A 144,179-nucleotide genomic window follows, 5' to 3' on the forward strand; every position below is an offset into this window, starting at 1 on the left:
TAAGGTTGACAACGAAATATACATCCACAAAAGGTGGAATATCCCTGATCAAGTTGAAGAGATAAGTATGACTTAAATAGGAATAAACTCACGTGTTGTCAACAACTCCTAGACTTCAACTAATAAATAAATGCATTAACCTAATTAAACTTAAGTTAAAGTCTAAATAATAATTATTTACTCTAACATTGTATCCTAGCTTGCTCTTTTGTTGGGCTCATCTTGTGTCTTCTTATGATTGGTAGGCTATAGTTTCTACAGTTTGCTAGATGAATTATATTAGGGCCACTAAGGAATATGTGCATTGTATCTTTCTGTGGTAGTATAGTTAGGTTAGTATGACATGATTATTATCAGTATAGTGTATTAAGCTTAAGTTGGGTAGTAGTATACTATAACTAGCAACTATCTTAGAGGCTACCTAGTAGGCTAGAATATAATGTAAAGAAGCTTTGAGATCTCTTTTTGAATATATGTAATTTCATGATACTAAGATATATAAAGTTTATATCAATGATTAGCTTGATTTGTCCTCTATTTTCTATGTTTGGTTTTTTTATGTGTTTGCTATGATATATATATATTTTAAAGAAAAAGTGGCAAGCCACTATAATATTTATTAATCTGATTCAACGAAGTCAACTGGGAAAGAATTAGTGAAGAAAACCGCAACATCGTCCCTAAAGTTTACATGTATGTATATATTAGTAGCAAAAAGATTACAAAGGGTTATCACCCATTTGAAGATAACTCACTCTAAACTTCTGCATAATATAGATACAATAAGTTTGGTGAAAAACAGATTTAGAGTAGCGACATAAGAGATACCCCCAATTGAAAGAAGAGTAGTTCCAAGATGAACCCTTAAAACAATGCTTTGCAAATCTACCCAATCTGTAAGAACACAAACAAAGGTGCTAGAGACCAATAAAGGGAATTTTGTAGCCAAATCATGAAACTAAACTATGAACTAGCCAATCTAAATTAGAATTTGGCACTTTGATAGAGTCCCAAAGATTCTATTCCAGTGGTTGTGAAGTTACTACCAATTCATTTAGCTGAGTGGGGGATGAAGCATTATGATCTGATAGTAAGTAAATCATGTCCATTCCAACTGACATGACTCTTTCCACCATTTGCTCACCCAATAACCATGGATCAGAGGGCAAAGATTGTTTCAAATAATAGATATTGCCATTATCTATGGTTTTCTTCATTGCCTCAAAAACAATATAAAATTCATGCTTTTGTAGAATTTGAAAATTTGAAAATAGACCACCAACCAAAGCCATACCATTCCATAAATCATATTTATATATGGCCATCTCCAACCTATAATCTAGTAAGAAATGTCATAGAATTACCTTACGAGCCAATCCTTGAAGTAACTCTAGAGATTGTAGAAGGTCCATAGCATTGAAAAAGAAAATAGATATGACCTGGGAAAGATATAAAAACACAAGTGTCAAGGGACAGAGAAGCTCCTCACCAATGATGTAGTGCCTCTCCCATTTGACTTTTGTAAGTCATCCTAATGGATGCACCCTTGCTGATCTTTTGTTGTGATGGATCATGATTGTGACCCTGAGTGGTCTACACCGTTGAGGTGTTTGGATTTATGTTTCTTTATTAGTTGCGTTGATTATGCTTTTGACTGATCTATGAGATTATGATGTGATTTTTGGTTCACTGAGGTTTGTGCCAATGGTTACCAGGATCGATGTGGTATCATGAGGTTGTTTCATGATTACCTTGAGGTGTGTGCAGAGATTGCACTATGTACTTTTTACCATGCTACACTGGACTAGGTTCTTGTAGCAGTGGTTAGTCATGTTTACGACTGTGGTTGCTTATGTGTTTTAAATGCCTTTTTAATGCAGAGTAATCAATCCTTATTAAATGCATTAATGATTAGAAATGGATTATTCTTGTTGGATTCTTTGGTTATGTGTTGCGGACATTTACCTTGTTATATTTCTGATTAAAGAGATATTTGTTACTCATGTTATGTTTACATTTGAGAGGACCTGAGGGTCAGATGTTACTCTTTGATTTTAGTATCATAGATATTAGACTACTATGTTGTTCAGTTAATCATATTGCATGATGATGCCATTTTGAGATGACAGTGTGTTTTATGATGTTATCTGGTTATCTGGTATTTGGACATATATCTTATTATGTTATGTGATGGATTTAATGCTATGGTTATTTACTTCATTCTTGCATTACTATGCCTTTTGCGAACGTGAGTGATGTAAATGGATTATTTTAATATAATTAAATAAATGGTTAAATTAAGTGATTTAATGCATTTATTTCTTTGGCTATGTTATTATATGCAATTGCACTTGATCATGTTGTTTAGTGTGCAGGATTTATATCCCTGGCAGTGGCACATGGAGTTAGTGATTCAACCATTCATATTTCACCAATGTCGTCCTTGTATGGTTGAAGTATCCTTAATTAAATGTTTAAATTAAACCTTTCGGTGATTATTAAATCCAAACTCATTTGCATTATGTGATTAGACCAGTAAGCGTGTCTGTGCATTTAGAGGTTCGCATTGTCGCAAAAGTTGTTAAGGAGATTTATGTGTTTTTGGGTTTTCGGGCTTTTTAATTGATTTATTTTTATTTCTGGCAGCTTTGCCATAGATGAATTCCTATTTATAGGAATAGCCTGTTTCCGTTTGGGTTGATTCAGGGTTTGACTAGATTGGCTGGTTAAATGCCCTAATCGATTATTCACCCAAAAAGTGAATAAGTATCCAAAGAGGAATTTAATTCCTCACTTCTCACTTTCAAATTGGAAAGTTGGAGAGTAAAACCCAAAATCCTCTTCATGAGGATTTACTGTTTTGTTCGTTGTGGGAGCTATGGGCGTGGGATCGTCACGAGGTTGGGCTTGTTGGATCTAGCTTGGGGAAACCTTGGATTGCCGCAATTTTCAGCTACTTCTGCAAGATATTTATTTTATGGTTCAGATTCCCATTTTGCCCTTTTGGCTGTGAGGTAGGGCTTTCCTGTTTTATTGTATCTGCTCCGTTTCTGCTTCTATTTTTTGTAGCCGTTTGTTTGGAGGCTGAGAACTAGTGTTCCCCTCCGTTTCTGTATGCTAGTTCTACCTGGTTGGGCGGGTATGAACATTTCCCTATTTTTTGGGATGAGGGTTTGGAGTTTTGCACCGTTATGCTGGCCGTTTTTGCATATGGTGTCCGATTTCATTTATTTTTGGATTTTTGTGGTTTTTAAACCCAAAGGCCAAATGGGTTTTAATTTTGAAGTTTTCCAAATTTTTGAGATTTTTACCTCATTTTGCGTGCCACCCTATTTTCTCGAGTTTTCTTGGCACATTGTGGTTCGTGGACTTGGATGATCCATTTGGATATCAGTCAGACCACTATTGCACTTTTATGTTGCATTGGGATGCGTGTTGCATCCGTACTCCTGACGTTGTGTTCGGTTGAGTGATTTTATACTTGTTATAGTTTTTGTTGGACCTTTGCTTTTGTTTCGTGAACGCTAAGATTCGTGTAGAATCCATACTCTCGAATTGAGGCCAGTTGAGTGAGTTCATGATGTGTGGTCTTGTTACATCATTGGGATTCGTGTAGAATCCATACTCTCGGATTGAGGCCGATTGAGTGATTTTATGATGTATGGTTTTATTGGCTTTGGGATTCATGTAGAATCCATCCTTCCCATGTTGCTTTCAGTTGAGTTTTTTCTTTTCATTGTGTTCTCATTCCTGTCCTTGTGTTATGATCTTCGTGATGGTGGTGCGCCACACACGAGTACGTACGCGTACATTTGTTGGGTGACTTGCGAGGCTCGATCTTCCGTGGATTTGCCGAAAGTTATGATCATTGGGGTTGGGATGGGAGTATGCATGCCCACGGGCACTTGTCGTAGGATGAGCATGGGTAGGGTAGGGTAGCATATGGAGGGGGCTTCTATCTCGCAACCTAGTGACCTTAGTCCCATAGGGTTGGCAAAGGAAGTTTTAAATAAGTGATAATCAAAGAAAATGTGTGACTAATTATAAAACTTAAGATAATAAAATTTATGTGCGGGGCCCTCCGTTGAGGAGTTGAAATGCACAATCCGAGCTTGGGCTTGTCAATGCCAAGCGACTCTCCATGATGTCAGCCCCTACTTAGTAGCCTTTTGAGTGTCTGACCAGGACCTGTACTCCTTGCATTGTCTTAGGTTCTTGGTTGCAGCCATCATACTATTTGGCATGAGTGTTAGCCTTGGATGTTGTGCTTTTGTGTGTTTGTGGTTGGATCATTATCTCCATCAGCATGGCGGGTGTGGACATATGGGTGCCACGTGGGTGAGAGGCGTAGCTACCTTCACCACTGCTAGGGATCAGTGTACAAAGACGATCTTTTGTCCTAGTGCAACCGTTGCTGGATGTTTTCACTTGGTACTTCAAATTTCAGAGTATGCTTTCTTGTGATTTATGCTTTCATTGGGATGCTTGTATATCATGTTTAGATAATGTTAGTTTACTTGACACATTCCCTTATCATGATGTTTAGCATATGATTAGATGATGTTATTTGATTTAGTAGTATATCTGTTGCTTACTGCTATTTAGCATGTGATAGGTGATGTTATCTACTGTAGGATTATCTTATGCGTTATCACTAGCATGTTAGATTTCCTTATGCTTATATTGTTGCATGTTTTAGTAGTGACATCCCTATTACGAAGCACAACTTCATCTAATGCCGGCTATAGCCAAATCCAAATTTTTTTGCCATAACTAAATGGTGTTGCATATGACATGTTGCGCAAACCAAATCAGTATCCCACCCAAAATTCATTTTTCAACACAATCTCAGCTTACAGATCGTATTTGCCTAATTAAGCCTTTGCAAATATTTTTGAAGATGATGCGAAGAGTCTTACTAAATAATCAATTTTCAAATTGTCGTTTAATCTCTCCAGTGAAATCCTAATCCTGCCTGCAAATAGTACAACAAATATTACTCCTTAAATATTTAGATTTGTTCAGATGAAGCAATCGACCAACATGACTTCAAAATTGAATACCATTCGATAATAAAAGATTTGGATCCTGCAAAAAGTACTTTGAAAGTCATATTGGTGTAAATGCTCTGAATAAAAGCATGCAACATTAAATTCATTTGCATATGACACAAACTTATAAACAAGGTTACTCGGCATCTAATAATCATAACTCGGCATTAGAAACACTTGATGACTTAACATCTAAATAAAGACTTAGTAACTCGGCACTAATTACTTTTATGCCAACTTGGTCCCTGAAAGGATCCTGAATACTTGATGATATTGAAGAATTCGACACCTTAAGCCTGAAGAACTTGAAACTAGTTCTTAGTATGCCAACTTGACACTTGAAAGATCATGTATTCTTGACACTGCAGAATAACTCGGCACCTATAGCATGAAGAGCTTGGCATCTACAAAATTGACTGAGCTTGACTCACAATGAAAAATACTAAGGAGCTCGGCACCTAAAGAATCATGCATAGCTTGGCACATGAAACAAAATTACTTAGCTTCTGAAGATAACTTTCTTATCTAAAATAGAACTTGGCTCCAGTTATCAAAACACCAACTTGGTACCTAAAAAGATCCAATACACTCAGTACTACAAAATAACTCGACACCCATAGTATGAAGAGCTTGACAACTGAAAAATTGACTAAGCTTGGCTTACAATAAAAATTACTAAGAAGCTCAACTCTTGAAGGAAAATGCATAGCTCGACACATGAAACAAAATTATTCAGCATCTTAAGAAAACTTGCTCATCTCAAACAATACTATTATTAGCTTCTGAAGATAACTTGCTTATCTCAAATAGAACTTAGCACCAGTTATCAAAATGCCAACTTAGCACCTAGAAAGATCCAGTACACTCGATACTACAGAATAACTTGGCACCTATAATGAAGAGCTCGACAGCTAAAAAATTGGTTGAGCTCGGCTCACAATGAAAATTACTAAGGAGCTCGGCTCCTGAAAGAAAATGCATAGCTTGGCATATGAAACAAAATTACTCGCCATCTTAAGAAAACTTGCTCATCTTAAACAATACTATTATTAGCTGCTGCCATGTCATCATGAATAAGATTTTTTAAGACCTTATGTTGCTCAATAAAAGGTAGAGAATGAAAAGTGGAAACATTAACCCTGTCACAACCCAAATTTGATAAAAAATTAGCAACTTTGTTCCCTTCACAATAAGTATGCGAGAGGAAAATTTCCAAACATTCATCAAGGAGTCTCTAGATTTGATTGAGAACATACTTTAGTTTCTAGGAAATAATGCGTCTATGGATACAAGCATCAATTATAACTGAAGAATCCCCTTCAATATGAAGCTTATTAAAATAACCTTGTTTAGCTAATAAGAGCCCAACCAACAAAGCGTGGGCCTCATAAATATTATTTGTATCAATAGGTAGAGGAGGTACACTAATTGCTAAACCTTACCAAAGGAATTTCGAATATAAACCCCAAATCTTGAAGGACCGGGATGACCTCTAGAAGCACCATCAAAATTCAGCTTCCAAAAACCAGAAGATGGAGGTCTCCAACTATTCTTCCTGAGTAAGATCTGAGCTGCTGATGGACTAATATTCCACCCATTAGGGATAAATAAAAGTTTCCATTCCTGAACAAGCTCTGAATCCCAATGAGTCACAATCAGATTAAAATTAGTCCTTTTCAAATTGGAATTAGTCACTTCCGAGATAGACCTTTCAATACCATATAAGACAATATCTAATGGAAGGGTTTCCTTTCTAAAGATACATTTATTTCTTTCCCGCCAAATAGACCAAACTACCAAGGCTAGAACACATTTCCAAAGATTTGCAAAGAATGATTTTTGATAAAGAATTGGCCAAACTTGAAATAGATCCCAAAGATTATTAGGCAAGGGAGTATAATACTTAAGCTTGCTCAAAATAAAGCACCAACATTGATAAGCAAATGAACAAGAAACAAAAAAATGATCCATAGTTTCATCCTATTCCTTACAAAGAACACATTTAAATGGCTTAGCAATTTGTAGTCTATTCAGTCTGTCACTAGTTAAAATCCCATGTTTTAATGCCAGTCATGCAACCTGCTTTAGGTAGAACTACCAAATTCCAACAAAATGAAAAAGCTCTTGACGAAGGCTTATTCAAATCATTATGTTGTAGAATTTTGTATCCCTCTTTCACTAAAAATTTACCATCCTTAGCTAGAGCCCAAAAAATCCGATCTTGGGCATCAGAAAAGTAGACTGATCTTGAGTTTAGAATATTTTGAAATTGGTTAATTTCCTAAAATGAAAGAGGCAACATAGTTGGGTCTTTCCAAACTATTTTATTTGAAAATTCAGAAACATATTCCACATATTGATTCAACTGGGTCCCCCAATGGATTTCCACAACATGAATAATATTCAAAGAAATCCCACTTTTAGATAAGGGAATTTGACCATTCCAGGAATCATTCCAAAAATTAATACTAAGTCCATTGTTAACTTCCCAGGAAATATAGTCAATTATGATTTTGCGTGAAGCTATCATAAAGTCCCAAACAACTGAACCTTTTGGCAGATTAGAAATCATTAAGACTCTAGAGTGATCATTGTTATCCAGATATTTTTGCTAAATAATTTTACACCACATGGACTGAGACTTAGAATACATATGCCAAATCAATTTCCCACCAAATGCCTCATTTCAGAATGAAAGATCGTGGACTCCAGCCCCTCTGACATTAGGAGTGTGTGACATATCTTGCAAAGAGACAAGTGGAATCTTTCAAGATCATCCAGGTTACCTAACTAGAGGAAACCTTTGATCAATTTTTGAATTGTAACTAGTACTTTGGATGGAATCTTAAGGACAACAATAAAATAGTTAGGGATAGCAGCTAAAATTGATTTAATCAACAAAAATCTTCCCGCCAGTGACAACCATCTAACTTTACAAGATGCAATTCGACTCTAGATATGTTGAATAACTGAAGACCAATACAAAGACTTATTTGAACCCATGAAAAAAGGAATACCCAAATAGACTGAAGGTAAGAAATCTTCTGAAAAACCCAAGATCTATTTAACTTTGTTAGAAACTAATTTGATAGTATTGAAAAAGTAAATCTTGGATTTCTGAGCATTAACCATCTGACTAGATACTGTTGTGTAAAGGTCTAGTGTATACAAAATCTGGCGAGCCTCCTATACATTTGACAAGCTAAACAAAAGAGTATCATCCACAAAAAGAGAATGTGTAGTGGATATGTTTGTACCTAAAATGAGAACTCCTTTCCATTTATTAAGCAAATGTTGATGTGAGATGGTCCTACTAAAAGCTTTAGCCATAATAATAAATAGAACTAGAGATAAAGGGTCCCCTTGTCAAATCCCTTGAGTAGAAGGAAAAAAACCCTTAGGCTTCCCATTAATGATCAATGAAAACAAAGCTCCCAAAATACAAGCCTTAATCCATTTGCACCAATTTTTGAAAAACCCATTTTGGCAAGTACTTGCAGTAAGAACTTCCAACAAACTCTATCATATGCTTTCATCATATCCAATTTGATGAAAAAACTTGAAGTCTCATTTGAATTAATAGAATGAAGAACTTCATGAGCCACAAGAGCTCCTTCCATGGTTTCCCTGCCCAACACAAATCCACCTTGCTCTAGGGAAATAATACAAGGAATAAGATGTTGAATCCTAAGATATATGGCTTTGGTGATAATCTTATAGGATAAATTGCATAAGGTGATTGGTCTAAAATCCACAAAAGTTTGGGGGACCCTCAATTTTGGAATGATAGAAATATTTTTGGTATTAAAGTATTTCAGCATAGATTTAGACTTTCTAGATTCTTCCATAGCCACCCATAAATCCCAACCAATTATTTTCCAACAACTTTGATAAAATAGTGCAGAGAAACCATCTGGCCCAAGAGCTTTGTCAGGCAGAAAAGAAAAGATAACTTTACATATTTCTTGAATAGTAAAGGGAGCCATCAGAATATCATTATCTTGATCAGAAACCACTTTAGGAATGGAATCAAGGAGTTCATCAACCTATGATGTAGAAGGGGAAGGGGGAACATTAGGAGCAAGAAGATGCTTGAAAAAATTAATGCCTTCATTCCTGATAAGATGTTCATTAGTCAAGAGGGTACCAAAGGCATCTTTGATATGAAAAATTGTATTGCTAGTTCTTTTTTGCTTGGCTGAGTTGTGAAAAAACTAAGTATTTCTATCCCCATCCTGAAGCCATAATTCTAGAGATTTTTGTCTCTAGTACATCTCTTCTCTAGAACACAATTCCTCCCATTGTTCCTACAAATTCTTTTGGAGAGAATGTGTTTCTTCATTCATGCCCTCTTGGATAATCTGATTATAAACTTCTTCAAGCTAATCTTTGACTATGACCTTTTGATGAAACACATTTTTCAAATTTTTTGGTTCCAAATACCAATTCGAGACTTGATATGTTTCAATTTCATTGCAAAGTGATGCATTTTCCATCCTTCTAAAGGAACTTCATTCCACCATTTTTGAATATTGTGTAAAAAACTTGGATGTCTGAGCCACATGCTTTCAAATTTGAAAGAAGAATGAAAGCGTTAATCAAAACAATTGTTATTACAATTGAGATTTAACAAAATAGGAAAATGATCAGATCTTGAAAAAGTAAGGGATGTCTGATGAAATATCTGAATAACTCAGCTGCCAATCTTTAGATAGGAGAAATATATCTAGATGAGTAGCAATATTGGCAAAACCAGATCTCTTGTTAGTCTAGGTAAAAACTCCGTTATTTGGATTAATATCCATCAGATTGTTATTGTCCACAAAAGCATTAAAATCTTGAAGAGTTTCTAATGGGGGGTAATTCCACCAATTTTTTTTTATTGATCTAATAGAGCATTGAAATCACCACCAATAACTACTTGCTGCTGATCTAGTAGTTAAAGGGAATGTGTGATAGAATCCCACAAAAAAACTTTCTCCAAGGTTGATGTAGGCCCATATACATTAACCAAGATAGAAGAAATATCAAATGTTGTTATTTAGATCAACTGCCAATTACTTTCTTGTCGAAGAAGCTGAGAGTTAACTATGAGAGGATTCCAAAAGACTGCTAAACCTCCAGAAGCACCCAAACCTTGCATATGAAATGCTTTTCATTTTTCCAAGATGCAATGATTTTATCAAAATTACTTTGAGTCAACTTGGTTTCTTGTAATAAAATAATATCTTCCTGCAAAGAATCAATAACTTGTCTGATTCTTTGTCTCTTGTCAGAGGCATTTAAGCCTCTAACATTTCATGAGACGATCTTCATTGATGACAAGGAGAACACCTAGTTCTCATTGTCGATCTTCTAACAACAGTAAAACTATCATCCAATGCAGTTTGAATACCTGCAGTGATTTCTTTCTTAATTTTGGAGCCCTTCTATCTACCTCTAGCCTTTGGAAATTTAGAAGGAGGAGTTATTGTAGACAGTGTCTGCAAGATAGATAAAGGCCGAACTTTAAAATTATCTTGCATGGGAGAGTCTTGAGACTGAGAATGTAGAGGAGACAAAATTGTAGATTTCTGCACTAGTTGATAAATATTGGTCTCTAAACCCATGGAGTCTCCAACCACTGAATTGATAATTCCTTTATCAGAGTCTTGAGAAAAGTTGTTAAGAACTATCTAGCTGTCAGAATGTTTAATAACTGTTGGTTTGTCAAACATCTGATTAGGAATCAAGTTGTTCCAAAACTGAAATTCTTGAAGCAGATTATCAATCACAGGTGATTTATAGTCCTCATCTTGCAAGCCTTCTTCTTTTGCAATATAACAAATGATAGAGGTAGTAATCTTAGATAAGATTTGATCACAAATAAAAGTCAATATGATAGGAGAAGGATAAATGGAAAGACACCATATGGGCTGCCTTAATATTGACAGTGGAAAACTTCTGTTCTAAAAGGTGATCAAACTGAAAGGCATTATAAATACACTTTGTTGAGGATTTATCAGTGGGTACAAATTTGATTGCACACAAGGGGCATATTCCAACATGAGGAATTTACTATTGCAGCACACACTCTTGAGAAAAGCAAAGAGCCAAAAAAATTGATAGAGAAAAACTAGGAACGAGTCTAACAAGACTTGAGCTGCAAATGTATTCTCTTCATGAAAAAAGTTATATGTTGGATAAACTAGAGCCTTTTGCATGATTAATACATCAAAGATGTTTCTCTTCTTCACTAAAATTTTCATAGAACAAGCCTTAGGATCTGAACAATGGTCTGGATAGACTTGTAACACATTATCTTGATTAGGTTGGCACATACAGCTGAAATGACCAAGATTATATTGGGATTTTAGAACCACAGAAGAATCCTACATCTTAACTGATTGTGTCCATTTTCCCCATTTGGATATGAGAACTATAGATTGAGGAAAATATTTTCTACTCAATAAGCACACCCTAGCTTCCAAATGAGGGCATTCATACAGAATCAAATCATGTTTCAAAAAAATTCCCATCTTGTTAGCTATGATTACCAATATCTCAAGATCACGATACTCCAATGGCAAAGAAGGAAAAGAAATCCAATATGGATAAAATTGGATATGGATATCTTTGGGATTAAAATTTGGTATCCACAACATAGTGTATAATCCAACACCCTGACAAAACCAACCCTTTTGCCTATTTACAACATCTCTTTCTCCTTTTGAATTAAAGATAGCAATAAAGAAATTAGATTCAGAATCATGATAAAAAATATCTATAAGTCCAGACCAGAGGTTGAAAGCCTAATTTTTAATATCTAAAAAAGGTAACGAATCAGAGGAAAACTTACCAATGAGAGCTTTTTGTTGAATAGTGGACATCGAATTTTCTAACATTTGGTTTGGAAAAGTGACATGCACCTGTTGGTGGGAAGAGTGCAGATCATGATCCAAATTTTGATCCACATTATTCTGGGATTGCTTTTGACTGTTATCCTGAAAAGTAGATTTATGTGTGACGTGCAGATAACCTTGATCTATCTTACCCTGATCTTTCTTCCTCCAGATCAGATTTGGTTTAAGGGGGGCTCTATCCAATATGGAATCTAGCTTCTATCGAGCCAGACCATTTTGGATCTAAAAAATTTGTATTTGAATAGAATGGCCAAGAGGGGCACCTTGACAAATATCAAATACTGGCTTTTTTTTGAACTTCTTCCTAATATGATTCCTTTGAGCAAATGCAGATTTATGATGCACCTTTTCTGAATTAGTAGGCCGCTAAAATGAACGAGTTGTTGAAGGATTGTTAGAAAAAGGATTATCTCATCGAAGAGAATTTGAAACTTGAGGCTACTATTGATAATGAGAATATTCACCCTTTTCAAAATAGGGAGAAAGCCTATGTTTAGTAGCCACTGGATATTGATATTTTGTCAACAATCGACAATCATGAAATCTAGGATTAAGGAAAAATGGCTTTGTAGGTTGAACAACTGCTTTCTCTTTGAAGATTGACTTATGGGAAGTGTTTCAAACCCTATTTGACTTAATATCTCTAAAAGAACATCTCTGAAGTGGAAAAGGTTTAAATTTGGGATTGACTAGCTGTACGACTAGTGTAGCAGAGAAGATATGACTGAAATCATGATCCCGAGACGGTTGAACAAAAGGTGTGGATGAAAATATGGAAGAGGGTTCCTGGAAAATAGGATCAGAACTAGTATGTCAAGGCTTGTTACACTCAAAATCCTTGTTCTTACACATGCCCTTGAAACCCTTCCCTATGCGCTGAAAACCCTTCCCCGTGCACTCCCATGGATCCGTTCTTCCAAGAAGATGTATTTTCTATGATATTACTTAAGATGTATCTATATTTGACTAAAAAATTTGGGACTTCTCTTAGCTATGATAGTAGAAACATATGGTGAAGTCAAAGAAATAATATCTATTTGACAGAGGTAGATGAGTTGATCAAGTAATATATAGAGGCAAGTCCATTAATAATAAGCTACCAATTTTCTTAAGGCATTACTTAAATAAGTAAGGGTGTCATAACTAGAAGAAGTTTGTTAGTTTTGTTAGCAGTATGGGCAATTCCTATTCCTAACTCATAACAATATCTATATATCAACTCTATATCAATGGCAATCTTATTCTTTTTGGAGCTTTATTCTTGAAGTTAATCATCCTAGATGTACTCCTTGATAATGGGGTATATTTTAAGGTGTTATAGAAATGTAACATAAGGATAAGAAACTAATTCTGAAAGCTTCTCTGAGTAAATTGGAAGGTTTCAAGCATCATAACAGAGTAACATGCAGAGATAGCTACAGTTAGAACAAACTTTCAAAGTTGATGTTTAGTTATGCTATTATTTAATAGGTAAAGTTAGTAACTTCTTAGCTCACACATAAATATTTATTCATTAAATTATAGTGATACTCAGTTTAATTTAGTAAAACTCTCTCTCTTTTGTGGTGTTTATAAGTTGATGGGTTCTAGTTTATATAATCAAGCTTACCTTATAAATTGGTTTCTTCCAGTATTTTGCCCTACCTAGATAGCCAAAGCATTTGTATTATATCATTTTAGGATCCTATGTTAACGTTTAACTAACAATGGGTAAAAGTAAAAAATTGTGTCACCTTTTAGGCTAACTTATCAAAATGACTAAATTTGAGTATTTCTATCAAAAACTCAATTTTGCTCAAACATATGATCTAGATAAATTCATTCTAACTAAGTTATATATGGTCTCACACTTTTCCAATTGGAAATGTCTATTAAATGCATGTTTCATACTAGTTTGTGTATAATTACTAAAGAAATAAAATTATTTTAGAAAACTGACATTTCAATAAATCTTACTATTTTTTATGATAGTTTTTTACTAATATATAAACACTATTTTATAGAGGTCAAAGTCAAGAATATTCTCATATAGAATTTATAGTTTTAAATTACATATAATATATTGTAATTAAAACATTGTACAAACACATATTTTAACACTCAAAAATATATTTACTTTGAGAAAGAAAAAAATTATTAAATCATACCAAAAAATTTGAAAAATTATATGATGTTCTAGAGGAGAGAGTCCTCTTTCAGGTTGTATAAATTTTCTTCTACTTAGATTGAATTCATTTTGAATAATGTGGTGGGAGGTGAAAACTATCATATTCACGTCAGTTAATATTTGAATCATTATAAAAGAGAAAATATAAGTCTAAAGTCAATTTTTACTTTTGATTGTTCTAGACATACATGTTTCCATAACATAATTTGAGTTCAAATGGAAATAAGTTTATTTCCATATAGTTTTGTGGTGGGAATTAAACCCATAATTTTTAGCATTTTTTAGCAACTAAAAAATTGTCTATACAAATTAGGAATATATATTAAGTTTTATTACAATTAATTATAAAAAATTATAATCCTAAACTTCATCAATTTCTATATATTTCATTAGTTTGCTTCATTTTCAAATTCTAATCAATAATACTAGTTTTATGTCATTGAAGGTGAATATTTATACTTTTGTTAGCCTTTTCCTTTACAAAAGGGTGACACAGGTTTGTTCTTTTACCCCAATACTAACATCTACTTTAAGCTATATAACTGAGTAGCATGATAGTAAGAGGAAACCATCTCAAACAAAGTAGATAAGTAGAGACACATATGGAAAGTATTAAAGCTTTGGATAATTGGATCATCTCTAATACTAGTTTAAAATGGAAATAATGGAAGTAGTAGAGTTTACAAATTTAGAAGAGGATTTGTATCCTTCTTCATGTAATGATCATAAAATTTTTGTAATTAACAATTGGGGTATGCCCCTTTTATATTTGTAACAAAACTTGAGTAAGGTCTTAGGTGAGAATGGAGGTTTTCTTCTCTGTTCTTTCCTACCAATGCCTATTTGAATAGAGTTACTCTATTATATTTAAATTTATTAATTTAATATAATCAAAGGCTTCATCCATTTACCAATAATAAAAAAAAACTCTAGGTCATAGGTGGAATACATTTGTTTATCCTCATTCAACTTCTTTAAGAAGAAATCCACATGGTGTCCCTCTCGGCTTAATATTGCTCCAATGGTCAACTTACTAGCATCACTCTCCATGACAAATAGTTGCTTGAAATTGGGAAATCTAAAAGTAGGTATCTCTACAATTCTTTTCTTCAACATTTCAAATCCTTGATCTCCTAGTACTATCTATTTAAACTGACATTTGATCCCACCTTTTGTGGTTTTAATGATAGGGGCACATACATGACTGAAGTTTCTTACAAATTTCCTATAGTAGGAGGCCAAACCATGGAAAATCCTAACATATCCTTTGGAACTAGGTGTAGGCCATTCCAAGATTGACTTCATCTTATTAGGGTCTAGCTTTATGCATCCATTAGCAACCAAAAAACCAAGATAATATAATTCAGTTTTCAATTACCTATACTTTTCTTGATTGATCATCAACTTCTCTTGATCAAGCCTCCTCAAGACCATCTCCAAATGTTCCACGTGCTCCTCCTTGGACCTACTAAATATCAAAATGTCATCAAGTAAAAAATTACAAACTTACCAATAAAATCTACAAAAACTTCATTCATGAGCCTCATGAAGATGCTAGGTTCATTTATTAGGCCAAAAGGCATAAAAGCCCATTCATACATCCCTTCATTTGTCTTGAATGTTTTTTCCACTCATCACCATGCCTTATCTTATTGGATGATATCTTTTTTGGTAATAATTGATTAATTGTGTATTGTCTTTGATGTTACACAAAATGTTCTATCATTGCTAGTCAGTTTACGCTAAGCTCACTTGGGCATTGGTCATAGTTTCCTATATCTATTGCAAATTCTAGAGTTTACCTAGTTTAGAAGATAGTTTCTATTGAGCTCACTCAGGTGACAAAGTAAAGTTTATAGAAGTTGAGTGTTAACATCACTCAGTTAATGAAGGAAATGTTGGGTGGAACTAGTGTTCAATGAAATCACTGAGTTACCAAAGGAATTTTGTGAATATACAGTCTTGACCAAGTTCACTTGGTTAACACAATAAAATTATTTTGAGTTAGTATTGATTGAGTAGGGTTGAATAATGAAGGATTTTCTTGTTTTGGCATATTGAGTTCAATTGAATTAGTTGTTGGTTCTAACTAACTGAGAAGACGATTATTAATTATTCTAAGTTATATTCAAGCTGACTTTAAAATGTGGAAGATATAAATATAAGGTCAAGTTGAGGATTGAATCTGTGGAACATAATTGAAGATTTGATGATGCTTAGAGGAAGCAAATTAAAAGGATAAGTAGAATATCCTTGGTTAGCTGCAAAGATACATTTGATCAGGAAGGATCAAGAATAAAAGCCAAAATTGAGATCTCTAATCAACAATTCAATGGCATCAAAAATTAGGTTATTTCATTTTTACTCTCTAACCATTGTAGTAGTGATCTAAATCTCTTAATAGAGTTGGCTTAACAACTATTTGTAAATCCTTTAAAAGGGTGGCATTTCTATTGAAGTGTCTAAAGACCTCTAACAAGGCCACTCCTAATAGAGTAATTAAATCATCTAATAGGGTCACACCTAACAATATGTTTTGTAACCTTTAACAAGGCTCACTCCTAATAGGGCTCACTTCAAAAGAGTGAAAATCAGTAACTAGTTGCAATTGGTGTTTTTTCTCAAATTGGGTTTTCACTTTAAATCTTGGTATTAATTGTGTTCATGTTATTTATTTTATGTGTATGCAACTAAGTTAAAGTAAGATCGATCATAGATAATATCTTAGGATGCTTTTTTATAAGAATTTTCTGAATTATTTTAGTTTTTACTAAGTTACAACATTTGTTAGTGTAAATCAAGTGCCTGTGTATTTGCCAAGTTACAATAGGGTTCAGTTTACATAGAGTTTTGATTTGTATTGACATCTGGGGGATTTAGGATTTATTTTATGATAAATGATTCACCTATGCCCTCTTAGTTACTCCTCTTAAGTTTCCAATAATTGGTATTAGAGATCTTGGTGGTGAAGGTTTCAAGGACCTAAGCTAAAGATTAGGATGTCTTACAGAAGAGAGATTCCCAAGGTAAATAGAGACAACTTTGGAAAATGGCAAGGATTTATGAGGTTACATTTGGAAACTATTAGTGATTTAGGATGCAAATATCTTGATAGTGAATACAAGACTCCTATTGGAACATTATTAGTTGAATAAATTATTGAAAAGAAAAATCATAAAATCATGATGATTGATATTGCATATGCTCTTTATTATCCTAAATTTGATGAAGTTAAAACTTGTACTACAACTTATGATATGTGGATCAAACTGAAATCCATCTATGGAGGAAATGAGAATGTAAGAAGAGCCTATGCTAAAAGTATTAGAGGATAATTTGATTAGATGAAGTTGAGAAGATGAAAATAGTGCAGAATATGTTGAGAAAACTAAAGCAAGTGTGAGTGGAATCAAAGCATCTAGAGTAGACATTGATGACAAAACAATTGTAAGAAAGGTACTAAAAACCCTTCTTCCTATCTATGCAATTAGAGTATCTACTATTCAAGAGATGAGATGTGATCCAAATAGAAAAATAATATTGGATGCTCTAGTTGGAAGATTGACAACTTTTGAATTGGATAAGTATGATAACTATGTGCCCAGTCTAAAAGGTATCGTGTCTACATTTGAAGCCAAGGTTTCACTCAAGAATAGGGATAAGAAATAAAAAGACAATCAGCTAGAGAGTGAAGAAGAGGAAGAAAGTTCATATAATGATCTTGAAGTTGTTGAAGCCCTACTTGCAAGGAAATATTCTAAAAGTAGAGGAAAGTACAAAGGTAAGATTCCTCTAAAATATTTTTCTTGTGAAGAAGTTGGACACATTGTTGCAAGGTGCCCAAATAGAGAATACAAAGATGAAAAGGAAAGAAATAAGTTCAAAGGTAAGAAGGAACTCAGGAACTACAAGAACTAAAAGGACAAAGGTAAGAAATCTTTTTTTATGGCTAAGGATTTTGATAATGTAGTGAAGATGAAATGGTATATACTATTGTAAAAGATGATAATGATGAAGGTGATAAAATGGAACTTGTCTCTCATCTTAGAAAAAATGATACATGGATTATAGATAGTGGCTGATCACATCATATGACTAATGATAAAACAAAATTTGAACACATAGTGTGAGCTATGGAAATAATGAACCTTGTTGCATAAAGGGAAAAGGTTGTATCCCATTAACCAATGAACTTAGATGTGACAATGCTTATTGGGTAGAAGGAATAAAGCATAATCTATTGAGTGTGGCATAGATATATAAAATTGGATTCAAAGTAGAATTCATGAATTGGAAGGCCAAAATGCTAGATGGAAAAGGTAATCTATTCTACCTAGATCTTAGTCAAAGTTCATGTTATATTCCTCAAATAGAAGAAAGATGGTGCAAAAGATTATGTCATGTGAACTTTGATAATAAAAAATAGAAGAGTAAAAGGTATTTCTAGTTTGAGGAAACCTTATATTGGTATATGCAAAAATTGTCAAATTAGTAAGATGAGAAAAACTAGTTTCAAAAGAAAGAACTGTCATTTTGAAGAAGTCTTAGAACTTGTACATACAGACTTATGTGGACCTATTAGATTAGAGAGTTATAGTGGAGATAAGTTTTTCATTATTTTTGTTGATTATTATTCTACAATCATGATAGTAATGTATTTAAACAAAAATTCTGAAGCATTTCAAAAATTTAAGTGGTATCTGGCAAGAGTAGAGAAAGAAACTAGAAAGAAGTTGAAATGTTTGAGATCGAATAGAGGTAGTGAATTCATTTCCAATGAGTTCAATGAATTTAGCATTGAAAAATGAATTAAGAGATATGTATCAGCCCCTGGTACACCATAGTAGAATGACATAGTTGAAAGAAGGAATAAATCCATCATAGATTGTGCAAGAACATTGATGATAGAAAATATTTTTGCAATCAAATACTAGAAGGAAGTAATGAGTACTATAGTGCATACCTTGAATAGAGTATAGTTGAAGAAAGACTGAAATAAAACTCATTATGAACTATTGTATGGCTATAAACCTAATGTAAGTTACTTGAAAGTATTTGGTAGCAAATGTTATATCTTGAAAGAATCTAGGAAAGGTAAATTTTATGTCAAAGGTGATGAAGGCATATTCCTAGGATACTCCTATAGAAGTAAAGCATGCAAATGTTTAAATTTTTCTACTCATAAAATCATAAAAAGTGCACATGTGAGAATTAATGAGGAAAGCAACAAAGAACTAGAGGATCACAAAAGGTTTGTGTATTATGAACCTAATACATTGCCAACACTATCTAGAAGTTAGAATGTTTCATCTCCCAAGTCCCTAAAATCTCAAAAAGCTACCAAGTTGCAACCAGTCCAACCTGAGTCATAGTCTAAAGGATCTGAGTCATAGTTAGAAGCTACAAAGTTGTTGCAAGAGAAAATTGAGCCTTGGACCTAAGTCATAGATAGTGGGATCTGAGCTTAATATAGAATATGATGAAGAGGCTAGTAGAACAAACTCCAAATCCAAACAACTTGTGTTAGCAAGATATTTTAGAAAGTATTATGCACCTGATCAAATCATTAGAGACAATTCAAATGGAACAATTTCAAGAAACAAATTGAAAGGTACATGTTTGCTTGCTAAATTTGAACCTAGAAATGTTAAAGACACTTTGGATAATAAAAATTGGATTGAAGCCATGAATGAAGAAATATAATAGATAGAGAAGAATAAGACTTGGACTCTTATTCCAAGACCCAAGGATAAAAATGTAATTGGCACAAAGTGGGTTTTCAAAAATAAGCTAAATGAAGATGGAGAAGTTTCAAGAAACAAAGGAAGGTTAGTTTGTAAAGGTTATTCTCAAGAAGAAGGTATTGATTATGGTGAAATTTTTTCTCTTGTTGCAAAATTGGAAGGCGTTAGAGCTTTACTAGCATATGAAACATAAAGTGAATTTAAATTTTATCAAATAGATGTAAAATATTCATTCTTGAATGGAATTCTTAATGAAGAAGTCTACATAGAGAAACTTGAAGGTTTCGTAGATCCTAGAAACTTCAAGGTTTTGTAGATCCTAGCAAAAGAGATATGGTCTGCAAATTACACAATGTATTGTATGGTCTCAAGAAACCTCCCAGAGATTGGTATGAAAGACTTCATAACTACTTGATAAAGATTGATTTTCAAAGAACAAATGATAACAATAGTTTATACATCAAAGGAGGACTAGACAAGAAGATTGTGTTGGCAAAAATATTTGTCGATGACACTTTATATATAGGAAATGATGATTTCTGAAAAGAATTTTTGGAAGAAATAAGTAAAGAAATTAAGAATTCTATGTTTGGAAAGATAAAATTCTTTGTTATTACAGATCCAACAGAAGAAAGATGGTATCTACATTACTCAATCTAAATATATCAAGGAGTTTGGAATGGAAGATTCAAGAGCAATTGGAACTCCCATGTCTACTGGACATAAGCTCTCTAAAAATTATGATTCCATGGAGGTAGATTAGACCACATATAGATCAATGATTGAAAAATTGTAGTATGTAGTGGACATAAGGCCTCATATTGCATTAGCAGTTAGTATGGTGGCAAGATTCTTAGAAAATCCCAAAGAAAATAACATGATGGAAATCAAGAGATTATGAGATATTTGAAAGGTATTGAAGCCTATGGATTATGGGATAGAAAAGGAGGCAATTTGAATTTGAAAGCATTAATAGATGTTGATTGGGTAGGAATTTTTTATAGTAGAAAGAGAACCAATGGTGGGGCATCCTTTCTTGGTAAAAGACTAGTGTCTTGGACAAGAAAGAAAAAAACCATATTTCTTAGCCCACAACAGAGACAAAACATGTGGAAGTAGTAGCTAATTGTTCAAATATTATTTGGATCAAGAAACTATTGGTATGTATGAAGATAGAAATCAAGGATCTAGTTGTTATCTTCATTTCTTTGAGAGAATTGGTACAAGATAAAGAGGTAAGACTGGAATATGTGAATACTAAAGAACAAATTTCACATATATTCACTAAAAAATTACCTAAGGATGCATTTATGTATCTAATATGTAAGTGATGGGTCATTCTACTATCTAAAGCTCACTTAATGAAGTTTAGCGATGCCTCAACCAGAGCATGTTGAAGATTAGTTAGTTGATGTAGTATTGACAAGGGAACATTGCAAATGAATTAGTACATGAGGTACATTAATATTCACTGGCATTGTCTTTGGCATGAGATGTCAAAGAGGGAGAATTTTATTTTCATATCTCATAGAAATTTTTATAAAGATAAAGAGAAAGAAATGTCAAAGAGGGAGAATGAACTTTGAATGATATCAAAAATAGAGTTTTCTATCAAAAGAAGATGTTGAAGATAGAGTTTTGCTAACAGAGGGAGAAATTAAAGGCAAAAAGAGTTCACACTAATAGAGGGAGTTCTCATGGATGAGAATCAAAATGAAACTAAGGATATGTTCTTTATTTTATTCTTTCTCTAAAATTTCATTGTATTATGACATGTTGTGTTGGCATCAATGTCAAAGAGGAAAATTATTGGTAACAATTGATCAATTAACTATGTATTGTCTTTGATGTTACACATTTCATAGAATTTCTAGTTAGTGTATGTTGAGCTCGCTCGAGCATTGAAGATAGTTTCCTGTGCCTTTCAACCATTCTAGAGTTTTCCTATTTTACAAGACAATGTCTACTGAGTTCACTCGGGTGACAAAGTAAAATTTATAGAAGTTGAGTGTTAACTAAGTTCACTTGGTTAATGAATGAAATGTTGGATGCAACCAATGTTAACTGAGCTCACTTAGTTAGAAAAGAAACTTTGGGAATATATAGTGTTGACCAAGTTCACTTGGTTAATACATGAAAATCACTTTGAGTTAGTATCAACCGAATAAGGTTAGCTAATGAAGGGTTTTCTTGTTTTGGCATATTGAGTTCAATTGAATTGTTTGTTAGTTCTAGACAACTAAAAGATGAATATTAATTATTCTAAGTTGTATTCAAGCCATCTTGACAATGTGTAAGATATAAATATAAGGTCAAGTTGGGGATTGAATATGTAGAACATAATTGAAGATTTGATGATGCTTAGAGGAAGAAAATTAAAAGGACAAGAATAATATCCTTTGTGAGCTACAAAAATACATTCAACCAAGAAGGGTCAAATATGCAAGCTAGAATTGAGATCTCTAATGAGCAGTTTAGGTTATATCATTGTTACTCTCTAACCATTGTAGCAGTGATCTAAATCTCTTAATAGAGTTGGCTTAATAGTTATTTGTAAATCATGTAACAAGGTGGAATTTCTATTGAAGTGTCTAAAGACCTCTAAGGCCACTCCTAATAGGGTAATTAAATCCTCTAACAAGGTCACACCTAATAGTGTGTTTTTTTACCTTTAAGAGGGTTGGCTCCTAATAGGGCTCACTTCAAAATAGTGAAAATCAGTATCTAGTTGCAATTGGTGGTTTCCCCAAATTGTGTTTCCAAATTAAATATTGGTGTTAATTATGTTCATGCTATTTATTTTATGTGTATGCAACTAAGTAAAACTAATATCAATCATAGAGAATATCTTAAAATTTTCATGATAAGCATTTGTCGATTTATTTCAGTGTTTACCAAGTTGCAACATTTGTTAGTGCAAAATGAGTGCTTGTGTGTTTGTGAAATTAGAAAAGAGTTTAGTTGACATAGAGTTTTGATTTGTATTGAAATCTAAGGGCTTTGGGATTTATTTCGTGGTAACTAATTCACCCCTCCCCTCTCAGTTGCTTCTCTTATGTTTCCAACAATCTTGACTCAAATCCACCTTGGAAAAGTAACAAGAACCTCCTAAATTATCAATCAAATCTTCTATTCAGGGAATTAGGAACCTATATCTAATTGTGATTTTGTTTATAGCCCTAGATTCCATAAACATCCTCCATTTCCCATGCTTCTTAGGTGCAAGTACTATAGGCATAGGACATGGGCTTAAACTCTTTATTATCAAGCCTTTATCCAAAAAACCTTGAATTTTCCTTGCTATCTCTACTTTTGTCTTGGTGTCATCTTATATGCTAGTTTTTTTGGAAAATTTACTCCAAGTGTAAGGTCAATCTAATGAATCTCATTCCCCATTTGTGGCAATGCACTTAGCAAACCATTATCCACTATATCATGGTACCTTTCCAACAATACTTATACCTCTGGTGGCATATTGGCTTTCTCCTTGGTCTCCTCCTTTGGTTCCATTATCACTACACAATAGACCCCCTTCTCCTTCTTCATAGCTTTGAGAAAATATTTCCCACTCATTAACATCACACTACTTCCCACAAGCTTCTCTTCACTAGGTTCTTGTAGTGGATCCATTTGGAACTTCTTGCCTTGTTTAGTGATCACATAGGTGTTCTTCTCACCATCCAAAATAGCTTTGATATCATATTTTTATGGACTTCCTAAGAGTAGGTGACATGAATCAATGGGAATTTCATCACATAGGACCTTATCCCTATACTCAAAAATATCAAATTCAACCATACCTTGTTTATCCACCATTATTTGTTGCCTCTTATTCAACCATGAAATATTATAGGGAGTGGTATGAGGTATCCTCCTTAACTTTAGTTTGTCTACCATCTCTATAGACACAATGTTCTTAGTGGAACCAGATTCTACTCTCACCTTATAGATCTTTACATGACACCTACATGTTGTCTTGACCATATCCTAATTTTATGGAGGCTCAATAAAACTTGGTACATTCAACAAGGTTGTTGTTAGCATTGGGTTCTATCCATCCACTACTAGCCCTACTTTAGAAATGGGAGAAGTAGTAATTTTGTGTGTCATCCTCCTACACCAAATAATTTCTCCTTTCCTCTATGGAAAATCATGTAGCCCTTTCAGATCATCTTCCCATTATGTGACCTACTTTGTTGCAGATATAGGACCTTCTAGTAAAGACTAAATTAGTCCTCCCTTGTGACTAAGACCCACCCCTATGAAATTTCCTTCCTCTATATCCTCCCCTCTAAAAGCATCACTTGTACTAATTTTTACCACTCTTATAGTAGATTGAACTTCATCAATAGAACCTTGTCCCCTTCCAAAGTTGCCTCTACCTATAAATCCTTTGTTGTTACCTCTTTCCCTTTGGTAGAACTCATTCCTCCTTCTAGGTTTATCCTCTACTCTTAATGCCATTTGGAAGAATTTATGCATGCTATCTAGAGCCATTATAGTGATCACATCCTAGATCCCTTTCCTTAAGCCATTAAGGTACCTTGCTACATTTTCCACCTCTTCCTCTTGTCTTCTATCTCTAACACTTAACCTATTAAACTCTTCAATATAAGAACTTATTGTGATGTCATTATACATTAAATTGTGTAGCTTTTGATACACATGGATATCATAGTCAGTGGACAAGAACTAAGCTTTAATTTTGATCTTCATTCTCTCCCACAATACTATCTTCTTCTTCCCTATAGCTACCCTATCATCTTACATCATGTTCCACCATACTAGTATTGATCCCTTGAACCTAGCCTTAACATAACAAACTCTTTTCTCCTTTTGTACTTCCTTGTAATCAAACTAGTTATCAATGGCTTCCAATAATTCTAGAAACTCATCGCCATTTAAGCTACCACTCTAGTAAGGAATGTGCTCCATATTGTCCTTGTTAACAGACTTAGAGGATTCCAAAAAAACCTTATCTTGATCTACCTCCTCCTTACATTCTGTTCTTTCCCCTCTAAGGCCTTTATCCTCCTCATCACTTTCATCTCCCCATTCTATAATCTTTTTCTTGCTCTTTGTATTTTCCTAGATGGTCTGGGCCAATATGTCTTTGACCAAATCCATTATGGAACACTTGTTCATTTTATTGGTTGGAATACTATTAGCATCTTGACTTCCTTTCTCATAAAAAATAAACAAAATAGAAAGTTGGCTTAGATACCACTCTAGTGTAGAGGCTCTGGTACTATAGGCCTTTGTCACTCCAAATTCTCCTTTAAACCCTAACCATCTAATGGTTAGTCTTGTTTTAGTCTTCCCCTAATTAGGAACTCCAAGATCATTATGTTCAACTTCTCCTCCAAGGTATAGTTGATCTGTAGAAGACTCCAAGGTTATACAACTTAACTAGTCCAACTAGTTTCCTAAATATCTAGCCTTCTTCCCTACTATTTTCTCTTAGAATCAAAAAATTCTTCCTAATATCTTCCCACACATTAACTTAGACACGTGTTAGACTTCTTAGTGCATCTAGAGTCATTCTAAACCCTTTCCCACACTTCTTGACTCTTTAGCAATCTAATTGGTCTCAAGTTCACTATGTAACCAAATTCCTAGTAGGTCTAGTCCTACTATTTTGGGTTAGAACTCCCAAATTATCCCATGGGAACTAATCTCCTATAATAATCCATACAAAGCCATATAGTATCATGAAATCTCCATAGTTTACAAGACTCTTATTACAGGAATCCATACTGAAATACCAAATATAATTTTTGCATTTCAAAATTCCATAAACCTCCTCAAATCATTGAATCCATGCTTATATCCCCAAGAATAGTAGTTAGAATTTGCATAAGTATATTTTTTTCCATTCTTGCAAAAGTTTCAAAAGTTACTCAAGTGATTTTTCAAATTTGCAAGCAATTTTTTTCATAATGAGTATTTTGGCTCATTTTGTCAACTTTATGGGTGAGTTTGACTTTGTTGACCCTAGAAAAAAGATGTAGGGTTGTAAAAAATCTTTGAAATCCATACAACACTAAAATAGCAATGTTCCACAGTTTAAAGCCAAAATAGTAACTTTTCACCTAGTGAGCACTACAGGCTCTTACAAATATGAAGTTGACAAACATTAAATGTAATCTATTGGATCTTATTCAAACATACAAAAACTCTTAATCCAACTAAAAAAAACACACAAACATCAAAATGGGGAGGTTCCTTTCACCAAGAAGCCAACAAAATCATGGAGTAATGGCTTACAAAAAACAAGTCTTATCAATGGTATCGCTCCCCTTAAATGTACTTGTCCCATTAACAATTTTCATGTGTACTTCCCCTCCTTTGACATCAATGAAAAAGGTTAAAATGTCAAAATCTATCCAAAAACTATCCATATGCTATCATTTTTCCTTAAGCTGGTAGAATCTTCATGCAATCATCAAAATTTTCCTTAAGATTGTCCATGCTTTTAATCCATTTCTTCTTGGTGGATTCAATAGAGGTGGGAATTGCACATAAAGCATATGATGCAATCTCAAATGCATTAAGGTCTAAATACAAAATGTTAGAGTAAGTGTCCTTGGCCTTGACACATTCCTCCAATTGTTTTGCAAAAAAAGATATTTTTAGAGTAGTAGAATCTCTAAAATCCAATATCCTCTTCAAAAGCTATTCCTTTTGAAGTTCCAGTTTCCTAATATCATTTTGAATATTGGCCACTTGTCCTTCAAAATCATCAACTTTATAGGATGGATTCTGAATCTAGCTTGATATAACTTCTACCTCACTCATCTTTCCTCTTATCTAACTATCAATATCCTTAGTTAGTTTATGTGATAGAGTAAAATCAATGTACATTAAATTACCATCTTGTTGACACTTCCAAAGTTCCTTGATACAAGTATCAAGACTTATCAAATCATTCTTACTATTTTGATAGATGGTACTAAACAAGTTAGCATCAGGTGAAATTTGTGCCTTTACTTCTACAAAACATAACGATATAGTAAATTCTTCATCAAATGACTTTTACACTACTTGTGTCCTCTATTCTAGATCTGCTTCTATGTGCTACATTGCTAAAGTACTGTGTAGTCTATCTTTAACCTCCATCAAGGTTTTCTATAAGCTCTTCACTATTCTATTATTTTGAATAAGCTTTGATAGGGATGAGATCAAATTAGTTTGATCATCATCATTTGTTGCTAAGCTACCAAATGAAAGTGGAGTAGATAAACTAGAAGGTTTAGTGTTATCCACCCTTTGCTTCTTGGCTACCTCTTTTAATCTTCTCTCTTCTTCTTCTTTCTTTTCTTTTTCCTTTCTTTCATTTTCTTTCTTCTCTTCCTATATTTTCTTTCTTAATTCTTCTTCTTCTATTCTTTTTTTTTTCCTCCTCTTCCTTTCTTTTCTTCTCATCCTCGAGTGATTTTTGTTTGGCCTCTTCTATTTTCTTCTTTTCTTCTTCAATTTATCTCACTTTTCCTTCAATATCTTCGATATTAGGTTCATTAAGTTCAAAACCTTCAAATGGATTAGTATCATCAATTTTAATGGTATCATTGGTTTGATCTATCTGCATAATGTCACTACTCATTGACACTTCTGAGGTTCTGGGTGCTAGAGGAGATGATGCCTAGACTTTGTCAACATCTGACTTATAGCTACCGCAGCCTCACTTCTTATTTTGTCTTTCTAACCCACCATAAACAAAAATGGTCTTACTTTATTTCTCAAGTAAGGTGTAAGATTATTCAATAATCTCTTAATCTCTTCTTTGTCATTAGTCATAGAAATATTTCTTAGTGTTGTTGATGTAAATAATTATTCACTATTTACACTTACTTAAGTTTACATAGGTTAATACATTATTTTTATTATTCATTTATTAGTCACCTAGGAGTATGTGTACTCTTGTGAGTTTTCATGTTGACAACACATGAGTTAGCACACTAATTAAGCAATGGTGTCCACAACATCTCCACTTGAGATACACCTTGTCATTCTTATCCTCTCATCTAGAATGATGGATAAGATGTGTGCTTAGTTTTCATGCTTATCTCCTAGCTCTTTCTAGAGACATTCTAGGTGCTTCGTGAGAGGCCTTTATATACAAGCACTCCTAGTGTGTTTATACATACAATGTAGAGCAATATATGAAGACATACTCTGATATAATGATCATACTCCTTTTTGGTCTATAGTTGTGCTGGTGTTTGAGTTCTATGATCTTGGTTGAACCTTTCCCTAAAGCAAATTCTTATATAGTATTAGAGCTATACCAAATTCTTACATGGTATCAAAGCTCTTGGAGAATTTCTCTTCACATAGCCATTTGAGACCATCTCCTTGCTTCAAGACCTCTACCCAATTCTAGAGAACCACAAAAATTAGGAGTGTCTTGAGCTAGAATGGATCTTCCCATTACATCTATAATATTGATTTGGTGTAAATTTACTATAAAGTTGCCTACTATAGGCCAAAATCAATTGTGAGGCAAATTTTTTTGCAAACCGGCACCTGAAGGACCAATTTGTACAATTAGTATGATAATTTTAGATCTATACATTTAATTTTAGGATCTCCATTTTTTTCATCTATGTCTCTGCTATTTTTCTAAGATTTGTATTATTTTCTAGAATTTTTTTGGCCATTAGGGCATAGGAGAGATTTTTTGCAAGTGAAGATTGGTGCTTGCTAGTGCAAATTAGATATTTGCATCACATTCAGAAGGTCAAAAAAACCCCATATTGGATTTTGTTTCATCCAAATCAAACATCTAAGGAAAAATCTAAGGCCATTTGATTTTTGGAGGTGTGATGATGGTGATTCAAAAAAAATAACAGCAGCAACAATTTTCAAATAATGATATCTCTCTCATACGAACTCCTTTTTGCAAGCAAATTTTTTTTTTTGGGGTAGAATTTCATCATCTACACATTGGTATAGGGGGTTTGAGATATCTATTTCTAAAAAAAATTGTAACTCACAAATCTTGATTTTTGCCACTTAAAATGCTTAGTACGGGCTTATCTAGACTCCAAATCAAAAATATTGCTTTAAGAAATAGGACCTAGATTGGCATCTGGATATCACACTAAGTGCCCAAATCATCCATTAGGGGGGTTTCTTTGATTTTTTTTTTTCATCTTTGGGTGTTACATTGATTAGTCCATCATGGATGAGTAGGATTTAATCATCTTAATGCCAGACAACTATGAAGAATGGAGTCAATTGGTTATCAAATATCTCAATCAACACAATGCATTACCATATGTGAGAGGACTTTTATGCAATGAGGACACATGTTCCATCCTTTATCATGCACTCTTTCTCTATATGGATATGGAGGTTATGGATTCACTTGATGACTTCAAGTCAAAAGATTTATATGATATTTGAATCCATCTTTGGGAGACATATGGAAATCCACCGCACATCCCTCCATTCCCCAAAGATCTTCTACCTCCAATTGTAGTTGCATCCTCTCTAGATGATCTCACACCTCGAGATGCTCCTATTGCTCCTACTAATCCTATTCTAACAATAGATGCTTTAGATTTAGTGTAGTATGACACTTCATGTCTTCCTACTTTACCTTCATGCAATGACTTCCTTCCTACCATTGTAGGTATATTCATGGAGTCTCATGTTGAAGATATGGGAGACACTATTGATGATATTTGTCTTCTCTTTGAGGCAAATTCTTCATCCATTACTGCAGTGACAAATTCATGTACTTTGGCACAATAGGGTACACTTTGTCTTCCAGGTGATGAATTCTTGACTGACATTTTAAGTTTGTTTGTAAAGTCACATAACAGATTTAGAGGACTTATTTGACGATATATCGCTTCTCTTTGATGAGGATGTCCTTCTATAGTAGTTGCAAGGGATCACTCTAACCCTCATGTCCATTCTCTACATGATCAGTCTTCATAGATTGATGTGATTGTGGATCCTTATGTATAGCAGTTGCAGGAGGTCTCTCTATCATTTGAGGAGACTGTTGATTTCTTGAAACATGTTCTACATGCATCCTTGCTAGATCTACACTTCCTCTTAGTAGTTTTGGAAGGAGCCATTATTAGTATCAACATAGGGACACTTGAATAGGTTTTAGAGATACCTTACATCATCGAGATTCTTTCTCCATACAAGATGCATCTCCTTTGTACCCATGCATTTGTTTCTTCCAAAAGGAAGGAACATCATTCAGTGGTCATGGATCAACTTCTAAATTGGAGCATTTCTCATTGGTCAGCACACTACTTTTGGGTGGGGGGGGGGACTACCTTGTCTAGTCCTTCTTCTTCTCCTTTATGGGGGGGACATTTTTCCTCTTAGGGGGTTTTGTCCTTCTCCCATTTCACTCTTGTATATACCTAATGTATGTCATAATGGGGGAGTCTTTATTTCTCCATCCATCCATGCATCCCTTTTCATCTCTCTTTTTGGGGGAGGGTTTCTCCCACAAGGTTATCCTCTTTCTCTGCTTTATGAGAGATTGCATTTTCATTATGTACATAGGTAGCTAACATGGCCTAGTAGCTAGGACCCATTATGCATTTCATCTTAGTTTTTTTAAGCTTAAGGGAATTCCCCTAAGTTGCACTTAAGGAGGGGTGTTGGTGTAAATAATTATTCACTATTTAAACTTGCTTAAGTTTACTTACGTTAATGCATTGTTTTTTATTATTTATTTATTAGTCACCTAGGAGTATGTGTATTCTTGTGAGTTTTCATGTTGACAACATAGGAGTTCACACCTCTTTTATGCACATGGTGTCTACAACATCTCCACTTGAGATACACCTTGTCATTCTTATCCTTTCATCTAGAATGATGGATAATATGTGTGCTTAGTTGTCATCCTTATCTCCTAGCTTTTTCTAGAGATGTTCTAGGTGCTTCCTAAGAGGCCTATATAGACAAGAACTCCTAGTGTGTTTATACATACAATACAGAGCAATGTATGAGGACATACTCTGATATATTGGTCATACTCCTTTTTGTTCTACAGTTATGCTTCTGTTCTAGTTCTATGATCTTGGGTGAAGATCACCCTAAGGAAAATTCTTACACTTAGCATGGACTTTCAAAGTTCTAATTTTTTTTCTCTTATTTGTACCTTCTTCTCAATAAGTATATCATAGACTTTCTAGTTTACTATTCTCTCAATATCCTTCAATTTAAAATTGTTTTCTATAATGTATCTCACAATAGAGATATCAATTTGATATTTTTCAAAATTGTTATACATGTCCTAAAATTTGTTCATCTAAAAAGAGTTAACTTCATTAGCAATAGCTAAGTCAATCTTTTCTATCTTTGGCTTCTAGTGTTGTCGAGCTTTTCCTATTGATTTCTTTGGTACTTTCTCTACTTTTTTGACTTCTTGTTGTTGTTCTTCTTCTTCATTGGATTTGACATGTCAACAATGTCTTTTGCCTCTTTCTTGGTCTAGTAGCTTGTTGCTTGATCCTTTTTGCCTTTATGGTCACTACTTCCACTAATCTCTTGGATTTTCTCTTTGGCTCACTAGGTTGCACATCTAATTCTACTACATATGGAACATTATGTTCTGAAGATGTCTCTGCAATAGGTAATGACAAAGGTTGCAAATTTAGTATTCCTTGTTTCATAGTTTTCCTGACTGCCTCAAATTCACTCTCAGTCATACTAGCCTTTGATAAAGATGTCTTTGTGATTGACTCTATCTTGTTGTGAGATGCCTTCTCCAAAGATTTTTGTTGAGTTAACTAAGTAATCTCATCATAGGTTCCAAATCTATATTCCACTTTATCCTTCTCTAATTTCAACAATAAAACAATATAACCAACTACTATATTATCATTCAATTCATAACCCAAGGGATCAAGAAATGTTTCCTAAGGTTGTACTACTTGAATATAAGTATAATTTGTATCAACCATAATATAGTTGTCTTCATCTATCTACAATTCTAGGTGCAATTCTAAATATCTATCTCATCTCATTCTAAAATGTCTTTATTATTAAGTTCCCACTATCCAATATCTTGTTTGTAGGATGTCTTCTACATACTTCAGTGATCTTCTCCATTGTACATCTATCATTTCTCATTATATCTGTGACTAATAAATATGAAAATATTTTTAAGTACATGAAAGAATATGTGATTAATTAGTGATTGAAATCTAAAAATGCTAGTCTTAGTCCTTTTGATCTTTTCTAGATTCTCAAGTAATTTGATTCTCTAAATTTCATTGAGGTTTACTTGTTCCTTCTCTACACTTATCTTTGAGGTTGCACATAAAGAGTAGGAAATAATTCTACTCAAGGATCTTACATCATCTTGTTTAATGGTGTTGATCACCATGGCCATTCCATTATACACTACTTTAGTATAACTCTCAAAGTTTTTCTTGACTATTTTCTTGCCTATAGGTACACTTCTTGTTTATTAAGACTACTTACCTCATGAATAAGGTTAGAAGAAATATCAGTTACACTATCATGCATCCATATTTTCCCATCATGTATCCTACATAATATGATTTGTGTCCATTCGTCTATATCCAATTCACTATAGAAATGATATTTGAATAGGTATAGTTCCTTCAAATGTTCAAATCTAAGCTTCACACTCATTTCATGATTAAAAACTAATTCTGTATCCTCATTCATGTATTCACTCCCAATATATTCAAATTTACTATTAAGATAACTTCCTACATCTTCCAAATATACTACATTGTTTAGAGTAATGGATAACATTGAGTTAGGGTTTCCTTTAGTATGTTTCATGGAAACAACCTTCAACTTAGGTCTATCCTCATTCTCAATATTGTGCACCACTGAGATATCCATGATTCTATCAAATATAAACTTTTACAAAATAAATTTGTAGAAAAATGATAAAATACCTCTTTCCGAAAATAGGGTTTGCTTTGAAATTGCCTTGATAGGTCACTCATGAGTGCTCTTCACATTGGATATATTGGCAATGAAGTGAAAATTAATTTTGTACTCCATTTATTCCATTAACTTGTACTTGAATTAATTGCATACTTTACAAACACGAAAAAGGTGTTAATTATATTCTATAGTCAAATAACTACTCTAGATCATCTATGTGATCATCAAATGCCACCTGAGGTTTACTATAGCCTCCTTTCATAATGATAATGCTCCTCAAGACTTTGCTTCATGAAATCCTCTACAAAACCATAGTTTTCATCTTCTACTATAGAATTAACCTTTTCTATAATACTAGTAACTATTAATTCCTTCATAATTTGCCTACATGAGCTCCAAATTACAAGTGAGCTTGGGTACCATCTAAACTTAACTAGATACACCTTTTCTCAACTTTTCTATCTCTAATCTAGTCTCTGAATAAAGTTCTCAAATTTTGGTGTTGTAGACAAGCTTAATTCAACTTAGTTAAATCAAACTCAATAATTGACTTTGATCTTCCTATCTCTTCATCATCTATCTTTTCTTTTGAGATATCTACTCCTTTTACAAGTGCCTCATTGAGTTCTTCTAAAAGTTCATTGACTGCATTTATTTGATCCCTATTTTCTTTTTTAGTTATGGACTTCCTTTCAAGGTTCTTTTTGTCATTTCCAATGTTCTTTCCATCATTTATTATATTCGTTAAGTTTCTTCCATTGTTCCTTCTATCTTTGAATTTTTTGTCCATTTTGCAATGCTTTTCTATATGTCCAAAGTTGTTGCATAACTGACATATTAGTGCTCTACTTCTAGGATTCTACTGATCATAAGGTGTACAACAATTTTGAGTAATTTATCCTAATTTGTTAAACATATACCACACAATTTGTCTTTTATCTCCATAAGGTCTTCCTTCTCTCGATGTCATTTCATTAGATCTTCTTCATCTGCATGGTTATTATTTCTATACATTCTACTATTCCTTCTATCATTATCATACTTAGGTTTCCTCTAATTGTTAGGATTAAACCACAGACAAAAATCACAATTACATGCAAATATAACCAATAACAGAAAAAGAAAGATCACACAAAAAAGAACACAAGATGCCAAGATTTAACATGGTTCACCCAATCCCTAGGCTATGTCCACCAAACAGCAAGTTTGATATTATTATGATCTAGTGATTACAACCTGTAACCCTTACAACTCAATACCACCACAAGAACCAATTTGCATCATAGCTATGAAACAATCTCTAACCCTAAGTTCTTTTATCCAAGTATTTTTACTACTTTAGGGTTATAATTAATAATTACATGTCGGCCCAAAATCTTGATAAAATAGGGCCCAATTTTTTTTTCAAGGTGATGCCTCAAGCCCCAAAAGAATTATGAAGTATGTACAATACTTTCTTGATCAGTCACCACAATCTAACAATCTCCCACTTGGAGATTGATTAGGCTCCACACTAAACAACAATCTCCCACTTGGAGACTGATCCTGTAGCTATGTGGCTACTTCATGAGGCTCCCACTAGAGAAAACCACCCTAGACATTGCTATTCCTTTATTCATGTTCAGTCTAGAAGACAAACTGAAGTTGAAGAGGAGTTCAAATTCTCCCTTGTTATTACCTTTGTCAACATATATGTTGATTGTCATTTTTAGGTATCTTCTTTAGCTTTAACTGTCCATCCTCCAAAACTGATTGAATGAAATGGTATCGCAACTATATATGTTTGGTCTTTGAATACAGAGCTAAATTCTTGGCAAGATGAATGGCACTTTGACTATCTATAAAAAAATAATTATCCTTCTAAGGATGTCCTAATTCTTCCAAGAAGAACTAAAGCCATATCATCTCCTTGGCTGCCTCTGTAGTAGCTACATACTCTACCTTTGTAGTGGATAAAGAATTAACCTTTTGTAACCTAGAAACTAAGCTCACGGCTGTCCCACCAATAGTAAAGACATAACCTATAGTACTCCACTTGGTATCAATATCCCCTGCCAAATATGAGTCAACATAGCCCTATAAATTAGTAGTAGAGCACCCAAAGTGTAAACACTTATTGGATGTTCCTCTAAAATATCTAAGAATCTATTTAGTGGCATTCTAATGCTCAATTCCTGGATGACTCATATACCTACTAACAACTCCCACTACATGTGCAATATCTAGCCTAGTACATACCATAGCATACATCAAGCTTCCTATAGCTAAAGCATAAGGCACCTTCTACATCTTATCTTCCTCTTCCTATGTCTTAGGAAACATCTCCTTAGTCAACTTCAAATGATCAGTTAAAGGTGTGCTAACAGCTTTAGCATTCTCTGTAGAGAAACATTGCAACACCTTCTCCACATTATTAGCCTGAGATAGTGTCAATGTTCTATTCTTCCTATCTCTACAAATCTTCAAATAAGGGATTTGTTTTGCTACACCCAAATCCTTCATAGAAAATGCATGTGCTAATTGACATTTCAGCCCTTTAATGTGATCCATGTTAGACCCAACTAGAAGTATATCATCAACATATAAACATAAAATAATGTAGCTGGCATCATCCAACCTCTTAAAATAAACACAATGATCTAAATGAAACCTATTGTATCCATGCACATGCATAAAACTGTCAAATTTTAGATACCATTACCGAGGTGCTTGTTGTAAGCCATATAAACTTTTCTTCAATGTTCACACTAAGTTTTCCTTACCTTTGACTACAAATCCTTGTGGTTGAGACATATATATCTCTTCATCCAAATCACCATGAAGGAAGGTTGTTTTAACATCAAGCTGCTCTAAATGTAAATTGTTAGTAGCCACAAGACTTAAAACAATACGGATAGAAGTCATCTTAACAATAGGAGAAAATATCTCATCAAAATCAATGCCCTTTTTTGTACAAATCCTTTCACAACTAACCTGGCTTTAGATCTTTTCTTAACTCCTTCCTCTTCTTTCAACCTGTAAACTCACTTATTCTATAAAGCCCTTTTACCTGTAGGAAATTGCATAAATCCCATGTCTTATTCTTTAGCAAAGAATCCATTTCATCTTCCATTGCAAACTCCCATTGAATCTTAGAATCCACCTGCATAGCTTCATCATAGCATTCATGTTCACTAGCATTATTAAGTAAAATTGAATACAAAGAGGGAGAAAATCTTTTTGGAGGTCTAATTTGCCTAATTGATCACTATCTAACATTCACCGGTGTGTGTGGTATTTGTTGTAGATCATGAGGAATGGTTGGAACATCAACTTTTGGAGTATCATCTAGCACTACATAATCATCTTCTTTATTCTCATGTTGCTGCAATAGATTTTTGTACAACACTTTCTCATTTGATATGATATCCTTGCTTCTTAAAATTTCATGATTTTCAAAATCCCAAAGCCTATAACCAAATTCATTAATGTCATATCCAAAAAATGCACATTTCTTTGACTTAGCTTCCAACTTGGTTCTATTTTTCAGAATCTATGTGAGCAAATGTGTCACATCCTAAGGTTTTGAGAAAAGAATAACTCACCTTCTTACCATTCCATGCTTCCTCTAGAATACCACATCCCAAAGGAGTAGAGGGACCTTTATTAATCAAATATATAGCAATATTGATAGCCTCTATCCACATGTGTAAGGTAAACCTAACATGCAACCTCATGCTCCTTGAGTACTCCATTATAGTCTTGTTCATGTGTTTAGACACTACATTTTCCTATGGAGTCCTTGGAATAGTTTTATATGTATGAATACCATTAGTGGAGAATTAATATTCAAATTTATGATTACAATACTCACCACCATTATTAGATCTGAGACATTTTAATTTCTTACCAGTCTCATTTTCAACCAAGCATTTCCATTTCTTAAAAGTTTGAAATACATTAGATTTTTTTCTAAGGAAATAAACCCATACTTTTCTAGTTATGTCATTAATAAATGTAACATAATAATGAGAGCCACCAAGGGAAGATACTTGAGCTGGTCCCCATACATCTATATGCACAAGCTCTAATTTCTCCTCTCTTTTTTTCCTTCCCAGTCTTTACAAAACTCACTCTCTTTTGTTTTTCATACATGCAACTTTCATAGAAATCCATATTAAGACATTTTAGACTGGTAAAACTTTCTTTGAATGAAGTACTTTCTTACTTTTCTCACTCATGTGCCCAAGTTTGTTGTGCCATAGTGTTGTATCAGAATCTACAATAGCTATTTATTCTCCATACTCCACTACAACAATTGTTCCTGAACATTCATTTTTTTCTGAAACAATTAATGTAGAAGGAACAATATGACTTGTACAAAGATATAAGGTGCCTACTTTCACACCTTTTGCTACTACAAGGGAACCTTTTGAAACCTTCCAATTTTTATCATTAAAAGTAACTACACAATCCTCATCACCAAGTTGCACTGCTAAAATTAAATTCCTACTCAACCTTGGAACATGTCTTACCTCATGTAGTAGCAAATGATTCCCATTCTGCAAATTAATCTTAATTTTTCTCCTTTCAATAATTTTATAGGGTTCATTATCCCCCAAATAAACAACTCAAAAATCTCCTTGGATATAATCAATAAAATAACCTCTATGAGGTGTAGCATGAAATGAAGCACCAAAATCTAAAACCCATGAATCATCAACATTTTCTAAAGATAGGAGCAAAGTATCCTCTTCAGATTTTTTACTTACCACATTTATCTCCTTGTCTCCATATGGTTTATCTCCTTCATTTTTCTTTTGATTTCAACAATCTTTCTTTTTATGACTTGGTTTCCCATAGTACCAATAGTTGTTCGATCCTCTCAATTGAGACCTCCTCCTCTTTGACTTTCCTCTTGATTTTTCATGATTTGTAGAATTACTTCCTCCCTCATTCGTTCTGCCCCTATTTTGTGCATTCAATGCACTTCTTGATGTAGATCCACCTAAAGATTTCCTACGAGTTTCATCACTTAAAATAACACCAATCAAATCATCATATTTTAGGGTACTAGATCTACGAACATAATTACTCACAACCATTACCAAGCCATTCCAACTTTTAGGCAAAGAACACAAAATTGACAGAACCTCAATTTCCTCCTCAAATTTGATACCCACAGAAGATAACTGACTAGTAATAATATTGAACTCATTTAAATGATCTATAATAGATCCACCTTCTACCAATTTCATATTAAATAAACACCTCATGAGAAATACCTTGTTTGAAGTAGAGGGCTTTTCATATAGTGTCGCTAGGGTTTTCATCAACTCTACTATTATCTTCCCTTTTGTAATATTAAATGCCACTGATGGTGCTAGACATAATCAAATGCTTCCAAGTGCTTTTCTGTTCAAAAGATCCCATTCATCATTTGACATAGATCCCTAATTCTTGGCTTTGTTCCATAAATTCTTTTGATAAAGATAGTCTTCCATTTGCAGCTTTCATAACTAGAAGTTCTACCCATTAAACATATCAACCATTAGCTTACCCTTAACTTCCATTGCTCCCACTCAATTGTAAGACTTTTCTACAGAGATAACTAAAAAACAACCTTGCTCTGATACCACTTGTTAGGATTAAACCACAGATAGAAATAACAATTACATTTAAATATAAGCAATAACAGAAAATAATAGATCACACAGAAAAGAACACAAGACACCAAGATTTAATGTGCTTTACCCAATCCCTAGGCTATGTCCACCAAACAACAAGTTCGATATTATTATGATCCAATGATTACAACTTGATTACAATCTGTAACCACTTATAGCTCAATATCACTGCAAGAACCAATTTTGCATCACAACTATGAAATAATTCCTAACCCTAAGATCTTTTATTCAATTATTTTTACCATTTTAGAGTTATAATTAATAATTACATGTCAGCCCAAAATCTCAATAAACTAGGGCCTAATTTTTTTTCTTTTGGGGTGATGCCCTAAGTTGCAAAGAATTTATGAAGTATGTACAACACTTTCTTGATCAGTCACCACAATCTAACAACAATCAATTTCTGTATGACCCATATCATGACAATTATGACAATAAAAGTCCTTAACATGATTAAATACTTATTTGTATAATCTCTTTTCATATCAAATATTTCATTACATGAAAAACACTTACGTATAAATTCATACTTGGTTTCCTTAGGAGATTCCACTTGCTTGTTAGGATAAACCACAAATAGAAATAAAAACTACATGCAAATATAACCAATAATAGAAAATAATAGATCACACAAAAATGAACACAAGGCACCAAGATTTAACATGGTTCACCCAATCCTTGGGCTACGTCCACCAAACAGCAAGTCCAATCTTATTACAATCTAGTGATTACAACCTGATTACAATCTGTAATCCCTTATAGCTAAATACCGCTGCAAGAACCAATTTTGCATCACAACATAATAAAAAAATACCCAACCATAAACTCTTTTATACAAGTATTAAACCACTTTAGGGTTATAACATGTCAGCCATAATTAGCCTTTACTTTAGTGGCGAATCTATGAATGGCAAACAATACTTTCCTAATCAGTCACCACAATCTAACAATCTCCCACTTGGAGATTGATTATGTAGCAATACAACTACCACATGGGGCTCCCACTAGATCAAACCACCCTGGACTCTATTGTTCTTTTATTCATGTTCAGTCTAAAAGACCAACCAAAGCTAAAGAGGAGTTCATCTTCTCCCATGTGACAACCTTTCTCAACATATCTACTGGATTTTCATTGGTATGTATCTTCTCCAACTTTAACTATCCATCCTCCAAAACTGATCGAATGAAATGATATGGCAACTATATGTGTTTGGTCTTAGAATGCAGAGCTAAATTCTTTGCAAGATGAATGGCACTCTAACTATCTATGAACAAATAATTATCCTTCTGAGGATGTCCCAATTCTTCCAAAAAGAACTGAAGCCATATCATCTCTTTGGCTACCTCTGTAGTAGCAACATACTCTACATTTATAGTGGATAGAGTATTAATCTTCTGTAACCTAGAAACCTAGCTCACGGCTACCCCACCAATAGTAAAGACATAACCTATAATACTCTGCCTGGTATCAATATCCCCTACCAAATTTTGAATCAACATAGCCCTGTAAATTAGTAGTAGAGCCCCCAAAGTGTAAACACTTATTGGATGTTCCTCTCAAATATCTGAGAATCCTCTTGATAGCATTCAAATGCTCAAATCCTGGATTACTCATATACCTGCTAACGACTCCCACTGCATGGGTAATATCTGGCCTAGTGCATAACATAGCATACATCAAGCTTCCTACAATTGAAGCATAGGGTACCTTGGACATCTTATCCTCCTCTTCCTGTGTAAGGGCAACCCAACATGCAACCTCATGCCCCTTGCATGCTCCATTATAGTCCTATTCATGTGTTTAGCAACTCCATTTTCATGTGGAGTCCTTGGAATAGTTTTCTATCTATGAATACCATTAGTAGAGCAATAATATTCAAATTCATGACTACAATACTCACCACCATTAACAAATATGAGACATTTTAATTTCTTACCAGTCTCATTTTCAACCAAGTATTTCCATTTCTTAAAAGTTTGAAATACATTAGATTTTTGTCTAAGAAAATAAACCCATAGTTTTCTATTTGCATCATCAATAAATGTAACATAATAATGAGAGCCACCAAGGGAAGATACCTAAGCTGGTCCCCATACATCTGTATGCACAAGCTCTAATTTCTCCTTTTTATTTTCCTTCCCAATCTTTACAAAACTCACTCTCTTTTGTTTTCCATACACACAACTTTCACAAAAATCTATATTAACACATTTCAGACCTGGTAAAACTTTCTTTGAATGAATTACTTTCATACCTTTCTCACTCATGTGCCCAAGTCTATTGTGCCACAACACTGTATCAGAATCTACAGCAGCTACTTGTTCTCCCTACGCAATTGCAGCAATTGTTCCTGAACATTTATTTCTCTCTGAAACAATCAAAGTAGAAGGAACAATATGACCTATACAAAGATATAAGGTGCCTACTTTCACACCTTTTGCTACTACAAGGGAACCTTTTGAAACTTTCCAATTTTTATCATTAAAAGTAACTACACAACCCTCATCATCGAGTTGCCCTACTGGAACTAAATTCCTACTCAGCCTTGGAACATGTCTTACCTCATGTAGTAGCCAATGATTCCCATTCTGCAACTTAATCTTAATTTTTCCCTTTCCAACAATTTGAAAGGGTTCATTATCCCCCAAATAAACAAGCCCGAAATCCCCTTGGACATAATCAATGAAATAACCTCTATGAGGTGTAGCATGAAATGAAGCACTAGAATCTAAAACCCATGAATCATCTACACTTTCTTAAGACAGAAGCAAAGCATCTTGTTTGGATTTGTTACATACCACATTTGCCTCCTTGTCTCCATCTGATTTATCTCCTTCATTTTTCTTTTGATTCCAACAATCTTTCTTTTTATGCCCTGGTTTCCCATAGTACCAACAATCATTTGGTCCTCTCGATTGAGATCTCCTCCCCTTTGACTTTCCTCTTGATTTCCCACAATTTCCAGAGTTACTTCCTATCTCAGTCATTCTACCCCTACTTTGTGCATTCAAAGCACTTCGTGATGTAGATCCACCTGAGGATTTCCTATGAGTTTCCTCACTCAAAACAACACTGATCACATCATCATATTTTAGGGTACTAGATCCAGGAATAGAATTACTCACCACCATTACCAAGCCATTCCAGCTTTCAGGCAAAGAACACAAAATCAAGAGAGCCATAATTTCTTCATCAAAATTGATACCCACAAAAGATAACTGACTAGTAATAGTATTAAACTCATTTAAATGATCTGCAATAGATCCACCTTCTACCATTTTCATATTAAATAAATGCTTCATGAGAAATACCTTGTTTGAAGCGAAGGGCTTTTCATAAAATGTCACTAGGGTTTTCATCAAATCTTCTATCATCTTTTCTTTTGTAATATTAAATGCCACCGATGTTACCAAGCATAATCGAATGCTTTCGAGTGCCTTTCTATCCAAAAGATCCCATTCAGCCTTTGACATAGTTCCCTGATTCTTGGCTTTGCCTTCCAACGGCTTCCATAAATCCTTCTAATATAGCTAGTCTTCCATTTGCTTCTTCCATAACTGGAAGTTCTGCCCATTAAACCTGTCAGCCCTCAGCTTACCCTCATCTTCCATTGATCCCACTCAACTATGAGACTACCACTCAACTGTGAAACTTTCCTATAGAGGATAATTGAAAAACAACTAGGCTTTGATACCACTTGTTAGGATAAACCACAGATAGAAATAAAAACTACATGCAATTATAACCAATAATAGAAAATAATAGATCACACAAAAATGAACACAAGGCTCCAAGATTTAATGTGGTTCACCCAATCCTTGGGCTACATCCACCAAACAAAAAGTCCAATCTTATTACAATCCAGTGATTGCAACCTGATTACAATCTATAATCCCTTATAGCTCAATACCATTGCAAGAACCAATTTCGCATCACAACATAAAAAAAAAATACCCAACCCTAAACCCTTTTATATAAGTATTAAACCACTTTAGGGTTATAACATGTCGTCCATAATTAGCCCTTACTTTAGTGTTGAATCTATGAATGGCAAATAGTACCAAAAACAAATTTCAGGGCAATGCCCCAAACCCCACTAATTATGAAGTATGTATAGTACTTTCCTGATCAGTCACCACAATCTAACATTGCTTTGGTTCATCCAAAATTTCAACTTCCTTTTCTTGTCCAACTTCTTTATTAGAAGATTGACTATATTCTATCTTATTTTCAAATTTACCTTTTTTCTTTTGGATCTTATCTAATCTCAGGTTTCTTTGTAGACATGTTAATTAGATAACCAAAACCAATCTTATCATAAGTAGGTCACTATATTGACATTGAATCATCGAGCTTTTCTCTACTAGAATAAAGCTTCTCAAGATGCTACTTACACTAGGTTAACTCACCTTGTACAATAATATTGTACTTATGAAGCTCTTCATGATCTTATTTCAATGTTTCAAATTCAGATGTTTTCTTTTCCAGACTTTCTCTAAGATCTACATTCTTAGTCTTTGAATCAGAATCAACTTTGCTAGGATCATTTCTCAAAGTTGACTTCAAATTCTTAATCTTCAATTCATGCTTCAAGATATTGTACTCTATCTTTAGCTTTAAATAATCATCATTAATAGTTCTAGATTTAGTAGATTTAGGCTTGGATTCAAGATGTTTAATCTTTTCCTTTAATTTTCTAATGTACACTTTGGAGTCTTCATATTTGTCCTTCATGTTATTTCTTTCTTTAGTAACGATATCAATTTGTTCAAGAGCTTCTTCAAGGTTATTCATCAACTATTCCATATCCATAGGGATCTTAGCCAAGTTGTTAAGCCCCTTTAAATTAACTACACTCTGATACCAATTATTAGAAATAAGGATTACTGAGAGGGGGGGAGTGAATCAGTAATCTACAAACTTTAGTCACCAACTAGATATAATTTCTTACTTTAAAGCATGCATAACAAAGCAATCAAATAATGCTAAATAGTAATAGTAACAATGCACAAAGATGATTTATAACACCATATTTTGTTAACAAGGGAAACCCTATCCAAGGGAAAACCTTTATGGGGATGCTATTCACTAGATAATATATTATTATATAAGTTCCTTGTTAGAGGATGGACCCTGTTAGGATTCAATGAGAAAATTTAGTATAATGACTCCTTGTTAGGAGACTTTGAATCCCTACTAGAGATTCCAACCCTATTAGGAGCTGTAGTATATTAGATGCAAGATAAGCCCATTGCCCAAACATGCACTTCCAATTACAATAAGAGCTGACCGCCAAAACAAGTAATCAGGCTTCTAGAATATAGGTATTGTAACTTCTTCCTTGATCGATCTTTGATATTTAGCTTGATCTTAGATCAAAAAATACCTTTCACAAAACTTCACATATATGACTCTTACAAAAGTTTGCATACAATTTCTCAACATCACAATTAGCATATAGATTCACCACTTCTCATCACAAGTTGTCCTTTGCATAAATACCATGACTTTACACAAATTTTTGCTTGGTTAGCTAAGACCATAATATATTTTTCCAACTTAGAGTAAACATCTAGGATGTCAGCTCTAATTGGGCAAGTAATTATTTTGTAAATAAAATAATCCTTTCCTTTAATTTTGTTGTGCTATTTCTACTTAAAATATGAGTATCTATTTTCCATATAGTCTGTACTAATGTCCATATTTATACACATCATCATCAACATGTATACTATCTCCATCTAAATTCACTAGTCATAATATAATGTCATAAACAAGTTATAATCAAACCAAATACACTATTGTATAGAAAATTCCATAATTAGACAATTTTCTAATTACCAAAAGATAAGTATCTTTATTTCCAAGGTTTCCTCTAAGAATTTACATCATGTGTTACCATAAATGACAAAAATTACATATCTCCATTAGCCAATTGTCAACATTTGAAGTACTGAGGAAATCTGTGTAGGCATTTGTATTGGCATTGTGATCACTAGTAGAGAGTAAATTTTAAGATATAATGCATGCAAAATATTCTTATGGTTATGCCTAAGGATCATAGGGCTTTGAAATATAAAGACACAAGTAAATGAATGGAAACCTAAGCATAGTTCTTCGTTTTCATTGACTAAGAATGCTCTCCAATTTTTTAACTTGAAGTATATGTTTCAGCTCCTATGTAGTGGATAAACAAGAGATATGTTTGTTTATTTTCATGGTTATTAAATGACATTTAACTGATTTCTTCCATGCTCTTAAAAAATTTAGAGAAACACATCAAATGAATGGTTTCCTTCATTCATTCCACATTATGGGTGGATAATTTTTTTGTTTTATTTATGATTTATTCTTTGTTATCTTGTGGAGAATGGATTTGTATTTGTATTTAATGTATTCAGGGAGTTATATAGTCTATTTGGTATTATTTTGTGTAAAATAGAGGGATTTTTTCAAATCCCTCATGTACCCTATGAGTGCCTTGTAAAGTGTTTTTATACCAAAGTTCTTTATTGCATAGTGTCTTAAGGGCATGCCTTATGGACATTATCTAGATAACAAGTATGTTGGGACTAGTGAGAGACAACTAGCTTGGCAAGTAAAGGGAGAAGTTTTGGCCAAAGTTCATACAATTGGATGATTTAGTAAACCTAAGGTGAGGAAACTAGAACTTGACAAATGACACAAACCTTAGGTGCTTATTGGGAAACAATGATACATGGTGCAATATCACATTGTCACAAGTGATGCGGTGGTGGATGAGTGAGCACATGTAAAGTGATAGGCTACGACATGTCTAGGGTTTTGTGGTGGTGTAGATGACATGGTGTCCAACCCAAGGTGATGACAAGCACCAAATGGACATATGTCATGTTGTCACATTCTTGCAATGACATGGCAAAAAGATGACTAGACATGCAAAAAAATGACATCTTTACATGTAGTGGTGGATTCTGACATGGCAAATTTTGAATGATGCACCAGATTGTGCCACATGGAACAAGATCAAGGGTTATTTTATACTTGCCATGGGAAGATGCTCAAAGGTTAACTAATGTGAGAATGTGACAACAAATAGGAGGTTGCCACATGGTAATGTGTCATTGGCAAGGTGGAAACCTATGAGCCAATCAAATGGCAACACGTAGCACCTAGGTGGATAGAGGTTCTTAGTGTGTTGATGAAGCAAAATAGCTATGTAGGAATGAGCCAATGGGGTACTACTATGCGTCATATGGGTGGTAAACTAGGTTTGACCCAAGCAAAAAGTGGAAGGAAAATTGAAGATTTCTACAAAAATAAGTTTTTTAATCATTTCTCGTGTAGGTCTATTTAAAATCAACATGATTTCTATAATAAATTTCAACTTTAGCATAAGGCGAATTTTTTGCAAATTTAAAGGCTTTATAGATCAGTTGTGGAAGTGAATTTTTAGATTGACACCTAGGGCATATCTTGGAGGCTAGTATAGGACTATATTATATCAATACAAAGCTCTCAAAATCTATTATCTAGATTTGTGATCACTTTTTTCACATGTATGAGTTGGTAAAAGTTATATTGGGTTTTTTTAGAAGTTTTCGATATTCAACTACATTGTAGTATGGGTAGTTTAGACTCATTTTGTGGGAAAATGTACAGTTAGATGGGTATTGACCAGATTTGAAGATAGTCTTGGTAGTGATATTGCTTTGCCTCCAAAGTAGTTCAATGTGGATTTTGGAGGAATTTTGATAAGAGGAATCATAGTTTATTGGAAAGGGAATTTTCTCATAAATTTTGAAAGATATTTATGAGTTTGTTAGGCATGATGATGGGATTTAATATGATTTTCATTTCTAAAAAGAAGAAAGAGGTTTTGTAGCAATGATGGGGGGAGATTCAAGTGGAAAATAGTTGATTCCATATCAGATTTGAGATTCCTTTCTCTTACATTTCTTTATTTCTTCTCTTATTGTATAGGGGTGGGTCTAGACCATTGAGTAGAGCTCTAGTTGTGATTCCACCATTCTTTAGAATTTCTCCATGTTTGAACAACATTATACCTTCTTTTGAGAAAGTAGCTAATACAATAATCCTTGATGTATTATTTTAGGTTAGTGGATGCACCTAATGTATCTATTTCTGAGAAATTAATACAGAGCTTCTAATAGAAAAGCTCCATTCTGAATCTTGTTTCATTTCTACAATTTTTTAATTTTATGTGATGTATGAGAAAAGAACATATAGTCCATTTGTGAATTAATTTGAAGTTTCATGCTATTGTGTGTTTTGGTGTTGTGTCAAAGGCTTGAGTAAATGCTTAATATGTATTGACAAAATTAAAGGGATCATTAGAGGATTTGATAGGAATGAGAATCATATTGAATAATAATGTATAATTTATAAATTAAATAGATAGATTGCAATGATATGGTGTATTTTTTTTCTTATGTGATACCTAATGGATAAGGAACTAATTGGCTAGGAGATTACATGTCATCATTGTTACATAGATGGGTTATGTTGAATATCAACATATTAATCAAAATCATTTTCCCTTTCATTTTGTAGAGATGAAAATGATACACACACTTAGCTTGTGAATCCCATGGTCATGTTATTAGCTATTTCATACCTTTTTCATTTGCATAAGCATAGAATATTAAGGGTTTTATCACATTTGTTCAGATTCAAATGCATGTTTTGGGAACTGTACTGTATGAATGAATCTAAGGTCTACCCACCTAGGGTTTGTAGAGCTTAAGTGAAGAAGAAATTCATCCTTAAAGTTGGTCTAGGTTCTAGACAAATTGTGTCCATTATAGAAAATAGTTAACCTTAGATGCAATCTTGTCTTGGCTACCTCGTAATTGAAATCTCTATTAAATTAGGAGCTAATAGGAATGTTAACTATGAATAAAATATAGTGAGTATTCCCTTATAATCATTCCCCTTTTTCATTAGGGTGTCCTATGGTAACTTATTATATACTTGATCTAATTTACTTATGTTTATGCAATCTATTTTCTATTTATATGGGTATATTTGTGATGATCAATGTTTCTTTCTCTTCATAGTACATCTAGAAAAGATGATACATTATCTCATTTACATCTTGCCTCATAGGTAGATTAGTTTTAGGATTTATAATTCTTTGACTTTTCCCTTGTAAATTTTATTTAGTCTTAGAAGTAATAGGCTATTCTTAGTGCCTTTTACTATTAGTTAGATTTTACATTCCTATACAATGTTTTTGGGTATCGGAGGTCAATAACCCTTAGTAAATTTGAGTCTTTACCCATACTCCTCTAATTTCATTCCCTAGATATAATTTGAATAATTTTCAATGTCATCTACTTTGTCTATTTTGATATCTTACTTATCAATGAATGACATATAGTAGGCAATATCTACTAGATGAAGTTATTAATTGATATCTAGGAAGGATTATATTTATATGAGTATAAGTTTACACGTGACTAATATTTCCTAAACCCCCTTTGTTATGGTGACTAGATCCTTAGCTTAGTTTACTTATGGGATGTCTTATGTATTCGTTCCTCCAAACCCCATAATAAATAACCAAGTTCTTCAATTCTATAGATTTGATTAAAGAGTACGCCCTATTCAGACTCAAAAGTGCAATTGTGATTTTGAGTACCATTATGAAAACTAAGTCTAAGTGAGAGCCTATCAATGTTTTTCATACATATGTATCCAACTGATATTTTGAGTCATATGATGTGTTTCAAGTGCTTATCATCTTTCATCCAATGTATACATGGATTTCATAATGATAGTTTTCCATTTTGAATAATTTTTTGAATTGTCATTTTGAGTAATTGAGAAATTTTCATTTTTACCTAAATGCAAATAGTGGTCAGAAGCCTAGTTTGTAGTTGAATATCTTGTACCTAAAAAAATTTCACGAGTCACCACTTTAGGAGTAGTATGAATATCAAATGACTTACGTTCCCATTTTCAAGTTATTTAAATTTATTTTGACATGGTTTTGAATACCTCAAATTTGCTTGTTTACAATTGTCATATTGATACACATTGTTAAAAAATTTGGGAAGCCTTGTTTGATAGAGAATATTTCATGACTCATTGAGAACTTTAAAGAAATGGTCATATAGGTATGTGTTTTATTCATAAAGGACATCCTATATTTTTAATTTGAAGCCCTAATTAATTTTTTTGATGACTTTTGATTCCATTTGCAAAATGTTAAAACTACCTAGTTGTCTTTTATGATAGTTAATGAGTAGCCCTATCTGACTAATCACAAAATTTGACCTAGTTGATTGAAATGTGAAAATTATTTTATATGTGACATTTTAGTGATAAAAAACTTTGTATAGTCCAATTTTGAGCTTATGATGAATCCATTTGACTAGTTTTCAAACATGATTCCAAATGTAATTTCTAAAGTTTTTTTGGTAACTAGATGTTCAGATTGATAATGAGGCATGTTTTTGAGGTCATAACTTTGAAACTATGATAGATGAGCCTAATTGGATTTCACCATTTTTTTTAAAAGTAAAAATAATCCAAGTGTGCCAATTTTAAAGTTTTCACAAATCCATCTACACACTTTTCTAGGTCCATTCTAGTTGGGAAAATCACTTTTTTGCCAGTGTACCTAATTATGTAATTCCGAGAGCCCAAATTTGCAAGCCTACCAAAATTTCCTATTTGTTCACCACAAGGATAAATTGAAAATTCCTATTCTCCATATCAAAGTGAACCTTTGCTCTAAGTTTCATATCATCAAGTGGTCATTTGACTAATTTTTGAAGCTAAATCCAAATGTAATTTACTGTTTGTAATACCCAGCCTAGAGATCCTTGGAATAGATATAAATAAAAGCCAATATATTTTATTTATAAGGGATAAAAAATGGATACATACAACATTAACATGCAATGGATCACAAAGATTGCAATGGAAGACTTAACCTAATAGTCCAATCAATCGACAATCTCCAAGTGTCACTAGCTACCGACACATAATTAAATAATTATGTGAGTTAAACATGCAATGTCCATTTCTAGTTATATAGATTATACAAGGAATCCCTAATAGCAATCCTAAAAGATTTCTAGGCCTAGAATCCTGAATTTTTTTTATCTCTGTTTGAAATCATGGAGCCCTAAAATTTGACTAAGTTTGATTTTCTGAAGCCTTGAGATTTTCTAAAATATAGATCTTAACTTGTAGAGGTCTAGAACCTATCTCAAATGAATCTTAGAATATATATAAAATATATCTTACATATAAGTTTGCATTCTCTTCTTCCTTATTCCTTCTTCCTTATTCTAAAGAAGGAATAACGAAGAAGAGAGTGCCAACTTATATAAGTAAATGAGATATTTTATATATATGCTAATAATAGAAAGTAAAAATTCAAAAAAGGGTATCCAAAACAACTTGCAAAATATACCTAACAAGTTGAAAAATACCCCTTTTCTTCTCGAGTAGGTTTACTAATAGACCTTGTGCGATACTTTTCACTATGGCCTAGTGATACTTTCCACAATGGTTGTGTGATGCGTTCACTATGCCTATGTGATACTTTTGTAGTATTATATGATACTTTACAAGTATCACATGGTAGCCTTTACTATTGTTGTGTGATAGTTTATGAGTATTGCCCAATGCTAAAAAATGTCACCAAGTTTGGAACAAAAGGCCAAATGACAAATTTAGAAGGAAAGTAGAGTTAGAACTGTTGGATACAATTGTTAATTTGTATTGTCTTTGATGTTACACAAATGTCATATCAGTCATTAGACAAAGTCTACCGAGCTCAGATGATTTAAAAATAAATTTACAATGTCTACCGAACATTCCTAAACTTAACAAAGAAAAGTTAATGTTTACCGAGCTCACTCAGGCATCAAAGGATTTTGTAGCAAAAGTTAGTATTTATTGAGCTCACAAGGTTAACAAAGGAAAGCTAATGTCTACCGAGCTCCCAAGGTTAACGAAGGAAAGTTAATATCTACCGAGCTCCTAAGGTTAATGAAGGAAAACTAATGTCTACCGAGATCCCAAGGTTAACGAAGGAAAGCTAATGTCTACCGAGCTCCCAAGGTTAATGAAGGAAAGCTAATGTCTACTAGGCTCCCAAGGTTAATGAAGGAAAGTTAATGTCTACTGAGCTCCCAAGTTTAACAAAGGAAAGTCAATGTCTACCGAGCTCACATGGTCAGCAAAAGAAGGTCAGTGCTAACCAAGCTCACTCAGTCTCCAAAGGATTTTTGCAAGGTTTGCAGTGTTTACCGAGCTTCACTTGGTTAACACTAGAAAACCATTCTGGAGTAGTGGTTACTGAGCTTGGTCAGCTAGCAAAGGATTTTACTATTTTGGTATTAAGTTTAAATTGCTTCATGTGGTTGACTAATGTAATGATTCTTTTGTTATTGGAATCTATATTTAAGCTGACTTGATAATCTGAAAGGTATATATATATAGATGTTAAAGTTGTGAATTAAGGAGGAATGAAAAAATGAATATATGGATAAGGATGGAATAAGTGAATTGAGAAATCTCTAATGAAGGATTAGATATTCTGGAGGAAATGCAAAGTTGTATTCGATCAGCTAGGATCCAGTAAAAGCAGAACAGAGATCTGTAATCAGCAAAAGATAAGTTGCATATCATACAAGTCACCTCATTGTTGTTTTCTAATCATTGTAACAGTGAATCTAGAATCTCTTAATAGAGTTGGTTTAATAGCCATTTTATAAATCCTCTAACAAGGTGACAATTCAATTGAATTGTTCGCAAGACCTCTAACCAGGCTTCTCTCAACAGGGTGATTAAATCCTCTAACAAGGTCACACCTAATAGTGTGTTTTGTAACCTTTAACAGGGTTGGATCCTTACAGGGATCACTTTAGAAGAGTGTAAATTGGTGACTAATTACTTGGTGGTTTTTCCCATATTGGGTTTCCACATTAAATCTGGTGTCTCTTGTGTTCATTTATTTTAATCTTTGCAAGCATATTAATGACTATGAATGCTAAATAAATAGTAATTAATTAATCTACCGAGTTACAATTTTCCACCACTATTTACTGAATATCCATAGTATGTAAAGACATCTAAGGGATTTTGGAATTAATTTTTGTGGTAACTAATTCACCCCTCCCCTCTCAGTTACTTCATCTATATTTCCAACAATTGGTATTAGAGCTTTTGGTGCTTGCAGGACAAGATTTCAAGAATCTAAGCCAAAGATCAGGATGTCTTATAAGAGGGAAATTCCAAGACTTAACATGGACAACTTCTCAGCATGGCAAGGGTTGATGAGACTTCATCTAGCTTCTATTGGAGATACAAGACTAAAATACCTTGATAAAAATATACAGAACCATCTGGCACATTATCTGTCAATGATATTGCTGAAAAGAAGACCCACAACATTATGATGATAGATATAGCATCTTCTCTGAGTTATGAAGAATTTGATGACATTAAAGACTACAAATCTGCCTTTGAAATCTGGGAAAAGCTAAAAGAAATCTATGGAGGAGATGATAATGTAAGAAGAGCCAAAGCAAAAAGTCTGAGAGGACAATTTGATCAAATGAGGATGAGAGAGGATGAAAACATTGCAAAATATGTTGAAAGAGTCAAAGCATGTGTCAGTGCAATCAAAGCATCTAGAGGAGATATATAAGAGGAGACAATAATAAGTAAAGTTCTTAGAACTCTACTTCCCATTTATGCAATCAGAGTTTCTGTAATTCAAGAAAAAAGATGTGAAGCAAATCACAAGATAAATCTAGAGGCCATAGTTGGAAGATTGACTGCATTTGAACTAGACAACTTTGACAACTATGTTCCAACTTCCAAGAACATTGAATCAGCATTTGAAGCCAAGCTTTCACTTAAGGAGAAAAGTAAAAAGAAAAAGGAATCTCAGTCAAGAAGTTAAGATGAATCAGACCAAAGTTCAGATAGTGATCTTGAAGTGATTGAAGCTCTACTAGAAAGGAAATATTCTAGAGGTAAAGGTAAATTTAAAGGTAAAGTTCCTCTAATCTACTTTTCATATGAAAAAGTTGGTCATATTGCTGCTAGGTGCCCAAACAAGTAGAAAAAAGATGACAAAAAAGGTTACAAGTACAATGGCAAGAAAGACTTCAAATCATTCAAAGATAAAGGTAAGAAAACATGTTTTATGGCTAAAGATTCTAATGATTCTAATGATGAAGAAGAAGATGAAATTGTCTACATTGCTGTGAAAGATGAATTTGATAATGATGAGGAAATGGCACTCATTTCTCATATGAGAAAAAATGATACATGGATCATATATAGTGGTTGTTCTCATCACATGACTAGTGATAAAACTAAGTTTGAATATTTTGAAGAATATGATGGTGGCAGTGTAAGATTTGGTAACAATGACCTTGTTGTATAAAAGGAAGAGGAAGAATCTCTCTAACCAAAGAACTTAAATGTGATAATGCATATTGGGTAAAAGGACTAAAGCATAATTTGTTGAGTGTGGCACAACTACTCAATAATGGACTCAAAGTGGAATTCATGCATGGAAAAGCAAGACTGCTAGATGACAAAGGAAAACTAATTGGATCAGGCACTCAAACAAAAGGTAACTTATTTTATCTTGAACTTGGTGAAGGTTCATGTTTTATTGCTCAGGTTGAAGAAAGTTGGTTATGGCATAAAAGGTTGTGTCATGTCAATTTTGATAATTTGGTAAAGATAAGAAAATTCAAGAAAGTAAGAGGTATTCCTAACATAAAGAAACCTGAGGTCGGTCTATGTAAGAATTGTCAGATTGGTAAAATGAGAAAGACTAGCTTTAAAAGTAAAAACTATTAGTCTGAAGATATATTAGAGATTGTGCATATTGATTTATGTGGACCCATTGGAATTGAAAGCTATACTGGAGAAAAGTTCTTCATTCTTTTTGTTGATGACTACTCAAGAATGATGATTATCATATATCTAAGGAACAAATTAGAATCATTTGAGAAATTCAAATGGTATTTGGCTAGAGTAGAAAAGGAATTAGGGAAAAGATTGAAATGCTTGAGGTCAGACAGAGGTGGAGAATTCATTTCACATGAGTTCAATAACTTTTGTATTGAAAGAGGAATCAAAAGATAGGTGTCAGCTCTTGGAACTCCTGAGCAAAATGGAATAGCTGAAAGAAGGAACAGATCTATCATGGATTGTGCAAGAACATTAATGATTGAAAAAGGTATTGCTATCAAATACTGGAAGGAATCTATTAGCACTATAGTTCATACCTTGAACCGACTATAGCTAAGAAGGGACTCATTCAAAACTCCATATTAGCTATGGTATGGCTATAAACCTAATGTAAGTTATCTAAAAGTGTTTGGAAATAAATGATACATTTTGGAGGAATCTAGAAAAGGAAAATTTGATGTGAAAAGTGATGAAAGAATATTTTTGGGATATTCTTGCAAAAGTAAAGCATATAGATGTTTGAACTTGTCTATTAACAAAGTCATAGAAAGTGCACATGTGAAAGTTGATGAGTTTGTAGAAAGGACTAAAGAAGAAAGCAAAAGGGAACCAGAAGATTATAGAAGGTTTGTTTTCTTTGAACCTTGTACAATACCAATCAATTAGGAATCTTCTACTCTTGAGTCATTAGTAACTGAGTTACAAGAAGTTCAAAGCAAGCTACAACAACACAAGTTACACTCAGATGCTACCGAGCAAGTGTCTACTAAGTTTGAAGGACCTGAGCCAATATCTAATGAGCCAGAATAGCCAAAACCTAAAGTTGAAATACAAAAGGATAACAATGAAATTCATTCAAAAGGCAAAGAACCTATTTTAGAAAAATATGTCAAGAGACATCATTCAGAAAATCAGATCATTGGAGACAAATCTGAAGGAACCATGACAAGAAATAAGTTGAAAGGTACTTGTTTACTTGCTGATTTTGAACCAAGAAATATCAAAGATGCTTTAGAAAATGATAGTTGGATTGAGGCTACGAATGAAGAAATAGAGAAAACCAAGACATGGACTCTTGTACCCAGGCCTAAAGATAAAAATGTGATTGGAACTAAATGGGTATTCAGAAATAAGTTGACTGAAGATGGTAAGGTATCAAGAAACAAAGCTAGATTAGTATGCATAGGATATGCTCAAGAAGAAGGAATAGACTATGGAGAAACTTTTTCTCCTATTGAAAGACTAGAAGGAGTCAGAACCTTACTTGCATATGCTGCTCACAAAGGATTCAAAGTTTATCAGATGGATGTCAAGTCAGCATTCCTCAATGGTATAATGGATGAAGAGGTTTACATTGAACAACCTAAAGGTTTTGTTGATCCAAATAAAAGAAACATGGTCTGAAAATTACACAAGGCACTATATGGTCTAAAATAAGCCCCTAGAGCATGGTATGAAAGATTACATAACTATCTTATTCAAATTGGTTTTCAAAGAACTAATGATAATAGTAGCTTGTATATAAAGGATGGACCAGATCATAAAATTGTCTTGGCAAAAATATTCGTAGATGATACTATTTTCATAGGAAATGATGATCTTTGCAAAGAATTTTAAGAACAAATGAACAAGGAATTTGAAATGTCTATGTTTGGTGAGATAAAATTCTTTGTTGGTCTTCAAATTTAGCAGAATAAAAGTGGTATCTACATCACTCAATCAAAATACATCAAGGAGATATTGAATTTTTTTGGTATGGAAGATTGCAAACTAGTTGGGACTCCTATGTGTACTAGATCAAAACTTACCAAGGAAGATGAATCAAAAGAAGTAGATCAAACACTGTATAGATCTATGATTGGAAAGTTGCAATATGTAGTTCATACTAGGCCAGATATTGCCCTTGCAGTTGGTATTGTAGCAAGATTTTCAGCAAAACCAAGAGAAAATCACATGATGGGAATCAAAAGAATAATGAGATATTTGAAAGGAACTGAAGATTATGGTTTATGGTACAAATTTGGAGGTAATCTAGATTTGAAAGTGTTTACTGATGCTGATTGGGCAGGAAACCTTGATGACAGAAAAGGTACAAGCGGAGGAGGACTCTTTCTTGGAAAAAGGTTGGTTTCTTGGACAAGAAAAAAGCAAAATTGCACATCCCAAACTAGAGCAGAGGGAGAATATGTTGCCACTGCAGTAAACTATTCTACTATTGTTTGGTTTAAACAGTTGTTGGAAGGCATGAAGGTGGGAATCAAAGAACTAGTTTTTATGTTCTGTGATAATACAAGTGCAATAAACATATCTAAGAATCCAGTGATGCATTCCAAAACCAAGCATATTGAAATAAAATATCATTTTGTTAGAGAATTGGTGCAAGACAAGGAGATTAGATTGGAATATGTTCATACAAAAGAACAAATTGCTGACATATTCACAAAGCCATTACCTAAGGATTCATTCTTGTATCTAAGAAGTAAGTTAGGGGTCACTCCCCTATTTTAAGTTCACTAAAACAAAGGTTTAGTGATGAATCAATGCAAACCAAGTTGAAAATCTATCAATTGATGCAGCATAATCAGGAAATATTACATATGAACCAGTACTAAAGGTACATTAAAATCATTTGAGTAGTGTTGTCTTTGGCATGTGTTATCAAAGAGGAAGAGTTTTACTATCATATCTTTCTAAAATTTGTTTGAAAGGAAGAAGTTTGCTATTATATCCCTCACAGAAGGAGATTATTGAAAGAGGGAGAGTTTTCTATCTAATAGAGAAAGTTGTTTGAACAAAAAAAGGTTTGTTAGACTTGTTTTCAAATTTCATTCTATGACATGTTGTGTTTCCATCAATGCTAAAGAGGGAGATTGTTGGATACAATTGTTAATTGTGTATTGTCTTTGATGTTACACAAATGTCATATCAGTCATTAGACAAAGTTTACTAAGCTCAGATGATTTGCAAAGCAATTTATAGTGTCTACCAAACATTCCTAAACTTAACAAAGAAAAGTTAATGTTTACCGAGCTCACTCGGGAATCAAAGGATTTTGTAGCAAAAGTTAGTATTTACCAAGCTCACAAGGTTAACGAAAGAAAGCTAATGTCTACCAAGCTCCCAAGGTTAATGAAGGAAAGTTAATATCTACCGAGCTCCCAAGGTTAATGAAGGAAAGCTAATGTCTACCGAGCTTCCAAGGTTAACGAAGGAAAGCTAATGTCTACCGAGCTCCCAAGGTTAATGAAGGAAAGTTAATGTCTACCAAGCTCCCAAGGTTAACAAAGGAAAGTCAATGTCTACCAAGCTCACATGGTCAACAAAGGAAGGTCAGTGCTAACTGAGCTCACTCAGTCTCCAAAGGATTTTTGCAGGGTTTACAGTGTTTACTGAGCTTCACTTGGTTAACACTAGAAAACCATTCTGGAGCAATCATTATTGAGCTTGGTCGGCCAGCAAAAGATTTTACTATTTTGGCATTAAGTTTAAATTGCTTCATGCGGCCGACTAATGTAATGATTCTTTTGTTATTGGAATCTATATTTAAGCGGACTTGATAATCTGAAAGGTATATATATATATATATATATATATATATATATATATATATATATATCTGTGTGTGTGTGTGTGTGTGTGTGTTCAAGTTGTGAATTAAGGAGGAATGAAAAAATGAATATATGGATAAGGATGGAATAAGAAAATTGAGCAAACTCTGATAAAGGATTAGATATCCTAGAGGAAATGCAAAGTTGTATTCGATCAGCTAGGATCTAGTAAAAGTAGAACAGAGATTTGTAATCAGAAAAAGATAAGTTGCATATCATTCAGGTAACCTCATTGGTGCTTTCTAATCATTGTAATAGTGAATCTAGAATCTCTTAACAGAGTTGGTTTAACATCCATTTTATAAATCCTCTAACAAGATGACAATTCAATTGAATTGTTCTCAAGACCTCTAACCAGGCCGCTCTCAACAGGGTGATTAAATCCTCTAACAAGGTCACACCTAATAGTGTGTTTTGTAACCTTTAATAGGGTTGGCTCCTAACAGGGCTCACTTCAGAAGAGTGAAGATTGGTGACTAGTTACTTGGTAGTTTTTCCCATATTGGGTTTCTACGTTAAATCTGGTGTCTCTTGTGTTCATTTATTTTAATCTTTGCAAGCATATTAATGACTATGAATGCTAAATAAATAGTAATTAATTAATCTACCAAGTTACAATTTTCCTATACTATTTACTAAATATCAATAGTATGTAAGGACATCTAAGGGATTTTCGAATTAATTTTTGTGGTAACTGATTCACCCCTCCCCTCTTAGTTACTTCATCTATATTTCCAGCAAGAACCTCCATAGTGGGGAGTACTAGGACCAAAATATTCAGGGAGTAAACAATTAAGGAATAAAGGAGATCAAATAAGTCTAACATCTAATCCATAGCATCTAATGTAATCATGTGGAAAGCAACATCATAGTGAACATACATGTGCATAAATAAACTATCTCAATAAACTCAAATAATATGAATCACAATGGAAACATACTTTGGAAACACATAGAGAACCATGTAAACATCCATATCCAAAAATAAACTAAAGGAAGGCCAACTTTTTACTATAGTAACCAGTAGTGGTATAGGTAGCTATGCCTCCCAACCATATGGAACATATAGGCCCACTCTTATTGTTCTGGTGGAGATAGTGATCTGACCAAAAACACACACAATATAGTCATCCATGGCTAATACTGATGCCAAATAGTATAGAGAACTAAAAAAAAGATCACAAGAAAATGTAATACTATAGGTCCTAGATAGATACTATATAGTTATAATATGTAGGGACTCTAGTGGAGTGTAGGTCACTTGGCATCACAAAGCCCAAGATAAATATTGTGAGATGAAGAAATCTTAATATCTACTATTATTCTTGTGTTTTCTTCTTCATATTTTTTGAATAATTTGGGGGTTTTATTGTTTGCATGGTAGGACCTGGGATTTCTTCTTCATTGGTGAGAACAGATGGTTCTTCTCCAACTATGCATGCAATGCAATCTGAATCGTTTTATTCAGGGGAGAGCTCCAAGTTGAAAAAAGTTCATGGTTGTTTTCCACGTAGCCATGATTGCCCTGTTCTAGTTATTCCTCCAATGACTGTAATGGAGGACATTGATTATTGGACCAAGCATGCTTTGATATGCAAATTTCTTAGAATCCGAATTTCCCTATCCGCTCTTGAGGCATGGATCCATCGCTCATGGCAGGTGGAAGGTGATATGGAGATTATGTTGGCAGGGAATAGTTATTTTTTTGTTGTATTCTCTTGCATGTCTAATCAGGATTGTGTTTTTGAAGGAGGCCCTTATTTCTACAACTATGTGGGGTTATTTGTCAAACCTTGGCATTCAGGTTTTAATTCTACTGAGGATCTCCCTTCAACAGTGCCAGTTTGGGTTTGCTTGCCTCATCTTCCCTTGGAATTTTGGTGTGAAGACATCCTTCGAAAAATTGCTTCTTTGTTGGGGAAGCCGGCTGTGATCGCACATCAATCCCTTGATAAAAAGGTTATTTCTTATGCTAGAATTTGTGTTGAAATTAATTTGAATAACCCATTACCAGATTCTTTGGAAATTTGTATGGGGGATTTTTCTTGGGTGCAGCAGTTAGATTATGAATCTCTCCCTTTCCGTTGCCGGATTTGTCATGAGTATGATCATTTACTGCGTCAGTGCCCCCGTAACTCAAGTTTCAAAGGAGTGGATGGTTCTATAGCTGGCAATACTAGTGGTTTGGCAGATACTACAGGGAAAGGACAATCTCAAATGGCTAATACTACCAAGTGGATGAATTTGCAAGATGCTACAGGTAAGGGTAAGGCTCAAATGCAGGATAAGGATGGATTTACCCCTGTTCACCCTCATGCTAAGGGCTGTGGTCAAAAGAGGCCTTTGAAAGAAAGATTATCTGATTCAGGTTTTAACCACTTTGAGGTGCTGGATAGTATGGTTCTAGAGGAGGGTATTCCTCCTCCTATCTCTTCTGATCTAGTTTTCCTAGATAAGAGATCTATTCCTAATGATGCTTGTGGGGCATCTGAAGTTGTAGTATATCAGAACTGTGAGGGCCCTGTAGCTCATGTGACAGAGGCTCTAGTGACTCCTGCAGTGTTGGAGGATAATGATGTTGTTTTAGCTAACTTGGTTAAGGATGTGCTACCATCAGGTAAGGGCAAGGGTTCTCCTCTCCCCTTGGGGTTGATGTCTCGACCCTTTAAGTGGGCTTCTTCTACTTCTCTAAGGAGTAGGCGCAAAATAGAGCAAGAGAAGATTAAACTCATAGGTGATATATTGATTGAGTCTGGTTTAGTGAAACCTTTGGATTCTCATTTTCCCAATTCTACCCAATGATGATTATTCTCTCATGGAATGTAAGGGGGTTGAATAGCATCCCTATACAAAAGGCTATTCATAACTTGGTGGTTGATCATAGCCCTGATGTTTTTTATATCCAAGAGACTAAGCTCTTTGTGGAGTCTATGGTCCAACATGCCTCTAGTATTTGGTCTCGTGGCCAATGCTAGTGTGTTGGGGCAACATGAAGTGCAGGTGGTTTAGCTATATTTTGGGATCCTCAAAAAATTTCTCCTCTTGGCTGGATGTCTTCTCGCTTAGCTCTCTCTATGGTAGCTTCTGCTCTAGATTCAGGAGAGGTAATCATGGTTACTAATGTGTATGCACCTGTTGATCTTGTGGGAAAGGAGGAACTTTGGGAACATATTCAATATATTAGAAATTGTCATCCTTATCATCCTTGGGTGTTAGCAGGGGACTTCAACTCAGTTTTAAGTCTGGAGGAGAAGCATGGTGGTTTGGCTAGATTGGGGCTTTCTTCTGCTCTTCTTCGGCAACATATATCTCTTTTTCATCTCTCTGATGTTAAGCCTTCTAATGGTCTCTATACCTGGAATAATCGCAGGACTGGTGTTGCTGCTATCTCAGAACGTCTGGATAGATTTCTTATTTCTTGCTTCTGGGTTAGTGGCACCCTTACTATCTCTTTAGAAATCCTTGATTGGAGGGGTTTAGATCATTGGCCAATCAAATTTTTTGCTACAGGGGCTTATGTTCCAAAGCATCCCCCTTTTAACTTCCAATTGATGTGGGTTCGGGACTCCTCTCTTCATGATTGTGTTTTCTGTTGGTGGAAAGATGGTGCTCCTGCATATGGTACTGCAATGTTCTCATTTTCTAAAAGGCTTCAATATGTTAAAAGGCAGCTCAAGATATGGAATAGGGATTGCTTTGGGAACCTTCACTTTATGAAAAGGCTTGCTCAAGAAGATCTTGATGTCATCACAAGGGAGATTAGAGATCGAGGTTTCTCAGAGGCTCTTGGCAAGGCTAAATCCCTTGCTTCTAGAGCTCTAGAAGAATCGGAACTTCGAGAGGAAATTTTTTGGAAGCAAAAGGCTAGAGTTGATTGGCTCCAAGAAGGTGATTGTAACATTGCCTTTTTTCATAAAATAGTGCAATCTCGCTAGAATCAAAGCACTATCTCTTCTTTGGTTAATTCTCAAGGTATCCAACTGAATTCCTTGCCAGCTTTTTTCTAGGAGGCTATTTGGTACTTCTCTACCCTCTTCTCTGAGGACTCTCCTCCTGCTAATAATGAAGAAAATCTTATTTTGTGCTGTATTCATTCCCTTATCACTCAAGAAATGAATGATTATCTCATGCATCCTATTTCTTTGGAAGAGCTAGAAGAGGTGGTCTTTGGCATGCCTAAGGGGAAGGCTCCTGGTCCTGATGGCTTTCTAGTTGAATTCTTTCAAGAATTTTGGGATATCATTAATCATGATTTGTTGGCGGTGGTTAAAGAATCCTATTCAAGCAAGCAGATGCTTCGAGCTTTGAACTCTACATGCTTGACTCTTATTCCTAAGAGAGAGGGTGCTAATCAATTGGAGTGTTTTAGACCAATTGCCTTATGTAATGTGGTTTACAAAGTTATTACTAAGTTGATTGCTGAGAGATTGAAAAGGTGGCTTCCCATTATTATCTTAGAAGAACAAGGTGGTTTTGTTGCTGGCAGACAAATTTTGGATGGGGTGGTTATTGCTACTGAGGCTATTCACTCTATGGCTACTTCTAGGGAGAGAGCCATGTTTGTTAAGCTAGATATGGCTAAGGCCTATGATAGAGTTAAAAGGAGCTTCCTAAGGAGTATTCTTCTTTCTTTTGGATTTAGCTCTGACTGGGTGAGTTGGATTATGAGTTGTGTTACTTTTGCCTCTTTTTCAGTTCTTATTAATGGTCAACCTTCTCAACTATTTGGTGCTTCTAGAGGCCTCCGCCAGGGTGATCCTCTCTCCCCATATCTATTCATCATCATGGCTGAAGGCTTGGGCAGATTCATTAAGCATTAGGTGTCCCAGAATTCTATTCAAGGCTGGCGGTGGGGTAATGGCTTACCTTCTGTTCTTCCATTGCTCCTATTCTACTCAGATATGGCACCTTTGGTGGAGCGCTTGGGGTTGCTCTTGTTGGCATGCTTCCTCTTTGCCTGAGTTTTGGGCCCACTTAAGTACTACTCCCTCCAAGTCTTCTTTTGTCCATGCTGCTTGGATTGCTGGCCCATCTTTCATGCTTTGGCATATTTGGTTGGAGAGGAATCATCACATATTCTAAGATGTTTGGCTTGGTGTTTTGCATCTTTGGTGGAAAATATCACATTCTCTTCAGGAAACTATTCTTGTGAAGTGTGAACTTGATGGGGGTATGGATCCGATTGATCTTGCTATCTGTAATCGCATCAATTTTCATCTGCAGGATGGGGCTGCAGCTCATAGGTTTCCTTCTATGTCCAGGCAGCTTCACCATCAGAGGAAGGGTCGAGTTAACCGAGATGGGCATTGGACTCCTCCTCCTTGTGGAGTTCTGAAAATTAACACTGATGGTTCTTCCCATGGGAATCCTGGTCTGGCTGGTATTGGCGGAGTGGCTCGTTGTAGTTCTGGGGATGTTAAATTTTTCTTCTCAGTTCATAAGGGCGATTATACTAAAAATCTCATGGAAGCTCAAGCTATTTTTTATGCTGTGGAACAATGTTGCTTGCAGGGATGGAGTAAGATTATCTGTGAGTCTGATTCCCAGGTGGTGGTGAACATGCTTTCTTTGCAAGAGCTTGAGGATGTTAGTTGGTAGCTGGTCACTGTTGTTAAGCAAATTCTTTTCTTATCTTCCTCTTTTCAGTTCATTAGGTTCACGTATATTCCTCGTGAATGGAATAGAACTGCTGATTGTTTAGCCAAATGGGCATCTAGTCATGATCTGGGTTGGAATATTAGGGATAGGAGGCAACTATCCTTTGAGATGATGCAAGAATTTGATGATCTTGTTGCTCAGGATAAAGCTCCTTGTTGAGCTCTCCTTGTTGTATTTCTTTCTATCTTAATAAATTTTTACCCCTCTTTTTGCATATTTTTTGAAAGGGATCAGCCTTTGCATCCATTTCCTTAGCAAGAAATGCATTGATTATTGCACTTACACCATTAATATCGATTTCATAACCAAAATTTTTAAGCCAAGATACCCTCATCTTAAAAACCTAAACATATGTGTAATCAATTTCAACTAGAAAACACACCTTATTATAATAGTTTTCTACTACAGATTTGGGAGTCCTTTTTTAATCCTCATCTTGTGTTTGAACTTGTCAAAATATTCATCTAATACATTCTCAAAGCTATCTCCCTAATTTGAAATATTTTCACTTATCTACCTAGTAGCAGGTTTTCCTTTCTTCTACACAACATTAGCAATAGTAGGAGGATGTAAGCACAAACCTATGTCACCTTTTATAAATAAATGGTATATTAGAATTTGATAGTTCAACATTAATGACAAAAAATTGGTATCTATGTTTGGAATTTGAAGATGATGTTAACTGATGAAATGTGTAGAATTGCATGAATTTAATGCCTATAATTTTTAAAAATTTTGAGTAAGAATTTATTCATTTTCTTTTATTTTTAAGTCACTTTTTAAACTATAAAATAATAGGACGTAGCTTCTATTAAACAAGTCTATGCAAATATTTTTTTTTTGTTCTAATTTGAAAATATCTTATAGATGACATGTATAGCTAGGGAACACAAAAAGAAATCTAGTAGTTTTTTGCTCCTATCAAAACTTCTCTATCAAATCTACACCTTCTTGAAAAAATATTACATATTCATGAAGTGGAATCTCTCCTCTAGAGATAAATAAAAATTTCAATTTTTTTGATATGATTTACTTCTTTTTTCCCCTTTTTGAGGGAACATCTTCTGAAATGTTCAAATTTTGACTTATAATATTTTGAAATTGTAACATATTATAACCAATCAAAGAGCTCAAAAATTTTATATAATGATGATATTGAATCTAAGATTTATAAAAAGTTATTTGTAGTTTTTGAAATTTTTTTAGTTTTGACAGAGAAATGAGATTTGACCTAAACAGGTTTTGGTATCCTAAATGGAGCTCAACACGGATCTATGCTTTTACCTAGGAAAATAACTTTGAACATAAAAGAAGATGTGCATTATCAATGATCTAAACTTACACATTGAGTTATTTGCCTTCCTTATTGATAGAAGATTATCTACCAATTGCAATCACTAGAGCTCGACAATATCATATTCATGGTCTATCATCAAAATATTAAAATCTTTGTCTATTTCCATACATAACACACTATTGAGTCAGCTTGACTCATAAAATTTATGTGAAATCACTTTCATAGAGATGTCTATCAATGGATCTATAATGCTTGAAATTGACATGCCATGTCCATTCTACTTTTCTTTGGTTTTTACTTCAATAATGTCTTTTCTCTAGCATCACATGGTCTTTTTCTTATAAAACGTGGGATACCCTATAACTACATGTATAATCTTCTTTGTGATTTTCACTGGCTCATTCTATAGCCACAACTCCATATCATGAATTTGACTCAACACAACTTTAATCCATTAAATTTTGAAGTTTCTTGGGAAGTCTAGAGGAAGTGTTAACCCTTTCCCCTCCACAATCCTATAGTTATCTTTTAATATTCCTTCATCACACAATTTAATATATGCCATTTGGATCTTGTAATCTCTAACTTCTCTAATATTATACATGCAACGACTTTGTACATTGTGTGTCATAATAACCCTAGGTGGTATTGATGATAATACACCCTTTGAATCTTCTTTTATAGAAATATTTGGAATATCTTGGTATTTAGGTGGAGGACAAGTATCACTTTTCACCTATTAAACATTACTAACCTCTTTGCCTTCATTCCTCTTTGCCAATAATGATCCAGATGTAATTTCTTCATTTAGGTTTTAAGATTTTCTTCCTAGATAACTTATCACAAGTGAAAATCAATGCTTGATCATGCTTCAATAAAAAGAATCTCACAATCACCTTTAGAATTGCTTCACACTTTTCTCAAATCACTTAGGTTGCCAAAATATGAACACAAGGTGTGTAAAATACTTTCAAAATTTTACCATATACCTTCATTCATTCAAATTAAGGCACTCATAAATGTTGTGTACTATAATAGGTAGAATCCATGTGTCTCAGCTATCATTACACCTTTGTTGACTTAGTCTCCACTACACAACTCGGTCAATAAAATTTAACTTGGGCAACACATTAGTTTGGTTGTTGTGAGTAGCCAGTCCATATTGTAATGTTCATTCTATATATATAGTATTACTAATGCTTGACACTCAATAGTGTATTTGATTCCATTGCTTGGTTCTTTCTATAAATTATCTATTATAATAAAAATTATCTTATCCAAATATGAAATTTGGCACACTTTGTGTTAGTAGTTGGTGTATGATATGTCATTTGAATATGCATAGTTCTTTACATACCTTTCTTGATTAGTTTGATGTAGTGTGATCACCTTCTCCATTAGATTGGGTAATCTTGGCTTCACTACTTCTAGCTTCTACCTTCTTCTTCTAAGTTTGATTCATCTCTTTCCTTTTTTGTTCTACATCCACTTTTCCTTTTCCCTTGATGTTTTCATTGATTACTACTAGTAGTTGGGACCCAAATTTTTTTCTCACATGTCTAGTCTTCTGACAACTAAAACAAACTATGTTTCCATTCAACCATTTCTTGTAATTTCTTCTGAAATGTCTTCTTATTGAATTTTCAAGAATGTAATCATATTCTCCATAATAATGACAACTATACCTTGTTTTGTATTCCCTATTATAAGATTTATCTTTCTTTGGTGCATTTACATTCCTTTTGGGTGTCTAGTCAATTTTTTTCTATGATCTACTTTCTTGTGCTCTATTTCCATACTTTTGACAATTGTACTAATATCCCTCAATTCTAGGTGTAGTAGGTGTATTGATAACCTTTTACCTATATTATTTTACTCGGTGACCTTGTTTTTTGCAATTAAAATAGTTACCAATAATCTTAGGCTGAGAATTTTTCTCACCATTCTTGCTTCAACAGATATTTGTAGTGTGTTCAAGTTTTCCATAGTGATAAAATGTAGGTCTGTCTTTTGGTTTTGAATTACTTTTCTCTCGATTCTTGCATGATTCTCCTTCTTTAGTATATGAGTAGTTCTTGATATGTCCTTTTCTAGGGGTGTTAATGGAGGATGTTGGTGATCTCATTAGTTGTTTGATTAATCTCTTAGATTCACTAGATTTGTTCATCATTTCCAAGGGTTCCTTCTTAGTTCTTAACTCATTCCTTAGTTGGTCATTTTGTGATCTTAGATTTGAAAACTCCATGTCTTTTCTATTTAGTTCTTGATTTACAAGTAATAGTTAATTCATCATGTGTAACTAAGTGTTTGTAAGAATTTGCACATCAAATGATCTTTCATCAATTTTGATGGCCATTTATTTTTTGTCTTCCTCTGCCATAACTTTTTCTTCTTCAACTTTCTTCTTTTTTTTAGTCATTTCAAATAGCATTACTAATTGGATTTCATTCTCTCTCTTCAATCCTTTGACTTGTGCATTCAAAATGTTATTCTTCTCCAATAGGTCTTCTATAGATGCATCACTTTAACTATAATTTCCATTGTCAAACATTTCTTTAGTATCCACATATTGATAAAGTATGTCATTTTGTTGGATAGCCATCTCTCTTCTTTTTTGTAAAGAATTTTGTTAGGATTAAACCACAGATAGAAATGAAAATTAGATGTAAATATAACTAATAATAGAAAATAATAAATCACACAAAAAAGAACACAAGACACCAAGATTTAATGTGGTTCACCCAATCCCTAGGCTATGTCCACCAAATAGCAAGTCTAATATTATTATTATCCAGTGATTACAACCTGATTACAATTGGTAATCCCTTACAGCTCAAACTACCACAAGACCTAATTTTGCATCACCACAATGAAACAATCCATAATCCTAAGCCCTTTTATAGAAGTATTTTTATGCTTCTTTAGGATTACAACATGTCAATCATATGGCAGCCATAAGTTAGCCACAATGTCAACCACAACCCAATTTTTTTTTTAAATATGAAGTATGTACAGTACTTTTGTAATTGGTCAGTACAAAGTAACAATCTCCCACTTAGGGACTTATTAGACTCCACACTAGTCAATAATCTCTTACTTGGAGATTGATCCTCTAGCAATACTACTACCACATGGGGCTCCCACTGAATCAAACCACCCTAGACTCTATTGTTCTTGTATTCATGTTTAGTCTAGAAGACCAATCAAAGTTGAAGAGGAGTTCAACTTCTCCCTTGTTACTACATTTGTAAACATACCTATTGGATTTTCATCTGTATGTATCTTGCCTAGCTTTAATTGTCCATTCTCCAAAATTGACCAAATGAAATGGTACCCCAGTTATATGTGTTTGGTCTTCGAATGCAGAGGTGAATTCTTTACAAGATGAATGGCACTCTAATTATTTGTAAATAAATAATTATCCTTCTGATGGTGTCCTAATTCTTTCAAGAAGAACTAAAGCCATATCATCTTCTAGGTTACCTCTGTAGAAGAAACATACTCTACCTTTGTAGTGGATAAAGCATTAACCTTCTATAAGCTAGAAACCCAGCTCACAGTTGCTAACCAATAGTAAAGATATAACTTATAGTACTCCACTTGATATCAATATCCCCTACCAAATCTGAGTCAACGTGGCCCTATAAATTAGTAGTAGAGCCCCCCAAGTGTAAACACTTCTTGGATATTCCTCTCAAATATCTAACAATCCACTTGACTGCATTCCAGTGTTCAATTCTTGGATGACTCATATACCCACTAATGACTTCCACTATATGTGCAATATCTAGCCTTGTAATAGCATAACATACATCAAGCTTCCTATAGTTGAAGCATAGGGTACCTTGGACATCTTATCCTCTTCTTCTTGTGTCTTGGGATGCATCTCCTTAGTCAACTTCAAATGACCAGGTAAAGGTGTGCTAATAGCTTTAGCATTCTCCATAGATAATGGTTGCAACACCTTCTCAACATAATCAACTTGAGATAGCATCAATTTCCTGTTCTTCCTATCTTTGAAAATCTTCATATCAAGGATTTTTTTCGCTGCCCACAAATCCTTCATAGAAAATGCATGTGCAAACTGTCATTTCAGCCCCTTAAAATGATCCATGTTAGACCCAGCCACAAGCATATCATCAACATATAAACATAAAATAATGTAGCTATCATCATCCAACCTTTTAAAATAAACACAATGATCTAAATGAAACCTATTGTGTCGATGCTCATGCATAAAATTGTCAAATTTTAAATACCATTGTTGATGTGCTTTCTCTAAGCCATATAAACTTTTCTTCAATTTGCACAATAAGTTCTCCTTACCTTTAACCTCAAATCCCTATGGCTGAGCCATATATATCTCTTCATCCACATCACCATGAAGGAAGGCTATTTTAACATCAAGCTACACTAAATGCACATCTTTAGTAGCCACAATACTTACAATAGTATAGATAAAAGTCATTTTAACAATAAGAGAAAATAACTCATCAAAATCAATGCCATTTTTCTATGAAAATCCTTTTACAACTAACCTGGCTTTAAATATTTTCTTACCTTCATGCTCTTCTTTAAACCTATAAACCAACTTATTCTTTAAAGCTCTTTTACATGTAGGAAACTTGTATAAATCCTATGTCTTATTCTTCAGCAAAGAGTCCATTTCATCTTTCATTGTAGACTCCCACTGAATCTTAGTATCCACCTATATTGCTTCATCATAATATTTAGGTTCACTAGCATCAGTAAGTAAAATTGAATACAAAGAGGGAGAAAATCTTTTTGGAGGTCTAATTTTTCTTGTTGACTATATAAAATTCACTAGTGCATGTGGTATTTGTTGTTGTGGTTATTGCACATCATGAGGAATGGCTAGAACATCATCTTTAGGAGTATCATCTAGCACTACATAATCATCTTCTTTCTTCTCATGTTGTTGCAAGAGATCTTTGTACAACACTTTCTCATTGAATATGACATCCCTACTTCTTACAACTTTATGATTTTCAAAATAAAAAAGCCTATAACCAAATTCACTAATTCCATATCCATTCACATGTTTGTGAGTTATTCTTTTCTCAAAACCTTTAGTTGTGAAGCATTTAATCACATAGATTTTAAAAATAGAACCAATATATTTGTTCTCCCTATTCAACTGTAGAAATTATTCCTGAACATTCATTTTTCTCTAAAATAATTAAAGTAGAAGGAACAATATGACCTGTACAAAGATATAAGGTGCCTATTTTCACGTCTTTTGCTACTACAAGGAAACCTTTTGAAACCTTCCAATTTTTATAATTAAAAGTAATTATGTAATCCTCATCACTGAGTTTTCCTATCGAAATTAAATTAGTACTTAGCCTTGGAACATGTCTTACCTCATGTAGTAGCCAATGATTCCCATTTTGCAACTTAAGCTTAACTTTTCCATTTCCAACAATTTAATAGGGTTCATTATCCCTCAAATAAACAAGCCCAAAATCCCCTTGGACATAATCAATGAAATAACCTCTATTAGGTGTAGCATGAAATGAAGCACCATAATCTAAAACCCATGAATCATCAACACTTTCTAAAGATAGAAGCAAAGCATCATCTTCAAAAATTTTACTTACCACATTTTCTTTCCTATCTCCATCTGGTTTATCTACTTCATTCTTCTTTTGAGTCCAACAATATTTAATTTTATGCCTTGGTTTCCCACAGTACTAGTATTCATTTGGTCCTCTCAATTGAGACCTCCTCCCCTTTGGCTTTCCTCTTGATTTCCCATGATTTCTAGAATTACTTCCTCTTTTAGTCATTCTACCTTGACTTTTTGCATTCAAAGCACTTCCAGATGTAGATCCTCCTAAAGATTTCCTATGAGTTTCCTCATTCAAAATAACACAAATCACATCATCATATTTTAATGTACTAGATCTAGGAACAGAATTACTCACTACCATTACCAAGCTATTCTAGCTTTTAGGAAAAAACAAAAAATCAAGAGAACCCTAATTTTTTCATCAAAATTGATACTCGTAGAAGACAACTAACTAGTAATATTATTAAATGTATTTAAACAATCCACAATAGATCCACCTTCTACCATTTTCATATTAAATAAATGCTTCATGAGAAATACCTTGTTTGAAGCGGAGGGCTTTTCATATAGTTTTGCTAGGGTTTGCATCAATTCTTCCATCGTCTTTGCTTTTGTAATATTAAATGACAGTAATGGTGCAAGGCATAATTGAATGCTTGCAAGTGCCTTTCTATCCAAAAGATCTCAGTCATCATTTGACATAGATCCTTGATTCTATTAAAGTAAATAATTATTTATTCTATTACTTAAGTTTACTTAGGTTAATGCATGTAGTTAATTGTTGTAGTGATGAGTTGTTGACAACATGGGAGTTTGTTCCCTTCTAGAATGTTCCACCTTTTTCTGGAAGTGTGCTTAGTTGTCAACCTTATCTTCTACCACTTTTTAGCTTTTTCTACAAGCTTCCTTAAGGCCTTTATATTTAGTCTCTCTCTAATTGTAAATTTATCCATTCACATAGCAATTTCATTTTCCTATTGTGAAATATTTTCTCTTGCATTATTTGCTTCAAGCTCTTGCTCCTTTGGTTTCTCTTCGAAAAGCTATTTGCATACAACTGATCTTGGCAAGCTATGGAGTTGGATTTTATCAACTCCTACATGGTATTAGAGCCTCCTTACTACTTCTTGACTAAAGGATTTTTGAAGCTGCGATTCAGAGACACAAATCTTAGTTTGTTTGTATTTTTTCTTCAGTCAAGAGGAAGAGAATTTTTTTAGTGTTTGGACAAAAAAGAAAAAGAGGGTTTGACATAATAGTTCTAACATTTTTTGGGCTTTTTTCTTTATTTTTTGGAGGTGCGATGGTTGTGATTTAGAAAAAATAACTACAGAGGTAATTTTCAAATAGCGATATCTCCCTCATCTGAACTCATTTTTTCAAGCATTTTTTTTTTGTTTTGGGGTAGAATTTCATGATCTACACATTGTTGTAAGAAGTTTGACATCTCTATTCCTTAATTTTTCTACAACTTGGAAATTGTCATGCCCAAACTATGAGGGCAAGAACACAACAATTTTTTTTTTTTTTTTTTTTTAAATTTTATTTATTTAAAACTCAACATGCTCTAAGTTTGATATGATTGAGATAGAAGCTTTAGTACAAGTTCTTTACATTAAAATCCTAAGGTTTTAAACATGAGGGTGATAACATCATTAAAATGTTGAAGCCTGCATTATTAGATTAATATCGGTAAAATTATGATAATTCATTAACTTATAATGATATGCAATAAAACTTATTTAAATAACAATGTATATGAATTCGGATTTTAAATTACTTGCAATATCAAATCAATCAAACCTACATTAAAACTTATTTAAATTGTCAATTAATCAATAAATTTAATCTACTTAATGGTTAAAACAATTAGATTACATTCAAATTAAAACCAACTAATTTAGTATTTACAAATTTAAACATAACTATGAAACTAAAAATTATTAACAATCGACAACAAGGAGTCCTAAATCAAAACATAAAATAACCTTAAAACTTTATTAAATTAACTAATCATACTTTAACAATTTAAAGTTTCATTTGAAACTAACTATTAAAATACAATATATATATAGAAAAGAATTTAGACTAAACTAATAAGTAAAAAAAAATTTAAATAACTTAAAAACAAAGATAAACTATACTAATTAAAAATAACTCTAACCTAAACTAAACCATCTTTTAAATTACTAACTGACATAATTTAAAACATTTAACAAACTTAACTAAACTAATAAAACAAACTAACCTACACCTAACACATCTAACTCTAACCCACTAACCCCACCCTATGCTACTCTGCCACCCCTCCCTTGGGTCACGTCAACCCCACCTTTGGGTGAGCGCTTCCCATGGTCAAGCACCACCCAAGCACTGACCAAAGGGTAGTGCTCTGCCCCAAAATAGGCAGTGCAACCCTCATTAAAAGGGCGCCCAAACAAGTGGGTAAGGAACCCTTTAAAAACAAACTCCAATCACTATTAAATTTTTACCATGCCCTGCACTTTTTGAGACGTGATAGGGTGACATCATCACTATGATGGCAGTGGCATTTTTTTTATTTTATTGTTTTTTTAAAACAAGAAAATCTTTTTACAGAGCAACCCAACTGACGCCCAAGGAAGGTGGTCAAACATTAAAGGCAATAAATTTTTGTAGGTGATAATATAGATATTAATTTCTTTATTCTCTTAGGAAGGAATCCTTTCAAGAATATGCTCTGTGGTTTGGGAAGAAATGTAATTCTCTCCTCATGTATTTTTCAGAGAGTTAAATGGACACCTATAGCAAGTTATTTTTTTTTCCCTTATTCATTTTATGATATTCACTTGATTTTCTCTTTTTTTGTAATCTAGGATACTCAAGATAAGTTAGTGCAAGGATAATTTGGTGATATTTATAAATTAGGTATAGTCTTTAAAATGGTGATTCACTTAACATTCAAACATTAAACTTAATACAATGGATAAACATTCCATGACAAGGCTTGATATGAAACTATTTGAATTGTTCCTATCTATGCATTATGAAGTTTAAAAACCACTCTCTCAAAGGTTGACATTATATTCTTATGCAGATTTAAATTTGAATGTGCATTCACAACTGCTATACACTAGAACCAAAATGATAATAATAATCAACAAGGATAATCATTTCTATGAATACTATCTCTGCTATGATATCAAATTTAGCTTGGAAATACTTTTGTTTATCACTCAAACATCAAGTATTCTAAATTCTTGAGAGATACTTCTATCCAAGACAATGAGACAACCAAATTATAGCAATGGACTTTTCTCCCTTGATGTTCTTATACTACACAAAGGTGGTGGCCACAATAACGCATGGTAAATTTGATCTCCTAAATAACTTGAATTGCAATAAATCAACCATAGCCATTGTATTCTTTCCTTAACCATAATTTTCATTTTGAACATAAAAGGAACTAGAAAATTTTGCTTGATTAACCCATCATCATAACTCCATACTATTTAGATATGCATCCATCCAAAATTAGAATTTATGATAACTCACAGGACAAGCAATTATACCCAACACCAATTTTATTGGCCAAACTGATTCAAAGGCTCAGTCAGGAAAGAATTAGGAAGAAAACTCGGCTTCGTTGCCTATTTACAATAAGGTTTTCAAAAAAAAAAACAATTTCATAGGATATCAATCCTAATTACAACAATTTTATCCAATTTTCTTCATGATCATAATCAAGGAGTTTGTAATATTTTCTGAATCTCATTTCAAGAACCATGGAGGGAACCAATAACTGATCGGGTGACAACCAAGCAGAACCAAAAGAAAATCAAACATGCATAATCATACATGGTTTACACAATAGGATTCACAATGAATCAAGACTAGGGAGAGGTGGATTCTTCCAACTGGAGAAGTTAAACACAAAACCAATTCAGATGCCCAATCGGGGCCAATAACCAAGAACTTTCGTTCTTCCATTTAAACTTGCCATACTCATACCAGGTTTGTGCTGATGGGTAAGGGCCCATAACACCCTACCCTTTATCCCTCTTCTCATCCTGAGAAGAGACTCTACACAGGTTGGAGTCCAACTAAACAGACCTCTCCCAAAATTGGTCACTTCTGCCCTCTCCTAGGGTGAGTAATACCAAAACACCCATGCAAGGAAAACTCAAAATTTCAAACATAAACAAGAAAGGAAACAACCAAAAAGACATGGTTTACAAATCTTCCCAACATACCCACAACCATACAATAGTAAAACAACAACAAGGTAACAAGAACATGAAACAAAACATAAAAACTGAAATAAGGGAGATGTGAGTCTCCTACCTTCACAAGAGGTAATGGCAATGAACCATTTTGAGTAGAGTATCCCTCCTTCCTTCAAGCTTCAAGAAATCTTCTCTAAAAGTAGAGATTGGGCCACCCCCCCCACTAGACCAAGGAAGGCCTCTAAATAAGCCTCCAACTCAACCACCCAAAAAGGAGCAATAACTATCTCCACCCACTAGCCACACTAGAAACTCCTAACTCTACCTACACCAAGGTTAAACCCTGAAAGAAGGCGGGGTAAGACAACTCATGACAACCACTTGCAATTTATGCACAAAGGCAAAAAGGGGACTTTTGAGTGACCTCAAAAGTCAAATAAAGGGGCTTAGGGGTTGGAAAAGACCCCTAACCCATACCCATACCCATTGGTTAGAAAAATAACATGTTTTAAAGCCTTAGGGAAGAGGTTAGAGTCAAATAAAATCTAGAGATAAAATAGGTCTATCTAACAACTCTAACTTGCAAATCAAGCACAAAAATCCAAAATAGGGATGACTAACCCTAATTAAGAACTTGATATAAAATTGACACTAACTTGAACCAACTTGAATCCAAAGGTTAAAAAATTAACCCTAACTAGCATACCGAAGCACATAAACATTTTACGAGTGTCAAGCGACACTGAAAGAACATAATTACGAACAAAAGGGTTTCCAAATTTTAGCACATGGAGATCAGTTTTGTTCCTCCGTAAGGTTTCTCGGCTAAATATCTGTACACTCATTGCACACATCAGTAGTCCCAAAAAATCACATGTATATAAATGTATATGTATCAAAAATTTTCATAAATTAAAACATACATCAATAAGAGTTTCTTCATCCTACATAATTCTTAACCATTTGAAATATCTGAAATCAAATCTCAATTTTACTGATTTCGTCAACATACATATACATGAACATTAAATGAAAATCATCAAATATATCTAGAAATAACATCACACAACATGAAATAATAAAATATGTTCTAAGCATCAGATAATGTCTCGACATCTCGAGTCGCGGATAACAAAATAAGAGTAATGTATCACTATGCTATGATGGGTCGGGGCGAGGCCTCACAGAAATCTTATTTTTTGCACCTTCAAAGGCTTCATTCGGCCTCATATGGACACATATTTCAATGGTTTTTAAAAAAGTGCATGATTTATTGTCTACTTTCTAAATTTGGAATAAGTTTGGAGTAATATTGAGCTCCTATTTGAAGTAGAAACTTCAGTTTCCTCCCTCTTTGCATCCAAAATCTAGGTTCCTTTTTTAGTTTTTCTTGCATTCCATAGTTTTTTTTTTGGTATTTGAGGCATATAATTATTTTTTGTGAGGAGGCATTTTCTTTTCTATAATTTAATTCAAAATAAGACCCTTCTACTTTGATATTCTTCTCTCAATGGTGGATCCATCTATGACCCATCTCATGGCACACAACTAGCACACCTGGAAGGCACAAATGAATAGGCTTCTCATGTCAAGGGATTTATAGTCATATCTCAATGAGAATAAACCTATTCTTACATGCCCATTTGAGGTTTTTTAGCACAAGAATAAAATGGATGAGGCCATGGGATTGATTTCATTGAACATTTTAGACAGTCTATTTTTTTAGTTGGATGGTTTGACCACTCTATGGGCTTATTGGCTCAAATTTTAGATTTTGTTTGGCACAATGAATGAGTTCCAGGCACTTCAACTTAATGTAGAATTAACATCTTTGACACCTATAGACTTTCCCACCATTAAGAATTTCTTGATGAAGCTCAAATCTCTATGTACACTTTTTCAAGGATGTGGAAAAAATAAGACAGATGATGAGTGTATCTTTTTTATAGTCTCAAAGTTAAGGGGATATTATCATATATTCTTTTCTACTTTCTACTCCACTATGGATGCCTTGGGTGATAGACATAGGATGCCTTCATTTGAGATATTTTGTGATTGGTTAAATCATGAACAGTCCAAAATCAATTAGATAGATTCACTTTTAGGTTCACAATCATAGGCATTGCTTATTAAGGATATGTAGGAGCAAAATTCGAAGCAGATATCAAATCCCTCTTTTATTGGTTCATCATCTTCTAAGAAGAAGTAGAAAAATAAGACTAAAACTCCTACCTATTCCTATTGTCAAAAAGGATCTCGTGATGAGACACATTATTTTCAAAAGAGATTTGATAGGCATGAGAGACAAATTGCAGATTTGCAAGCTCTTCTTCAAAAGAGCATTATTTCTTCTCCATCCTTTTCTACCTCATAGGGGTCTACTTTTTCATCTTCTTCTACATCTTCACCATCTACATCAAATCTTGGAAAGGGTCATGCATTACAAGAATCCATTGCATCTTCTTCACAGGTTCTTTGTATACTAGATTTAGGTGCTTCTCACCTCTCAAGATGTCTTGTCTACTCTCAAGGCTTCTCCTATTTCTCATATTCTCATGGGGAATAACACTACCCTACTAGTCAATAGGAAAGTTTTGTTTCACATCCAAGATGGTATATTCAATGATGTATTTTATGTTCCATCTTTGTTTGCCAACCTTCTCTCAATTTCTCAGATTACACGCAACAGATCAGGGAAGATAATTGAGTTCACTGTTGATTCAATCTTCATTTAGGATTGTGCCACAGGAGGGCTTATTGCTATAGGGATAGTTGGTTCTTCCACTCATCTCTATACCTTCTCACACTTTTTCTCTTCATCTCCATTTTTAGAGAACAACTCTTCTCTTTTACAAGAGCATCGTGTGGTGCAGTCTAGATACTTGAACCTTTGTATTGTTCTTGAGATCCCTATTTTGACTACAACACCACATCCAATTGAGGGTTTTTATCTTCTATAGGATTCTACTTCCACTTACCTAATCCTCTAGCTTCATTTATCGATCCTCCAAGTGCACTTGTTGTAGATACTATAGCAAACATTCATGACAATGTCATCACACTTGCCTTAGGGATTCCATTTTCAGATCCTCAATACTTTTCTTTTGGGTATTAGATAGGCCTTCTAGTTTCCCCTCTCATTCAAGGGTTCACTTGTTATGTGCCCTTGTTCCTTCCAAATTGGAGTTTCATTGGTTCAATCATTTCTACAAGAGCTCCATTATTCTAGGGAGGCTTTGGCATCTCTTCTATCTCTTATTAGGGGTTGGTTGTACTTATAGTTTTGAGAGAGTGTCTTGAAACATTTTTTATGGAAGTTGTACTTGGGGGTCTTGTTGAGGCCTTCCTTCCTTCCTTAATTTTTTTAGCATTTTTTTACTTACCTCTTTTTGGGGGAGGGTTTTTCCTATGACTTTTCCCTCTTTCCCCATTTTTAGAGGTTCAATTTCTTTACATTGTTCATGGGTGCCTATCATGGCCTTGTTTTCAAGGCCCATTCTACATTTCATCTTAGTTTTTGTGAGCTTAAGGCATTCCCCTAAGTTTCACTTAAGGGGAGGTGTTAGAGTAAATAATTATTTATTAATTATTTATTCTATTACTTAAGTTTACTTAAATTAATGCATGTAGTCAATTGTTGTAGTGATGAGTTGTTGACAACATGGGAGTTTGTTCCCTTCTAGCATGTTCCACCTATTTTTGGAAGTGTGCTTAATTGTTAACCTTATCTTTTACCACTTTCCAACTTGTTGTACAAGCTTCCTTGAGGCCTTTATATTTAGTCTCTCTCTCATTATAAATTTATCCATTTACATAGCAATTTTATTTTTCCTATTGTGAAATATTTTATCTTGTATCATTTCCTTCAAGCTCTTGCTCCTTTGGTTTCTCTTTGGAAAGCTATTTGCATGTAGGTGATCTTGACAAGCTGTGGAGTTGGATTTTATCAACACCTATAGGTTCTTGGTTTTACCTTCTAATGACTTCCATAAATCCTTATGATACAGATAGTCTTCCATTTGCATCTTCCATAACTAAAAGTTCTACCCATTAAACCTATCAACCCTCAACTTACCCTCATCTACCATTGCTCCCACTCAAGCATGAGACTTTCCTAAAAAGGATAACTAAAAAAAACCTCACACTAATACCACTTATTAGGATTCAACCATAGATAGAAATAATAATTACATGCAAATATAACCAATAATAGAAAATAATAGATCACACATAAAAGAACATAAGAGAATAAGATTTAACATGGTTCACCTAATCCCTAGGCTACATCCACCAAACAATAAGTCTGATATTATTATGATCCAATGATTACAACATGATTACAATTTGTAATCCCTTATAGCTCAATACCACCACAAGACCCAATTTTGCATCATTAAAATGAAACAATCCATAACCCTAAGCCCTTTTATTCAAGTATTTTTATGTCTCTTTAGGGTTACAACATGTTGGCCATACATATAGTACTTCCCTAATCAGTCACCACAAACTAACAATTTCTTCAAGTTCTCTCTTGCTACTTCTAGTTGTCACAATATGATCTAGATGTCAGTCATATGATTCTCAATAGTCTTGCCCAATTTGTAAGCCTCTATCTCCAAGATCTCAAATCTCAAGTGGTTAAACTTCTTCTAACAGAACAAAGATCTTATAACAATTGTTAGAAGTTTATTGGAAGTTAGATACTAGGGGGCATGAATCAAGATCACTTAAAATTTTATCCTTCAAAAGAACTTAGCTATATTAACCACTTAATCCATTTCTCGTATCTAAATAATGCATAACATAACCTTAGACTTCAAATGCTAAGACAAATCTAATTATTCACCACATTTATATGATTAAAGAAAAATACATAACCTAAAAGATTTTGGTTACCTAGAAACCCTCCAAGGTGAAGGTAAAACTAGGGTGGTGATGACACCAACAAATCTTACCTATTGTAGTAACAAAGTTTTCTAGTTAGGGCTACAAATGTGATCACTTCTAATGATCTAGCCTATGAGGGTTCTTCCCTATTGAGTTATTTAAAAGAGTGTTAGGTCCTCCTTGATTAAAGGACTTGAAGCTTATAATAAAGTAAGCACTTTATCAGGAGATTTACTTAGGCCTATTAGGAAAACTTTGTTAAGTGATTTACCCTAAGTTTCTTGCCAAAATGTATCGATAACTGATCCTTTGGTTTGCACTTATAATTTTGATTTTGAATCGTCTCTTTCCACCCTCTAATATTATCTCCTATATGATATATCTTTACTCTGTTCTTCACTTCTTCACTTGTTTCCTATACTCTGTTACTTCACAACTTTTCTTGCAGCCTATAAAAAATAATCTCTTCACATAAGAATTCACAAAACTTCACATCCTTGAAAAATAGGTTTGGATCTTCCTTTAAATAGACATTTTTAGAGTCTTCTAGAACAAGGTCAATGTTTTGTATGATTCACTTTTAGTCTCTTAATTTGATTGGTTAATTTTCCTTCATAAGGATCAATGATCCACATCAAAACACATAAAAAAATTTGTAACAAACTCTATATCATTAAATTTCATTTAGATGTTGGCCAAAAATGGTTTACTCAATTTTTTTTATTATTCTAGGCATTCTTGTTCAAATAGTGTTACTAGGCACATACTATTTCTAATGCTTGGTCACAATTGTTTTGTCTATTGATGCTCAGCCTCAAATACCTCAACTTTACTCAATATTAACTAAACTCATCTTGCATAGGAATGTTGGAAATATAAGATTAACTAAGAGGGCACAGGTGAATTAGTTACCACAAAAATAAATCCTAGGTCCCTTAGATGTCAATGCAAATCAAAACTTATCTATGTTGGAACTTGGTAAACACATAGGAAAAATGTTGTAACTTGATAAACACTGAAATAACTTAGAAAATGCTTGTCATGAAAATATTAAGAAATTATCTATGATTTATATTACTTAGCTTAATTGCAAAAATATTTTAAAAAATAGCATGAGCACAATTGTCACCAATATTTTAACGTGGAAACCCAATTTGAGAAAACTACCAATTGCAACTAGTTACTAATTTTTACTCTTCTAAAGTGAGCCCTGTTAGGAGCCAACACTATTAAAGGTTACAAAACACATTGTTAGGTGTGACCCTATTAGTAGTGGCCTTCTTAGAGGTCTTTAGAAATTTCAATAGAAATGCCACCTTGTTAGAGGATTTACACATAACTATTAATCCAACTCTATTAAGAGATTTAGATCATGGCTACAATGGTTAGAGAGTAACAATGATATGACCTAATTTTTGATGAAATTTAATTGCTAATTACAAATCTAAATTCTACCTTGTATGCTTGATCCTTCCTGATCAAATGTATCTTTTCATCTCAACAAGGATATTTTGCTTATTCTTCTAATTTGCTTCCTCTAAGAATCATCAAATCTTTAATTATGTTCCACACATTCAATCCTCAACTTGACCTTATATTTGTATCTTACACATTGTCAAGTTGACTTGAATATAGTTTAGAATAATTAATTTTCATCTTCTCAGTCGAGTAGAACCAACAAATAAATCAATTGAACTCAATATGCCTAAACAAAAAAAAACCTCCATTAGGTGACCTTTCTCAAGAGATACTAACTCAAAGTAATTTTCCTATGTTAATCAAGTAAAATCAATTAATACTCCATATTCACAAAGTTCCTTTGGTAACTGAGTGAGATTGGTTAACACTGGTTCCACCTAACATTTCCTTCATTAACTGAGTGAGCTTGTTTAATTGTCAACTTCTACAAACTTTTCTTTGACTCCTAAGTGAACTTGGTAGACACTTTCTTTTGAATTAGGAAAACTCTTGAATGCTCAGCAAACATAGGAAGCTGACTTTAATGCTTGAGTGAGCTCGACATAGACTAACTAATAACAATATCACATTTTTTGTAACATAAAAAATAATACACAATTAATCAATTATTTCCAACAAGGAATACTCATTGACCATAGACTTTATTTGCTCCTATAAAGCTTGACATATACAAGATTGTTTACAAGTATAAATAATTATATGACTTGGCCTATATAGAGTGACTTGGTGGTACTAATAAGATTTGACCAACTCTACCTTCTATATGAGTAAGTTTTTTCCAATAATAGACAAAAAAAACTAGAGAGATAAATTGGATGGACCTATGCTTAATGTGCTCATTATATTATAAGTTTTCTTTCTTTTACCAATTCTATCTACATTCCTTCCTTGACCTTAGGGACCTCTTTTTGAGCCCATCCCAATAAACAACTTGATTTGGTCAACTATTGTTGAATAGGTAGTCCCTGAGTTGACTTCTTCTTTGAGGGAAGGATAGCCTCAAGGCATGAAGTTCCTCATGGTTTCCAATTATTTTCTTTTGATTCCTAGCCATCTTATATTATTTTCCCACCCAAAAAATAGTATAAAAGAAGGCTTATGTTATTCATTTTTAAAATTAAATCCATACTCTATGAAATAATATCTCATGATCATAATATGACTATGTGCACTCAAGACATTCAAGAATTCAAGAAAGAAAGTATCATTAAGAATTTAAGGCATTCAATATTTCAAGGATTCTTTGTGAGCATTTACTATTCAAGATCTATAATTATATTTTCCATCAACTAAGGAGATAGATACATTGAGGAATTTATATCATTCTTTATTAATACACATTTATATCCATGGCTCCATAATTTGGTTTTGTTAAACACACATTACAATTATGGAGATATCCTACATTCTACATAGTGAATTTAAATTTTACAACACATAAGAAACAAAAATCCTTATTTATAAGGGTTTGTACAAGAACGATGAATACTTACAATTATCTTGCTTTATTTTACATTCATTTTTCATTTCAATTTCAAGGTTGGTCCTTAATCTAGGGCTTGATTAAGGTAAGCCTTCATCCACCCAAAAATAGAAACCATATTTATTGCATGCAGGAACAAGGTAGTGAATATGTGGTTGTAGATGTTAAAATAACTCCCTTAGAGGTTTTGTAAAAAGTGTTGGTATAATTTTTTGAGATGAAAAAATTTCCTTTGTCCAGGTATAAAAATCAAATTGGAATCCATTAAAGGTGAATAGGGTTTCTAGTTTAATCATCCATTTGTTAGCCTTTGAAATTTTTTGTTAAAACCCTATGTCTCATTCGTTTTAAAATTCTCAGGTGTAAAATATTTTGAAAAAGGAACTTGGGCGAATATTTTTTTTTCTATTTTATTTTTTCTGTGCCCCCATTTAGCCTTTTCTCTCATGTTCCTCACCATCTGATTTGGAAAGATCTATAGTTATCGCTATCTCGCTATAAAAAGATGTGCACTTTTTATGCATAACGAAGTAGCGAGCACCAAATTTTTTAAAAGAATGAGACCACAAAATAAAGGGACAATAGTCAAGTATTTTTGTTACAACCAAATTTTTAGTCATGTGCACTATGTTAGTATCGTCAAGCGAGAAAAGGGACCTAGTAAGAAGTAGCCAGAAAATGGTGTCGGAATAAAGGTTTTTTTCAATGCTTCGCTACCTCACTATATAAAAAAAAATCATTTCACTCTTAGCAAAGTAGTGAGTAGTATATAGATAAAAAAAAATGGTGACCTTCAAGTTTCTCAATAATTGTAATTTGTCCAAGTGGCATGGTGAGTAATAACTGCTATTGTCAGAAGAAGTTAATAAAGGTGATGGTGATTTGATTGGTTTTTATTCTTTCGACGTCGAGTTTTGTTAAAGTCACCAGAGCTTGCTACCTCGCTATCAAAATTTTTTGACATCTCATTGTTAGTGACATAGCAAGACACCACAAAATGAACACATGGTGGGGCGTCAAGAAACGTGGAAACGTGACTAAGATTAAAGAAAGGTTTTTCTTGTTGCCAACAGTGCAAAATTTCCTATGTCATCAGTGCCCCGGACCTATACCCCATTCATAAATCATATAAGGGATTCCAACCGTCAGATCATACTTGAATCAACAATCCATGCAATGTCACTATGGAAAGTTGCAAGTTGTTTAATCGATGCAACATAGTGAGTATGGGACCCACCATTCTTTAGGGTACTTTGTGCAATTTCTTTACCTTTGATTTGATCTTAGATCAACGGCTATCACTATCTCACCATGAAGAGTTACTTGGAGGATATGTATAGAGAGGTAGTGAATAAGGGCCCAACACTATTCTTTTAAGCAATGCAGTAATGTGTCATCCACAAGATCAACATCCAATCAATGGTTGTCACTGTTTCACTATGGCAAGGTGCTCATTATTTATGTATACGACCTGTCAAAACATGTCCTTAGTCACAGGTGGGTCTAGATGGAAATGAAATTAAGGAAGGAGCTATGTACGTGGTCAATTTTCATTGGATTGACTGGCCAACTTGTCAAGTGGAATGCCAAGTTGTCTTTTTTTGCATCCCTTGATTGAAGGATTTTTAAAGATTGATAGCATAGATTTAAACACAGAAGGTGGTGCCATTCTGTGTATTAATTAGACATGAAAGCTTCACATGTAAGGAAAAATAGAGTATAATATAGAATATTTTCTCATTTCCACCTTACGTGAACAAAGATTTCGAGCCTTTCTAAGCAGAAGTAATTACTAAGAAGATCGTACTAAATTTGGCAAGATTGTGAAACAACTGGTTCACATAGAAATTATAGAAATACAAAGAGAATGAGAGAAAAATTCAAGTAAGTAGTTACATTGTCATCTCTATAAGTTTTTTAGTTCTAATCCAAGATGCCTCTGAAGAAGGGATTTTTAGGTGAGGAAAATTATTTGGATAGAAATGTACATGATGATTAGCTTGAGTTATTTCCTGAGTCTACTATTGAAATAGTACAAGTTAAGAAGTTGACCTCATTAAACCCTAGGTTGAGGATAGTAGATGGATTATTTGATAAGGGTAATGGGGTCAAGGATGCTCATACCTCACAAACTAGTTTAAATTTGTTCAAGAAATGGTTTGTGGAGAGGAAACTATTTGCTCCACATACCAATATATGAAATTTTGACCTAGGAAAGCTAGTGGTCCCCAGTGTTTTTATGGATTATGATCTCCTTGAGGCCATGAAAAAGAATTATGATCATGCCACCAAGGTAGTGAGAAGAGTAGATGGCAAAATTCTAATCACCATCAGTCCAAAAGAGATTAGGGAAGTTTTTTGTTTGGGACCTCTCACTAGGTATCATGTGCCCATTAATTTGACAAATTTAGAAAAATAATATATGTCTAAGAAGGATATAGTTAGACAAGGTGCACTGAAGGCCTACATTGGCAGAATTAGAACCCTACCAGCAATAACATCATCCTCTACATAACCTTTCAAGAACACATGCTTCAATGCTAAGGCAGTAGAGATATACAGGACCTTGTGTAGAGTTTTTGGAGCGGGTGAAGAAGATTTTATCCCTATGAGTTTCATGTATATGATTACTCAAATCTCCTCTTTCGGCATGGAAATAATTTTTAATTTTTCTTCTTAATTGGCTGATGAGATTCATACTAGATTGGTTGGGATTGCTAAAGGCAAGGTAGAGAAGGCTTGGGGCCATTACTCTCTATTGATGCACATGTTTTTGTTTAAGGAGGTTACATACTTTGGTAAAGAAATAATTTTAAAGAAAGAACAAGAAGGGGAAGTATTGCATGTTCAATTATGGAGTACAGATATGATTGCGGAAGTAGAAAATGCTAGTTTTGTTAGATTTGATAGGTACTTCACCTTCAAACTAAGGTGCCTTGTATTGAGTGACAATCATAGGACCCCTAAAGAACTAATGCACTTGGTTAGGCCTACGGATAAACCCCATAATTTGAAGGTTTCACATAATTGGGGAGATATCATCCTATATTTAGTTTCAACTATTATTAGAATTTATGGATTCAAAGGGACACCACATGTACTACCTTACCAAGTGCCCCTAAAGGTAGGAGTAGCTGAATTCTTATGGTAGTTGGGAGGAGTATAAGAAGCCTTTTTGCAAAAAAGGGGGATGCAATCAATTTTTCCCACTTGCATAGTAGCCCACCAGTTTGTGATAACCAAGGAAGGATGGGTTTCCCTTTACAAATTTTTGGATCAATATAATATGGCTATATCTCACCCTTATTTTTGTGATGTAGAGGGTTTCTTTAATTTGGCTCTTAGGCATAAGATAAAGCTTTGTCCAGTTGAGCATGAATTTTATTTCCCCAAAGATGTAATAAGGAATGAGTACTCTGTGTAGGAACAAGAGACAAAGAAAGAAAAATGGAGAGTCTATTCAAAAGTTTTGAATTTTATTAATCATTTTGATGAAGATTATAGTCCTCTAATTAATGCTATAGCTACTATAGATAAATTTAATTAGCTTATGAAAAAAATCCTTGAAATAATGGAGGCAATGAATGAGAAAAAGCAATATTTTGTTAATTCTTTTCCAGATAAGGTCAAGGAAATAATAAGGAGATTGGGATTTACTCCCAATATAGGAAAAAGTCCATTAATTGTTCAAAGGAAGCCAGGATATCCTATCATTCATGATCAAAGACCCATGATGGATAAATGAAAACAAATAGTTGAATCTAATAGTGCTATTTTTGAAGAAAGGCCTCCTGAACCTTCACCTAAGAGGAGAAAGATAATAAGGGAAGAGGAACCTCGAGATGAGGGTTACTCACCTTCCCAAAACCCTATGAGAATTGAGGAGGAGCAATTGACTGATGAGAAGAATGAACAAATTGGGTCACAAGGGGGAGTTTTTGTTACCCAAGTAGAACTTGATGAATGGAACCCCCAGGAGCCTCCTATGCCAAGTTTTGAGTTGACTGTAGAAAATTTTAGGGGAAGGGAATTGGATCCTATTTTGGAACAAGCTAGTCAGCAATTTTTATTTCATAATAGTTTTGTAAAGTCTAGGGCTTTCCATCAGTTTGCTTGGAGGGAAAACCTGTATAATTTTGATCAAAGATGTAAGAATGTGAAAATAGAGCATCCAGAAATGGATGAAGCCTCCGTTTGAAATCAAATAAAGGAACAAATGATTCGAGAGTTCCAAAATATAATACCTGAAGAAGGGAGATGGATGGTAAAGGCTGCAAATATTTTATTATTCCCCAATTGGGACATTGTTGATGCCTTGATTTTTAATTCTATGTCAAATAATTTGGGATTGCAAGATCCAAATAAAAAATAGTTCTTGGGAACTGCATTTAGTAATGACTAAGCTACACTTGTCATGTGGTCATTGAGAAGAGGATCCACGACTGCTCCATCATAGCCTGATGATTCAGGACTAATAGGGAATATCATTGTGAGGAGTGTTGTTGATACGTCACATGTATAGGTAGCCCACATGAATGTGGATTACTCTCAATTTTCCTTGGCTACTATAGAGAGGGAGGAAAAATAAATGATTGAGTTGTAGAGCAAATATGAGGCAGTTGTGGATGCCTACAATAAAGAGGTAAAGAGGAGAATTGAGCTTTAGAATAAGCTAATTGGTAGGTCAACAGCACCAAGAATAATATACCCTCAACCCCCAGTTGAACCCTTCAAAAAATACCCCCCTCATAGAAATACCAGATACACCCCAAAGGCCACAGTACTACATTGCTAAAGATTTTGAAGAAGAAAAGAGTAAACTGTGGGCCCTAGATGTAGAGTTGGAGGCAAAATATAAAGATAAATTAAGAAAAGCTCTCACATATTTGGGGAACAAAGTTGAATGCCCACTAATTCATGATCAGTTGGCTAGGGTGATCAGTATCTGGGAGGAGTTGAAATCCAATGATGAGGCTTTAAAGCCTATCATGAAAAAATGGGTGAGAAGGGAGAAAGAAATGACATTTTTGTGTTACTCTGTCATAAAAAATTCTTATGATCAAATTGAAAAAACCTTTGATATTGTTTTTGATCTTTCTAATTTTGACAATAGGAGGATTCATTTATAGAGAATAATAGTAGGCTACTTGAACAAGTACAACAGCCAAAAGTTTAGTTTTTTTTCCTCATGCTCTAGATAAGAGAAATAATTTGAAAAAAAAAGATGAATGGGCAAAGGAACTTGATGATATTTTTTGTTTAAGGATGAATAGAATTATATATGAAATAGGGCATGCATGGTGGGCTACCACAATGGAAGAAATGGTGAAGGCCCAAATACTCTTTGATTCTTTAAAACAAGAATTTTTTGCTATTGATAATGAGGTTGAGTATGCACTCAAGAGGTAGAGTGATATTTTGCAATTCAATTGGCCAGATGACACACTGTTTGAGAAGTGGATGGTAGAAATAGCTCCTGCTAAACAGTTTGAGGAACTAGAAATAAAAAGTGATGAGGTGTAGTATAATGAGATCCAAATCATATTCACCATCACTACACAAGGCCAACAAGAAGAAGAAGACAAGAATGATCAGTCACTTTTAGTTGCAAACCTAGGCCCACAGGACACTACCACAACCAAAGAAGAGGGAAAAGTAGAAGTTATTCCCACCCTACAAGATAAAGGTGGTGAAAACCCACAAGTGGAGACTAACTTGCAATCATCAAAACAAACTTCATCGTTGGCTAGCTTGGTAGTTGCACACAAAGAGGGATTATAATAGCAGCCAAATCAGCAACAATAGAGGATGTGATAGAAGCAGACCCACCAAAAGGAATGTTTTATCTAGGCATCTTTTGTTACCCACATTTTTGTCATTTTATGATAGGTGTATGTAATTATCTCTTGTAAATGACACCTATCAATTTTTCTTAGCCTGTAGCTTGTTACATCTCACATTATATAAGTTAGATTCCAGCGCTAGAGAAGGGCCTGATTTCTAATGCTCTATGTGATATACTTAGTTCATTTTCAGTCCAATATTTGAGGAAGTTTATGATGTATTTTCTCTATTAGTTCCTAAGAATACATTAATATAGAATGATCTTTGTGTTTCTTCCTAAGATCATTCTACGTTTACTGCAAGTGTATACAATTTTCAAAGAAAATTAATAAAAATTATGAGTTGTCCCCATATCAGTTCTTTTTGAATTTTTTCTCCTGTTGGTTACTTAGTTATCTTTATATTGTATGAGTAAAAGCTTGTGCAATTGAATTCAATCCATTTAAATTGTATATCTATTCATCATTTCTATTAGTGCAATGGATTAACTAAAAGCTTTGATGAAATTGATAAGGTTGTTGCAGTAATAGGAAGGATGCTTAGAATGATAAATTCTGATTAGAATTGCTGATAATGTTTATTGTAAGGCAAAAAATTAGATCTATGAATTTTTAGTAGACTCTAAACCCTAATGGATTAAGCACTGGTCAAAGTTGATTCAGCTTGAAGAGAAGTATGTCATAAATAGTTTTCAAATGCAGAATTATAATCAAATTTACTTTTATTTCCTAGAGATCTTCAAAGTTGGTCAATACTTGTTTGGATGGAATGTTTTAGCTTTAGCTAGCCACTATTGCTGAGAACATGTGCAAATCTATAGAAGAATTTTGGCCAAACCTATTATATGGGATGCGCTTATCAAAATGTCAGAATTATGTATGTATTTGAGGATTTGAGATGAGAATCAGAATGAAACTAAAGTAATTCTCATACAGTGTTTTCCAATCTTGAATCATCCTTGGGTATACACACCCTAGTTTTGCATAGCCTAAAGAGTAGAAAACCACCCTTGGTTTTGTTGAAGTTGGGTCCAAAGTGGTTGAACATATAATTGTTAATAGGAATTGGATAATCCTTAGGTTGTGTGAGTAATATCATTTGAGTATTGAGCATTTTGTTTTTTAGTAGTTTTAAAACACCAAAAAAATGGCAACTCTACTAGGGAGTTGTCCAACACATCTGTGAAAAGTATTGTAGTTTCTTTGGTCCTATTTTGTACATGTGTGTCAGATTGTCTAATTTTTTCCCATGGTTATAAGGGGATATTTTAGTGAGAAACCTTGAGAAATTAAAGAAAGAATAGCCAAAATACCACAGCAACAAACTAACGTATCCAGTTTCTCCAGGTGTCTTATCTAACAAGCAAGAGTTGTAGTCATACAATATCAGTGATTGGTCCATGTGTATCAAATATTTCTATCTCTACTTGTATTTTTCCTCAAAGTCAAGAGTAATTGTAATTGTGTATTTTCCCAAAAAGAAGGGTAGCGACTCGGTCAAGGTTTTGAAGCTAGTGCTTATTTAATAAAATGGTTGACAAAAGAAGAAACAAAAAAGCTTACGCAAGAGCTCATCCTAATGAACCAATGTATACTAATTTACCAAAAGGTGGGAGGAAGAACCTAAATAAGAAAAGGAAAGATCCAAATCCTTCCTAGAAACCCAGAGGTAGTGTATCCATCAATTCCCAATATCAACCAGTGATAGGGAGAGAGTCCTCTTCACTCAACCCCGAATCAGAAATCACAAGACTCTTAGGAGGGATATTTACTACCCCAGTACCAGATGAAAGAGCATATCAAGATAAAGATATATGACCAGTAGGAAATATATCCCCTAGACCAGATCTCATAGCTAAAATGCATCAAAGATCAGGACTCAAAAGTTCTTTTGGAGATCCTTCTCATCCTAAAATAGCCCCATATAAAGAACCAAATCTTATAGATCTGGATGACCATGTTGATTCAAAAACTACTTCTATAGATCTTGTAAAGGTACAGTTAGAGATAGGATTTCTTAAAAATGGGTTGCTGAAGAAGAAACTAAGTGCATTCATCTTGAAAAAGAGAAGGAGCAAGCCACCTTGGAATCCATAATAGAAAGAGATTCTTTACTAAGAAGGATGGATGCCTTGAAAGAATAGAACAAGAAGTTAGAAGAGAATACCACAACTCTCCACACTGATGTATTTGGATACGTAGATAGTTTGAGAGCTAAAGTTCAAGAACAAGAAAAATACTTGAATCAAAAGCAAGAACTAGTTATAGCTCAAGTCCAAGATTATAAACCTATACAAGTAAATCCTATAGAACCCATTGTGAAAGTTGCAGACAAAGGAAAGGGTAAAGCTATAGGAGTCAAGACGAATGAACCTCAAGCTCAAACAACCAAAACCACAAACCTTTTTATGTCAAAGTTAGATTTAGACCTAGAAAAGGCTAGAAAAGAGAAGGAAGATCTTGTGAAAGAGTTTGAGAAGGTGGAAAATGAAGCTTAAGCTATAGAAACTAGGAGAAAAATTTAGTTTATTAAGACTAATTTTGCATTAGCCTCATGGCTAAATTTATCCCTCCCAGCTTTAGCTTCTATACCTTCCTCTGGACCAATAGTTTCAATGCAAGGAATATCTCAATTTGCTCTTGCCTCATCATCCACCACTTCTACTCATGTCCCTATTGTCCAACCTCAACAATCCCAAGTTGCTTCTCTAAACCAAGCTAACATAGTGAGTACCTCAAATGTTCCTTGTTTCTAGAAGAAAAATGTATACCTGGAAAAGTATAGACAAATATCATTTGCTGGTATTCTTGGTGCTCCACATCCCATATCATTTGATTTAAGAGACAAAGTGGTTAAGTTTTCTGGGAATAATGATGTTACTGGTGAAGAACATTTGAGAATTTTCATAGATATGTTAAATCATTATGAAGTTGAACATGAAGATGTGGTCATGAAGTTGTTTTTTCATTCACTAACTAAGGATGCAAGGGATTGGTTTAGAAGGCTACCTGATGATATTATTAGCTCATGGAGTGATTTGGAGAAGTTATTCAAAGAACAATATGGAGATAGCACTAATTTTGGATTCATGTTAAATGAATTCAACAATATCAAGAAGAATCCTAATGAGTCCACATTTGACTTCAATGTGGGATTCCAGAAAGGTATGTACAAACTATTTCAAGTTATGAGGTTGAATGAGGATGTTTGTCTCAAAACATATTTCAATGCTTTTGATAGCAAAATGGCTTATCAATTGAGGGATAAGGATCCCAAAGCTTTAAGGGATGCTTATAAGGTTGTAGTAAATATAGAAAATAATAGGAAGGCATCGGGAAAAATGGGTAGAAGAGATGACCCAAAACTTTTCAATCTCAAGAATAATAAAAAAAGGGAGGGTGACAAAACTCCTATAGGAAAAAATCTAGAACCTACAATAGGCCAAGTTTTGGAATTGATAAAGAAGATGAATCCCACTAGTTTCAATAAGCCAAATATTGTTGAGAAAACCCTTGTGTATAATAGCAATTTCAATAGTCAACCTAGAATGTAGAATTACCCCTATACAACCCAATGGAAAGATGGTAAGCCAGTTCCTAACCAGACACAAAATGTGAAGGATAAGAGTACCCCAAACCCTCTACAAAGGAACATTGTAAATATGAATGATGATGTGCTATGGTGCATCATATGTCAATCACCTCATTTTGCTAATTAGGAGGAGGAAGAAGAAAAGAGTCATGATGATGTCAGTTGTAACATGGTAAGCATGTTTAGTGACTATGTTGTTTCTAATTTAGAAGAAACAAGAAGTGATTTGGAGACTAAGAAAATTACTTATCAATTACACCATCAACAAGTTTTCTCAAATAATGAAAGCTACGGTGAAGATCAGGTATGTGTTACATCTTCTAAAGTGGATCATGTAAGTTTAAGAATGCCTTCCAAAGAAGAAATTGATAGGATCATTGTAGAAATTATTTCCCAAGTGTATAGAAATTATAATTTGAGAAATGGAATCGTTAACAGTAAAATTGGGAAGCCCTCTGGTATATGCATAAAAGATATCACACATAAGATGAAAGATGAAGATAAGAAAGCTAATATAAAAATTCTCAAGGCTAAAGATGTCAAAACTAAGAAGTGGGAACCCAAGAAGAAAGTGCAATTTCAAGCTCATGAGACAGAAAAAGCATCTATGCAAGAGAAGGGATCATGATCTGATAATTCCAAGAAAATAGTAATCTGTACTGCTCAGAAGGTTTCTACTTTAGGTATGATTGTTAAACCTACTATGTTAGAGCCAATTGATATGATATCCATGTTGTCCAAAATTATTATTAAGGTACCTTTTTCTGAACTCTTTAGAATTGAAGAACATAAGAGTAAAGCCTTGTCATGGTTGGGAGGGATAAGAAATAGTAATATTAATGTAGAACAAAGTGTTATTCAGCAGACTCCTTTAGTAATAGAGGATAGTTGTATCATGTCCCAAATTCCCCAAATGTTCTTGGATGACTCATCAGTAGCATATATAGAAGATATTGACCCATTCTTTCTTAGTCTAATTATAAAAGGGAAGACTCTAAAAAATTCTATGATAGACTTAGGAGCTTCTAACACCATAATGCCTTTCAAAGTAATGGAAGCCTTAGGGTTGAAAGTGGACACCAAGTAGGGCAGATATAGAGGTATGAATGCTAGGGAAGTCCCAATCGTAGGTACTATAAATGCTTTGCCATTTAAACTAGCTACATATCCTGAGGTAGAATTGACCATGTCAGTCCTTGTAGTTGATATACCTCCAAACTATGAAATGTTGCTTTCTAGAAAATGGAGTGCTGCTATGGGAGGTAGCCTGCAATGTGACTTAACTTATGAAACTTTTCACATAGGTGATAAGGCTATAAAAGTAGACAGAGATCCAAGGGTTAGTCACATCTTGGATGAAAAAATTGACAAAGAGGTTACCTAATTTTTAGACACTAGTGTGAACGCATTCAAACCTGAATTGATTATCCAAGAAGTTGATAATTTGCCTACTATAATTGAACATGAAGTTGAGTGTTGTATGAATTCACCAAAGTTATGGACAATGTTCTTTGATGGGGCCAGTTCTAAGGAAGGTTCAGGGGTAGGGGTAGTTTTTGTATCTCCTGAGAAAAACACTTTTAGATACTCTTTTACCTTAATCTTCTCATGCACCAACAATATAGCTGAGTATGAAGCCTTGTTGTTAGGTTTGAAAGTGGCTACAGATCATGGGATCAAGAAGTTACATGTTATAGGTGATTTAGAGTTGATTATCTCACAAGGGGAACATATGCTTCTAAGAACAAAAGGCTAAAATAGTATAGAAATGCTGTGTGGGATTAGATTGAATTCTTTGAAGCATTTGGTATATCATGGAGGGATAGAACTCAAAATAAGATGGCTAATTTATTAGCAAATGTAGAAATCAAACCTAAGAAGATATCATTTGCAAGAATTTCTCAAATTGAAGTACAGAGTAGACCTTTGATACCTAGCAATATTGAAAATTGGCAAGTCTTTGAAGATGACAAAGACATTGTAAATTTTTTGTTAAATGAAGATAGATACCATGATCAAGAAATAGATTGCAATGATTTAATTGAAACTGTAGATGGTAAGGAAACCATTTTTTGCCAGGATATTATGCAGTTGAAAACAAACAAGGTGCCAAAAGGTAGTGGTTGTGGAAAATATTTTTGATAACCAAGATAGAGTAAAACTAGGAGTTAAGGACACTAAGCCTCAAGAATTAGAAGAGATAAACCTTGGTATTGATGAAGCTCCCAAGAAAGTTTATATTGGCCAAAACCTGCCTACTAAAATTAGAAAACCACATGCTTAGGAAATATAGACATGTTTTTGCATGGTCATATGATGACCTTAAAGCATATAGGGAAGATCTATTCCAATATGTCATACCACTAAAGGATAATGTAAAACCCTACCCTAGCTCCCAAAATGCAAGAAGAGTTGATGAAGTTAAGGGATGGCAGGATAGTCAAACCAATTAGACATTCTACCTGGGTTTCAAATTTGGTACCTATCAGAAAGAAAAATGGAGACATAAGATTATGTGTGGATTTCATAAATCTAAACATTGCATCCTTGAAGGATAATTATGGACTACCAAATATGGAAGCCATGTTGTAGCAAGTAATTGGTTCTAAGCTAATGTCCATGATGGATGGTTTCTTAGGGTACAATCAAGTCCTCGTAAAGGAAAATGAATAATTTAAGATAGCTTTCACAACCCCATCGGGGACTTATGTATATGTAAGGATGCCATTTGGTTTGATTAATGTAGGAGCTACTTTCCAAAGAGCTATGGATGTGGCATTTCATGATTATATAAACAAATTTATGGTTGTATACCAAGATGACCTCACAGCTTATTCTAAAAAGGTTGAAGACCACTATAGGCATTTGGAGAAATTTTTTATCAAAGCCTTGGAATATGGAGCATTATTGAACCCAAAGAAATGTACATTTGGGGTGACAAAAAGTAAGGTATTGGGGCATATAGTGTTTAAGGATGTGGTGAAAATAGATCTTGAGAGAGTAGAAGCTATTGATAAAGTCCCCAAGCCAAAGAATGTAAAATGAATTCAATCTTTCTTTGCCCAAGTTAATTCTTTGGCCAAGTTAATTTTCTTAGAAGATTTGTTACTAACTTTGCTAAAGTTAGTAGACCTATAAAAAAGATGCTTAAGAAGGTAGCTACTATAGATTGGAATGGTAAGCCTTCACAAGAATTCTAGGATATAGAAACTACAATAAAAAATGTTCCAGTACTGAGAACTCCATACTACACAAAGCCCATGCACATATTTTCTTTTGCTTCCTTTCATATTGTAGCTATAGTCTTGTTGCAAAAAAATGAAGAAGGATATGAACAACCCATTACTTTTTTTAGTAAGTCACTACAACCTACTAAATTGAAATATGAGATAAATGAAAAATAGGCATATGCTTTAGCAAAAGCTACGAAGGCTTTTAGATGTTACTTGGTAGGTGCTATTGTTATTGCATTTGTACCTAGTGTTGTAGTGAAAGATATATTTTCTCAACAGGAAGTGTCTAGAATAATATGTAGATGGATCAACATGATCCAAGAATTTAATATTGAAATACAGATAACTAAGTTGGTAAGAGGTCAAGGTTTACCTAAACTTATGGCTAAATCTAATCTGGATGCTACTCAGATAAGTGTGGTAGTTGATGACCCCAGATTTGACTTGTGTGACATGGATCATTGTAATTGGTATGCTAATGTTATCTATTATCTTCAACACATGGAAGCTCCTTCCCATTTGAATAAAAATTAAAAGAGGAGTACTAAATTATAAGCCATCAGGTATATAATTTTCAAAGGTAGTTTATGGTGGAGAAATTTTGAGGGAGTGTTACTAAAGTGTATTGATCAAGAAAAGGCAAAAAAATTGTTAAACTAAATGCATGCTGGAGTTTGTGGATGACACTATATGGCCAAGACCACTACACATAAGGTGATGAGAGCTAGATTTTGGTGGCCATACCTTTTCAAGGATGCTCAAATCATGATTAGAAAATGTGATGCCTGTCAAAGATTTGCTACAAAACTGAAATTCTTAGGTAATACTCCATTAAAGCTTGTTGAGATCCAAGCACCTTTCCAAAAATGGGGTATGGATTTTATAGGTGAAATATCTCCCAAATCTAGCACTGGCTATTCTTGGATTTTAGTTGCTATGGACTATTTCAAAAAGTGGGTAGAAGCAATCCCTACAAGGAATGCCACTAGTAAAGTTGTTAACAATTTCTTGTTGAATAACATTATTTCTAGATTTGGTTGTCCTCAAAAGATTTTAATAGATAATTCAATGTACTTTAGGTCTAAAGAATTCAAAAATTTCTTTGACAAATATGGAATCACTAGATCAACATCTTCCCCATATCATCCACAAGGAAATAGACAAGCTGAATCTACAAATAAGAGTTTATTGAAAATAATAAAAAGGACATTGGATGATAATAAGAAAGCATGGAATTCTAAATTGCAATTAGCTATATGCCCTCATAGGGTGACCGTTAAAAAGACAATTGGTGTGGCACCATTTGATTTTGTATATGGAATTCAGGCTAGGATGCCTCAAAATAACTTCATAGGACTCTACAATTATATTCAATTATATGATGAATATATTACCGAGGACATGCAAGAAAGGCTGGATGAACTTGTAGGATTAGTAGAAACTAGAAGAGAAACATCTCTCAAGAATCAAAAGTTCCAACTGCAAGTTAAGAGACTTTATGATAAAAGGACAATAAATAGAAAGTTTGAAGATGGAGATCTAGTCTTAATGTGGAATGCTAGAATTGAAGATAAGGGAAAACATGGAAAATTTGATCCTATCTAGTTAGGTCCTTATCTAGTTGCAAATTTATTGGGAGAAAATTCTTATGTCCTCAAAGATCTATCAGGCAATACTGTTGAATTGCCAGTTCATCGATAGTTCTTGAAGAGATATTTTTCTTAAAAAAATACTTGTTTCTTCCATGAATAGTAGTTTAGGTTTTTTCTATATATTTGTAAATCCTTTTGTCTTTGTATAGTTCCCTATTTATAGTTTTCCTATGTGTGTTGTTCTCTTGGTAATGGTTAGTTTATAGGGAGCTTGGTTGGCCTGCTTCTCCCAGAATTTGTAAGCCCTCATTTGAATTCAGAGAATTCAATGTCCCTAGATAGAGCCACTATTGGTATGACTTTTCCCATGACAAAATTTCCTTTTTCTAGGTATAAAAATTAGACCAGAATCCATTAATGGTTAATAGGGTTTCTAGTTTAATCATCCATTTGTTAGCCTTTGAAATTTTTGTTAAAACCCTATGTCTCATTCCTTTTAAAATTTTTTAGGTGCAAAATATTTTGAAAAAGGAACTTTGGGAAAATATTCTATTTAATTTTTCATTTTTTCCATGCCCTTGAGTAGCCTTTTCTCTCATGTTCCTCATCATCTGATTTGGAAAGATCTGTAGTTATCACTATCTCATTATAAAAAGATGTGCACTTTTAATGCATAGCAAAGTAGTGAGCACCAAAATTTTTAAAGGGATGGTAGTTGAGGATTTTTGGTACAGCCAAATTTTTAGTCATATGCATTGTGTTAGTACCATTAGGCAGGAAAGGGGACCCAGTAAGAAGTAGCCAGAAAATGGTGCTAGAATAAAGGTTTTTTTTGATGCCTCGCTACCTCGCTATCGGAAAAAATAAGCATTTCACTATTAGCAAAGTAGCGAGTAGTCAATAAATCAAAAAACATGATGACCTTCAACTTTCTTGATAACCATAATTTGTCCAAGTTGCATCGTGAGTAATAACTGCTATTGTCAGAAGCAATTAATAAAAGTGAAGGTGATTTGATTGATTTTTATTCTTCTGGCATTGAGTTTGGTTAAAGTCACCAAAGCTCGCTACCTCACTCTCATAAATTTTTGGCATCTCGTTGTTAGTGACTTAGTGAGGCACCATAAAATGAACACATGGTAGGACCTCAAGCAATGTGGAAAGGTGACTAAGATTTAAGAAAGGTTTTGCTTGTTGCCAGCAGTGCAAAATTTCTTGCATCATTAGTGCCTCAAACCCACACCCCATTCATAAAGTATATAAGGGATTCTGACCATCAGATCAAACTTGAATCAACAATCCTTGCTATCTCACTATGGAAAGCTGCAAGTTGTTTACTCGATGCGACATAGCAAGTATGGGATCCACCACTCTTCAGGGTACTTTGTGCAGTTTCTTTACCTTTGATTTGATCTCAGATCAATGGCCTTTGCTATCTCACCATGAAGAGTTACTCAGAGGATATGTATAGCGAGGTAGTGAATAAGGGCTCACCACTATTCTTTTAAGCAATTCAATAATCTATCATCCACAAGATCAACATTGAATCAATGGTTGTCACTACTTCATTATGGCAAGGTGCTCGTTCTTTATGTATAGCAAAGTAGTGACCTATCAACAAGTGTCCTTAGTCACTAGTGGGTCTAGAAAGAAATTCCATCAAGGAAGGAGCTATGTACGTGGTCAATTTTCATTGGATTGACTGGCCAACTTGTCAAGTGGAATGCCAAGCTATCTTTTCTTCATCCCTTGATCAAAGGATTTTTAAAGATTGATGGCATAGATTTAAATATAGAAGGTGGTGCCACTCGGTGTATTAATTAGACATGAAAGCTTCATCTGTGAGGAAAAATAGATTATAATACAGAAGATTTTCTCATTTCTACCTTACACAAACAAAGATTTTGAGCCTTTTCTGAGCAGAAGTAATTACTAAGAAGAGCATGCTAAATTTGGCAAGATTGTGAAACAAGTGGTTCTCATAGAAATTATAGAAATATAGAGAGAACAAGAGAAAAATTCAAGTAAGTAGTTACACTATCATCTCTATATGTTTTTCAGTTCTAATCCAAGATGCCTTCGAAGAAGGGATTTTCAGGTCAGGAAAATTATTTGGATAGAAATGTACATGATGATTTTCTTGAGTTACTTCCTCAGTCTACTGTTGAAACAATAAAAGTTAAGAAGTTGACCTCATTAAACCCTAGGTTGAGGATAGTAGATGGACTTTTTGATAAGGGAAATTGGGTCCGAGATGCTCATACCTCACAAACTATTTTAAATTTGTTCAAGAAATGGTTTGTGGAGAAGAAACTATTTCCTCCACATACCAATATATGGAATTTCAACCTAGGAAGGCTAGTGCTCCCCAGTGCTTTTATGGATTATGATTTCCTTGAGGCTGTGGCAAAGAATTATGATCAAGTCACTAGGGTAGTGAGAAGAGTACATGGTGAAATTCTAATCACCATTAGTCCAGAAGAGATTAGGGAAGTTTTTCATTTGGGACCTCTCACTAGGTATCATGTGCCCATTAATTTGACAAATTTAGAAAAAGAATATATGTCTAAGAAGGATATAGTTAGACAAGGTGCACTAAAGGCCCACATTGACAAAATTGGAACCCTACCAGCAATAACATCATCCTCTAAAGAACCTTTCAAGAAAACATGCTTCAGTACTAGGGTAGTAGAGATATACAGGACCCTATGCAGAGTTTTTGGAGAGGGTGAAGAAGATTTTATCCCTGTGAGTTTCATGTATATGATTACTCAAATCTCCTCTTTTGGCATGGAAATAATTTTTTATTTTGCTTCTTACTTGGCTGATGAGATTCACAGTGGATTGGTTGGGATTGCTAAAGGCAAGGTGGAGAAGGCTTGGGGCCATTACTCTCTACTAATGCACATGTTTCTATTTAAGGTGGTTACATACTTTGGTAAAGAAATGGTTTTAAACAGAGAAAAAGAAGGGGAAGCATTGCCAGTTCAATTATGGAGTACAGATATGATTGGGGAAGTAGAAAATGCTAGTTTTATTAGATTTGAGAGGTACTTCACCTCCAAACTAAGATGCCTTGTATTAAGTGACAGTCCCAAGATCCCTAAGGCACTAATGCACCTTATTAGGCTTGTGGATGAACCCCATAATTGTAAGGTTTCACATAATTGGGGAGCTATCATCCCATATTTAGTTTCAACTATTATCAGAATTTATGAATTGAAAAGGACACCCCATGTACTACCTTACCAGGTGCCCCTAAAGGTAGGAGTAGCTAAATTCTTGTGGTAGTTGTGAGGAGTAGAAGAAGCCTTTTTTCATAAAAGGGGGACTAGATCAACTTTTCCCACTTGCACAGTAGCCCACAAGTTTGTGATAACCAAGGAATGATGGGTTTCCCTTTACAAATTTTTGGATCAATATAAGATGGTTGTATCTCACCCTCATTTTTGTGATGTAGAGGGTTTCTTTAATTTGGCTCTTAGGCATAAGATAAAGCTTTTTCCAATTAAGCATGAATTATATTTCCCTAAAGATGTAATAAGGAATGAGGACTCTCTACATGGGCAAGAGACAATGAAAGAAAAATGGAGAGTCTATTCAAAAGTTTTGAATTTTATTAATTTTTTTGATGAAGATTACAATCCTCTAAGTAATGTTGTAGTTAGTGCAGATAAAGTTAATAAGCTTATGAATACATTCCCTGAACTAATGGAGATAATGAATGAGAAAAAACAATATTTCATTAATTCTTTTCCAGATAAGGCCAAGGAAATAATGAGGGGATTGGGCTTCACTCCCAATATAGGGATAGGTCCATTAATTGTTCAAAGGAAGCCAAGATATACTATCATTCATGATCGAAGGCCCATGGTGGATAAAGGAAAATAGATAGTTTAATTTACTAGTGCTATTTTTGAAGAAAGGCCTCATGAACCTTCTCCTAAGAGGAGAAAGATAATAAGGGAAGAGGAACCTCAAGATGAGGGTTACTCACCTTCCCAAACCCCTATGAGAATTGAGGAGGAGTGGCTGACTAATGAGCATATTGAAAAAATTGGATCACAAGGGGGAGTTTTTGTTACCCAAGTAGAGATTGATGAAGGGAACCCCCAAGAGCTTTATATGCCAAGTTTTCAGTTGACTGTAGAAGATTTTAGGGGAAGGGAATTGGATCCTATTTTGGAACAAGCCAATCAGCAATTTTTGTCTGATGACAGTTTTGTAAAGTCTAGGACTTTCCATCAGTTTGCTTGGAGGGAAAACATGTATAATTTTGAGCTAAGATGTAAGAATATGAAAAAAGAGCATCCACAAATGGATGAAGCCTCCACTCAAAATCAAATAAAGGAACAAATGATTCAAGAGTTCCAAAATATAACCCTTGAAGAAGGGAGATAGATGGTAAAGGCTATAAATATTTTATTATTGCCCAATTGGGGCATTGTTGATGCCTTGATTTTCAATTTTGTGTCAAATAATTTGGGATTTCAAGATCCAAAAAAAATTAGTTCTTGGGAACTGCATTTAGTAATGACCAAGATACTCTTGTCATGTGGGCATTGTTAAGAGGATCCATGGCTGCTCCATCACAGCCTAATGGTTTAGGACTAATAGGGGATATCATTATGAGGGGAGTTGTTGATACCTCACATGTACAGGTAGCCCACATGAATGTGGATTACGCTCAATTTTCCTTGGCTACTATAGAGAGGGAGGAAATAGAAATGATTCAGTTGTAGAGAAAGTATGAGGTATTTGTGGATGCCTACAATAAAGAGGTAAAGAGGAGAATTGAGCTTGAGAATAACCTAATGGGTATGTCAGCAACACAAAGAATAACATAACCTAACCCCCCAGTTGAACCCTTCAAATCCACCCCCCTCATAGAAATACTAGATACACCCCAAAGGCCATAGTACTACACTATTGAAGATTTTGAAGATGAAAAGAGTAAATTGTGGGCCCTACATGTAGAGTTGGAGGCAAAATATGAAGATAAATTAAGAACATCTCTCACATATTTGGGGGAAAAAGTTGAATGGACACTAATTCATGATCAATTGGTTAGGGTGATTAGTATCTAGGAGAATTTGAAAACCAATGATGAGGCTTTAAAGCCTATCATGAAAAAATGGGTGAGAAGGGAGAAAGAAATGACATTTTTTTGTTACTCTGTCATAACAAATCCTTATGATCAAATTGAAAAAACCTTTGATATTTTTTTTTATCTTTCTAATTTTTACAATAGGATAACTCATTATAGAGAATAATAGTAGGCTACTTGAACAGGTACAAGAGCCAAAAGTTTAGTTTGTTTCCTCATGCCCTAGATAAGAGAAATAAGTTGAAAAATAAAGATGAATGGGGGAAGGAGCTTGATGATATTTTTTGTTTAAGGATGAATAGAATTATAAATCAAATGGGGCATGCATGGTGGGCTACAACAATGGAAGAAATGGTGAAGGCCCAAATATTCTTTGATTCTTTAAAATAGGAATTTTTTGCTATTGATAATGAGGCTGAGTATGTACTCAAGAGGTAGAGTTATATTTTGCAATTCAATTGGCCAGATGACACATTGTTTGACAAGTGGATGGTAGAAGTAGCTTCTAATGAATAGTTTGAGGAAGTAGAAACTGACAGTGATGAGGTGCAGGGTGATGAGATCCATATCATTGACACCATCACTACACAAGGCCAATAGGGAGAAGAAGACAAGAATGATCAATCACTTTTATGTGTAGACCTAAGCCCATAGGACACTGACAAACCCAAAGAAGAGGGAAAAGTAGAATTTATTCCCACCCTACAAGATAAAGGTGGTGAAAACTCATAGGTGGAGACTAAATTGCAATCATCAAAAAAAAAATTCCATTGGCTAGCTTGGCAGTTGCATACAAAGACGGATCAAAATAGTAGCCAAATCAGCAACAATAGAGGATGTGATAGAAGCGGACTCACCAATAGGAATGTTTCATCTAGACATCTTCTATTACCCAATTTTTTGTCATTTTATGATAGGTGTATGCAATTATCTCTTGTAAACGACACCTATCAATTTCTCTTAGCATGTAGCTTGTTGCATCTCACATTATATAACTGAGATTGCAGTGCTAGAGAAGGGTCCAATTTCTAATGCTCTATGTGATATACTTAGTTTTTTTTTAGTTCAATGTTTGAGCAATTTTATGATGTATTTTCTCTATTAGTTCCTTAGAATACATTAATATAGAATGATATTTGTGTTTCTTCCTAAGATTATTTTGAGTTTACTGCAAGTGCATACAATTTTCAAAAAAAATGAATACAAATTATGAGTTGTCCCCATATCAGTTCTTTTTGAATTTTTTCTCTTGTTGGTTACTTAGTCATCTTGATATTATATGAGTAAAAGCCTTTGCATTTGAATGTAATCCATTTAGGTTGTATATCTATTCATCACTGCAATTAGTGCAATGGATTAAGTAAAAGCTTTGATGAATTTGATAAGGTTGCTACAGTAATAGGAAGGATTCTTAGAATGATAAATTTTGATTAGAATTGCTGATAATGTTTGTTGTACAACAACAAATTAGATCTATGAATTTTTAGTAGACTCTGAACCCTAATGGATTAAGCACTAGTCAAAGTTGATTCAGCTGGAAGAGAAGTATGTCATAAATAATTTTCAAATGCAAAATTATAATCAACTTTACTTTTATTTCTTGAAGATCTTCAAAGTTGGTCAATACTTGTTTACATGGAATGTTTTAGCTTTTGTTAGCCACTATTGCTGAGAACACGTGCAAATCTATATAAGGATTTTGGCCAAATCTGTTATATGGGATGTGCTTATCAAAATGTCAGAATTATGCATGTTTTTGAGGATTTGAGATGAGAATCAAAATGAAACTAAAGTAATTCTCATACAGTGTTTTCCAGTCTTGAATCATCCCTGGGTATACCCACCCTAGTTTTGGAGAACCTAAAGAGTAGAAAACCACCCTCGGTTTTGTTGAAGCTGGGTCCAAATGGGTTGCACATATAATTGTTAATAGGAATTGGCTAATCCTTAGGTTGTGTGAGTAATATCATTTTGGTATTGAGCATTTTTTTGTTCAGTAGTTTTAAAACACGAATAGAAAGTTAGGATAACCTAAATAAAAGTGAATTGGTATTCAATTACTTTTTGGAATGGAAGGAAAATACTTTTCCTCAAGATTGTCCTGTTCTTAAAGCTTTGGCAAGAAAAAACTTTTCTAGATTTTCTTGTTTTTTTTTTGTTTTACTAACAAATTCCTAGATGGAATTTTAGAAATAGACCTGCATCCACACCTTTTTTAATGGGAACCCCTAACTAGAAGCATGAGAGGCCCTCTAGCTCTTGAGAAAAGAGAAAAGAAAAACAATAAGACAAAGGAAGCCTCTAAAAGAAAATCATACTCCAATTTCTCAAACTATGTTAAGACAAAATAATATCTCTATAATACACTATCTTTAAGGAGTCAACCACCTCCATAGGAAAAACGAATAGTAAATAGAAAAATAGTAACCAAATATCACCTAAAACCCATGTAAAATCCAATAGAAGAAAATGTGGCTCAATAAGGTTTGACTTCAACTATATACATAAAAATCTAGAAGATTGGGAATTGTAAACCCTTCATATAATGATCATGAGCCTACCTAACATTGTTGCATTACTAATTCTCACAAATAGAGGGAAACTTAGATACCCTAATTCTACAAAAAAAATACCAAGAGTGGAATCCAAGCATTTATTGACACCACAAACCCACTAATGTTGCATCAAATAACACATAAAGATTAAAGAATAGAAAAAATAGAGCCTTACTAAAAGAAGACAAATAAGTATCTCTCCACAACAACCAATACTCACTAGGAGATAGGTCTACTAAGGGTAATAGAGAACCTTCAACAAAATAGGGGAAAATGTAATTGAACCAAAAATGAGAACACAACCAAAGTCTCAGACCCACATAAAGAATAGAAAAGAAGAGGGAAAAAGATCCTCCTTCCTTCCAACAAACTTCATCATCTAAAACCAAAAAAAATGCAACTAACAACAAAGACTTTAGCCTAAAAATGTAGAGTAGTAGACTATAGATAGAAAATATTTAAAGTGAACATCTCACAACCAATAAGGAGTCACAAGCATAAAATTCCCACAAGAGAAGACCATAGAAAGAGAAATGTCAACTTTAAACGAAAAAACTTCACCCAAAAGCATCTAAAATAAGGCATCAAATAATTACCCACAAACAACCCACAATGGATAAGGTCCAAAAAAAGAATAAAATTTATATCCAACTTTAGGATAATGTTCTTGAACCAAACAAATCCAAGAGAAAGGAGAGCTCAAGAAGCCTCCAGAACAAAAAAAAAATTAAAAAATTAAAAAATCACTAGCCCTGTATGTCCATCTCTATCACTATCGTCTTCCTCTCCTTTAGCTCTAGAAACACTAGCACTCACTCTACCTACCACTCTCATTGATCTCTCCATCCTAGAAATAACATAGTTTTTATTGTTCATAATTTTTCACCATTAGTTCCTTGTCTTCTATACTTTACTATAATTGAGTATAGTCTCAATTGGTTCATGTAATATTCATCACCCAATAAAATAGTGAAACATGAAAATATTTTAGACAAAATAATCATACTAATTTTGGATTCTACTTCATAATTCTTATCTAGAATGAGAAGAATTTTTACATTTACAATTGTTTTATCTTCCTTCCAAATGGATAAATGTTGTTTGCAATCATTAGGAAAATGTTTTCCCCTTAAAGCACTAACAAACTCTGTAGGATATTGTTCATTATTAGGGGAATATCATGTCTTTATTTTTGCTTCTTATGGAAGGATACTTAATTGTACCTAAATGATTAATGTAGTCCTTTGGGATCTCGAGTCCTCTTCCATTTAGGAATCTTATTTTTTTCAATATTTCTTTTGAAATGGAGAGGGGGGAGTTTGGTCCCATGAGATTTTTTCCATCTCTATTATTTATGAGAGATTGCATTATATTTCATATTGTACATGGGTACCTAGTGTCACCTCTTAGCAAGGATCATCTCACTTTTCATCTTTCATTGTTTAAGTTTAAGTGAATTTCCCTTAGTTTAGATTAAATAGGGCATTTATATAGTTAAATATTTAGATTGTGTCAATGGGCCTTTGATATACTCATGAAGTTGAATGGCTCACTAAGAGCGAACCAGGGATCAAGTATTTCTTTGTACATGGCTATGACATCATAAGAGATGAGGTCAAGATTGTGCCCACAGTGATTTTTATAGAGTGGATGACCCTCAATCCTTAGCTCTAAGTTAAAGAGGTTCTAAGCATAAGTGGGCTCATATTAGATTTTTAAATCATTTAAGTGGTAGACTTCACTAGTTAGTAGCTCATAGGTCGTGTGTGTGTGTGTGTGTAGAATCATGGTCAACCAAACTATGCTCTTAAGTGGCAATAAAAAATTAGCAAATCAAGGTTATGTCAACTTGACATGCCATTCCCTAAGTTTGTTATAAGCATTATATCAAAAATTTGAGAGAAAAGAATCTCTAGGAAATTTAATTTAGTTCCTAAACTACTAGGCATTATCTAAAAAAATAAAAATAAAATTGATTGGTAAAAATTTTGAATTTAATACAATAGTACAAAAATTTTAGAACAAATAAGAAGTAAATTTATTAACATCATTAGATTTCCACAATCCATTTGTGAATAAGTTTTCTAGATTTGATTGTGTGTTTTTTTACCATCAATGTTTCAGATCATACTACATGATCCATCATTAGGATGAGAAAGAGCAGGATAGTAGAGATACTACATGATCCATCATCAAGATGAGAAAGAGCAGGATAGCAGAGATACTACATGATCCATCATCAGATGAGAGAACAAGATAGTAGAGATATCTGCTCTTTCTCATCCTGATGATGGATCATGTAGTATGATCCAAAATGTTGATGGTAAAAAACACACACAATCGAATCCAAAAAACTTCTTATTTAAGTAAATTTATGTCTAACCACATTAATCAAAATTAAATGATAATATTTTTAAATAATATTCTAGATAGAAGAAGTATACTCTTTCCTGGATGTCACAAATATTTTTGGATACTTTTATTCTAAATAAATAATTAATTATCAATTCTCTACTTTAGACTTTTTGGAATAATACAGCTCTCATGTTTGACCACCTTAATTAATTCAAAACTCTGCAAAATTTATTTATTATTTATTTTTTCCTTATAGTAGAAGAAGCATAGAATGTGATGCATCCATTGGATTTCAAAAATATTTTACCATTTAAAAGTTGTAGTTATTTTTCAAGTAGTGTGTCAATGAGAACTTTATACATAACTCCATTAGAAAATAAGTAATAATTACTTACTAAACTCATAATTTGATAAACCTTACATTTATGGAAAACCAATAACATTCTTAACAAACCCTTTTCATTTCATCAAATTATGAAGAAGAAAAATGTTGCCAACTACATGTTTGGAGTTAAAAATACATAAAAACAAGCCAAAAACACATTTTTGGAATATTTTTAAAGTTGACCATATAGGGATAGTATCAAATGATATAGTAGGCCTTATAAAGGTATTAAGTAGTTTCATTTAGTATTAGAATGTGTGAGGAAACTGTTGGAATATATTTTGAAATGCTTTGAGGCATTTCAAAACTACATATATCTTAGATCACCACTTTTTGACACACCATGATCCTAGACATATACATATTTTAGATCACTACTTTTTGACACACCATGACACACTTTAGTTAATCTTACTTATGATAATTCATTGTAAAGAAATTTACACATGAGACATAAAATATTTTATATTTACACATGGCGTAGGTGAAATTCCACTTTAGGTAATGATATTTGTTATCTTCCTCTATTATATTTCTGAGATCCAACTTTCACATTTTGTCACATTCATCCTCTACTTCATTAGATAGTGATGATCCATATTTGATGAACATATGACTCTACCTTTTTAGTATGGTATCTTATAAAACTATTATCATGACTACTTATTTAATTACCTTTATAAGAATCTACATCTATATTGTAAATGAAACAATTAGTTATAATAGTGTATTGTAGTTGAGTCATATAATTAAATTTAGTTAATTCATCGATTGATTTGCATGGTCATATAAATTCTCTTTTTTCTTCTATTAATTGGTCTCTAGATCTTGGTATTTTTCATTAGAAAAATCCTTATCCTATATCAAAGGAAATATGAGGAATAAGATCAAAGAAGACTCAAAAATGGATTTTAATCTTTCCCATCCAAATATATATGTATGTAGCTTTTAAATAGAAGTACACACTATGAGGATATTTTTACAAGATGCACATATTACAGACCAAATAGGATGTATGACTAATATATTTTGTGCACGATGAAAAGCCTAGGAAAATATGGTTTTTGTGAGGTTTGATGTGGAAATTTTTTTTTGAGATTAGGAAGGGATGTGACATAATTGTAAAATACATGGGGAAGAAAATTTCTTAAATTACATATTCCCACACTTTAGAGAGCATATTATGATAGAGAATACGATTTCAAGTAACCAAACTTACTTGCATTACCCATGAGGTTTTGGTAGACAAATCACTCAATTTGTACATTAACATGCTATATGGTGAAGACAAAAGATAGCTGAAGATCCTTAGTGCTACACTCATATGGCTAGTAATTGTTTTATGATAGAATGTTTTACAATAGGGAAAGTTTAAAGTGCACCAATGAGAGTACTACAAGATAGATAGTTGCATTATATGATTGCTTTAGATGGTTTAATTGGAGAAACAAAAGATAGATAGTCAAAAAATAGGGAAAGTTAGACATGTACAAACACAACTAGAAAGAGATCTAAATAAGCATTATAGGGTGACTTTGTTCATTTTGGTATGTCTAGAAAAATTTGTGTCGGGTTATAATAGGGCACTACTAACAAGATAGCTGATTTACTTCAAAATGAAAAATATTATAGTCCATTGGACCCAAAAATGGTATATATAAAAAAATATTGAGAAAAACCTCAAAATGAATCAAATGAAGTGCTACTCTATTTTGGATCATCCAAGACCTCTATGATGCAGAGACAAGATGATAATAAGCCAACCACATAATCATATATAGCTAATATCATAAACCTCTCTTAGAATGCACCAATTTTCCAAATGGGGGTATCAAACATTCAATGAATATACTTAAGTGGAATTTAAACTAGAGTAAACAATATTTTTTCTAAAACTAACCTTTAGTTACCTATCAAGTGGAGTTTAATGTTATTATTTTTCATTTATGTGTTGTAATATCAAATTAAGTTTATCTTCCTTATTATAATGCACTATTTTTCAATTTTTATTAAATGAAAAATTTCAGTAACAATAAAATTTAATGTCACAATATTTCTAAAGTTACTTGGCACAATATCTTTAATCACCATACATGTTAATAGTATAACTATCATGAGATCATAAAATTATATATGAGGTTAAGATTTAGGGAGAATATTAGCATTTAAAATCATAATAACATAAATTTTGATTGTTATATTATAGTGGTCATTTAACTTATGTTTTGTTTTCCTACAATTCTACTTTCTTACATTTATTAGTGACATTTGTGTGACTCGTAAAATAGATAATTTATCACATATTCAATTTTCATAAAATTATATATAAAATCTCTACAACTTAATATGTCTTCTAAAATTAATGATTTGATTGCAACTCATAAAAATATTAAATAATATAGGTTCCATTTATGACTTACAATCATATTATTTTTAAGGTAGGTTTGTATTATTAACATTCAAGTATCATCTTAAAATGGAAACACTTCCATGTTAAGAGTGTGTAGCCATCAAGTGAATGGTTTGGAGTTATGTCAAGCACCTTGAATGGGTCTTTGCATGGATCTAGTTATTTCCCCCCTATTTTGCCTCTCTCTCTCTCTCTCTCTCTCTCTCTCTCTCTCTCTCTCTCTCTCTCTCTCTCTCTCTCTCTCTCTCTCTCTCTCTCTCTCTCATTTCTAGACTCTTTCTAATAATTTCTCTATGAACTTGAGGATACTGACTTTCTAGGTTAAGGATGACCTAAAGGGTCAAGGTTGACCTTGAACCTAACCTTAGTCAAGGATGACCTCAACCTTGACCTAGGATAGGGTCAATCACATCCCTAACCTAAAGAACTCTCAACCTAGTCCTTGACCCTAGGTCCAATTTTCAAGTTCCAAGAGTTTTGAGATATCAAGCTTTAAAAATGTTTCATTTCCCCACTTCTGGGTCAGTCATTTCAAGTTTTGAAATGGTAGACTCTTAAATTGCATTTAATGTAGGTTCATCTCTAGGAGTTAAGGTCAATTGGGATTTAATTCTCTAATGTTAGTCATCTCTAGAATTGTGTGCCCTAGATCTCTATGTAAGGAAACCTTCTTCTCTCATTTTTACATCTATCTATTATTTATTTTTCTAAAAAGAACATTGTGATATCAGATGATCCATTATCTATCAAAGTTTTCTATCAAGCATTTTCAAGTGAGAAAGCATTCTACAATTCAAGAATTCAAGTTTTCCATTGAAGATCAAGGATTGAAGCATTCAAGCCTTTGAATGGCCTTGGTTTAAGCATTCATGATTAAGTATCTAAAACCCTAGATATATCCATCATGGTGTTGTGATCTTCTTCGAAGATATTTTGTTAATCTTCTAGACCTATTCATTCTTCTCTCAAGGTGGATTCCAAGCATACAATCATGGAGGTTTTGATTTACATTTTTTAATGTTATATGTTGGAATTACTTTAGAATAACTAAGAGGGGGTGAATTAGTTATTCAAAGTCCAAATGTATAAATAAAACTTTTTGACAATTTAATAAAGCCATAAACCATTCATACCCATGCATGCATTCATTGTGTATTTACTAAAACTTGTATGTTTTTATCAAATCAACTTACAGAAATGTAAAGCATGAAACACAACACATTCATCAGCACACTTGACACAATGATTTACATGAAAACCCAATTTGAAAAAAATACCAGTAACATGCTACTCCTTTTCACTCTTCTGAAGTGATGCCCTGTAAAAGGCCAACCCTGTTAAAGGTTATAGTACACACTATTAAATGTGACTCAATTAAGGTATTTCAATCACCCTATTAAAAGTGAGCCTTGTTAGAGGACTTTAGGCCATTCATTTGAAATTTTACCCTATTAAAGGATTTTCCATTAACTATTAGGTCAACCTTACTCCAAAGGATTTACCCTAGACTGATACAATTGTTAGAGAGTCATAGTATAGCTTTGATCCGATACAACTTACAACTTCACTTGTAGATTACAAATTTCTATTTAGTCCCCAATTCTTCTTGGCTTTCATTCTTTGTAGCTCTAAAAACTTGTTCACCCATCAAACATTCATCTCCTTATGCCTTCTTGCTTAATATGCCATTGTAGCTTCATCTCTTGGGTTACTTGATGAAGCAAAACCCTTAATTCCTTCTCCTTCTTAGGTTCTCACACGTGACACCAATCTCTCTAACTTCTTTGCTTCATGACTAGACATGCCTATAAATAGGAAATTAGAATTTTTTTTGCTCATTATCCATCATCTAAATTTGGGTTTTCGGATTGACTAAGTAGGATATAATGTATCTACCCCATATCTTGTCTATTTTAGAAACTTCTCCTAGAATCCATTTGAATTTTCCTAAAAATGATTTACATCAAATTATATGCCAGTAGCTCATCAATCTTATCTTCCTCCTAGTTTAAAAGTTCCAAGAAAACAAACTTGTCAACTTAGATTTGGTGAATCTTCAATCTTTGTCATAATGGAGCAGCTCGACATTATAAACCTTTTGGTGTTTGACACATACTACATTGCTCGAAATTGTCTATAAAATCACTCAAGATCAACTAAAATTTATTGGTGTTTAGCATCAACTAAACTCTACTTGACATCAACTATCTTGCTTGGCAACTACTAGAATTTTTTTTCACTTAGTTCTAACTGATTTTTTGCTTGGTTTACACTAAATTTTCTCAGTACTAACTATCCACTTAGTCAAGCTTTGGAGACAAACTTTTTAAAAATTATTCTTTAAAAATTTCTAAGTATAGCTAGCCTTTTTGTAACTTTAAGTAGATCATCAATGCATCATGTTATCACTATCTTAACTAATCCTTGTACTTCATTTCATAATCATAACTCAACCTTTCCTCTAGGTGCTTTTGTTACATCTTATTGATCAAATCCTCCTCATCAATCAACTAAGTTATAATACTAAAATCTTATAAGAAATTGTCTCACCAACAAATAGTAGGTTTGACATCAGTGACAAAACAATGATTGAAACACATAGTCTTCTTTAATAATCTCTCTCTTTTTCAATCAAAATTCAACAATCTCTCTCTTTGGCATTGATGGAAAACCAAGTTGATCAACCATATCAATCAAATGATAAACATCTTGTTCAACCAATTTGACTAGGTTAAGATAGTAAGGTAATACCAAAGAGAAAACTTCTATTCCTCCTTCTATCAACAACTTCCATCTTCTTTTGATTATGTTACAAAATTCTTTCTTAAAACTCCCTCTGAGTTCCTTCTTGTATCTCCCTCTTACTAGGTAGATTAGTATTTCTCCCTCTATTTTTTTCCTCTTTATTTTATTCTATATTGATCAATAGAGTATCTCCCTCTGATGTGATCTTTCTAGCTTTTTGATTAATGTCTCCCTCTTAGTTCTGACTCAACTCTTGATATCTTTTTGTGATCTTTTTGGCTCTATGATCAATGTATCCCTCTTAGTTTTGACTCAATTCTTGATATATTTCTTCCTCTCTGATCAACAAATAAACTTCTTTCTCCCACTTATCTCTTGCACTTGATCAATAAAACTCTTCTTCTGATGATGATCAGTTTAATGTACTTTCTCCCTCTTTGACAACAATGCCAAAGACCTATACCAAAAACTTGTCATCTTTTAAATATGAAAATCTAAGCTTTTTATATTCCTCATTTTCTCCCTCTATCACCTTGATTGTGACTAATTTGAAGTTTTAGCTCTATGATTACTTTAGGTAGTTCCTAAAGTAAGATCCACTACATCAATTTTTATTATATGAACATCAACTTGTTTGATGCAAGGAACTCCTTTTGTTTCTTAGGTAGCCTTTGATAGGAGTATCACCCCTAGTTTACCACTTAGATACTCATGATCATCCTTAGGTAATGGTTTTGTGAAGATATCAACAATTTTCTCCTTTCAGTTAACTTATTCCATTTTCACCTCTTTGTCTTGAACTAATTCTCTTACATAATGATACTTGATTGCAATGTGCCTTATTTTTGTGTGCATCACTAGAGTCTTTGATATATTGGTAGCACTTGTATTATCACAATAAAGTATCATTGATTCTATGATTTCTTCTTTTATTCCTTTGAGTAGCTATTTAATCCATACATATTTGTGCAGTTTATAGTAGCAACAGCATATTCTACATTAGTAGTGGATTGTGAAGTACAACTCTATTTCTTGCTTGTCCATGTAACTAGTCTCTTGCCTAAGAAAAATGCTCCTCCACTAGTGCTCTATTTGTCATCAATGTTTCTAGCCTGGTCATCATTAGTGTAGGTTCTCAAGTCAAAGCTTTCATTATTCTTGTAGTATAGACCAAAATATTTTGTTCCTTTCAAATATCTCATTATCATTTTAATAGATATTAAGTGATTATCCCTAGGATCAGTAGAGAATCTTGTAACTATCTCTATAGATAATGCAATATCAGGTCTTCTATGTACTACATATTGCAGTTTTCCAATCATAAACCTATACAATATTTGATGCACCTGAACTAAATCATTGTTCTTTGACAACTTGTGTCCTATCATCATAGCTATACTTATTGGTTTGGAATCCTCTAGTCCAAATGTCATCAATATCTCTTTAACATTATTTGATTGAGTGATGTATATACCGTACTTCATTTGATATACTTGCAATCCCACAAAAACATTGATCTCTCCAAACATAGACATTTCAAATTCTTGCTTCATCTGATTTGCAAAATCTTTACATAAAGCATCTTGGCCTCCAAATATGATGTCATCAACAAATATTTTAGATAGTAAAATACCTCTATCTTTTCTTGCCTTTATGTATAGATTGTTATTATCATCAGTCCTTTCAAATCCAATCTTCATAAGATAAGTATGAAGTCTCTCATACCATGCTCTTGGTGCTTGCTTCAATCCATATAGGGCTTTTCATAGTCTACATACCATGTTCTTATTATTATTATCAAAAAAATATTTTTAGTTGTTCTATGTAGACTCTTCTAGTATATTATTTAGAAATGTAGATTCCATCTGATAAACTTTGAAACCTTTATATGTAGCATAAGAAAGTAGAGTTCTTACTCCTTCCACTCTTGAAACAAGAGAAAATGTCTCCCCATAGTCAATTCCTTACTCTTGTGCACATCCCTTGAAAACTAATCTTGTGTTGTTTCTAGTCACTTCACCATTCTCATCTAGCTTGTTTATGAATACCCACTTGGTGCCAATAACATTCTTGTCTTCTGGTCTAGGAACTAGACTCCATGTTTTGTTCTTCTCTATCTATTGAATCTCTTCTTCCATGGCCTTGTACTTGTCATTATTTTCTAATGCATCTTTTACTATCTTGGGCTCCTTCATGCTTAATAAACATGATTCACTTCTCAATCTATTTCTTTTTATTGGCCTAACATCTTTGTTTTCAATGATTTGATTAGTAGGATGATGTCATTTGACATATTTTGACAATCTTGGCTTAGCTCCTATTTCTACATTTTGTCTTTTAGCTTTATTGTCACTTTGTACATCTTCATTAGGTATCTCATCATCTATTTCATGTGCATTGCTCTCAAAATCAAAATGTGCATCTTCTTCATTTCGCAACTTGGCATTTGAATATAACTCAATTCTTGAATACAACTCGACATTCACAGGATGTGACTTGGAAGTTACTAAAACTTGCTATTGATTTGTTACTTGATTTGTAGCATCTTCTTTAGTAGGAATTCCTTCATAGAAGTATACAAATGATTTGCATTCTTCTAGTTCTTTCATAGGCTCAACCTCATGTACTGCTATAAATTCATCAAAGTTCACATTTTCACTTTTCACAATTTTGTTAGTGTTAGTATTCAAACTTTCCATTCATAACATCTTTAAGAATATAACACTTGCTTCCAAATACCTTAAACTATTTTCCATTAGGTGGATATCCATACCATAGTTCAAAAGGTGTTGAATGAGTACCTTTCTTGACTTGCACATGGTTCAAGGTATATACAGTAGTACTTACAACTTCTCTCTCATATTTTAGAGAAACATTCTTCTCCATCATAAGTGTTCTAGCATAGTCCATTATAGACCTATTTCTCCTTTCAGCAATTCCATTTTCTAGAGGGGTCTTGGGTTTAGATGTTTGTCTTTTCATTCCTCTATCATTACAAAACATGTCAAACTCATTTGAAGTGAATTCTCCTCCTCTATCTGATCTCAAGCATTTTAGACTCTTACCTATTTCTTTCTCAACTCTTGCTAAGTACCACTTAAACATTTGAAAAACATCATATTTCTATTTTAGAAACATGACTATCATCATCGTAGAGTAATAATCAAAAAATGGCATTATGTACTTATTTCCTCTATAGATTTGCACTTCAATTCCTCCACATAAGCTAGTATGAACAATATCTAGGATTTCTTTAGAGGTATTATTAAAGCTTGGCTTTGACATTTTTTCTAGCTAACATTGTTTGCATATTATATTATCAAGTTTCTTCAATTTAGGAAATCCTCTAACTCTCTTCATGTTGTTGATACTAATCAAGTTATCAAAATTAACATGACATAATCTCTTGTGCCAAAGCTATACATCATCAAGTTTTGGAACAAGACAAGTAGCATCCTCTATATTCAGTTAGAACAAATTACTTCTAGTTTGATCAACTTTTCTAATCAATTTCCCATTTGTGTCATATATTTTGGTAGTTTTGTTTTCAAATTCAACTTTGCATCCTAGATTATTCAATTGTGACACACTTAACAAGTTATAACTTAGTCCTTCAACATTGAGCACTGCCACATGAAATCTTGTCTATGAGTTTAATAGAGCCTTTTCCTTTTATCAATCATGGCACATCATTATCAAATCTTACACTATTTCCATCATAAAAAGTTAAGGTAATGAACCTACTTTTGTCTCTAGTCATGTAATGTGAGCATCCACTATCAATGATCTATCTACCATTCTTGTTCACACAAGTCACAATTGCACTTGTCTCATCTTCATTAGATTCATCCTTCATTGCAACATATACCACTTCATCATCATGTTCATGAGAGTCATGTTTATTAGCAATGTATCATGGCTTCTTGCCTTTGTCTTTGTAATCTCTCTTGTCATCTTCTCTTCTATTTTTGTACTTGTTTCCTTCTCTATAGTTCTTCTTATATGTACATATTGTAGCGATATGACCAACTATTAGTATGTGGTGACTGATTAGGGAATTCTTGTACATACTTCATAAATTATTTGGGGCTTGGGGCATCACCCCAAAAAAAAATTTGGGCCCTATTTTATCAAGATTTTGGGTTGACATGTATTTATTAATTATAACCCTAAAGCAGTAAAAATACTTGTATAAAGGAGCTTAGGGTTAGGGATTGTTTCATAGGGGTGATGCAAAAATTGGTTCTTGTGATAGTATTGAGTTATAAGGGATTCTGGATTGTAATAAGGTTTTAGTCACTAGATCGCAATAATATCAGACTTGTTATTTGGTGGATGTAGCCCAGGGATTGGATAAACCATGTTAAATCTTGGCATCTTGTGTTCTTTTCTATGCGATCTATTATTTTCTAATTTTGTTTATATTTTCATGTAATTGTTATTTCTATCCATGGTTTAATCCTAACATCAACTTCATTTCAAGTGAAACAAATGATGGGTAACTTACCTTTGAAATATTTTTGCTAGTAGTACTTCCAATTGTTCAATATCTTCCTCATCTATATTACTGTCACTAGATACATACTTCTTTTTTCTTTTCTTCTTCTTCTACTTCACCTCATCAAAATCCTTTGATAATAACTTAGCTTTGAAAGAAAACTCAAGACTCTTTGGTTTGTATTTTTCAAAGTTAGATATCTCAAAAGTAGTGAGTCTACCTATCGAACCTTCAAGGGTTAGATCATTTCCTAGAATACATCTCAACTCTTGGATTATAGAAACTTTAATAGCATAAACAAATAGTAATGTTCTCAAGACTTTACTTAGCCTAGTATCATCATCTAGATGACCAGTAGCTCCTCTTATTGCACTAACAACTTCTTTTATTCTAGCAACATATTGAGCAATATTTTCATCTTCTTCCATTCTCATATAATCAAAATTTCCTTTGAGGCTCTTAGATTTGGTTCTTTAAATATTTTTTCTCCCCTATAGATGGTGGTTAGGGCATCCCATATTTTATTTATAGTGTTACAGCCTTTGATATCATCAAATTCAACATAGCTTAGAGCAGAGATAATCTCCAACATCACCTAATTGTGTTCCTTTTTCTTCTTCATATCTTCAGTAGTTAGGGCTCCTGCTGGATCAACATGTTCCACTATAATGGTAGATTGTACATGATCTCCAAGTCCTCCAAGGTGTAGCTTCATCAAGATTTTCCATGTAGGAAAGTTATCTCTATTGAGCTTGGGTACTTCTCTCTTAGACATCTTGATCTTTGTGCTTATAGTACCTTAAAACTAGTCCTCTTAATAAGATGGCTCTGATACCAATTATTGGAATTACTTTAGAATAACTTAGAGGGGGGTGAATTAGTTATTCAAGTTCTTGATGTATAAATAAAATTTTTTCACAATTCAATGAACCTATAAAACATTCATACCCATGCATGCACTCATTGTGTATTTACTAAAACTTGTACGTTATTATCAAATCAACTTGCAGAAATGTAATGCATGAAACACACCTAATTCATTAGAACACTTGACATAATTATTTATGTGGAAACCCAATTTTGGAAAAACCACTAGTAACATGCTACTCCTTTTTACTCTTCTAAAGTGATGCCCTTTCAAAGGCCAACCCTGTTAAAGGTTACAATAAACATAGTTAAATGTGACCCAATTTTTCAATTACCCTATTAAAAGTGAGAATTTTTAGAGAACTTTAGTCCATTCACTTGGAATGCCACCCTATTAAAGAATTTTCCTTTGATTGTTAGGTCAACCTTACTCCAAAGGATTTACCCTAGACTGATATAATTTTTAGAGAGTACTAGAATAGTAGAGCTTTGATCTGATACAACTTACAACTTCACTTGTAGATTATAGATCTCTATTTAGTCCTCAATTCTACTTCACTTTCATTCTTCATAGCTCTGACAACTTGTTCATCCTTCAAGCATTCATCTCCTTATGCCTTAAGACTAGGCTCTCTAAGTGCTTTCCTTTATGATTAGATATTCCTATAAATAGGAAGTTAGAATTTTTTCCACTCATTATCCATCATCTAAATTAGGGTTTTTGGATGGATTATGTAGGATACAATGTATCTACCCCATATCTTGTCTATTCTAGAAAATTCTTCTAGAATCCATTTGAATTCACCTAAAAGTGGTTTACATCAAATTATGTGCCACCAACTCATCAATCTTATCTTCCTCCTAGTTTACAAGTTCCAAAAAAAAAAAACTTTTTAGCTTAGATTTGGTGAATGTTTGATCTTTTTCATAATGTAGTAGCTTGATATTATCAACCTTTTGATGCTTGGCAGATACTATGTTACTTGGCATCATCTGCAAATCATTTAGCATCAACTAAAGTTTACTGGTGCTCAAGATCAACTAAACTTTACTCAGCATCAACTATCTTGCTTGACATCCACTAAAATTTTCTTTCACTTGGCTCCAACTAACTTTCTACTCGGCTTGCACTAACTTTTCTTGACACCTACTATTCACTTGGTCAAGCTTGGGAGACAAACATTGTTTAAATTATTCTTCAATACTTTCTAAGCATAGCTAGCCTTTTTGTAACCTTAAGTAGATCATCAATAAATCATGTCACCATTGTCTTAATTGATCATTTTACTCCATTACATAATCATAACTCAACCTTTCCTCTTGATACTTTTGTTACATCTTATTGATCAAATACTCCTCATCAATAAACTAAGTGATAGCACTTGAATCTTATAAGTAATTGTCTCACTAGAAAATAATAGGTTTGACATCACTGACAAAACAATGACTGAAACACAATGTCTTCTTCAACAATCTCCCTCTTTTTCAATCATAATTAAACATTATATTCAAGGTTTCATATCAACATACTTGTTTACATTTCAAATACAATTGTATATCTATTGAATATCATAGCTTCATTGTTAGATTTATTTCTACTACTTACTAGCATCCTCTATTTCAATTCCATTATTAAGGTTGATTCCAAACTGGGGTTTGACCAGCTCAAACACCTCACCCAAACAAAAAAACCATTTTTCTTGTAGGTACAGGTATAGGACAAGAAATTGAAGTGTTGATTAGCATACCATTTTTGCAGAACATGCAGGATACACAAACATAAATTATGTCAAAGTAATGTAGGTCAAGGTGAATTTTTTGGGGTATGATTGTTCCTTGGGGTAACATTGTGCCTTGCTATCTAGGTCAAAGTTGACATGCTTTCAAAAGGACAAAATTTTTCTAGGTTTTCTTTTTCTTGACATTTCAAGTCTAAAGCAGGTTGTAGAATCTCCTGAAACTATATATAGACATTAGAAATGAGTATTTTCCATATTCACCCTACTTTAAGTTTAGTATTTGTCTTCAAGATTTCAAGTACTTAATTCCTATAGTATATTATTATATTTCCTTCTTTCTTCATGTTCTCCATTGCTTGATTCTTTTGTTCATTGATCACTTCTTTGTGATCAATCAATTTGGATCATTCCTTTTGGGAATTTGGGTTAAGGATAGGTCCTATATTACCACTCACATACTATTCATATTCCATTCACACACCATTCTTTCTATCATCCATATTTTCCTCTATTTATGTGAACACATTTTCAACCTATTCATTTTTAGTGAACCTGACATGCTTACCCTGTATCTTTTGTGGAATTAGGTTCCCTATTGTGTTTTGCTGTGTTAAATTTCATTTCATATTTGTTTGGTTTTTCCCTATATTAATATTAGATTTAGTTTATGCTCTTTCATTTTTAAATTCAAAATTATGAAAAAATCTATATATGAACAGTAAAAATACCAAAAACATTTATTGCGTTTCATTTAGTATGAAGATTATTAAGATTGTTCATTGTGTTGTTATGTTCCTTATTACCCTTCTTTTAACATCTCTTTGGCATACTTATGGTGTTTATGAGAGTATCATTTATTTTATTATGATAATGGTTTTTCATTTTATTCTTGTTTATGCTTTTGTCAATTTGATAGATACTAGTCTTCCTACATTCAAAAATTTCATTAAAGATTCATGTGGTAGACTTATTGTTGTTTTGGATTATGTGAAGGATTCGGTAGATGATACACCATCTCCTAATCTTCCTAATCCAAATCCTATCATTCCTAATCCAATGCCTAATTCTCCATCTATTAATCCTCGTTCTTCCCATACTTATGATTGAATTCAAGCTATTGTTTAGGATGCAAATGTGAAGTCTTATTTGATTTACCTTCTCCTCTAATTTATGATGATATTAAAGGAAAGGGTAACGAAATGTGTTCACAGCCTATTATTCCACCTTATACAACCTTTTCTCATGGACATGATAAAAAATCACCTCCTATAGAAGCTTTACATAATATGTACACTACAATATATAATATGATAACTTAACAAGGTTATAGAGGTTAAAGGCTTGGAGTTAATGAACATGGTATTAAGTATCAAGTTCATATACCCCCTAAACTAGATATGCATGCTATTGGTTGTTTGTAATCTCAAGTCAAGGTAGGTGATGTTAATTTTCACCCTCCTCTACATATTCTTCTCCCTACACCTAACATGGATAACCATTATATTCCTCAAGAGGTGGCTAAAAAGGTGCATGCTTAATTAATGAATTCCAAAAAATAATTTTTTTAACCTATACTGAATAATGCCTTATCCAAGTACAAATTTCCTTTTTAGTATCATAATACACATTTAATAGATGATTGTAAATATTTCAAATTATATGTTCATGAAAGAGCTAATTTAGGAATCATATCTCACTCTTGTGCAGTTATACAATTCCTTCATAATCTTGATATAGGGGATTCCCCTCATTTTGATATAATATAGATATCTTCTCCTCTTGTCTCTCAACTAGGGAGCAAGAGGTGCATTTCCATCTAGTCTCTTAGGATACATTAGGCCTTTTAATAGGCTTAATTAGTATTATTTCCTCCTATTTTTCTATGAATTTGTATTATTCTCTATTCAATATATATTTTCTAAGATTTTTTTTTTAGAAAGGTATCCCTTGTCTTCTTTCCTTGGGAGTAACGTTCTTCCTTCTTTTTCTTTGTCTTGGGAATTTATTTCCTTAGCTTAGTGGTACTTATTTATATTGCAATATTGTTTCTTCATATTGACAGTAGTTTTGATCATGGATAACCTTTTTATATTAGATGCTATTGTCCTAGGTCATCACCTCTTCATTATGTTGCAAATTATGTTCTTTACAAAATCTTTCCCTTTCTTTAGTGCTAGAGTTGTTTTCCTCATTTTAAAGATTCTATTTCCTCTTCTTTAGAGGAGGCTTAATGATTGAATCTTTGTTCTTGCTTAGTTTATCTTTGATAGATGCTATTTTATCTCAATTCACTCTTCTATGGTGGAGGTCTTGTTGATAGGATCTCTTTCTTTAAGGATCCTTTTTCTATAAGTGACATATTCTTTTCACAATTATCTATGTTCTTGGATGTAGGGGTCAATACCCTTGACTAAAGACATAGTGTACATTATTGTTAATAGGATATCTAATTACATTGTGAAGTAGGTATCCTCTTCCTCTTCCTTATCATGTCTAGTAGAAAATACACATAAGTTTCTAAATCTTGAAGTGACACACACTTTAAAAAAAATTATATGTTAAAACTTGGAAGGTAACACACATAAGTTGTTAAATCTTCAAGAGACACATAGTTTTCAAATTTTTATATGCTAAAGATTGAAAGGTAACACATATAAGTTGCTAAATTCTAAAAAGTGTTGTGGTTTCACAATGAACACCTCATTTCCTAGTAGCAATGGTGACCCCCTACTAAGATCTTTTGGATCCAAGGTCCCTAATTTGGGATCTGGAAAGATTAATGGGGTCTTACCTAGTCCCCAAAATTGTGTCTTATGTCCTTCCTAAGGAATCAAATATTTGAAAAGACATATCCTTTTGAAAACTCCAAAAGTCAAGAAATTTTAAAGGTCAAAAAGTTAAGAAGTCAAAAGTAAAATATTGGAAATTTTCAAAAAAATAATAAATAAATAAATTTCAAAAATCGCACACATGCACTTGACATGGTGTGTAGCGGTGCACCACCCTTGTCAATGCATTGGTACACAGCTATGCATTTGTGCAGGTGCGAACCACCACACCACTAAGGGTGGGTGTGGCTATATAAGCCCTAGCCCCCTTTCCATTTCCCACCTTATTTATTTTCTACCTCCCCATCATATTGTCTTGTGCCTTTCACAAACTCATCTACTCTAAGCTCTCCACACTACATGCCTCTAATCTACATTTCATGCTTTTGCACCATCATTAAAGTGCACAAAACCCCCCTCTAAAAACCCTCATACAAAAATGCAAAAATGAGGGTGTGCAATACTGCACCCAACCTGGTGTGCTCCTATGCATCCCAAAAATGCACTCCTTTGCGCAAGTGACAAACACAAAAAAGAAAAAAGTGTGTGTAGTTGTACACCTGACTAGGTGTGCACCTACACATGCCCAACCTTCACATCCCTCCCATAAACAATCAAAACCTTCAAACATGAAACAAAAAGGGGTTTGTAGTGCACACCCAATCTAGTGTGCTTTCACACACCCCATAACACATAACTCCTATGGTGAGGTGCACACTTACGCACCTAAACAAGTTCACTACTATACACCTCCACTCATCAAAAAGGTTTAAAAACTTAAAAATGTTAAAACTTGCAAAATGAATCCCACCATAAAATTTAGTGCACATTTGCACACATAATTCGATGTGTAGGTGTGCACCTTATCTTTTTTATTTTTCTTTGATAAATAATAGGGGGTAATTGGACGTTTTTGCATATTTTAGGATATTAATAAGCCTTATTATAATGTTATTCTGGGCTAACATATGTCTTTCCTGTGTTGTGTAGATATAATGACATCCTCATCTGGTGAGAAAATGGTACCCAAGCCCATGGTTTTCAAGTTCCAAGGGGTCCCATCCAAATCAAGGTTTCAAGATGACTACACTGAAATAAAGGACACTGATTTAGGATACATTGACTTGGGGGAATATCTGAGAATCTACAATAAGCCTATAGAGAGATTAGCTTCGGTTTCAACATTAATCTGATTAGAGTTGGTGAGTGTAGCTTCGTAGCCAACATTTAAATAGTAATCTAAGCTCATCATGACACTGGCACAACACTTTTCTCATGAGGAAAGGGTGGTTAAGAGTGTAATTGGAGAATTTTTTCTTGACCTCCAACCAGACAACATTGAGAGGGTCTTCCATCTCCCTAGGGTAGATCAATTCATCAGACTCTTTTGATAGGTAGCTGAATGGTGGTATAGGGAACACACAAAGTAGGTGATAGATGTCATCCAATCTTCCTATCTCATTGATAAGACTCCTCTAGGGTGGATAATAGGAAAGGTGGACATGACAAGGGGGTACATGAAGGAGGATATTGGCTACTCTACTATTCTTCTGAGTAGGGTCATGATTCTACTGGCAACTGGACACCTAAATTTTTTCATGGTGAATTTTATTGAGATTATCAAAATGGTAAGGATGCCACTTGACTGGGCCACTACATTATGTGAAAACTTGTGTGAACAATTGGCGGTGGTCAAAGACAAGAAGAAGTTCTATATTACTTCATACATGGTGTATCTACTATTAGCAAGGGCAACAAATTATCTTGAACCGTACAAGAGGGTCAACATGCAAGATCCCAATGCTTGGCCATACATTGTCTACTGTCAACTGGTGAGGAAGAAGCTCTCAAGAAAAAATAAAGAGTAAAAAATGATAAATGATGCATTCATATTTGTGATCATCTGATTCATAGAGGGAGGCTATGTGAGAAGATTATTTGATGATTTAATAGCATAGAAAATAGTTCTCGAGGCCTATACATCTAGTTCAAAACATTCATATATCTACAGGTAGCTGGTACAACTATCAACCTAAAAAAAATCCCTAGATATCCTTGTGATAGACTGGTTTTATTGGAGATTGCACGCTAGATTGAATTTACATATGAAAAGGTAAGGAAACAACAAAGACCATGTTGGACATGGCCCCTAGTCATAGGACCATATCAAGTGAAGCCAAAATAAGATATTCTATCTTTCTAATGGGAGTGGGAGCAATATCCCTTTGAGGAGTACAATTCTTTGAGGCCATATTTTGATAACATTGGCAAAGTTGAGAGTCTGGCTGGCAGAGAATTTCACCATGAAAAGGCCATTGAGGACCATTGGATGAATGCAACAAATGACTACAATGCCCATATTAGAAACTATTGTAGGATGACTTTATATTTGGCAAAGAAGGCTCTTAAGATAAGCATTCCTGAGGAAGTACTACAACAAGATTCCAGGGAGGTGCTAGACTCCCTATTCAACTTAGAAAAAATTTGAGAGATACCCATAATGAATGCCAAGGTTGATAGGGAGGAGGGTTATGACATAAATCATTAGGCGAGGAATGTTAGTAGGATGAAAAAGGATAAGATTAAGAAACCCTTTCAATTTTATCCAATATGTAATACTATGTTATTTCATGTGCAAGGCCCCCTAGAGAAAGGTAGAGGAAAGAAAGTTACAATTCCTAACTTTGTGGCCTATTCCCCAATCAGGCCTAAAATAGTATACCAACTTGACTGTTGAATTGGATACTATCACCCTACAAAGAGGAAAGGAAAGGGCAAAAGAAAGAGGACTTCTGCTCAATGGGCCAAAACAAAAGAGGGTGAAGTACAAGCACCTCCCTAGTAGCAGAAAGAAAATGTACAAGGGTCAGAGTATACTAGAGTTTCTCAAGTTTAGGTTGACACTCAATTTCCTCCCTTTATGCCTAGCCAGTCAAAAGAGGGATAAATTCAATAGGTTTCTATTCCCCCTCCAAAAGAAGAGCCAGCATCGCATTCTACCTCCATGAAATAGAAAAGGATTAAGATATGTATGAAGAAGAGGCAAAGGGTTACTAAAATAATGGTTCCTTTCCCATCTGTTCCTAAAACTATTCCTAAGGGAGAAGAAGAGGAAGAAGAAGGAGATGAAGAGGAACATGTGCCTTTATAGGGAAGAACTCAACTAGCTAGAACCACAGAACAATAAAGGAGAAGAAGCTCCACAATAACACCACCATCTACCCAAGAGGAAGCCTTGGAAGTCTCTTCTTTAGAAGATGAGGTAGAACAATGGGTGGATGAGTAGAGTGTAGAGGGAAATGACATATTCAAAATGTTAGATTTTTATTTTATGCCTGTAGGAATAGAATTGGTTGGGTATAAGATTAGGGATACCCCTACAAGTGAACCCCAATAGGAAGACTGGATGTAGATGTTGCCAAAGTCATAAGGTCCCAATCTTACTCCCCCATCTCCAACACAAGTCACGATGGTAGATAAAGGCTTGGTTACTCCTCCACCTCCAAATTCCAAAGAAGAATAGGTTTAGAAGGAACCTTCACAAGAGGAGGAGCCACAAAAAATGCTAGAATTTCAATTTTGACAATTAGTAAAATTTTGAGATTTTGGACCATTTTGAGGTGTGCAAGTCCATAGGTGCATAGGTCTGTAGGTTCACTTTTCTAGAGGTCCACTGATAGTTAACTAGTAGTTCTAAAAATGGAGCTTTTCATGTATCAAAAATGCATTCTAATGATAGTTTAACTCTAAAAAACACCCAATGAAAGATTAGCTTCCATTTTTGGAAGTTCTAGACACTTCCACTTCAACTCAAAGCTTTCTCATTCTTTCTTCTCTCATAAATTCTTTGTTTCAGACATGTAAAGGCTCATCTATCTAATTAATGAATAAAAAATGGACTGTTAGTTTGTATATAATTAGTTTGTTTTATTAAATTAAAAGCATTTTATTGCATGAAGATATCTCTCACTCTCAACACAAATTGAGCAGATGAATTCTTATAACTACTCCATTGTAATATGTAATTGGGAGCCATCATTATTTTGCAATAAAATTATGTTTTTGGTGCTTGCATTTAGAGTTTAGTAATTCTTGCCTAAATGTGTCGTATTTTTCTAGATTTATGTTCATGAAATTGTGATTGAGCCAAAAGTTTATAGCTTTGTTTCTGGTTGTGCAATTTAGTAGTTCTGGTGTTTGCTATGATTTTGACAAATTGCACTGACGTAACTAACTTGAGAAGAAATCATTGAATCGTGCCTATATAAATTTTCATCTCACATGAGTGCACTTTTCATGTCTTTGCAATTTGATGAAGAGTGAAATATCATACAATTACTGAGTTTCTCACCAATGATTGCATAAATAGAATCGAGGAAGCACTACTCCTTCTTTCATTGGTTACCCACCAATTTCTTTGAAAACTTAACTCCCAAACATGTCATTTTCCATTGCTTATGTTTATTAGGATTTCAATTTCATGTTACTTGCTTCAAAGTTCTCATTATTTTCTTTATTAACCCCCTTATTAGAATAGGACTTCATACTAGTTGCATTGTTAGAGTGCATTCATAAAAAACATAAAATACAAAAACATAGTTCTATTTGCATGTTTTATTTTGAAGTAGTGTGCAGATTCTTCATCTTATCTCAAATCAAAACAAACCAAAAAAGGCCTCCTTATGAAAAACCACATTTATCTTCAACTAAACAGATTTTAGTAGGTCACAAGATCAACATAGAACCTTGGAGTTGATTCACAAAATCAACTTTTCAAGAGAGGAGTTCGCAAGAATTCTTTCCATTTAGCATCATGCATAATGAAAACTCAATAGAAGTGGTGCTAGAAGGAGGGCCGCATTTTTAATTCTTGGAAAAAACTGGAAAATTTGCCAAAGTTTCAAAAATCTGCACTTTTTACAAAAATTTGTGCTTCCTACAAGTTTTGAAATTTTTTTGAGTTTTTGAGAAATTCAGGTGCATAGGTGTGCATCTTTGCAGGTCCATAGGCCCATAGATCTGTAGCTGCATAGGTGCACAAAACTCTATGGTGCACCTAATTTGTGAGAGTGTACTTCTATAGAGGTGCACTTTTCCTAGAGTTGGTGCAAACTAGAGGGTTTTGATCTAGAATCCCCATTTCAGTGAGCATTAAGATCTTCACCAAGGGCACACAAGTTTCTTGAGCTTACCCACTTCTACAAACCATGTAATGACAAAGGAGTACCCCAAATTCAACCACTTTCATTCAAAATTTCATCTTCTTCAACTCTACCTCCACTCCAACCACTTGGTGGACCACCACATACTCAAATAGTTCCACCTCAACAACCACCCTTAGCTCCACCAACTCCTCTGATGGCCTTTTTTGCAAATGTTGTAGACTCACCAATAAACTTGAGAGGTGCACTCCATGACCTCCCTAAGAATCCCAAAAAATTTCACCCAAGGTTCATTTATGGAGAAACACAAACTATTGAAGACCACATTAAAGTATTCAAAGGAATTTGCAACTAAAAGGAGATTGCCAATGAGGATGTGGTCATTCGTCTGTTCCCCTACTCTTTGGGGGAAGTTGCCTACAATTGGTATGTCAATTTGCCACCTAGATGTATTAGAGACTAGGAAACCTTTGAAAAATTGTTCCTAGAACAATTTAAAACTTTTGTCAACCCAGTGGTGATACATCAACAATTCATATCAATTAAAAGGGATCTAGCTGAGATAGTTTCATGCTTCAATCATCACTTCCATATGGCATATTGTAGGTTGGAAACACCATATACTATACTAGTTGAAGTAGCTATTCAGATTTATCTGAATGCTATGGACCCTCTTATTGCCATCTTTTTGAGAAGGCTTCCTCTAGCATATATCGACACATTGGAAAAGGTATTCATAGAGGAAATAACTTTGACTAAGCAAGCCAATCCTAATAGAGAAGGATTAATGTTTCCAGCCCAAGCTATCACAATAGTGCCAACATACCTAATCAAAGTGCCCCTGGTGCCTAGCCAATTTATACCTATGAATCTAGTTCCATTATAGTAGGCACTTTCTCTATAGAACCCCACACTAACATATCTAGGGTAGGAGCCTCCAAGGACTACTTTCTTTGAAAAGAAGGTAACAGTTTCTTATTAGTAGACAATAGCTTTATTTCAAAATTTGATTAGATGAAAAAGACTATGTCATAAATGAACAATGAATTGACTCATCTTAGGTTCTCACAAGGATAGAACAACAACTTCCAAAGAAATAATGTTGATCCTTACAACAACATTTATGGCCAAAATTACAACAAAAACTTCAATAGAAACAACAAAAATGCAATGAACAATAACAGAGGAAACAACTTCAATCCTTTTGATTGAAGTAATGGCTTCCAGAGATAGAATCAACAGTGAAACACTTATCTAAATAATGGAAGTATTCCTATAGATAATAACAATAACAACATTCAACATGTAGATATTAGTCAGTATGATGATGGTCACAATGCACCTAACAACAATGGTCCCTACTATAATGGAAATCAAGAGATGGCTCAAAGTTCTCAAGTAAATGATAGTACACCCCCTATGCAATTTAACACTATGTTGTTAGAACCCTACAACCCCATGCAAAAGCCACAAGTAGACCAGTCAGCTAGTAAGAAGTTTTCATTCCCATTTAACCAAGAACTTGACCTTCAAAATGAAGAAATGTTTGTCTTCCACACTAACAATTGGAATACGTACAACTTAAGAAGTAGGAAGGAACCTTTAACAAATGGAATTTACCCATGTGCTACAACCAACTCCCCCTGATCTAAGAGTGAGAAACAATTTGGCACTAGTTAAACCACCATCTAGAGGACAAAAAAATTAGAACCAAGTGAATGTACCAACAATATTTAAGAATCCTACTTGGTCTAATAAAAAATACAATGTGGTGGAGGACTTGAAATGAAAAATGACTAATATGTCTATGTTTGACATGTTGCAAAACCATTCACAAAAATGAGAGGCACTCATGAAGACCTTGGACCATACAAAGACTTCCTAAAATGTGAATAATACTCCTCAAAAGACAGTGTCATAGCAAGTTAATGTTGTAGAGGCATTGCCCACTATGTTTAAAGACAAGGTAGAGGTTCCCTCAATTTTTTTCACTATCAAAATATATGGGAAGAATCTTCATAATTGCCTTATTGATTTGGAGCTTTGTGCAATGCCATGTCATTATCCATAGCACAAAAGTTAGCAGTCACCCCTCAACCTACCAACTGGATAGTGATATAGTTGCACAAAATAGAGGTGAAAGTCATAGGTCTATTTTAGGATGTATGAATATAGTTGATAGTCAACCCTCGAATTCAAGATGTCATTGATATACATGTGGCTGATATCCTAGAGACATATGGGTTACTCCTTAGTAGAGAATAGACAAAGTGTCTAAGGGGATGGTTTTCCATAGATTTCACTCAGCTTTGGTTACCATGGAAAGGTCTAAACAATCAAATCAAAATATATGTGGAACCAAAGTTGAAAAATATGATCATAGATTACAATGCTCCTAATGAGGTAGCCCTCTTACAAAAAGATTTAGGCTCATACAAGGTGATGGTTTTTGACACAATTTCAACTAGAAAACCAAATGACCAAGATATGGACTACATAATTTCAGCCCTAAAAGATGAGGTTGTAACACAATTCATAGACCATATGATGGCTAATTTACAATATCTAAGAGAAGAAGTTGATCCCAATATTTTCCCCCTTTCATATTTTGTCAATTGCATAAAGTTATCCATTCAGAGTTCAAATGTTCATCATGTCAAGAAGCATATGCTAAAGTATTAACACAAATGGTCAAAGTAAGAAAGTCAATGACCCACAAAATGAACCTATAGAAAACCAAAGTCCTACAAACATATCTAATGCTATTGAATAGATTGAAGGGGAAATTGAAGATTTGGATGCATCATATAGTGATACCTCTTCAGACGGTGAAGGTTTTTCTTTCTCCTCCACTCAAAATGATCAAAGTACAAAGAAGAAGACAATACATAAAGGGCTAGGGATGGACTTTAGTGTTCATTCTTCCTCTACCTAAAGTGGAATAAGTTAAAGAACTAATAGGGGAAATTCAAGACAAACAAGAAAAAAACACACCTCCTCTATTAGGAATTCACAATGGAGAATCATCAAGTTTGCCTCCCAAAAAACTATAATGGGTTCCTAAGAAACAATCTTTTAAAGCTCAGATAAAAGGGAAATTGAGGAAAAATAAGCATAAGGTTAGAAAACTCAAGGAAAGCCTAATTTGGATGCTTTATTTTGATGTTTCTAAATGCAAATCAGGAATCAGTGTAGGTATTGAGCTAGTTGGACCAAAACATAAATCTTTCTATGCAACATATAGATTTTAATTTAGATGTACTAATAATTTTGTAGAATTAAAAGCCTTGATTTTAGGACTTCTCTTCACACTCAAGAAAGGAGTTACAACTCTCATTGTTGAAGGAGATTACAAGTAAAGTCATTGTATTCTTGCAACAATAATAGATATCTTGCCTATAGGAAAAGGGTATGGGATCTATTAGATGATTTTGAAGCTTTGAACATAAAGTCTATTCCAAGAAGGAAAACATGGTAGTAGATGCCCTTGCTATTTCAGCGAGTGCATTGCAGCTAGTTGAAGGTACAAAGTTGAAATGATTTTCAGTTGAATTGGTTACTACTCTATCTATTCCTGACAATATCATGAACTTCCAATTTTTTTAGGATTATCAACATATACTAGAGTTTACTATGTGTAGCAGCCACTTTAAGGGACAAGAAATATATGACACCCTAGATGATGCACCTAAGGATATGACAACTCAAGATGAAGATGGAATCTTGAACTTGAAAACCAATACTATTCCAAAGGGAATGGTTGAATTAGAACGTATCTTTGATCATGATGAATTAGCACTTAACAAAAGGATCACTAAAGAAAAAAGGACCGATGAATGTGATTCATAAAATTTAGGAATAAAAAATGATCCCAGGATGGAAAGGATTGGGAAAGCATGCAATTTATAGTAAAGGGAAGGCATGCTCAGATTGCTCACAGAATATAAGGATGTCATCGCCTGGAACTATGAAGATCTGAAGACATATGATCCTAAGATTATTACACATGATATTTCACTCAAACCTGATGCAAAACCTTTTTGACAAAGGAAAAGACCCATCAATCCCATACTTGAGCCTCTGATAATGAAGGAAGTCAAGAAATTACTAGATGCAAAAATTATTTTTCTTGTGCATCACTCCACATGGGTGGCTTCTTTAGTTCCTAAAGAAAATATGATTGGAGAGATTTGACTTTGCATAGATTTTTGTAATTTAAACTTGGCATCTTAGAAGGACAATTACCCCCCTTGCTGGATGAAGTCTTACAAATTGTGAATGGTTCAAAAATGATGTCTTTCTTAAAAATGGGTAATCAGGCTACAATAAGGTAATGGTAGAAGAGGAAGATAGACTGAAGACTACCTTTACAACCAAATGGGGACCCTTCACCTATAGGAGGATACCATTTGGATTGATTAATGTGGGGGCTACATTTCAACGAGCCATTGATGAAGCATTTAAGGGATTGATTAATAGATGTATAGTTATCTATATGGATGACTTGAATAGCTTTTTAAAGGATTGAACTACTCACATTGCTAACCTAAGATAGGTGTTCAATAGGTATCATAAATATGGCATATCTCTCAATCCCAAGAAGTGTTCATTTGGGGTCACTAAAGGAAAACTTCTTGGTCATGTCATTTCTAAGGCTGGCATCTCTTTTGATCCTGATAGAGTTGAAGCCATTTTGAAGTTTTCACCCCCAATAGTCAAAAGGAACTCAAGTCCTTCTTTAGAAAGATAAATTTTATTCAAAAATTCATAAGCATATTTGTAGAGATTGTGCATCCTCTCAATAATTTCCTCAAGAAGGGAGCTAAAATGGAATGGGTTCTAGAAGTAAATAAATCATTCAAGGATATTAAGGTCGCCATTTCCATAGCCCTAGTATTGGTAAGCCCCAATTACAACCTTCCCTTTAAAATATATTCCTTTTCTTTAGAGCATTCTTGTGCAAGGTTCTTGACCTAGAAGAAGGAGAAGGAAGATGAAATACCTATTGCATTTATGAGTTGCCCATTGAGAAATACTGAGTTAAATTTTTCTAACCTTGACGAATAGTCTTTTTCCTTGTTAACGCAATGAAGAAGTTCTACCATTACATACTAGAGAGAAAGGTGTATTCTATCATACCTGACCTAGCAGTATAAATAGTGTTGATCAAAATGAAGTTGGCAAAAGGCAAGGTAAATGGATGGTGATACTTCAAGAATTTGACCTAGAGATCCAACCTATCAAATTAGTCAGAGGTCAAGGGTTGTCAAAAATGATAGTTGATAACTAGATTGGCGATGAAAATAAATTTGAATTTGAGAAAGAAATAGATACCAAAGATCAAAAGAAAATGATAGTATCTCAAGTTGACATTGGCCAAGGTGTGGTAATAGATGTATGGTACTAGGATATTGTGTACTACCTCCTACAGAATTGATGCCCCAGTTGGATGAATAGCTCACAACACAAAGGACTTAAAATGAAGTGTGAATCCTATATGCTACAAGACAAGTTATACAAAAGGAACTGGGAAGGGATCTACTTAAAATTCTTGGTGCATGAAGAAGCAAAGGAAGTCCTAGAATAATTTCACAACAAGATTGTATAGGGCATGGTTCAACAGAAGCAATGGCTCATATAATTTTGAGATTGGGTTATTTTTGGCCCACGTTATTCAAGGACACTTTTGAGCACTTGCACTCTTGTCATGTCTACCAAACTAGTGCCAATAGAGAAAGGTACCCAACTATGCCACTACAACTCATATATGAGGTATGCCCTTTTGCAAAGTGGGGGCTAGATTTTATTGGTCCAGTTAACCCACCATCATCAACTAGACACACCTAAATTCTTATGGCCATTGATTATTATAAGAGATAGATAAAAGATAAAAATTACAAAAATTGCACTGCTAAGGTGGTGACCGATTTCTTGGAGGAACACATTGTTACTAGGTTTGGGATGCCCTTCGCTCTAGTGTGTGATAATGGATCAGATTTTGCATTAGTGTCCTTGACTCAATGGGCATTTGAGAATAAGATTATTATCAAGTTCTCCTCAAATTATTACCCACAAGGAAATGGGGTAGTAGAATGTAGGAATAAGAACTTGATCATTGTAATAAGATGATTGTTCAAAGAGAACCCTAGAGATTGGCATGTGGTATATAAATATACCCTATGGATAGATTGAGTGAAGTAAATATGCTTTGGGGACTTCTCCTTATTTTCTTGTCTATGGACAAGAACCACTATTTCCACTGAACCTTAGAATTATTGTTTTAAAATTCATGTGTGGGTATGCTAAAGATGCTGACAAAGGACAAATTAGATTGATGAATCTTTTAGAGATGGATGAAATATAGATAGTTGCATTTGGAGCACATGGCTAGACATCAAGTTGTCATGAAGAGATGATTTGACAAGAGAGCCACAATAAAATCCTTCAAGATTTTTGACCTTATTCTACTTTGGGATAAGGCAAAAGAAAAACTAGATAGCTATACCAAGTTTGAATGCTTGTAGACTGGTCTTTATCAGATCATGGAAATCCTCAAAGAAAACACTTTTAGGTTTAATTACTCATAGGGAGAATTTCTTCCTTTGCTAGTAAATAGAAAATTTCTAAAGCATTATTTTGAGGCCTACAAAAAAAAAATATTGGTTAGGTTTTATTTTTGCACTTAGTTAGGCTTTATTTTTGCAAGTGTGTTAATTTTTTGCAAGTGTGTTTGCTTTTAGTTGCATGTTTGTTTCTAGTTATGTGTTTACTTTCAAAGTCATATCAGTCCTGGGGTAAGGTGCACTTGAGATTTCATCACGAGATATTTTACTAACAACTCTTTGGTTCTAATTTTACGGTGAGGTATTTCTTTGTCAAAATATTTGGACGATTATGTGTCTTATACCAACTGAGAAATGAATGTCGCTTGCAAAAAATAAGGAGGCCTTTAGTCTTAAAATCAGGGTTCTAAAACAATGAGTTCTAAGCACTTTACAAACTTAAGAATTGATTGTCTTAGATGTTACTGAATTGAGCTTGAAGATAACAAGGGATGATCCAAACCCCAATTGGTTTAAACAAGAGGGGTCTTCTTGAAGGGTTGCTAAGATCATTGTTTGCCATGATAGTTTCTAAAAGTTCTAAAAAAGGAACACAAGGGATGTTCACCAAGGATCAAATCCAAGAAATGAAACTGATGTCCTAGCTATATAATCTAAGTGTAGTCAAGATACAAAATAAATAAATAAAATAAAAAAATAAAAAATAAATAGGAAAATACAATGTTAAGATTGAAGGATTCTAAAAGATCTGAAATGGAAAAAGATATGTTTTCAAAATGAAGTATCCCATACCAAAATGTTGCTTCATCAATAGTGAACTACACCAAGAAATTATTCAAAATTTGTTAGAAAATTAAAAGAAAGTAACACCCCTCTAAGAGCCCTGGAATTGATTCTCTCATCTAGTCAAGCAAGCGATTAGTAAACAACCTTCATGAAGATTCTTAATGGATGAACTAGGAAGGGTGGAAGATTGTTTCTGTGTTGTCAAAAAACTTTGATAAGATGACTTCCTAAGGTGTCAAAGGGAATGAATACATGAATCACACATTGAGCTCGAAGGTTTTGATCCTAAAGTTTGACTACGAAGTCATTCAAAATATGCTTGAGGCGTTCAGAGTTTGGTTGGTGTTTCACACACATTCAAAGAATGTTTATTGATGAAGAAATGCCTTTGTCATTTCTTCCTCTTTTTGGGGCTATTTTTTGTGGTTTCATAATGAACGCCCCATTTCCTAGTAGGAATGGGGACCCCCTACTAAGATTTTTTGGATTTGAGGTTCCTAATCTAGGATCTAGGAAGATTAATGGGGTCTTACCTAGTCCCTAGAATTGCATCTCGTGTCCTTCCTAAGGAATCAAATTTTTGAAAAGACATGTCTTTCTGAAAAGCTCCAAAAGTTGAGAAATTTTAAAGGTCAAAAAGTCAAAAATTAAAAATGAAAAAATTGGAAAATTTCAAAAAATAAAAATTTCAAAAACTACACCTGTGCACCTAACATGATGCGTGAGGGTGCACCACCCTTGGTGATGCACCAACGTGTAGCTGTGCACTTGTATAGGTGTGCACTGTCACACCACCAAGGGTGAGCATGGCTCTATAAGCCCCAACCCCCTTTCCATTTGCCACCTTGTTTATCTTCTACCTCAGCATCATATTGTCTTGTGCCCTTCATAAACTCATCTACTCTTAGCTCTCCACACTCTGCTCCTTCGATCTAAATTTTATACTTCTGCACCATCACTAAGGTGTGAAAAAAATCCCTCCAAAATCCCTCATACACTAACACAAAAATGGGAGGTGCACAATAGCACACCTAGCCTAGTGTACTCCTGTACACCCTAAAAACCCACTCCTTTGCACAAGCGACAAACACAAAATAGAAAAAATCATGCATAGTCACACACCTAACTAGGTGTGTACTTGTGTATGGCCAACCTTCACATCCCTTTTATAAAAAATCAAAACCCTAAAATGTGAAACAAAAGGGGGTGTGTGGTGTGCACCTAATCTGGTGCACTCCCACATGCCCCATAACACATAACCTCTATGAAGAGGTGCACAATTCTACACCCAGATAGGTGTGCTACTATGCACCTCCACTCATTAAAAAGGTTTAAAAACTTAAAAATGTTAAAACTTTCAAAACAAATCCCACCACCAAATTTGGTGCACATATGCACACCTAATTCAGTGTGCAAGTATGCAACTTATTCTTTTAATTTTTCTTTGATAAATAACAAGGGGTAATTGGATTTTTTTTCATATTTTAGGATATTAATAAGCCTATTATAATGTTATTTTTGACTAATAGATATCTTTCTTGTGTTGTGCAGATATAATGGCATCCTCATCTGGTGAGAAAATGGCACCCAAGCCCATGGTTTTCAAGTTCCAAGGGGTCTCATCCAAATCAAGATTCTAGGATGACTATACTGAAATAAAGGGCATAAATTTAGGACACACCAACTTGGGGGAATTTTGGAGAATCTACAAAAAGCCGATAAAGAGATAAGCTTTGGTTTTAGCATTAATCTAATCAGAGTTGGTAAGTGCAGCTTCACACCCAACATTAGTACAGTCATCTAAGTTCACCATGATACTGACACTACACTTTGTTCCTGAGGAAAGGGTGGTCAAGAGCATAACTAGAGAAGTTATTCTTAACCTCTGACTTGACAACATTGAGAGGGTCTTCCATTTCTATAGGGCAGATCAATTCATCAAACTCTCTTATGAGGTAGCTAAAAGGTGGTATAGGGAACACATAAATGAGGTGATAGATATCATCCAATCTTCCTATCTCTTTGAGAAGACTCCTCTAGGGAGGATAATGGGAAAGGTGGACATGACAAGGGGGTACATAAAGGAGGATATTGGCTACTCGATTATTCTTCTAAGTAGGGTATGGGTCTACCAACAGATGGACACCTGAATATTTTCATGGTCAATTTTATTGAGACTATTAAAATGGCAAGGATGCCACTTGACTAGGCCACCACATCGAGTGAAAACTTGTGTGAACAACTAGCGATGGTCAAAGACAAGAAGAAGTTCTATATGACTTCATAAATGGTGTATCTGCTAGGAGCAAGGGCAAAAAATTGTCTTGGACTATACAAGGTCCCATGCCTGGCCATGCATTTTCTACCCTCAACTAGTGGGGAAGAAGCTCTTGGGACAAAGCAAAGAGTATAGAATCATGAATGATGCATTGATATTCATGATCATCTAATTTATAGAAGGAGACTATGCAAAAATATTATCTATTGATGCGATAGCACATATAATAGCTCTCTAGGTCTATTACATTTAGTTCAAAACATTCACATGCCTACAGGTAGGTGGTGCCACTATCAACCCAAAAACCCTCCCTAGATATCCTTGTGATGGATTAATTTTGCTAGAGATTGCAAGGCAGATTGAATATGCATATGATAGGGTAAGGAAACAATAAAGACCATGTTGGAAATGCCTCTTGGTCATAGGACCATATCCAGTGAAGAAGAAATAGGATATTCCATCTTTTGAATGGGAGTGGGAGCATTATCCCCTTGAGAAGTACAATTCCCCTAGGCCATATTTTGATAACATTAGCAAAGTTGAGAGTCTAGCTGGTAGAGAATTTTACCATGAAGAGGCCATTGAGAACCATTAGATGAATGCAAAAAACAACTATGATGTCTATATTAGGGACTATTGTAGGACTACTTTGTATTTAGCAAAGAAGGCTCTTAAGATAAGCATTCCTGAGGAGATACTATAGCAAGATTCCAAGGAGCTACTAGACCCCCTGTTCAACTTAGACAAAATTGTAGAGAGACCCATAATGAACATCAAGGTTGACAGGGAGGAACATGATGATATAAATTATTAGGCAAGGCATGTCATCAGGATGACAAAGGATTCGATCAAGAAACCCTTTCAACTTGATATAATACCTAATATCATGATATTTTATGTGCAAGCCCACCCAAAGAAAGGTAGACAAAAGAAAGTTGCAATTCCTACCTTTGTGGCCTAGTCTCCCATCAGGCCTAAAACAATATACCAACTTCACTACCCAGTTTGATACTATCACCCTTTAGAGAGGAAAGGAGAGTGCAAAAGAAAGAGGGTTTCTCCTCAATAGGAAAAAATAGAAGACGGTGAAGTGTAAGCAGCTCCCCAATAGTAGGAAGAAAATGTACAAGAGTCAAAGGATACTAGAGCTACTTGAGTTCAGGTTGTCCCTGAATTGCCTCCCTTTGTACCCAGGCAGTCAAAAGAGAGAGAAATTCAATAGGTTTCTATTCCTCCTCCATAAGAAGAGCCAGCATCCCCTTTTGCCTCCATCAAATAGAAAAGGATTAAGATCTGTATGAAGAAGAGGAAAAGGGTGACTAAAAGAATGGTTCCTTGCCCATCTATTCCAAAAACTATTCCCAAGGGAGAAGAAGATGAAGAGGAACATGTACCTTTATAGGGAAGAACCCAGCTAGCTAGAGCCATAGAATAGAAAAGGAGAAGAAGTTCCACTATGACACTATCATCCACCCCGAAGGAACCCTTGGAAGTCTCTTCTTTAGAAGATGAGGTACAACAATGGGTGGATGAGTAGAGTGAAGAGGGTGATCACATATTCAAAATGTTAGATTTTTATTTTATGCCCATAGGAATAGAATTGGTTGGGGATAAGATTAGGGATACCCCTATAGGTGAACCCAAATAGAAAGACGAGATGCAGATGCCACCAAAGTCATAGGGTCTTGATCTTACTCCCTCATCTCCACCACAAGTCACGATGGTAGATAAAGGCTCAGTTACTCCTCCGCCTCCAAATTTCAAATAAGAACAAGTTCAAAAGGAACCTTCACAAGAGGAGGAACCATAGAAAATGGCAACCAATAAAGTGTTGAAGTAGGGACAAATGGTACAACATTCTCAACTAGCCCCCCAAGACACTATGGTGCAAACTACACAGTCTACAGAGATAGAGGCAATAGAAGAAGAGCCCTCACAAAGGGAAAGAACTATGAGGAGGAGTGATAAGGGAAAGGAGGTAGCCAAACATACTCCTTTGTGTAGACACCTAAAAATCCTTTAGAAAATAAAGTATTTTTATTTTCTGAAAAAAAATCTCTGATGACATCATCATTTATTAATTAATTAATTATTTAATTATTTAATTTATTTTTATGCCATTAAATCCCTTTATCTTAATTAAAAATATTTAATTAAGGAATCCCTCCCAAAAATGTTTAAATCTTATTTAAACATTATTTCCTTATTTATTAATTATTTAATTAATAAATCAACCAAAAATCTCAAAATAAATAATTTATTTATTTTTTGTCCAAAACTTGGCCAATTTCCTTAAGACCACTAACCTCTTCCAAAATCTTCTAAATCCTTCTTTAATTTTGATTAAAGGCTAATCCCATCTTTTCCTACCCCTAATCCCAACTCAAAATATTTAATTAAGATTAAATATTAATCCTCATATTTATTAAAAATATTTTAATAAATATTTCCTCAACCTAAACTCTTGAAATAAATAAAACTTTATTTATTTTCTAAAAAATCTTATTTATCCTCATCCTAAAAGCCTAGACTCTTCTAGAAGATGTCAATTCTAATCCTAATCCCCTCCTAACCTTGTCACATTCCCTAAACAAGGTTAGCCAACTCCTAAGATAATCCTAATCCCTCTTCTAATCATGTGCACAACTTAAGCAAGGGTTAAGACTTGCTAACCCAAGCCAAAGTCAATAATCTCATCCTCCTCCCAACCACCTCTAAGCCAAAGTCAACAATCTCATCCTCCTTCCAACCATCTTTATTTATGACCCAACCATCTCTATTTGACCCAACCATCCCCATTTATGGCTCAACCTCCCTCATTACTCCTTTGACCAACCCATATCCTACCCTCTCACATCCAATCACCTTGTGACATGTGTCACCTCCTAATTGGCTTTAAACAAGCACAATCCGTGTGCTCCCCTTTGAGTGCATCCTAGCCCTCCCTTACCATCTTGCCATCCTTGCATCCTGACTGTCCATCCTTCCACCCCTTGGCCTATAAATAGAAGCCTCTCCCTTCACTAAAATCATCCACTTTTGAAGCAAACTTATAATGCTATTTTGAGAGCCTAAAAACTACCAAAATACTATTATAATGCTGAAAACCCCCCATACCTTCATTGTTGAATCATTTATCCACACTCATATTTGATTATCACTCATCCATTTGGAGCTTGAGCACATCGTGAGCATACATCCACTATCCATCAGGGACATAGCTTCGTCATCATGAGAAGCACTTGAGGAGTTTACCATCTTTGGTCTACTTTCCTCAATTTTGTCTTCTTTGGTCCTATCTTAAGTTTTTATTTGTTTTTTAGTATTGAGAATGCTTTTTATAGATTAGTGTTCATTTTACTCTACTAAAATAGGTGATACACTTTGTCCTTGAGAGGTAGGTCTTCAACTGAATGGATCCCAAGGTGATTATGGCAGGAAAAAATGAGGAGCACGAAACCAAAATTTTGTGTTGATAAGGAGGATATTTTTGAGTTGGTCAAGATTTTGAATAAACTTGAGTCTCCATCGCATGAAGCAAGACAACTAGAATTTTTCAACAATACCCAAGATCAAGATTTTTTTTCTCAAGTGGTCATCCATCTTGATGATATAGATACAAAAAGTTGTAGTCCTCAAGATTATCAAATCAAGGAGGTCATGTTTGGGAGGCCCACACGAGATATAGATAGATTGATGGTAACCATGGGGATCAAAGAAGTTTTTAGGAACATGAAATAGGAAGAGGTTGAACTCCAAACACTTTGAAGGTAAAATGGGATCCTAAGAGGATATTTAGCCAAAGTGGTTGGTCCTCTAGATCCTAAGCACCCTGAGAAAACCTTGAACACTATACTCAGAGAATGGGGAGGTGTGCATTTAGACCCATTTTTGAAAGCCTATCAATAGTGGTAGGAAGGTTTTGAAGAGAAGGGCATTTTGATTATCTAGGGGAACTTGAAGTTATTGTACACTACAGAGGAGAATGTGAATAAAATGGTGGCAATTTTGAAGCAAGACTTCAGCATTATGGATGAAGTAAGGGCCTCGAGTAAGGGCTTACAAGTTTTGCAAGTGATAAAGGGAAAAGGTACAGGATTTTCGTAGATGTTTATACATTGGAAGAGTTAGATTTGATTGATGATTAGATAGAGAAAATTGTGGAAAGTAATAAACTAATGGAAACATTACATGCGCAGATCCATTGGCTCAAGGACTAAGCCTGAGAGCAATTTTTGGAAGTAGAGAAGCATTATAGTGATGCATGCTTAGAGATTTTTGAAGATGAGGAATGGGAGAAGTTATTTCCTATAGAAGTAGTAGTGAAGAGTTTTAAGAAGATATTTGAGGAAGCTTCCAAGGATGATGACATTTGGTGGGCTTTTTGAATAGTAGAAGCCTTATTAGAATTGGATACCAAACTCATGGATTTTGATGAGACTTGAATTGAGGTAGATAATTATAAACAGAAGGTCAAAGATAAATATGAGGCTCTAGATTTACCGGATGTGGCTAGAATCACTAAAATCATAGAGAAATTCAAGGGCAAACATCTAGACATAGTTTTGGGATGAAGGGGAACAAAACTCGAGATGCTAGAATTTCAATTTTGACACTTAGTAAATTTTTGAGATTTTGGACCATTTTGAGGTGTATAGGTTCATAGCTCCATAGGTCCGTAGGTTCACAGGTGTGTAGGTCTTTAGGTCCACTTTTCTTGAGGTTTGCCGATAGTTAACTATCAATTCTAAAAAATGGAGCTTTCCATACATTAGAATTGCATTCTTATAGCAATTTAACTTTGACAAATGCCTAGTGAAGGATCAGCTTCCATTTTTGGCACTTCCAGACACTTGCACTTTGACTCAAAGCTTTCTAATTCTTTCTTCTCTCATAAATTCTTTTTTTCTAACATGTAAAGACTCATGCATCGAATTAATGAGGAGATTTTTTTTATAAATACTCCATTGTAATATGTAATTGTGGGCCACCATTATTTTGCAATAAAATTATGATTTTGGTGCTCGCATTTGGAGTGTAGTAATTCTTGCCTAAATGTGTCATATTTTTGAGGATTTATGTTCATGAAATTTTGATTGAGCCAAAAGTTTATTGTTTTGTTTCTGGTTGTGCAATTCATTAGTTCTGGTATTTGCTATAGTTTTGACAAATTTTGCTAATGTAACTAGCTTGAGAAGAAATCACCAAATTGTGCCTACATAACTTTTTGTCTTGCATGAGCACACTTTCCATGGCCTTGTGATTTGATGAAGAGTTAAATATAATATGATTACTAAGTTTCTCACTTTTATTTGCATCAGTGGAATCAAGGAAGCATTGGTCCTTCTTTCATTGGTTATCCACTGATTTCTTTAAATGCTTAACCCATAGACGTGTTGTTTTCCATAGCTTATGTCTATTAGTATTTCAATTTCATGTTATTTTCTTTAAAGTTATCATTATTTTCTTTATTAACCGCCTTATTATAATAGGACTTCAAACTAGTTGCATTGTTAGACTGGATTCATAAGAAACATAAAATGAAAAAGCATAGTTCTTTTATGTGTTTTATTTTGAAGTAGTGTGCAGATTCTTTGTATTATCCAAAATCAAAACAAACCAGAAAAGGCCTCCTTGTGAACAATCACATTTATCTTCAATTGAACGAATTCCAATAGGTTTCAAGATAAACCTAAAACCTTGGAGTTGATTCACAAAATCATCTTTTCAAGAGAGGAGTTTGCAAGAATTTTTGTTGTTTAGCATCATGCATAATGACAACTCAACAAAGAGAGACATTTTTTCAAATTCTCAATATGTTAAATCTTTTGAAGGTAATGCACCTGAGTTGCTAAATCCTAAGGAGACATGCATTTTTTGATACAAGGTGGATCTATGGGTATTCCAAAATCTGTCAAAAGATGCATTATAATTGCAAGCATATCTTATGGGTGAACTATCAACTTTGGCCACCTATTTGGTTCTCCCTCTCTCATGGTGATTCATGGTAAGGTGGACATATTACTAGGTGAGATAATCACTTTTTCTTTTCTTTCTTTTCTCTTTTATGATAGTAGGACTAGAGCATGAAGCTATGTTATTTATAGTGTTTCTCTTATCTTTCTTATGTAATCATTTATACTATTATGATAGGTTTTCAAATATGATATTAGTATAGCAAGCATTCCTTGGCAAGGTTTCCTTTACTAGTTGATTTGGGTTTGTTATGTACTAACCCTTATTTTGTGTTGCTTTGGTATTCTTTTTGTGTTATGCACCCTTGTTTATGTATGTTGAGTTAGAATCCTGAGCTTGGGGGCTTGTGTCCTTAGCTAAGTGTTATTTTATTTCATTGTGAATCCACTTGGGCTTAATGTATCATCTTAAAATTGGAGCACTTCTATGTGAAAATAATTTAGCCTTTTGAGTAAGTGGTTTGGGGTCATGTCAAGCACCTTGAATGGGTCTTTGCATGGATTTGGTTGTTTTCCTCTTGTTATGCTTCTCTCTCTATTTCTAGTGTCTTTCTGACAACTTTCTCTATGAACCTAAGGACTTTGACTTTCTGGGTCAAGGATGACCTAAAGGGTCAAGGTCAACCTTGACCTAGGGTAGGGTTAACCTCATCCCTAACCCTAGGTCCAATTTCAAGTTCTAGGAGTTTTGGGATATCAAGCTTTGGAAAGCTTCATTTTCCTTCTTCCAGGTAAACTATTTTGGGTTTTATAATGGTAGACTCTTGAATTGCATTTAATCTAGGTCCATTTCTATGGGTTAAGATTAATTGGAATTTAATTTTCTAATGTTAAGTCTTCTTTAGAAGTTTTTCCCCTGGATCTCTATATGAGGAAGCCTTCTTCTCTCATTTTGACATATATCTATTATCTACTTTTCTAGAAGGCACATTGTGATATCAGACGATCCATTATCTATAAAAAAATTCTCTCAAGCATTTTCAAGTGAGCAAGCATTCTAGAATTCAAGCACTCAAGTTTTCCATTGAAGATCAAGGATTGAAGCCTTCAAGCCTTTGAAGGGATTTGATTCAAGAATTCAAGATTCATCATTCAAAACCATGTATCTATCCATAATAGTGGTGTGATCTTCCTTCAAGATCTTTTGTTCATCTTCTATATCTATTCATTCTTCCCTCAAGGTAGATTCCAAGCATATAATCATGGAGGTTCTGATTTACATTTGTTAATGTTATGTTCAAGATTTTATATCAACGTAGTTGTCTGCATTTCAAATATAATTGTATATCTATTGAATTTCATCACTGTATTGTTAGATTTACTTCTACTACTTGCTAGAGTTCTATATTTCAATCCCATTATTAAGGTTGATTCTAAACCGGGGTTTTACAAAGCCAAACTCCTCATCCAAAAAAAATTATTTTTCTTGTAGGTATAGGTATAGGACAAAGAATTGAAGTGTAGATTTGATACCCCTTTCACCAAACTTGCAAGATCCATGAACGAAGATTTTGTTCAAGAAATGTAGGTCAAGGTTGAATTTTTGGGGTACAAGGTCAAGATTTACTTTCTTTCAAAAGGAAAAAAGTTTTTTTGGTTTTCTCTATCTTGGCATTTGCAGTTTGGAGTAGGTTATAGAATCTATTGAAACTATATATAGACATTAGAAATCAGAATTTTCTAGATTCACCCTACTTTGAGGTTAGAATTTTTCTTTAAAATTTCCACTACTTATTTTCTATAGTAGATTTATGATTTCCTTCTTTCTTCATATTCTCCATCCTTTGATTCATTTTTGCATTGATCACTTCTTTATGATTGATAAGTTTGGATCATTCCTTTTGGGAATTTAGGTTTAGGATAGTGTTGTGGTTTTACAATGCACTCCCCATCTCTTAAGAGAAATGAGGACCCCCTAGCCATTCATTTTTTATTTCCCAAACCCCTAGTCTAGGGTCTGAGTATTTTTTAGGGTTTTCTTAATGTTTGAGTCTAGCATGGCCCTCTGCCTAAAAATCCAGTTCTTAGAAATTGAAGATTTTAAATGTAAAGGTGATCTGA

Source organism: Cupressus sempervirens, chromosome 1 (genome assembly GCF_028749045.1).
Source record: "Cupressus sempervirens isolate cs-2001-9-10 chromosome 1, ASM2874904v1, whole genome shotgun sequence".
Taxonomy (NCBI): Eukaryota; Viridiplantae; Streptophyta; class Pinopsida; order Cupressales; family Cupressaceae; genus Cupressus; species Cupressus sempervirens.